Source organism: Melozone crissalis, unplaced genomic scaffold (assembly GCF_028551555.1).
Source record: "Melozone crissalis strain CALT ecotype California unplaced genomic scaffold, PUWL_Pcris_2 ptg000068l_1, whole genome shotgun sequence".
NCBI classification, from domain to species: domain Eukaryota; kingdom Metazoa; phylum Chordata; class Aves; order Passeriformes; family Passerellidae; genus Melozone; species Melozone crissalis.
In genome coordinates this window covers 1567796-1688377 of record NW_026535846.1, presented here as the reverse complement: position 1 = coordinate 1688377, position 120582 = coordinate 1567796, and the positions used below count along the sequence as shown (strand labels likewise).

At 54.1% G+C, this 120582-nt stretch overlaps 1 pseudogene; it reads right to left on the bottom strand.

Moving 5' to 3' along the window:
* Positions 1–17071: 17071 nt before the first annotated feature.
* LOC128945955 (Fc receptor-like protein 4) lies at positions 17072–91261 on the bottom strand (annotated as a pseudogene).
* Between the last annotated feature and the right edge of the window lie 29321 nt (positions 91262–120582).

Sequence of the window (120582 nt, the reverse complement as noted above, 5' to 3'; positions counted from 1 at the left end):
AGAGGAATAAAGTCAGGATTTATTAAAAGGCCTTCAAAAGATACACCCGGAGCAGTACAAGAGCCTGGCTGAGGGTACATCCAAGATGGATGATGGGTCACACATTTTCACATTTTTATAAGTTTTGGTCCAATTACATATTGGGGTTAATTGTCTATTCACGGCTTCAGGTTATGAAGTCCCATCCTCCCAGTCTGCTCTCCTCAATTCACTGTTTGCACTTTTTGGGCCTGAAGCTGCAACAGTGTCCTTGACTCTCCTAGGTTTCTAGGTTTCCTACTCCAGTTATCGAGAAATAGTTCAAAGAGCTTCTAAAAAATATGCACTCCTATTTTAAAGGGTGTATTTTATTACTTCTTTCTTTGGAGCAGAGACAATTGCAGCATTCTGGGATTGATATTGACCCACGGTCTCTCCTCAGCAGCTCTGGCCTGCTCACAGAAGCTGTGCCTGGAGCTCTGATCCAGTGTGGGCAACCTTGCTCCACATTGCCCAGCCCCATCCTATCTGTCCTCACTGCCCTGGGCCCTGCTGTGCTTGCAGAGCTGGCTGCAGCCAGCCTAAGAGGGGTTTTCACTTTGTGTATTTTTTGAAGCAACTTAAAACTCCTGAGTTTCCCCACTGCAAACAGACACACTCCTCAGGTGTGTGCCAAGACCAAGCTGCCACCAATAACCTTCCTCTCACCCAAGGCAGAACTGTGCAGGAAATGTTTTGGACCTTTGGACTCCACGGTTCCATGAGGCCTTGCTCTGTGGCAATGGACTTTTGGTTCCATGAGATTCTGTACTCAACAGTGGTATCCTTAGTTCCACGTGTCACCATGACCCTTTGGTTGCATGGGGCCCTGCTGTGTCACAATGGGCTCCATGATTCCATGATTAATGTAAAAACTTTGCATAAACACCGAGCAACACCATGGTCTCCTTGGATCCGGATTGTTGCAATGAACAATAGGTTCCATGAGATCCCAAACTGTCACAATGGATATTTGTCTCCATGTGGCCCCTCTGTGTCACAAACGGCCCTTGGTTCCATCAAGCCCCACAGTGTCACAGGGGTTTCCTTGGTTCCATGTGCCCCAAAATGTCACAGGGTTTTCCCTTTTCCTGCAGCAACCAGCAGCAAACCCCAGTGCCAGGGTCAAATGTCTGGCAAGAAGGAGCAAGGGGGCACATTTGGAGTGATGGATTTTGCCTTCCCAGGTCACAGTGATGTGGGATGGGGCCCTGCTGTCCTGGAGATGGCTGAACACCAGCCTGCCCATGGCAGGGGGTAAGAGACAACAGCCTCTGTCCATGGAATTGCAACAGCAGAGAGGTCAGGAGACGGCTGGGTTTAAAAGACTCTCACCAGCACAGGAAACATCAACCTAGGACATTTTCTTGAAAGCTGACATCTTGGAGCATTCTTTTACACAGACATGGACCACCAAATACCGAGTTAAACAGTTTTGGCTTTCTCTGGGCCCTGAGACCAGCTGGAATCTTTTCAGCAGTCTGTGCTGTTCCATCCTGTTATAAATGATCAAATCGATAGCCAAACTTATAAGAAAATTTAGCAAAGATTTATTAATTTGTCTGGGAGACTGAAGTTTGGTCGTCAAAACCACCTCAGCCAAGGGTCAGCATTGAGCCCGGGATCAGCACTGGGTGAACACGGATCTGACCTCCGAATGTCAGAGTCTCCCCCTGTTCATGAATGATGCTTCGCGCAGCAAGTTCTTATACAGTTTATTCTTCCCGAGGCAGAAATGACCGAATGTTCTTTGTGTCTCTTCACATGCAGAACTGTGGCTTTACATGTGCAGAGGTAGACAAAGACTCAGTCCAGGTGCCTCGATGTTGTCAGTCGACTCTGGGGAAATCAGCATTCACATGCATCAGGGTGACGCTGTCGATTATCTTGGTAGATGTAATCGTCAAGGTGATAATCACTCTTAGGTGAACCCGGCGACCCAGGGAAGCCAGTGATTATCGGCCTGGAAACTTCTATTCTTATGTTAAAACCCCAGTGTTTATCTCAACTAATGTCCAGGAACTAGATATGAGTGAGACACTGCTCATGGCCAGGATGGTCAAAAGACATAGTGTGGATTTTACAATATTTTATACATAACATGAATTATCTCTATCATATACTACAATCCCTCCCCATTTATATCACCAATTTAATTCATGCTCTCAAATTGCTAAATTTTTCATTTTCTACTTCTACCCGCCACCATTGAGGGTCTTTCACAGAGTGCTCCTTTACACTATTCTGTACTCCCCTTGTGGAACACCCTGTTATCCCATATTATTCACATTCGCTTTTGCTTGTTTCTCAAACTTTGCCAATACTTCAGCAGCATTGCTGGCATACTTCCTTTCTCCCAGTCACATGATTTTAGATGTGTTGCCTCCGGAAGCTCCCTCCGGATCCATGGGAATTATCGCTATCTGCATTCCCTGGACCACAGAGTGGATCAGTCTAAAAAAGCATGGAATTAGACCAGGCAGGAATAGGATTCCAGCTACTGAACAGTGCACAAAAAACATCACTTTGTTCCACCAGGCCCCATCAAACAATTTGTCCCACCATGAAGATTGTAAAATCGAGTTGCATTTTTGAACTGGGACATGGGCCACCTTTTGAATCTTGGCCGCCAAACCTCTTATGGTTTCCCCATAATCGTCAATATCAATACAACATTCCGATTCATTGAATTTTCCACATACTCCCCCTTCTTTGGCTAGCAAATAGTCTAAAGCTATTCGATTCTGGTACACAAATGCCCTGGATTTACTTAGTCAGCAGCATACCCAGTACCTGGGTGTGCTACTGACTAAGTAAATCCAGGGCCTCAGAGGTGTGATTAGAAACAATTTCCACCACTGCCTGCAGCTGAATCAACCAGTTCAATAGATAAATCGGAGTCCTATACCCATAGCTTCCATCCTGGGCCCACGTGGCAGGTCCATAATAATCAATTATTCTTGCCACAAGTCACTCTTCCTTCTCCCAGGCTTGCTTACCACTTATCAGTGGTATCATCATTTTCAGGTTTCTTCTCTCCCTTCTCAGGGTCTCGTATAATGGAGCCCCTAGCAGATTACTTTTTCTTTGAGGGAGAGTAAAGAATACCGGCCGAATCATGCCCAGAGTGCATGATCCTTTCCACCTTGGGGGTAACTCACTGTATGCCTTCTTTCCACAAATCCAATAATTTCCATCCAGGGCTTTCCATTTAATGTTTATTTTCCCTGGGTCTCCCCAGTACTTTCTCAGGCTTTCCAAGGATTGAAAAGGGTTGACTTCAGGATTTTTGACCCAGCACAGTCCTATCCTTTTGTTCCATTCACAATTTGTCTCATTCTTCTGGCTCCAGTACCCCGAAGGGGGTTCTGGCTGCTAGAGCGTGCTTTTGGTGTTTGAGTTCACCATCAGGGTAGACACACACGGGGTGCATCCCACCATTTCGATGTACTCCTTTCCTTCTCGACTGATGCAGATGGTTCCAATCACCCTCTGGTCCAAAATCCATCCCTCCGGTCTCTGTGCCAATTTTGAGACCCTCGGATTGTCCCATTTCAAAAGCTGTTCTGGAGCCAAACCTTCCCCTTTCCAAGGCCATTTTTCTGCTGACTTCAGCCCCCCACAAATCCAGCAATTTGACAATCCCAGTTCAATTGCAGTTTCTTGCATCAGGTCAATGAACAGGTTCCTGTCTGGGGAAAGTAGTTCCCCATCACCATATTGTTTCTCCAGCAATTCATACTGTTCTCCTAGGGTTTTTAATCTCTCCTGTTCAACTCACTTTCTCCTCATTTATGACTCCCTCCGCTTCAATTCCTGAGTTATTTCTCTCATTCTTCCCTCAGGATCCTCACCATCTTAATTTTTCGTGAAACAGACAACCCGATCATATTGCAGGTACACCCTATCATCATTCTCCTGTGCCAAATCCAATATGATTGATTCTCTGTTCAAGGTGAGTTTCCTATCAAATTTAACATTTCTTTCCATCCAATACATTTTCCCGTTCATCATGCATATCCCCAGCCTCGCATTGTCATAACACAATGCATTCACCTGGTGATACGCTACAAAAATCGATTCCGTTTTTCCCCCAACCCACATTGTTCGATTACATTGGTTGCAAATAGGGATTGACATAATTTCTGCATTCCTTCTCCGTATCTGATGTTTGTGCTTGTCTGACTGCCTGTTCCTTGACCCTGCCTCAGGATCGATACACCAAATTCCTCTGTCCAATTTACATAATTTGACCCTCATGCCGTTTCTCCAACAGTACCTGCCAGGCTCCTTGATGCACTCCTCTGGGCCTTGGTATGCTGAGGGTTTCCCATCCCCTTGCTCAACTTGGACCACCTGAGTGCAACTTCCACACTCATCTGCGGAGCTCTCGTTTCCGCCTCTCATTGTGACCTCAGTGTGCAGATTCTGCATCCCGCACACGACTAGGCTCAGGCCAATCAGGATTCCCACCAGGTGTACTCCTCTGCCCTTGCCTCCTCCCCCTGGGGTGCCACCAGCAGTGAGGAAGACCATCTTTGTGGCAGCAGGAGTATTTTTCGGGGAACACATTCTCTGACCTAGCCGCATACCTCCTTTTAAAGGCGCCTCACCGTGAAACCTTGACAGCATCTGAGCTGCACGGTACCTTGATTGATTTCCAGCACTCCACATCCAGAACCTCTGCCTTTGATCTTAGCTTTCCACGCACCCTGTTCTGAAAAATCTGAAACCACTCCTGTAAATCTAATTCAATGATTCCTAGGCTTGTGGCTAGGGTTAGGATTTGGTCAGTCAGCTCAAGCTCCTTCTTCAGACACTGATTGCACAACCCCTTCGGCCTCTGTCCCCTTCTACACTGTACTACAAACACCTCCTGACAATATTCACACTTGAAATGTACAAACGGATAGCATACACAGTCAGACAGTATGCAACCTATCCGCTCGCCATCGGTCATTTACAATGACGTTGGAGTTTGAGTTTCAAGTCGCCTGGGGAAGAAGTGACCCTCCACTCGGGCGGTTCCTCCTGGTGTTCGACTTTCTTCACCCTAGACGCGTGTGTCCAGCCTTTCTCTGCCGTCCACACCGCCGTGTCTGTTGTGAGGAGCACAAGAAAAGGACCTTCCCAGTGAGGAGAGAGGGGTACAGCTTTCCACACTTTCACAAGCACTCTGTCATCCGGTTGAATTTTGTGGATAGCAAATCCCAGAGGAGCACTCTGAGATACTATCCCTTGTTTTCTTAGTTCCTGTAAGTTTCTGTGTATCACAACCAAATATGGTTGAATCTGGCTGTCCTCAAGTCTGGGGTGTCCCACTGGCATCCCATGCTTATATGGAATTTCATATAGCGTCTCGAAAGGTGAGAGCCCCGTCTCTGAATGAGGCATTTTCCTGATAATAAGCAAGGCTAAAGGTAGGCATTTCAGCCAGGACATCCGAGTTTCTAAAATTAATTTAGACAACTGCGCTTTCAAGATCTGATTCATCCTTTCCACCTATCCTGAGCTCTGGGGATGCCACGGAGTGTGGTATTCCCACCGAATGGCTAGCGCCTCTGCCATCTGCTTAATAATTTTTGATGTAAAATGAGTTCCTTGGTCCTAATCAATGTAATTCACCACCTCATATCAGGGCACAATTTCCTCCAGCAATTTCCTGGACACTGTCTGAGCCATTGCCCATGGACTGGGGAAAGCTTCCACCCAATGGGTCAATTTGTCCACAATCACAAGCACAAATTTGAACCTCCTCACTTTGGGCAATTCAGTGAAATCGACTTGAATCCTTTCAAATCATCGATACGTGATGGGGCGACTCCCCAGGATGGCCTTAGTCTTGTTAATTTCTGGTAAATCAGGCATCCTTGTACCTCTTGTTTGGCCAATTCGTAAATTTCCCTGCACCTGCCAGGGTCTCTGCCCCTCAGTGTGTTCGCTGGTGCAGTTTCCTCAAAATCCTTCTGGTAAAACCTTTAGAGACTAGTTCTCTCCCATCTCGTAAATTCCACTTTCCTTCCTCCAGTTTTCCCCCAGTCTTCTCATAGCTTTCAATCTCATTTTGGGAGGGTTGAGGAGGGTTGTCTGGGACCTTGATCCCTTCCATCTCCAGGGTACTTACCGTCATCAGTGCTGCAGTCTTGGCTTCCTGGTCTGCCAAATTGTTTCCCGTGTTCGGAACTGCATCCCTGCCTGGTGTCCCTTCACTTGGAAAACTGAAATTTCCTCTGGCCCTCTTATTGCTTCCAAAATTTGCTGGATCAGTTCTCCATGTATCAGTCCTTTGCCCTGTGTGTTGATCAACCCCCTTTCTTCCTAGATTTTCCCAAAGGTGTGAATCACCCCAGAGGCATACCTAGAGTCTGTAAAAACTGTTCCCTTCTTCCCCTTCAGTCCTTTCAAGGCTCTCAGAACTGCATACAGTTCGCAAGCCTGTGCTGACCAACCCGCACTCAGAGAACCTGCTTCAATCACTTTTCCCGTTTTTCCATCCACGACTGCGTATCCTGATCTCCTTTACCCATCAACCACCCTGCTTGATCCATCCACAAACCATTTTTCTCCTTCATCTAGCTCTTCTTCTTCTAAATCCTATCTGATCTTTGTTTGTAATTCAACCACCTCCACGCCACCATGAACAAGCTCCTCTGAAGCTTCCCCAAACAAAAACTGCTCAGGGTTCTGCACAGTCATTGTCCGCAATTCCAAATCTTGTGAGTGAATCAAAATGGCCTCATATTTCAACAACCTTGCATCAGTGAGCCATTTATCTGCCTTCTGCTATAGTATGACCTGCACATTATGTGGTACAAATACTACCAATGATGCGTCGAAGGTTACCTTCTTAGCTTCCTCTACCAGCAATGCTGCAGTGACTATCGCCTGCAAGCAGGTGGACCAGCCTCTGCTGACTGGGTCCAAAAGCCTCGACAAGTAACCTACTGGTTTCCTGACCCTTGCCCAGTCCTGTGTCAGCACCCCATGTGCTGTGTGACTGCTCACGTCCACAAACAACTGAAAGGGTCCTCTGGTCTCTCAATTTCAACGTGGATTGGCTCTATGTCCAACCTCCCAGTTTCCCCATGGACATACCAAAACTTTGGATCTATTTTCTCCTCATCCTGGACGGTGAGTTTATACATCCTCACCCTGAGCTGGGAATTCTCCACTGCGAAGCTGATTTCTAGGGCAACCATCATGTCTCGCCCCAGCAAATTAAAATCCGCATCCCAGATAAATAATATGTTTCCTGTATGTTTTTTGTTCTCTGTTTCTCTTTCTACATCTTTTAGGATCGGGACCTCAAAGAGTTCCCCTTTTGTCCCAATTACCATCATGGAATTGTCGCTCAGGGAGCACCCCTGCGGCAGCTGCTGCACTGCTGTCTGTTCCGTCCCTGAGTCTACCATAAACCACATCTCCTGCCTGTAGGGTCCTACTTTTAATTTTATCAAGGGCTCCCTTGGTGTTCTGAACCCCAAACTGAAAGGCCCCTGACACCCCTAATCTTCCTGAAACATTGCCTGGTCCTTGGCTTTGTTGGGACAATTCCTTCGGATGTGTCCCTTTTGCTGGCAGTAATAGCACTCGAAATCTCTCCTCTGATCATTCGATCCTTTCCCTTGGGAAGAGTTCTGCTTCTTTGCCTGCGCCTTCTTCGCCGTTTCTCTGTCCTGCTCCTGTTTTTGTGCTTCCTTTACCGCAGCTACCAATATCTTAGCTTGAATCTTCTGTTTCTCTTTGTCTCATCTCATGTAGACTTTTTGGGCTTCCCGAAGCAGTTCCTGCAACCCCTTGTCCTGCCAACAATCTATCTTTTCTAGCTTTTTCAGAATGCCTTCCCAGGATTTTGCCACAAACTGAGTTTTTAGCAAAACCTCCCCGATGGGAGAATCGGGATCCATCCCTGAATACATTCTCAAACACTTGCGGAGCCTCTCCAACCATTCCATGGGAGATTCATATTTCCCCTGGCACTCCCTGAGTACCTTGCTCATGTTCTGTCCCTTGAGTACCGCTTCCCTGATACCCTGAATTATCATATTTCTCAAATTTATCATTTTCTGCCTCCCCTCCTCCATCTGGGCATTCCAGGACGGTTTCTGGTTTGGCCATCTCTCATTCCCGCTTTCCCCAGTGGTGTTTCTCTTTTCCCAATCTATGATCGCGGCTTGTCTGATCATGTCCCTCTCCTAATTGTTGAACAGCGATCTCAGGATCAGTTGGAGATCCTCGTAGGTGTAGGTGCTGGTCCCTAGAAATTCATCTAGCCTTTCCACCACCCCCAAAGGATCATCCAATAATTTTCCCATCTCTTTCTTGAACACTCTCACATCTCTGGTATCAATTGGCGCGTGTACGAAGCCAATCACTCCAGGAACCGTCAGCACCTCCGTAAAGGGAAGAAGGCGGGCTTCTCTTCCTCATCCCCACTGTCTCCCATGGTTGCCCTCCTCGTTCGCTGCCTCGTTTGATGGGCCAGGGGAGAGCTGGTTTTGGAGATGGTTACCTGTTTTTCTCCAGTTTTGGGAAGGGTTGGCAGCAGCGGTTGCTCACATGGGAGCGGAGGTGCCGCCGCTTGTTCACAAGGAGGGGAGCCGCTGCAGCCGGCCCAGGTGGGAGCGGCGGTGCCGAGACCTGACCCAGCGAGATTGCTGCCTCTAGAGGCAATGCGGGCATGGGCGGCGCCTAAGCCAGTCTGGGCTGGGGCAGAGGAACAAGGTAGAGAGGTGGAAGATTGTCAAAGGGTTCCCATTCCTTTCCCATCTTTGCTGCATGTCGGAGGGTTCATACTGGGTATAAACTCATACAAGCGTACCTCCACATCTCGGCATACTCAATTTCCTCAAAATCCTGCGGGCGGCAATCAAATACGTGATCATAAAAGGACTCGCAAGTCCATGCCTCAAAAGTGCTGAACACCACCCAAACCATGTATTTTCCAATCTCCTTCCCTCCCCATTTTTCCATACAAAAATGTATCATTTTCTCCTTGTGTTAGTGTTCAAAAACACATAATCATGGAGGGATTATATGTGGTGCTTTTTATTAAAGAGCTCTGGGAATTGGGGTATTACCCAAATCTGATTCCGACCATACATCCAAAATGATAATGTTTTTATACTCTATCGTTACATAACTTTCATGTTAATTATTAAACCTATATTGTTCTATTGTATACACAAATTTAGCCCCTCTCTGAATTTCCAACATAGTTTCTCATTATTCTCCTTATGGTTATATAATAATTACACTTAATTACTAAACAATCATCACATCTAACAATTATATAATTTTTCATACTGCTTACGCAGGTGCAGTTGATCTGGGAAAGCAAAAAGCCTAACATTTTAGATTCTATCTTTAACTTTTTCCAGGGTTCCACTATCATTCTCCCCCCTTTGAAAGCATTTTCACTTCACTATAGGTGTAAATGTTTTCACTTGATGCTGTCCTTTATTCCTCAGTTCGTACTTGGTTCTTCAAATCCAGGGTTGATGTAAACGTTGTCGTGGATGCTGTTACGAACTGGAGAACCAGAAGATGGTGGGCGTGGATCTCGTGTTAGTGCCTTTATTATCCTCTGGTTCCAGGACGTTTTCTTCTGTATCTCTCCCTTTCAGATGCTGTAAACGAACCAAATTGCTAAGAATACAATTAGTAAGATTATCACACTCTCAATGATAGATTTAATCCATGAACTCACATTCCACCCTAATCCTTTAAAGATTTTTCCTAACCAGCTTGTAGCCAAATCCTTTTGCTCTTCTTGTGCTTCATGATCTATTTGTTTCAACTGATTGATGTCATATTCTACATCTGCAGTTACATTTGGGATATGAACGCAGCAATGATCAACTTGTCCCTTTAAAAATCCACATACTCCATGCTCTTTCAGGAGTAACATATCTAGGGCCAATCGATTTTGTAAAGTCATTTTTGTGGTGGCTTGTAATTGTATATTTAATTCTTTAAATCCTTCCCTGGTGACTTTTGCCAGTCTATCTACCTGACCTGTAAGTTTATACAGCATCTCTCTACTCTGATAGTTTGCTATAGGACCAAACAATGACTCTAGGGCCCATCCAAATTTCACTCCACTAGAGGGTTCTTGCCAAGTGTCATCTGGATTTTCATTGTCTAGAACTTGTCGTCTTGCTCTTATCTGCAGAAGTTCATGTTTTCCATTAAATGGGGACTTCTTGCAAATTGGACATAAGGTTGAGAGGCCTAAAGTAATCTCCTTTACTTTCCCGTCTACAGGCAGATGTGTTGTCCAGGTACCACCACTTGCTGCCCATACAAATTGTCCTGGACCTTGGATTGTAACCCTGGTACACCCTATAATTACTCTATAATTCACTCTGCCTTGTTTATGTTTGATCCCTCTGCAAGCACAACCAATTTGTAGGGCTATTGCCAAGGGTGGTATCTGTTTTATCTCTTCATCATCCAAAGTGCAGTCGTAAGTTTTATTACATGCCCACCAACTTACTTTGTCTGCCCTCGTTCTGCTACTAGTGTCAGTGTTCGTTATTGCTGGATCTGTTTCATTCTCAGGGCCTTCCCACTTAATACACCAAGGGGTGTTTGCCATATATTGGAATCTTTGAATAATACTCACAGACCACGCACTGTCCCAAGGTTCTATCTGATCTTTCTTATCCTTGGCCTCACATTCCCATACCAGAGTGGTTTCTGTAACTTGCCTCGATTTGGGTACCAGTTTACATGTAATTGTTTTGTTCTTTTGTATTTCAGGTAGTTTTGATGTTATGATTCCCCAATTTACTGGGTCTCCTGCTGCCTTTGGTATTGGCAGACAGGCAGTTATTCAGCTGGTGTTTTGCATTTTGGCAAAATCTTTGACTGATCCAATCATTACATTCTCAGCCCGAACTGCATTAGAAACCTTTATCACCTGTGTTTCCGTTTGTACCTCTCTCTTCATTCTAGAATGAAGAGTGGTTAGTTGATCATTTTGCATTCCACATCCCAAAGATATTAATAACCATAACTTTAGCACAATTACTGATAGCATTCTGAAAGCAATTAAACACGTCTTATCTGCAGCCTTTGTTCATTCCAGAGTTTATATAGTCTGTGATCCAGGATGGACTTTGTTCACTTGGGTGTAGTGGATCCAGGGTTCCACGCCGGCTACTTTGACTGCTGTAAAGGTGGTCAGTAGTACCTGATGGGGTCCACTCCACTTTTCTTTCAGCGGTTCCTCATTCCAGTTCTTGATGTACACCTCGTCTCCTGGATGTATGTTATGAACTGGGTTCTCGAGAGTCAGTGGTCTACGCCACACGAGGATACTCCGGAGCCGAGCTAAAGTTTTCCCAAGAGTCAGAACATAATTATACACTTCCTGCTTTCCTGTGACATGTACATTAGGGTTAGGCTCAGGAGATTCATATGGTTTCCCATACAATATCTCATAAGGACTGACTGACATCCCACTCCTAGGCTTTATCCGAATCCTCAACAGTGCTATTGGCAAAGCCTGGGGCCACTGCAATTTGGCTTCTTGGCATATTTTACTGATTTGTCTTTTTAGTGTCTGATTCATCCTCTCTACCTGTCCACTTGATTGGGGTCTCCACGGTGTGTGGAGGTCTCAATTTATCCCCAGCAATCTACTTACCTCTCTTACTACTGTAGCTATGAAATGGGGTCCCCTATCTGATGATACCCCTAGGGGTACCCCAAACCTGGGAAAAATCTCCTGTAGTAACCACTTAACTGTTTCCTTTGCTTGGTTTGTGCGACAGAGAAGGGCTTCTAGCCACCCAGAGAATGTGTCAACCCCCACTAACAGGTATTTGTATCCTCGAGTTGTTGGTAGCTCTACAAAATCTACCTGCCAATAGTCTCCTGGCTCTATTCCTATGTGAATTCTTCCTAACTGTGCCTGTCGCCTGGCCACTGGGTTGTTTTTCAGGCAGATGTTACATTTTGGCATCACTGATTTTGCCATTGTTAACATCCGTACTGAAATTAAACTCTGCTTTAGCAATTTTACCAATGCCTCTGCTCCCCAGTGACATTTGTTATGTTTAATTTGTAGAACTTCTCTCATTATCAAGGGGGGTACCACTATTTGTCCTTGTGCAGTTACATACCATCCCTCTGAATTCCTTTGTGCATTTAGCAAACGTGTCAGTCTCTCATCTTCTACTGAATATTTTGGTTTTGGAGGCAATTTGAATTGGGATACATTAAGCTTCAAAGGTATCAATGCCATTGTAGTTGGTGCCTCTCGAGCAACCTGTCGGGCTGCCCAATCTGCCTTTCGATTTCCCTCACAGATTTTGGAGTTTCCTGATTGGTGTGCTTTGCAGTGTATGATTGCCACTTGTTCAGGTTTTTTTGCTGCCTTGTTCAATTGCAGGACTGCATCCTGATGTTTAATGTGCGTACCCTGAGAAGATAACAGTCCTCTTTCTTTCCACAGTGCTCCGTGTACATGCACCACTCCAAAACCATATTTTGCGTCAGTCCAGATATTTACCTTTTTCCCTTCACTTAATTCTAGTGCCTTGGTTAAAGCAACCAGTTCTGCCTTCTGGGCAGATGTATTTGGTGGTAATGCCTTTGCCTCCACTACAATACTCCACTGTATTGACTGTTGTTACCGCATATCCAGCATATCTGGTTCCGTTTTCCACGAAGCTGCTCCCATCTGTAAACAGCTCCCACTCCGGCTGCTCTAGTGGGACGTCTTTCAGGTCTTCTCTTGCTGAATAGGTGTACTCTATTACTTCTACACAGTCGTGTTCTAATGGGCCTTGTTCAGTTGTGGTACCTAGGAAGAAAGCTGGATTCAAAAGGTTAGTTGTTTTTAATGTGACATCATCCTGCTCAGTCAGGACTACCTGGAATTTCATCATCCTGCTGGGAGATAGCCAATGGCCCCCCTTTTGTTCTAACAGTGGTTACCATGTGTGGTACATAGACATCTATGTGCCTTCCCATAGTAAGTTTCCTGCCTTCTTGTATGAGGATCACAGTAGCTGCAACTGCCCGCAGACATGGGGGCCACCCGGCACTTATGTTGTCGAGTTGTTTGGAAAAGTAGCCCACCGGCCTTTTCCAGCTTCCCAGACGTTGGGTCAGGACTCCTAGTGCTAGGCGCAGCCTTTCATGTACAAACAGCTGAAAATCTTTAGACAAATCAGGTAACCCTAATGCTGGAGCAGTTGTCAGTGCTTCCTTTAATTTTAGGAAGGCTTCTTTCTGTGGTTTGCCCCAGGTGAATGGCTGTGTCTTCTGAGCTTCATACAGGGGTTTTGCAATCAGTCCATAGTCCATGATCCACAAGCGACACCATCCTGCCATCCCAAGGAAGACTCGCAGCTCGTGTAAATTCTGGGGCTCTGGAATAGCACAAATAGCTTGGATATGATTAGTACCTAGTTTTCGTCGCCCTTGTGAAATTTCACATCCCAGGTAAATCACAGTTGGTTGTGCGATTTGTGCCTTTCCTCTGGATACTTTATAGCCTCCCATTCCCAGTGAATTTAAAATCTCAATGGTTACCTTTATACAGGTTGCTCTTTCTTCTGTAACTATTAGTATATCATCAACATACTGCAACAAAAAGTATTGGTCTCTTGGTACTTGCCCATTTTCCGTCCAAATCTCCAGTTCCTTTGCCTGTTGGTTTCCGAATAGGGTCGGTGAGTGCTTGTAGCCTTGTGGGAGTCATGTCCAGGTGAGCTGGGTCTTTGTTTCGTTCCCTGGGTTTTCCCAATCAAAGGCAAACAGTTTCCTACTTTCTTTGTCAAGGGTGATGCAGAAAAAAGGCATCTTTTAAATCAATCATGGTAAACCATTTATATATCTCCTTTACGGATGTTAGCAATGTATAAGGATTTGTTACCACTGGATAAATGTCCTTTGTTCTTTTATTTATTGCTCTCAAATCCTGCACTAATCTATATTCATAATTTGGCTTCTTTACTGGAAATATTGGTGTATTAAATTCTGATTCACATTCTTCTAAAATTCGGTACTTCAAGAATTTCTCAATAATGTTTACTATTCCTTGCCGTGCTTCTGGTTTTATGGGATATTGTTTGACTTGTACAGACCTTGCCCCTTCTTTTAACTCTACATGCACTGGCTGTGCAAATTTAGATTTCCCTGGTATATCTGTCTCCCATACAGAGGGAATCACTGCATCTTCTACCTCCCTAGGGATAGAGGGGACAGGTTTTTCTTTGATCATTAATATCTGTCCCGTCTTTGATTCAGGTATTTTCATTATAAGCTCTCCATTTTCAAAGGTTATTACAGCATCAATTTTTTCTAGCAAATCTCTCCCTAAAAGCGGAATTGGACACTCAGGTAGATATAAAAATTCATGTGTTATAACCTTGTTTCCAAAACACAAATCTAGGGGTTGCAGGAAAGGCCGTTTTTCCTCTTTCCCTGTAGCGTCGACTATTGTTGTTTCCTTGTCCCCAATTTGTCCTTGCAAATCCTTCAATACAGAAATGTAGCTCCCGTATCTATTAGAAATCTGACCTCTTTATGCCCTAACTGTATATTTACAACAGGTTCCTTAACCGCTTCTACCAGTTCTACGTCTAATCAGCTGGTATACTCCCCCAGGACCATCTCCTTGGTAGCCTGCTGGAACTGATTGCCCTGGTCAAACTGGTTATTCAAACTCGGCAATTTCGCTTCCAATGCCCCTCCTGCTTACAATATGCACATTGATTCAGGCTTAACCCTTGGGTAACTGGTCTCCTACCCCGACCATTCCTGTTACGCCCCCTGAAATTTGGGTTCCCTCTCCCCTGTATTACTGCCAAAAGATTCTGCTGCTGCCTTATACTAGCTTCTTTTTCCCGATTTTTATATACCTTCCAGACGACCTTGAGTAACTTATCCAAATTCCTTAATTCTTCCCTTTCTAATTTTTGCAATTTTCTATGAATGTCATCCTGTGATTGACCCAAGAATATGAGAGCGAGCTGAACCTTTGCTTGCTCTGTATCCATTTGGAGGTCTGTATATTTCCTTGCTACCTCCTTAAGCCTCTCCAAAAACGCAGTGGGAGATTCCTTCTTTTCCTGTCGAACCTCATATAGTTTGGACCAATTTATAGTTTTGGGCACAGCATTCTGAACTCCTATTTGGATCCACTCTTGATATTTCCGTAAACTCCTCATATCGCACAATAAATTAGGGTCCCAATTTGGATCCTCAATTGGGAAATTCACATCTAAATTCCCTGTTACCAGCCCATTTCTAATATCTTCTCTTGCCCTCTCTTTGGCTGCCATAAGTACCATTTCTTTTTCAGTAGAATCCATCAGAGTATCTAATATTACTTATATGTCATCCCAGTGAGGATTTTGAGTTTTCATACCCATTTTTACTACGCGTGCCACTTTATCAGGATTTTCTCTATAAGTTCCGGCTGACTGTTTCCAAATGACTAAGTCTGCCGGGGAAAAAGGCACTTTTACAAATACTGGCCCTTCCACTCCGACACCTTGTCGCAAGGGGGCAATCACAGTCCGTTTTTGTTTCCTTATGCCATCTCTATGCACAACTGGAGCAAGCTTTGCCCGACCCGGGGTTCTATGGGCTATTGGGGTCACTGATTCATTACCATTGCTATCTTTTTCACTCGCATGCCTCTTTCTCCTTTCTATCACAGTTAGGTTTTGTTCATCTTCCGAGGAAGAGGGATCGGGTGATGATGGGAGAGGAGGATAAAGAGGGAAAGGTGTACTAGATGAGACGGGTTTAGGGGTAGATGGGTGAGGAACAGGTAGTGGGATAGGGACAGATGAAACAGGTGGGATAGGGTTAGGTTCTCTTGTTCCTATTGGAGCTACTTGTAAATCAATATCTGTATAATTTTCCCTACTCAAGCTTTCTCTTAATGCCTAGTGTTCTAAACAACGTTCCTCAAAACCCCACACTTTGCAGATGTTTTAACCATTAATAATCCACATTCATCCTGCCATTCTGGCTTTCCTCGTAAATAGAAAAACAGATCAACATATGGGACTTCATCTCATTTTCCTTCTTGTTTCCAAAACTACATTAACCGCGAAATAGTGTTATATTGCAGAGTACCATATTTTGGCCATTTTTCACTCTTCTGCAAGGCATATCCTGGCCACCATGAATTACAATAATCAATCAACTTATTTTACGTAATCCTTCCCCAAAGTTACCTTGTTTCCAATGTGCTAATAAGCACCCCAAAGGAGAAGTTTGCGGGATAGGGGTGTTACTGCCCAAAATCCCTTTAAGTTTCTCCATTTCAAAAATACCACAAATGCTGAACCCGCAACGCTTTTGCAATTGTCTTACGGAATGGCGCCTAGGCTTACACCAACAGGAATTCCTTTAGCCCAACCAAGCGTAGCTTTCGCTGCGTCTTATTGGCAGGCATCCAAACCAAAGTAAAAAGCACCTTATCTTTCTCCCGGGGATGTTTGTGAGCAGCGGAAGTGGTTGCGGCCAATAGGCTCCCCGAGAATCCCTCAGTGCCGGCTGGAGCGTGATCGAGTTGCGAACTCGCTCAGCAGCACTCAAAAGGGTCCCATCTGGGTTCCCCAAAATGTTAGCGTTCAAAAACACATAATCATGGGGGATTATAAGCGGTGCTTTTATTAAGAGCTCTGGGAATCGGGGTCTATTCAATCGAAATCTGACTCCGACCATACATCTGAAATGATCATGTTTTATACTCTATCGTTACATAACTTTCATGTTAATTATTAAACTTATATTGTTCTATTGTATACATAAATTTAGCCCCTCTCTGAATTTCCAACATAGTTTCTCACTATTCTTCTTATGGTTATATAATAATTACATTTACTTACTAAACAATCATCATATCTAACAATTATATAATTTATCATACTGCTTATGCAGGTGCAGTTGATCTGGGAAAGCACAAAGCCTAACATTTTAGATTCTATCTTTAACTTTTTCCAGGGTTCCACTATCACCTCAACACTTTCACTTTCCTTTTCCTGGACAAGCAGGAAGAGGCCATTTGTGCTGAGAGTCAGATGGGAAAGGAGGGGGTTCTGTCCTGGGGGGGCCCATCCAGGGGGATCTTGTCCAGGGAGGATCTTGTTCTGGGGGTGACCTGGAGGAAACCAGTCCAGGGGTGGCACATCCTGGGGACCCCTGTCAACGCAAGTGTGGGACCCAGCCATGGGCCAGCCCCACTGCACAGGGATGGCCATTGCCCAGCCCTGCTCTTACCAGCCCCAGGGGGCAGCCAGCACCTGAGGGTCCCCCCTGCCCCCTTGGCTTTGATTCTGGCAGCTTTAGAGCTGCTGCAGGAGTGAGAATGCTGTGGGTGGAAAAAGTTCTTGGGTTTTGTTCTTCTTGTGGTTTTCTCAGCCCTGCAAGAAGCACAAAAGCCAGAGTGACCCAAGCAATGAGTCTGTGAAGGCCTTTGATGGTTTTCAAAGCTAGGCTGGCTAGAAATCCTCCCTGCAGGGCAGCTGGGAGGGGACCAGACAGGAAATGCAGCAATTTATCAATTTGTCCCTCTCCCCAGGGTACTGAGAGAGCCCCAGGTCTACTGGAAAGAAAACAACAACAATCTGCTCCTTAACCTGACAGGGACCTGGCTCCTTCCCAAGCTGAATTGACAGAGCTGGACAAACAAAAAACATTTCTCCCAGTTTAATCAAAGAGCTGTATTTTGGGTCCAATAAGAAGGACAAGGGTCCTGTGCCCCCTGGCTCTGTGGAAGGAAATGGGGAGCCATTGTGGGTACTGGGAGCACTGGGAGCACTGGAACAGGGAGCTCTGGGCAGCCCCACATGGGACCCCCCACTCGTGGCCGCCCCACAGACACAGTGAGCACCCATGGGAGCTTGGGGGGACAGATGGTGGGTGCCCTGAGGTAGGGACCCCCAGTGCCCCCAGTGTCACAGTACGTCATCGTAGTCACAGGGGTCCCGCTGTCCCTCGTGGGGCCCGGACAGCTCTGCGTTGGTCACTTGTGGATCCCGAGGTGGGGCAGGGCTGGAGGAGACCCATGGGGCCCCTGAGAGTGACACTGCTTGTGGGACCTGGGTGGGGGTGACACCCGCGGGTGATGTGTCACTGTCACCCTCTTTACTCACCATCTGCCAATTCGGTGCCCACGATGTGGGGGGTTCAGCACTGCCCCTTCCTCCCAGGGGATCCTGTGGGGATGGGGGGGAGCTCTGCGTCATGTCTGGGGAGGGGCAAAGGGAGTCCCAGCCAGAGCCCCCCAGTCACTTGTCCTGGAGCTTCTTGGCAGCTGCAAGGAAAAAGGGAGGGGTGACCGTGGGGACACCGGGACCCCTGATCCTTCCTGGGACCTTGGCAGCTCCAACCACACACGGGATCCCCATATCCCCACTGCAGCCCCGAATTCCAATGGATCCCTGATTCCCCCAGGACACTCTGATCACCCTTGAACCTTCCAGAACTTCTGCACCACCACAGTGCCTCCAGTCCCCCTGGTGCACCCAACCCTCTGTGCCCCCAGAACTCCAAGCATGGCAGAGAGGGGGACCCCCAAATGCCCACAGGACCCACAAAGATCCTCCAACATCCCAGCACAGCCCTCTAGGAGCTCTCCAAACCCTCCAGGAACTTCCAATGTACCACAATGTTCCTCAAAGCCCATTTGGGAATGGCCCTAGAGCACAACTAAGACTCTCCAAATATCCCCCAAATCCCCCAGGAACCGCAGCTGAGGTCACTGCAGGCTCAATGTCCCCCAGCTCAGGTGCCCTTGGTGCTGTTGATATCTGCCTCCACTCTTGGGGGCTCCTCCTCACTCCAGGACCCCAATCCCCCCCTCCATTGTCACGCACCCCGGTGGTGCCACCAGTGACAGCCTCTGATGACAGCCAGGAGCAGGAGCAGGAACAGGAGGGTCCTGCTGACATTCACAGCCACTGCTGGGGACAGAGGGCACACACCAGGGTCACCCTGAACCCTGGTGTTCCTGAACACCCTGGTGACCCCATGTGACTCCCCCTGTGACCCAGGGTGAGCCAGGTGTCACCTCTAGTGCCAGCTCTTGGCTGAGAGCCTGGTGTCCTCCTGTCCCAGCTGGTTGGTGGCCGTGCACTGGCAGGTGCCCGAACTCCAGGAGGGGACCCTGGGCCACCTCCTGGCCATTGTGCAGCCAGGTGAAGGTGACAGGGGCTGAGCCCACCTGCAGTGTAGGGTCACAGGGTCACCTGCGTGCACTTGATGTGACAGGGGACTTAAAGTGATGGTGGCATTGGCCACAGGCACTGAGGGAACAGAGACAAGGCTGAGGGCACAGGGAGGGGCTGGCAGCCAGTTTGAGGGGATAGGGATGAGGGGGATGGGTGTGATGGGGGACTTTGGGTATTGCAGTCACACCACAGAGGAGTGAAGGGACTGAGGGCGGAGGCAAAGGGACACAATAAAGGTTTCAGGGGAACATGGAGGTACCAAGGAAGGGGACCTGGGGGGTCTCTGGGGACTCCCTGTGCCCATCCCCACACTCACTGTGCACCGTGATGCGGAGCTGGGTGCTGCTCTTCCGCACGGATCCCTCCCCTTGGAGTGCACCTGGCAGCTGTAATTCCCTGAGTGGGAGACCCCCACAGTGGGCACCAGCAGCTGCAGGGACGCCTGCGGGCCCCCCACCACCTGCCCATCCTGGTAGAATGCGTGCAGGAGGGGTGCTCAGTGCCGCAGGGGGCTGGGGGTGCTGAGGCAGCTGAGAGTCAGGAGGGACCCCACAGTGGGCTTGGGGGACCCTCCAGCACCGGTACCAAGGAGAGCTCAGGGCAGGAGAGGGGAGCTAAGGACTGTGACTCTGAGTCTGCTGGGAGGTGGTGTTGGGGGTGTCAGGAGATTGGAGTTCCAGCCATGGGGTGCTCACTGTGCACTGTCACTGTCACCGGCGCTGAGAGCACCCACGAGGACATGTTGGAGGTCACCCTGCCCCCACAGCGGTAGCGGCCACTGTGGTTCAGCTGCAGAGGGGAAAGGGACAGCACAGCCCCATTGAGGGACCCCTACACTTCCTTGTCCTCATAGCAGAATCGCACCTCAGTGACCGACATGTTCTCCCACTCCCTGTGCCCCCTCCCCACTGGTCTCTTTCTCACTGGGGTCAATCCCCACGGTGTCAGGTCCATGCCTGGGGCACTCACCCCACAGAAGCAGCGCCACCTTCCCAGCAATCCTGGTGTCCCCAGCCATGTGCACTGGCTGTCACTCGCTGCCAGGGTGGCTGTTGCCTGGGTGGTGGCTCTATGGCCAAAGGGGAAGGAAGCGAGGTCAGGTCTCTTCCTCATGTGTAGGTGGCAACTGGTGGTGGCAGGGTGACCACAAGCTGGGGACAGGCTGTGGGCGGGGAGGGGACAGGATAGGGACAAGACAGAGTGGCAGAAGGTGGGACACGGGCTTAGCAGGAGTGAGGGGCACAGGGTGTTTGGAGAGCCAGGGACGAGTTCCAGGGGAATGGGGAGCCCAAGGGATTGGGTCCCTGGGAATGGGGGCTCTGAGGAGGGGGTGTCACCAGGGATGGAGGTGCTGTGGGAATGGGGCTGCCCAGGGCTGGAGGAACTAAGGGATGGAAGTCCCAGAACAATGAGGGCTCCAGGGATTTGGGGTCAGGGGATGGTTGTCCTAGGGATGAGGGTACCAGGGGAATGGAGCATCCTGTGGGCATGAGGGGTCCTGGGACAATCAAGGTTCTGGGGGAAGAGGAATTTCTGGGGATGAAATGAATGGGAGAGGGTTCCTTGGGAATGAGGTCCTGGGCCATGGAGATCCTGGGGAATATGAGTACTGGGATGGGGTCCCCGGGACAAGGGGACTGAAAGAATGGGGGTCTCACGGTTGGGTTCCCAGGGGAATGAGGGTGCCAGAGATGGGCAGTGGCTTGGTGGGTTCATGGGTTGGAGCCCCTTCCCTGAGTGCCTCAGATTTTGGGGTGACCCACAGCCCAGCACAGCCCCTGAAGTGTGCCGACGGCCTGGGGGTGATGCCAGGGAGATTCTGAAGGGCTCTGAGTTTGTGTGCCCCCAGATCCCAGGGGCTTTTTCCACTCTTCATTTCCATCTCCTCCCTTTGATCCCTCAATTTCACAATGCCCCAGTTTGTTCCTTGATTATTCTGGGAAACAACTGAGTAGGGAATGGGTTGGGGGAACCCGAGAGTGGGGCAAGTAACAGTGAGGGGTCTGCAGGGAGGGCTGGGGAGGCTGTGGGGGATGGGGGTATCTGGCTGTGTGCCCCAACACTTTCACTTTTTCTGTCCTGCAGGAGAAGGAGGAGTGTCGGAGGAAGGAGACCCAGACACCAATTGGTTCATCCAAGTCCAATTTATTGATCAAATACGGCGGGTTAAATACAGTTCTTAATAAGCTTCATACATATTGCAAAAGTTGAGCTCAGGATTAGTTAGTTACATATCAGCAACTACACCTACTTCTACATTCTTGTGCTTATTCTTTTGTTACATTCTGCAGATATTCAGGACTAATCTCACCTCCCTTTCCTCATGTTGCAGCAAGGTCATACGGCATTCTTGCCTGTCAGCAGTCACTGAATCAGAGACTGCTGACCTCCCTTTCAAGCTTAACCAGCGGCATTATGTCAGGATGGCCTTTCTCACTTAACCAGTTATTAACCAACCTCTCCACAGAGGAGGCTGTTTGTGCTAAGTGTCAGACAGGGTGGGGGAGGGAGGGGAGTTTTCTGCGATGGGGGGCTCCTGTCCCAGGGGGGACACATGGTGGACAAGGGGCTCCTGTCCTGGGGGATGGCAGCTTCTGGGGCTCCAGACTTCTCCATTCTTGCTCATCCCCTGCAGGATCTGAGCCTGCAAGAACAGCTAGGGAATGGAGCGCCAGCCAGGAAGGGGCTCCCAAATTCCTGCTCCTTGAAGCCAGTGGCCATCCAAGGGTGGGGCCCAGCCATGGCCCAGCCCCACTGCACAGGAATGACCATGGCCCAACCCTGCTCTGGCCAGCCCCAGGGGGCAGCCAGCACCTGAGGATCTCTCCCACCCCCTTGGCTTTGATTCTGGCAGCTTTAGAGCTGCTGCAGAGGTGAGAATTCTGTGGGTGGAAAAAGGCCTGGCTGTGGTTTGCTCAGCCCTGCAAGAAGCACAAAACCGAAACAGGGCTCAAGCAGTGGCTCTGTGAGGGCCTTTGATGGCTTTCAGAGCAGGCGTGGCTGGAAACCACCCCTGCAAGGGCCAGCTGTGAGGGAACCAGTCTGGAAATGCAGCAATTGATCATTTAATCCCTGTCTCCAAGGGGCTAAGAGAGCCCCATAACTACTGCAAATGCCACAACAATCTGCTCAACAACCTGACTGGGTCCTCCTTCTTGAACAAAAGGAGCAGCCCTTTGGAAAGTCATAGAAAGAAAGTTCGGGTTCTGGCTCGGCTGCCAAACAAGAGGGAAATGTTGGAAATATTGAGCAGTGGCTCTGGCCTATGGCCATGATGGGGCTGTGGGGAGCGATCCTGTTTGGATTCCAGGTGTTCCCAAAGCTGCTCCTTCCCTGCCCTCCTCACCTGCACAAGGTATAGGGAATAGACAGGGCTCTGCCCCACACCAGCTGCACACCTTCCAGGGTACCCCTCTGTTATGGTTTGACACTGGCACAATGCCAGTGCCCCCATGAAAATACACCTCCCTCCCTGGCATCTGCTGTGAGGTGATACCCAGGAATAAGCAAAGCAGGCTCCTGCTTAAGGAAAAGAGAGAAAAAAACTCTATTAACTAAACTACAAAAACTAAACTACAAAAGAAAAAGGGAAAAAACACAAGGAAAATGAAAACTACACAGAAACACTTCCTTATCCTCCTCCCACCAAATTCCCAAGTATATTTACATTTCCCAAAATTATCCACATTCGATCTGGCACCACCCTTTAGAAAAAAATCAAATCTTCAGCTCATAAGGGATAGACGGAGTCCTTCCTTGTGCCACAGACTTCTTGTCACAATCAGCACCGCCCGGAGTCTTGCTATCTCGTGACATCTCCTTTCCATGCCAAGGTGGTCTCACCACCAGGCATGGGATGGAGCAGGGGCCTGCCTTCAGGGCCTTTTAAGGATGCCTCGTCTCGTTCCAAGCAGAGCACAGTCTCATCTCTGGGACCTTTGTCCCCCCCATTTCTTCTATACCCCCTGGGGCCGAGGGGTCTCAAAACCAAACTCTCTTGACTCCGAGCCTCCGCTTCCCCCTGCAATGCAGCCTCTGCATCACCAGGAAACAGTCCATGGATATACAACAAAAAAGAGTCCAGCAAAAATTGCCACTCCATCTTCCTCCATTCCTACAACATCTCTCTTTCTCTTTGCCAGACCCCCTTACTAGCCAGTTTCTTCCTTCATCTTCCACTCTTATCCCTTTTCTAGGAAAGGTAATGTTCTATGAGGCTTTCACTATCCACAAGAGTTAAAAGTTCTCTCAGGCGGCCGGACTGCCCGCTGCCCCCTCCCCTTCTCCTCCAACCGTGCTGCCGGCACATGATATCAAGTTTCAAGGTATACAGTTCTAGCACGGGCTGCATTCTCTCCATCTCCAAAAGGGGGGAGGGGAGGGATAAACAGGTCGCTCAATGGTCCACCACCCTTCCTCCGAATCCGGCCTACTGTAGATGGGCCACGTGGCTTTCCCCTCCCCCAGCCCAGCCAGCAACTGGGCCAGGGGAGGGAGACGCAGCACCTTCACGCCGGAAATCCCAAGAGGGCTCTGAAGGACAAGATCCCTGCTTTAACTCCTTGGGTTTGTAGTCTCAAGAGGCGGATCCAAATGCCCCACTGGTCAAATCAGGTGCTCATCTTAAAATCCGACCACCCATTGGTAGCCACAGCAAAACAACATATCCCAGATGTCCCATTTCTGGTCAAACCACGACACCCTCCACTTCCCAGACCTGTGGGGGACTTACCCTGGCAACGCTCGGTCCTGACACATCGCGACAGTGGCTTCGGACACGCTGCCACAGTTGGTTCGGACACCCCGTGACCGTCCCGGCACTCGCAGCGCGATGTCAGCTGGGCCCCTTCCCGGTGCTCCGGAACCACCATTGCGGTCCCTCCTTTCCGCAAACCCCACCGCAGGGTCTCTGCTCCCCCCTGTCCCAGGGTCTCCCCTCTGCTGTTTCACTCCCTCCACACTCGGGGCTCCCCAGCAGGGTCCCGGTCCCTCCATCCCGGCCCCTCCCACCCGCTGCTCCCCGGCCCCTCTGGCCTCGCCCCACGACAGCCCTGGGGCCGGCACCGGCAGAGGCTGTCGAGCCCCTGCAGGATGAGATGTTCCTGGGGCAGCGCCGGCTGAGCGGGGCCAGGCTCCCTCACACCGTCCTTGCCCACAGCACTCGGGCTCCAGCAGCCCCGGGCTACTCCTTCAGGATGTGCCGACCACTCCCGGAGCGCTGCTCCTTGTTGGGATCGAGCCAGAGAGCACCCGAATCATCCCCAAGGCCTGGGCCGGGACCTCCTGTGAGGCTGTGCCCGAGGCCTGAGAGGTTTGGGAGCCCGATGGGTGTCACTGCTCTGTCCCAAAATCTGGGTGGAGCAGGAATGGCAAGTGGTGCCCCACCATGGCCCAGCCCCATGGGCCTCCCCTGAGCACCCTGTGGAGTTCCCGGCGCTCCTGCTCCACCTGCATGGCCAGGTGCTGTTCCTGTGGGCCCCATGCTCCAGCCGCTCCTGCCTCAACACCAGGATCCCAAAATCCCCAGGAGAGGCAGCAGTGCTCTGTGTTTTGCACGGGGCTGCTTTAGGAATGCAGCGGAACTTCAGGAACTCCAGCACTAATTACAACACCTCCTTAAGGGTCTGCAGCTCCCAGAGCAGCACAGGGACATTGGCCCAAACAGCTCCAATTTAGCCCCATCTTGCCCTCCCAAGACACTGCTCTCAGCCCTGGCTGTACCTGTAGTCCAGTTGCAGGTGCAGAGCCCTCAGGGCTGTGCCTCTGCTCTCTTCTTCCTCCTCCCCTGGGGCTGCTATGTCAGAACCAGCAGTGGCCCAGGAACAGCAGGAACTCCAAATGTGCTCTGCAGCCACCTGAGGAGCCCTGGCAGAGTCAGCACCAAGCACCAGCTTTCCTCAGCATACCAGGGAACTTCAACATTCCCAGAGCTGCTGTGCCGAGGCTGAAGGAGGAAAAGGGAATAAAAGGCTGTAAAGCAACCAGAAGTGATGTTGTGGACCTGAGACCTGCCTGGGCACTGCCTTCCTTCCATCCGGGATCATAGAGAGCTGTTGCGGGTATTGTCAGGGCATTTGCCTGGCTGCGGTTATAACTGCCACAAAAACCAACAGCGCTGAGGAGAAGGGAAAGTTCTGGATTTGTCTTGTTTGTTCTATTCTGGTTTATAAATTTCCTAGTCAAGAGCTGCTATTCCTTTTCTTACAGTTCTGCCTGGAAGCCCCATCATCTTTGAAATCAAAAAATGGTTTTTGACCTTGGGCCAACTTTCCATTCCAGGAATGTTCCCACTTTCCTTGGCAGATATTTCTCATTTAAATGAGTGGCACACTCCTGGGTTCCAGCGTGGATGGGACAGACATGCCAAGAAGAGTCAGTGTCACAGACTTGGCGACCTCATGCTCTGCCTTTTAAGCCAGTTGGGCCACCAAGGGCCGTCTCCCCAGGTAGCACTTCTGGTCACCCAGCCACTCAGGACCTGGTGCGTCACACTGTCCCTGTGTGCAATGGCTGAAAGACTGATGGACAGACGGGGCCATGTCTCTCCAAAACCAAGGCCTGACCTACTCCTGCCACACACAGCTGTTACAAAATATCTCCAGACATCAGACTTCTCCTGTCTCTGACACCCCACACTGTGCCATGGCCTTACCCCGACTGCCCTGTGATAGGGGAAGGCTCTGGAATCCCCACAGGGACTTTGTGAGATCCTGGTGTGGGGAACACGGCAGAGGAGGGGTTTGGTACAGGGGACAAGAGAATCCAGAGCCTCCTGAAGGCTGCTTTGGCCATTAGAGCAAGGAAGGTCCAGCGTCCTGCCAGGTTCCTCTGGTGGAGGAAACGTGCAGGGGGAAAAATCGGGTTTGTTCCTTGTTATGTCTTTCCCAGGAAATTTGCCCGTGTGTAACGATTTGGACTCAGAACCTTGTTGCTGTTGCTGTTGGTTTTATTCTTTCTGGTTGCTCTTTCAGGAAATTGTTCTTCTCTCAGCCCTTTGGGATCTTTGTCCCTCCACGGGGAGGGAGAGGGGCAGTTTTTAGTGGCAGTACACACACTAGTGGGTGCCCATGGGTGGGGACCCCCAGTGCCCCCCAGTTTCCCCCAGTGTCACAGCACATTCCCGTAGATGTCACCAGGTTCCCGCAGTCGCCCCTGGGGTCCTCGCAGTTCCGTGTAGGTCACCTGGGGATCCTGGACGGTGGTGGCACGGGGGGACACTGCGAGAGACACAGGCTGTGGGATCTGGGTGGGGTGACACTTGTGGGTGACGGGTCCCTCTGTGTGTGTCCCCCCCATACTCACCCCCTGCCCTCTTGGTGACCACGACGTGGGCATACAGCACCTCCCCCTCCTCTGGGGGCGCCGGGGGATCCAGGGGAGCTCTGAGGGAATAAAGGGAATGTGGGGGAGGGAATGGGAGATCTTGGGGGTTGGGGTAAAAGGGAAGACTGTGGTTTGAGCCCCCCACTCACCTTTCCTGGTTCTTCCTGGCAGCTGCAATGGAAGCAGGGGAAGGGTGACTGTGAGGTCCCAGGGCCCTGACCACTCTCAGGATTCCTGAACTCCCATGGGGCCTCGTAGCATCCCTGAAGTCCCCAAGAAGCCATGAACCTCCCCAGTGCCCCCAACCAACTCAGCCTCAAAAACCCAAAGCCTGCCAAGGACAGAGACTCCCCAAACGCCCCCAGGGCCCCTGAAAGAACCACTAAAATCCCTGCAGGACCCTCCAGCACCTCCCCAAACTCTATAGGACTCCCAGAAAAGGTCACAATTCTAGGGCTGTGAGTGCTTCCTTTTCGCTCCCCAACTCTGGAGGCCTCTACATCTCCCTGGGCCTCCCATCCCCCCATTGTCACGCACCCACATGGTGCCACCAGTGCCAGGCCACAATGACACCCACGAGCAGAAGCAGGAACAAAAGGGCCCCTCCAACCCCTGCGGCCACTGCAAGAAATGGAGGGGGACACATCAGAGTCAGCCATCACTCCAGGGGTCCTGCACCCCACAGTGACCCTGTGTGATCCCCACCTGTGTCCTTCTGTGTCCCTTTATTTTGCCGTTTCAGCTCCAGGGCCAACTCTGGGCTGAATGCTTGAAACACGCGGTACCTGTCCTGTCCCAGCTGGTTGGTGGCCACGCACTGGTAGGTTCCCAAATGTCCCACATTGACAGCCCCGAGGTCCAGGAGGGGACCCTGTGCCACCTGCTTCCCGTGGTGCAGCCAGGTGAAGGTGACAGGGGCTGAGCCCACCTGCACCGAGCAGTGCAGGGTCACGGGGTCACCTGCATGCACCTGGTGTGACAGGGGACCAGGGGTGATGGTGGCATTGGCCACAGGCACTGTGGGGACACAGACAGGGCTGAGGGCACAGGGAAGGGCTGTCAGATGGTGTGGGGGGATAGGGACGGGGAGAAGGGTGTGATGGGGGATGTTGGGAATGGGGTCAAAACATGGAGGGGTGAGGGGACAAGGGGAGGGATGGAAGGACCCGGGAAAACTGTCTGGGAGATGTGGAGGTGCCTAACCAGGGGACCTGAGAGGGCCATGTGGACTCCCCATGCCCATCCCCGCACTCACTGCACACCATGATGCGGAGCTGGGTGCTGCTCTTCCTCATGGACCCCCCTTGGAATGCACCTCACAGTCATAATTTCCCAAATGGGAGACCCCCATGGTGGGCACCAGCAGCTGCAGGGACTCCTGCTCGCCCCCCCCCTCCCCCGCCAGTCCCGGTGAAACACGTGCAGGAGGGGGGCTCGAAGCCACAGAGGGCTGGGGGTGCTGAGGCAGCTGAGAGTCAAGGGGGACCCGTCATTTGGCTCAGGGGGACATTCAAGTACCGGTACCACGAAGAGCTCTGGGAAGGAGAGGGCAGGTGAAGACTGTAATTCTGAGTCCACTAGGAAGGGACTTTGGGGATATCAGGAGATTGGAGTTCCAGCCATGGGGTGCTCACTGTGCACTGTCACTGTCACTGCTGCTGACCGTGAGATAAAGGACCTCACCAAGCCCCCGCAGCTGTAGCGGCCACTATGGTTCAGCTGCAGGGGGGACAGGGACAGCTCCGTCCCATTGACAGGCCCCCTCAGATCCTTCTCGTCCTGGTAGAATCGCACCCTGGTGACCGTGTTGTTCCACCATCCCCGGCAACGCAGTGTCACCGTGTCCCCTTCCAGCAGTGCCTGTGCTGGCACCTGCAGCACCAGATTGTCTGTGTGACAGAGGGGTCCCCTCTCACTGAGGGGCTCAAGACAGGTCCATGGTGGGTGCCCATGGCACTGGGGACATCTGGCTGCACTGGGTGCACTGGGATGTCCAGGTGTCCTGTAGAAAGGCTCTCCCACACACGGGGTGTGAGGCCACCCACAAAGTGGATCCCACCCAGACCTGTCAGGGGCCACCCTGATCATTTAAGATAACCCCTCACCATCTAGCACTGTCACAGGGGGGCTGCGCCCAGTGCCGTGCCAGGTCTGTAACATGTATAGGTGCCACTCTCGGTGACAGCGACGTGGCGTGGTCCCTGCTGCCTCCAGCGCTGCCTGCCCTTGTACCAGGTGGCAGCACTGGCAGCCCCCAAGCCCTGGCAGGTCAGCGTCACCTGGTCCCACAACACTGCCGGCCTCCAGGGGGGCTCCACCAGGAGCTGGGTGGTCTGGGCACCTGTGGGTGACAGGGGACACCAGCCTGCCAGGGCCAGTATGGGGCTGGGGACAGTGGGGTGGGGCCATGGCATCCCCCGAGGACTCACCACCGAGGCCAAGGGTCTGGGCTGGAAGGGAGAAGGGACAGATCTGGGTGGGGGTGGCACCATGGGGACAGGAGCATGGGGGCACAGGGTGTGGAGGCTGTCCCTAAATTGTCCACATGGGGACAGCAATTCTTGTGGGAAAGTGTGTCTGGGTGGTCCCCAAAAGATTTGGAGAGGCAGGGGGACATGTCTGTGGCACAGCCACCTGTGCACCACATCCATGTGGCACAGACGCCTCAGGAACAGGGACACCAAGGCCAGCCTTGGCAAAGGAAGAAAATGAGGACACTGTGGATACCCCGGGCACTATGACACCAGGGACACAACCCATGCAGGCCCAGGTCATCTCCATCTGCTCATGATCCCATCCCCATGGCCACATCGTCATGCTTCTTGTCCACTTCTGTCCCTGCATCCCAGTTCCATTGTCCCTATCCCCAGAACTCCCAGATCCCAAAGGATCCAATCCCCACATCCCTGTAGCCACATCCTCATCCCTAAATTCCTGCCCCCTCTTCCTGTCCCCAAAGCCACCCTACATGTCCAGTCCCGCCCAGGTCTACAGTGGGTACCATGGACTGGAACTGCTGCCATTGGGGACCTCTGAGGACCCCCTGTGCCCCCTCCTCTCCCCATCCCCAGGGTGTCAGGCCCGTGCCCTGGGCACTCACCCCACAGGAGCAGCACCACTTTCCCGGCCATCCCGGTGTCCCCAGCCATGTGGACTGGCTGTCACTCACTGCTGTGGCTACCACTCCCCTGGCTGGCGGCTCTTCGGATGAAGGGGAAGGAAGCGAGGTCACGTCCGTCCCCACATGTAGGTGGCCCTTGATGGGGGCAGGGTGGCTACAAGCTGGGCACAGGAAGGGGATGAGGGTGGGTGGAACAAAGTGGGACATGTGGTTCACAGGAGTGGGGGGCTAGGATTGATTTTGGGTGCCAGGGCTCAGTGTCCAGGGGAATGGGGTTCCTAAGGAGGGGGAGTCATGGGTCTGGGGGTGCCCAGGGCTGAGGGGACTCAATCATGGGAGTCCCAGGGGAACATGGGCTCCAGGGATTTGGGGTCATGGGATAGGGATGCTAGGGGAATGGTGATTCCCATGGGAATGGGTTTCCTGAGAGAACCAAGGTCCTGGTGGAAGGGGGATTTCAGGGGATAGAATTAACAGGAGAGGGTTCCTTGGGAATGGGGTCCTGGGCCATGGAGATCCTGGAGAATGGCAGTACTGGGATGGGGGTCCCAGGGATGAGGGGACATAAGGAATGGGGATCCCATGCTTGGGTTCCCAGGTGAATGGAGGTGCCAGAGATGGGCAGTTGCTGAATAGGCACAGGGGTCTCACCTTCTTCCCTGGGTGCATCAGATTTTGGGATGACTCAGAGCCAGCCAAGCCCCCCTGGGAAGCTCATGTGCTGTGCAGGCTTCACATGGTGGTCCTGGGTAGCTCTGACTCTGTGTCCTCCTCTGCCCTTGACTTTAGTGTCTTTATTGCTTTTTTTCTTTATTTTGCTCACTTTTGTGCCAGGTCCCCTCACCCTCAGTTCTTAGCTCAGCAATCTCATGGAGCACCTGAGCAGGGACCAAGGTGGGGGGACTGAGGGAAGGGGGAAGGGGAAGCAGGAGTTGCAGGGAAGGGTGGGGAGGCTGTGGGGGATGGAGGTGTTGGCTTGTGCCTCCACAATGTTTACACTTACTTTTTCTTGGACAAGAAGGAAGAGGCCATTTGTGCTGAGAATCAGATGGGAAAGGGGGGCAGTCTCTGTTCCTGGGGTGGCACATCCAAGGGGTCCTGTCCTTGGGGGATCCTGTCCCAGGGAGTGACACATCCTGGCATGGGGGTTCCTGTCCCAGGGGGTGGCGGTTCCAGAAATGTCCCTGCACATTCCTGGCAGGGTGCCTGTCCCAGAGGTGGCACATCCTGGGGACCCCTGTCAAGGAAAGCGTGGGGCCCAGCCATGCCCAGCCCCACTGCACAGGGATGGCCATTGCCCAGCCCTGCTCTGGCCAGCCCCAGGTGGCAGCCAGCACCTGAGTGTTCCCCCCTGCCCCCTTGGCTTTGATTCTGGCAGCTTTAGAGCTGCTGCAGAGGTGAGAATTCTGTGGGTGGAGAAAGGCCTGCCTGTGGTTTGCTCAGGCCTGCAAGAAGCACAAACCACAAAGGCAGTCCAAGCAGTGGCTCTGTGAGGGCCTTTGATAGTTTTCAGAGCAGGGCTGGCTGAAAACCGCTCCTGCAGGGGCAGCTGTGTGGGAACAAGTCCGGAAATGCAGCAATTGATCCCTTTGTCCCTTTGCCCAAGGGTCGGAGAGAGCCCCAGCACTACTGCAAATCCCACAACAATTTGCTCAACAACCTGACCTGGACCCTCCTCCTCCCCCCTGCCTTGCCATGGATGGACAGTGGCCGGATGCCCCGTACCCACCACAGCCACTCTCTCACTGCCCTCCACACCTGAATGGGGAGAGAAAATTGAGAAAAGGGTTCCTGGGTTGAGACAAGGACCAGGAGAGATCAATCATCAAATCCTGTCACGGGTAAAACTGCCTCAGAATTAGCGATATGAATTGAATTTATTGCCGACAAAATCAGAGCAAGATAAGGAGAAGTCAAATAAACCCTTCCATACACCTTCCCCCTGTTACGAACAATTTTGTAGTCATTGGCTTTCACTATTATATTGGTTTTTCCAAATTATTTTTATATAATACAGGTTGTAATCACTTTTTAACTGCTTTTGATACACTACAAATTGTCAGCCTTTTTACCCTAATCCCTGTGTAGAATATATATTTTAGTGTGATAAATACATTATAGTTTAAGCTCTCCCAAAATATCAAGATAGAGACAATGTGCTGCGTATTACAGCATTACCTGTTGCAGAAGTAGCTAATGCCTTTATTTGTGTAACTAAGTGACAACGGTGAGAATAACTGAGATAATTTGTGAAATAGATATTGTTGATTTAATGTACTGGTGGAGTATCTCATCTGTATGAGAAGAATACATTGAAAAGTAGCAAGTGAAAAAACATCAAAAGGAAGAATGCAAAGAGGAATTTACCACTGACCCTTCTTTTCTCAAGAACTGTCAAACCACAGAACAGGGGGGCTTTGTGAGGACAAAAATAGATAAATTTACTTTGCAGTATAGCATGTACTTTATGAAAATGAATCAAGGGTCAAACCAAGAAAAGAATTCCCAGAACATGTAAACTGGAAAGAATGTTTGTATATGTTTAACCCTCTTGAGTATGTATTTAAACATTACAGTGAAAAACTATGTAAGGAGAATTGCTGTAGTTAAAAGTGTGCCTCTGGCAGTTGCCAAGCACCCAGCACACTGTTTACTGTACCTTTTATTCCTTAATAAACATTTACAAAATTTAAAGAGTGAGCCTTGTTTCTCACACAGTTTGACCAAAAAACTGAATTTTGGGTACCATAGGAAAAACGTCGTGTGCTCTCCCATCACTGGGAGGGGGAATGAGGAGCCCTGTGGGGTGCTGTGAAGTGGAAGAAGAGACCCCTGAGGGGAATCAATGCCCCCCACTGCCACCCAGTGTCACAGCATATCATCATAGTCAAAAGGATCCCACTGTCCCTCATATGGTTCCAACAGCTCCGCGTTGGTCACTTGTGGATCCCAAGGTGGGGCAGGGCTGGGGGACATCCATGGGGGCCCTGAGAGTGACATCGGTTGCGGGGACCTGCTTGAGGGTGACATTCGTGTGTGACGTGTCCCACTGTCTCCCCCTGTACTCACCCTCTGCCCACTCGGTGCCCCTGATGTGGATGTTGAGCACAGCCTCCTGCTCCGGGGGGTTCTTGAGGGGATGGGGGGGTCTGGATGGTGTGTGGGGAGGGGGAAAGTGGAGTCCCAGCCCGAGCTCCCCACTCACCTGTCCTGGAGCTTCCTGGCAGCTGCAAGGAAAGGGGAGGGGGTGACCAAGTGGACACCGGGACCCCTGAACCTTCCTGGGACCTCGGCAGCTCCAACCACACACAGGACACCCAAATCCCCACTGCAGCCCTGAATCCCAGTGGATCCCTGACTCCCCCGGACACTCTGAGCACACCTGAAGCCCCCAGAACTTCTGCATCACTGAAGTGCACCCAGTCCCCCTGATGGCCCGAACTCTCTGGGTCCCCAGAACCCCAAGCAGGGAGGGGTATCCCCAAACTCCTCCAAGACCCCAAAAAGATCCCCAAACATCCCTGCACATCCATGCAGGAGCTCCCCAGATCCTCCAGGAACTCCCAGTGTCACCCCAATGTTCCTCAAAGCCCACCCAGGGAAGTCCTTGGGGCCCAACCAAGACTCTCAAAATTCCCCCCAAATCCCCCAGGACGCCCAGCTGAGATCACTGCAGGCTCAGTGTCCCCCAGCTCAGGGGCCCTGGGTGCTGCGGATCTCTGCCCCCAATCAGGGGGCTTCCCCTCTCTCCAGGATCCTCTTATCACATCCACTGTCACCTACCCCAGCAGTGCCACCAGTGACTGCCCTGATGACAGCCAGGAGCAGAGGGGACACATCGGGGTCACCCTGAACTGTAGGTGTCCTAAAACCCCAGAAACCCTGTGAGACCCCACCTGTGAGCCAGGGTGAGCCAGGTGTCACCTCCAGGGCCAGCTCAGGGCTGAGTGCCTGGAACACCCGATGCCCATCTTGTCCCAGCTGGTTGGTGGCCACACACTGGTAGGTGCCAGAATGTCCCACATCGATGTTGCCAAGCTCCAGAAGGGGACACTGGGCCACCTCCTGCCCATCTGGCCAGGTGAAGGTGACAGGGGCTGAGTCCACCTGCACCAAGCAGCGCAGGGTCACATTGTCACCCACATGCACCTGGTGTGACAGGAGACCAGGAGTGATGGTGGCATTGGCCACGGGCACTGTGGGGACAGACACAGGGCAGAGGGCACAGGCTAGGGCTGGCAGCCAGTGAGGGGTTAGGGATTGGCAGGAAAGGTTGTGATGGGGCATGTTGGGGAAGGGGTCACACCATGGAGGGATGAGGGGACACAGGGAGGAGGTGGAGGGACAGAAGAAAGGTGTCTGGGGAACATGGACGGACCAAGGCAGGGGACCGGAGGAGCATGTGGGAGTTCCCTGTGCCCATCCCCGCACTCACTGTGCACCGTGACACGGAGCAGGTCGCTGCTCTTCTGCACGGCCCCCCCTCAGAGCGCACCTGGCAGCTGTAATTCCCTGAGTGGGAGACCCCCATAGCAGGCACCAGCAGCTGCAGGGACCCCTGCGGTCGCCCCACCACCTGCCCGTCCCAGCAGAACACATGCAGGAGGGGGGGTCTGGGCCGCAGGGGGCTGGGGGTGCTGAGGCAGCTGAGAGTCAGGGTGGACCCCTGGGTGGGCTCAGGGGGACCCTCCAGCACCGGCACCGAGAAGAGCTCTGGGAAGGAGGGAGGAGGGGGGTTTCTGAACCTGAATCCCTGGGGAGGGGCTGTGGGGCTGTCGGGGTGGCAGCCATTGGGGTGCTCACCGTGCACTGTCACTGTCACCTGCGATGACCACCAAAACTCCCCTGATATCCCGAATTTCACCCAGCCCTCGCAGCCATACTGGCCGCTGTCCCCCCGCAGCGGGGACAGAGACAGATCCTTCCCGTCTCAGAGCCCCTCCAGTTTCTTACCCTCATAGTAAAAAGAACACAGAGTTGATCATGCTGTCCTGCCAGCCCTGGCAGTGCAGTGTCACCGTGTCCCCCTCCAGTAGTGCCTGTGCCGGCACCTGCAGCACCAGTCAGTCTGGGGGAGAGCACGGGAACACCCCCATTGGGTCACAACCCATGCACCAGGCTCTCCGATTCCAAAACCAGTTCCACCCAAACTAGGATGCTCTGGGATTTCCCCAGAGCAGGGGATGGGCTCTGGTCACACAGGAGGTCACCCATGGAGCGGAGCCCACCCAGAGCCCTCGGGGTCCCTGCGGGTGCCAGGTTGGGGACACCAAAACCCCCCTCCCTGTTTGAGACTCTCACAGAGGGGCTGTGCTACTTCCAGGACTGTCACATGTGTAGGTGGCACTCTCGGTGACAGTGAAGTGATCAGGTCTCTTCTGCCACCAGCGCTGCCCGTCCTTGTGCCAGGTGGTGACACCTGCGGTCCTCGAGCCCTAGCAAGTAAGTGTCACTCGGTCCCACAGCACTGCCGGCCTCCAGGGGGGCTCCACCAGGAGCTGGGTGGTCTGGGCACCTGTGGGTGACAGGGGACACCAGCCTGCCAGGGCCAGCATAGGGCTGGGTACAGTGGGGTGGGGCCATGGCATCCCCCGAGGACTCATTAGCGAGGCCAAGGGTCTGGGCTGGAAGGGAGAAGGAACAGAGCTGGGTGGGGGTGGCACTGTGGGGACAGCAGCACGGGGCACTGGGTGTGGGGACTGTCCCTAACTCTCCCCATCGGGTCAGCAGTTCTTTTAAGAAACTGCATGGGAGTGGTGCCCAAACGAGTTGGCAAGGCAGGGGGCCATGTCTGTTTCACTGCCGCCAGTGCACCACGGGCACATTCCTGTGGCACAGACACCTTGGGAAGAGGGACACCGAGGCCACCCTGGGCTGAGGGAGAACATGGGGACACTGTGAACATCTTGGGCACAAGGACACCACGGACACAGCCCATGATGGCCCAGGTCACCCCCACGAGCTCATGATCCCATCCCCATGATCCCCATGGCCACACCCTCACAGTTCTTGTCATCTGTCCCTGCATCCCAGTTCCCTCTTCCCTATCCCCAGAGCTACCTCAGCCCAAAGGTGCCAGTCCCCACATTCCTGTCCCCATACTTCCATCCCCTGTTCCTGTGCTCTGTTCCATTCCCCAAAGCCATCCTACATCAGTCACATTCCCACCAAAGTCCACTGTAGGTAACATGGAGTGGCACTGCTGGCCTTGGGGACCTCAGGGGACCCCACAGCCACCCTGTGCCCCCTCCCCTCCCTATACCCGGGGTGTCAGGCCCATGCCCGGGGCACTCACCCCACAGGAGCAGAGCCATCTTCCCGGCCATCCTGGTGTTCCCAGCCATGTGGACTGCCTGTCACTCGGTGCTGGGTGTGGCTGTCCCCTGGGTGGTAGCTCTTTGGCCAAAGAGGAAGGAAGCGAGGTCAGGTCTCATCCTCATGCATAGGTGGCACCTGGTGGGGCAGGGTGGCCACAAGCTGGGGACAGTCTGTGGGCAGGGTGGGGACAGGATGGGGACAAGTCTGGGTGGGACAAGGTGCCATATGGGATTCCCAGGAGTGGGAGTCTCAGGGTGCTTTGGGGTGCCGTGGATGGGTGTCCAGGGTAATGGGGGGTCCCAGGGACTGGAATGGGGGTGCTGCGGAGGGGGAGTCATGGAGAATGGGGGTTCCCAGTGTGGAGGGGACTCCAGGATGGGAGTGCCAGAGGAACTTGGGCTCCAGGATTTGGGGTCATGGGATGGGGATGCTGGGGGAAAGGGGGATCCTGTGGGAATGGGGGTCCTGGGAGAATCATAGTTCTAGAGGAAGAGAGATTTCAGGGGATGGAATGAACAGGAGAGTGTTCCTCAGTAATGAGGGGTGCTGGGCCATGGAGTTCCTGGGAAATATCAGTACTGGGATACGGATTCCAGAGAGGGGAGGATATAAGAAACGGGGTACCATGATTTGATTTCTGGGGGAATGGGGGTGCCAGGGATGGGCAGTGGCTGTATGGGCCCATATGTCTCAGCTCCTTCCCTGGGTGCCTCAGATTTTGGGGTGACATAAGGTGCCAGCGGACTGGGGGTCACCCAAAACAGATTCCGAGGGCTCTGGGTCTGCGGAGCTGCGGCAGAGGTGAGATTTCTATGGGGGAAAAAGGCCTGCCTGTGGTTTTCTCAGGCCTGCAAGTGGCTCTGGAAGGGCCTTTGATGGTTTTCAGAGCAGGGCTGGATGGAAACACCCCCTGCAGTGGCCACTGAGAGGGAACCAGCCAGGAAATGTAGCAATTGTTAATTTGTTCCTCTTTGTAAGGGACAGAACCACAAAACTACTGCAAATCCCACAACATTCTGCTCAACATCCTGACCTGGACCCTCCTTCTTGAATAAAGCCTGCAGCCTTCTGGAACCTCATGGAAAGAATGTTTCAGTTCCGGATATGTCCGCCTGATAAAAGGGAAAGCTGTGGAAATACTGTGCAGGGGCTCTGCCTGCACCCATGGTGGGTCTGTGGGGATTGACCCTGTCTGGATTCCAGGTGTCCCCAAAGCTGCTCCATCCCTGCCCTACTCACCTGAGTTATAGGCTGAGGGTTTGCAGGAATTGTGGTGTAAAGCCATCAGAGGTGCTGCTGTGGACCCCAGACCTGCCTGGGGTCAGGCACTGCCTTCCTTCCATTTGAGATCATGGAGAGCAGTTGTGGGTGTTGTGCAGGGTGTGTGCCTGGCCCCGGGACACTGCTACGCTGCCACTGGGCACTGGGATCCAACCTGCTGCCTTGACGGCTTCTGCCTGCTGCTGGTGGCGGTGCTGGGACCGATTGGTGCCCCTGAGTTTGCAAAAGGAGCGATTTCCCCTCCTCCCTCCCGTCCGAGGCAGCCGTGGCCCCTGAGGGGTTGGAGCTGGACCGGGGCGGCCCCTGCTGGTCGGGAGTGCTTCCTTCAGCGCCCCCTGCTGGCCACGGTTGTAACTGCCACAAAAACCAAGAGCACTGAGCAGGAGGGAAAGTTCTGGGTTTGTGCTGTTTGTTATTTTCTGGTTCATAAATTTCCATGTAAAGAGCCCCATAGGAATTTCCCAATTGAAGCCCCATTATTTTTCAAATTAAAGAGAGTTTTTGACAAGTGTCTTCTTTCTATTCCAGGAACGTTCCCACTTTCCTTGGAACGTATTTCTCATTTAAATGAGTTGCCAAATCCTGGGTCCAGTGTGGATGGGACCAACCCCTCAAGAGGAGACACGGTCAGGGACTTGGCAACCTCATGCTCTGCCTTTTAAGCTAGTGGGGCCACCAAGGGCCCACTCCCCAGCTGGCACTTCTGGTCACGCGGCCACGCAGGACCAGGCTTTGGCAGAGTGTCACACTGTCACCAGTGTGCCATGGTAAACAGACTGATGGACAGACGGAGCCCTGTCTCATCAAAAGCAAAGCCTGATCCATCCCTGCCACACATAGGTGTTCCAAAATGTCTCCAGACATCAAACTTTTCCTCTCTCTGACACCCCACTCTGTGTCATGGCCTGATCCCGACTGTCCTGGAAAAGGGGGATGCTCCAGAACCCCCACAGGGCCTTTGTGACACCATCGTGTGGGGAACAGGGCAGAGGAGGTGTTTGGGATGAGACAAGAGAATCCAGAGCCTCCTGAAGGCCGCTTTGGCCACCAGCGCAAGGAAGGCCCAGGGCCCTGCCACGTTACTCTGGGGTATGAAACGTGCTGGGGAGAATGTTCAGGAATTGTTAATTTTTGGGGGCTCTCCCAAGAAATTGTTCTTTTAGTGACCATTTGGACCCTGAACCTTGTTTTTGTTGTTGTTGATTTTATTCTCTCTGGTTGCTGTTTCAGGAAATTGTTCTTCTCTCAGCCCTTTGGGATCTTTGTGCCTTCACAAGGCGGTCAAGGGGCAAATTTTTGGTTGCAGTACACACACGAGCGGGTGCCCATGGGTGGGGACCCCCAGTGCCCCCCAGTTCCCCCCAGCGTCACAGCACATTCCCGTAGATGTCACCAGGTTCTCGCAGTCGCCCCTGGGGTCCCCGCAGCTCTGCGTAGGTCACCTGGGGATCCGGGAGGGTAGTGGCACGGGGGGACGCTGTGAGAGACATGGGCTGTGGGATCTGGGTGGGGTGACACTCATTGGTAATGTGTCCCCCTGCGTGTGTCCTCCATATACTCACCCCCTGCCCTCTTGGTGACCACGACGTGGGCATACAGCACCTCCCCCTCCTCTATGGGGGCTGGGGGATCCGGGGGGGCCCTGAGGGAATAAAGGGGATGTGTGGGAAGGAATGGGAGGTCCTGGGGGTTGGGGTAAAAGGGTAGAGTGTGGTTTTAGCCCCCCCTTTACCTTTCCTGGTTCTTCCTGGCAGCTGCAAAGGAAAGAGGGAAGGGGTGACTGTGAGGTCCCAGGGCCCTGACCACTCTCAGGATTCCTGAACCCCCACGAGACCCTAATTCCTCTCAGGACTTCCAAGCAACCCTGGATCTCCCAGAATTCATGAACATCCCCAGTGGCCCTGACCAACTCAGCATCAAGAACCCAAATCCAGGTAGGTACTGAGACCCCCCAAACGCCCCCAGGGCCCCTGAAAGAACCCAAACATCCCTGCAGGACCCTTCAGCACCTCCCCAAACCATTCTGACTCCAGGCTAAGGTCAATATTCTGTGGATGTGCGTGCTGCCCAATCGCTCCTCAACTCTGGCGGCCTCTACAGCTTGCTGTGACCCCGTGCCCCCCCATTGTCACCCACCCACACGGTGCCACTGGTGCCAGGCCACAATGACACCCACAAGCAGGAGCAGGAACAAAAGGGCCCCACTGACACCTGCGGCCACTGCTAGAAACAGAGAGGGACACATCAGGATCACCCATCAGCATGGAGGTCCTGCACTCCCTGGTGACCCTGTGTGACCCTCCCTGTGTCCCTTTGTGTCCCTGTGTCCCGCGGTGTCACCTCCAGGACACCGGGTGTGATGGTGGCATTGTCCGCGGGCACTGCAGGGACACAGACAGGGATGAGACCACAGGGAGGGGTTGGAGCCGGTGTGGGGAAATAGGGATGGGGAGGGATGGGTGTGGTGGGGGATGTTGGGGATGGGGTCACACCACAGATGGGTGAGGGGAAAAGGGGAGTAATAGAAGGACCAAGGAAATTTGTGTGGAGGAAATGGAGATGCCCTGCCAGGGGAAGGGAGGTGGCTGTGGGGTCTCCCGGTGCCCATCCCCGCACTCACTGCGCACGGTGATGCGGAGCCAGGTGCTGCTCTTCCGCACATCCTCCCCACCCCCACCCCCACCCCCTCTCTCCGTAAGCAACTGGTAGCTGTAATTCCCCAAGTGGGAGACCCCCATGGACACCAGCAGCTGCAGGGAGCCCTGCCGGCCCCCCACCACCTGCCCATCCCGGTAGAACACGTGCAGGAGGGGGGCTCAGGGCCGCAGGGGGCTGGGGGTGCTGAGGCAGCTGAGAGTCAGGGGCGACCCCACGATGTGTTCAGGGGGACCCTCCAGCACTGGCACTGAGAAGAGCTCTGGGAAGGAGAGTGGAGGGGGATTTGTGAGCTCGAGTCCCTGGGGAGGTGCTGTGGGGGTGTCGGGGTGGGGGCTGTATGGTGCTCACCCTGCACTGTCACTGTCACAGGTGCTGACTTCTTCCACCCCCAGGATTCCATCCGACCCCTGCATCTGTAGTGGCCACTGTGGCTCAGCTGCAGAGGGGACAGGGACATCTCTGTGGCTTTGGGGAACACCTCCAGCTCCGTCTTCTCACGGTAGAAGGACACCGAGATGACTGTGCTGTTCCAAGACCCTGGCAGCACAGTGTCACCGTGTCCCCCTCCAGCAGCACCCGTGCCAGCACCTGCAGCACCAGCCAGTCTTAGGGACAGAGGGGTCCTGTCACACCCAATGGCACCGGCCTCCCCTCACTGGTTCACATCCAGAGCACCAGAGATCCCCAAATCCAACTTGGGGATCCCTCCAAACCAGGATACTCTGGGATGTCCCCAGAGCAGGGGACAGGCTCTGATTATGGAGGAGGTGACCCATGGAGCGGAGCCCATTCAGAGCCCTCGGGGTCCCTGCGAGTGCCAGGTTGGGGATACCCAAACATTACCTCACCATCTAAGATGCTCACGGGGTGGCTGAGCCCAGTGCCAAGGTCTGTCACACATGTAGGTGCCTTTCTTGAAGACAGTGAAGTGATCAGGACGCTGCTACCACCAGGTCTGCATGTCCTTGTACCAGGTGGCGGCACCAGCAGTCCTCGAGCCCTGGCAGGTCAGTGTCACCCGGTCCCACAGCACTGCCAGCTTCCAGGGGGCCTCCACAAGGAGCTGGGTGGTCTGGGCACCTGTGGGTGACAGGGACACCAGCCTACCAGGGCTAGCATAGGGCTGGGTACAGTGGGGTGGGGCCATGGCATCCCCCGAGGACTCACCAGCGAGGCCGGGGGTCTGGGCTGGAAGGGAGAAGGGACAGGGCTCGGTGAGTGTGGCACCGTGGGAACAGAGGCAAAGGGATACAGAATGTGGGGACTGCCCCTAACTCTCCCCATCGGGTCAGCAGTTCTTGTGAGAAAGTGTGTGTCGGTGGTCCCCAAGAGATTTGGAGTGGCAGGGGGACATGTCTGTTTCACAGTCACCCATGCACCACATCCCTGTGGCACAGACACCTTGGAACAGGGACACTGAGGGCACCCTGGGCTGAGGCTGAACATGGGGACACTGTGGAGACAAGCCCTCTATGGACACAGCCCATACTAGCCCAGGTCACCCTCACCAGCTCATGATCTCATCCCCATGATCCCATCCCCATGATCCCATCCCCATGGCCACATCCTCACTGTTGTTGTCCACTTCTGTCCCTGCATCCCAGTTCCCTTTTGCCTATGCCCAGAGCCACCTGAACCTAAAGGTGCCAGTCCCCACATCCCTGTCCCCACATCCCTATCCCCACATTTCTAACCCCTCTTCCTGTCCCCAAACCCACCCTACATCCCCAGTCCCACCAAAGTCCACTGTAGGTATCATGGACTGGCACTGCTGGCCTTGGGGACCTCAGGGGACCCCACATCCTCCTTGTGCCCCCTCCCTATCCCTGGGGTGTCAGGCCTGTGCCTGGGGCACTCACCCCACAGGAGCAGCACCACCTTCCCAGCCATCTCGGTGTCCCCAGCCATGTGGACTGGCTGTCACTCACTGCTGTGGCCACTGCTCCCCTGGCTGGCGACTGTTTGGACAAAGAGGAAGGAAGTGAGGTCAGGTCTGTCCCCATGTGTTGGTGGCCCTTGGTGGGGACGAGGTGAGCACAGGATGGGCACAGGCTGGGGACAAGGCTGCATAGTCTGGGGACATGGTGGGTGATGGTGTTTGCAGAAGTGGGGGGCTCAGGGGATGTGGGGAACCAAGGATGGGTGTCCAGGAGAATGAGGGTCCAGGGGAATTGGGGTCTCCATGCCTGGAGGGATTAAGGGTTGGGTGTGCTGTGGGAACATGGTCCCCAGGGATTTGGGGTCATGGCATGTTGGTGCCAGGGTTGGGGGTGCAGGAGGAAAAAGGGGACCCTCGGGAATAGGGGTTCTGGGGGAAGAAGCAGCCCATGGGATGGGCTCAAGGCAATGGTGGTGCTGGGCAATGGCAGTCCTGGGATGGGGGTCCCAGGGAGGAGAGACCAAGGCAATGGGGGTCCCATGATTGGGTTCCCAGGGGAATGGGGGTGCCAGGGATTGGGCAGTTGATGGGTGGGCACAGGGGAAAACAGCTCCTTCCCTGGGTGCCACAGATTTTGAGGTGACCCAGAGCCCAGCAAAGCCCCCACCCTGAGGCACCCCAGGGCTGTCCTGGGAGTCTCTGTTCCCCTGCCCCACATACCCCTGGGTCAGGTCCCCCCAATTTCCTGGCTCAGCCATCCCAGACAACACTTGATGCCCAATTGGTTGAGACAAAATTACACATCCATAGAATAAAAGCAAACATCTTTCCCACACCATTATTTTCCCAATAAGGGACAAACTCATCAGAAATCAAATTGACAAGGTATAAAATTACCTGGTTTGTAGAATCCATTGCTTTCCCAACAAGTCACTCACAATAAAAACACAAACAAACCACAATGGAATGAGACTTTTTCGTTCCGTTTAGCAGCCCCTTGGTGCATTCCCCAGTAGCATTTGCTTGTGGATAACAGAGTGTGGAATCTCCCTGAGTGTCCAACAGCTCCATGGAATTGCTCCCTGCCTGCTGAGCAGCAACCCAGCCCAGAAGGAAGCCTTTTCTTCGGCTTTTAGGAACTCTCCTCATTTTGCTCATTCCCACCCTGAAACTTGATTGACTTCCCATGGAGGAAGGGGAGAAGCTCTGTCCATCCTTGAGACAGTGCATAGGAATCTGTGGAAATGCCTGTGTGTGCCTCAGGGTCTGATTCCCTGGTAAATCCACTCCAGCCTGCCCTGAATTCCCTTGCCTGGGCACTCCCTACTCCTGCTGTGACACCCATGTTCCCCAGCCTCTCGTGTGCAGCCCCTGCTCAATATTTCCACATTTTCCCTCTCTTCTGCTGTGCACATCCAGATCACAAACATTCTCTCTGTGAGGTTCCAAAGGGCTGCAGGATTTGTTCAAGAAGGAGGGTCCAGGTCAGGTTGTTGAGCAGATTTTTCTGGTATTTGCAGTAGTGCTGAGGCTCTCTCAGTCCCTTGCTGAGAGGGACAAAATGATCAATTGCTGCCTTTCTGGACTGGTTCCCACACAGCTGCCCTTGCATGGGGAGTTTCCAGCCAGCCCTGCCCTGAAAACCATGAAAGGCCCTCACAGAGCCACTGCTTGGGCTCCCTTTGTGGTTTGTGCTTCTTGCAGGCCTGAGCAAACCACAGGCAGGCCTTTTTCCCCCACAGAATTTTCACCTTTGCAGCAGCTCTAAAGTTCCCAGAATAAAAGCCAGGGGGGCAGGGGGGAACACTCAGGTGCTGGTTGCCCCCTGGGGCTGGCCAGAGCAGGGCTGGGCAATGGCCATTCCTGTGCAGTGGGGCTGGGCCATGGCTGGGCCCCACCCTTGCATTGACAGGGGTCCCCAGGATGTGCCACCCCTGGGACAGGCACCCTGCCAGGAATGTGCAGGGACATTTCTGGAACTGCCACCCCCTGGGACAGGACCCCCCATGCCACGATGTGTCACCCCCTGGACTGGTTTCCCCCAGCTGAACTCTGGAACAGAGACCTTAGAGGACAGGATTCCCCTGGATGTGCCCCCCCAGGAACAGAGACTGAACACTCCCTTTCCCATCTGACTCTCAGCACAAATGGCCTCTTCCCTCTCGTCCAGGATAAAGAAAGTGAAAGTGTTGAGAGAGCACAGCCCAACACCTCCATACCTCAAATCCTCCTCACCCTTCCCTGCGCCCCTGGCTCCCCATTTCCCCCCCTCCCCTGGGTGCCCCAACCCCTTCCTGTTCAGGTGCACCCTAGGATTGCTGAGCCAGTAACTGGGGGTGAGGGAATGTGGCAAAACGTAAGGAGAATAAGGAAAAAAGAGAAATAAAGAGAGGAAAAAGTCCACGGCAGGGGAGGACACAGATGCAGAGGTACCCAGGATGCCCATGCAATGCCTGTCCAGGAAATGAACACTACAGGGGTGATTTTGTGGAGCCCCGCCTTAAGCAAAATCTGAGGCACTCAGGGAAGGAGCTGTGACCCCCGTGCCCCCCCAGCAACTGCCCAACCCTGGCACCCCCATCCCCCTGGAACCCCAACCTTGGGACCCAATTTCCTTCAGCCCCCCGTTCCCTGGGACCCCCATCCCTAGACTGCAATTCCCATGATCTCCAACCCCAAGGAATCCTGTCCCAGTAATTCCACTTCCTGCGATACCCCTTCCCTTAGGGACATTGATTTCCCCAGGGCCCCCATTCTCACAGGGCTCCCCTTTCCACTAGCACCCCCGTGCCATGGCCCCCATCTCATGATCACAAATCCCTGGAGGCCACGTTGTTTTGGGACCCTCATCCCCTAGTCTGAGTACACCCAACCCTTGGGACCCCATTCCCCTGGGACCCCGACCCTGGGCATCCCATTCCCCTGGACACCCATCCCTGGCTCCCTCTACCACCTCAGACTCCAAATTCTGGCAACACCATGTCCCCACCATGTCCCACCAGCACCCCCATGTCCCACAAGGTCCCCAAAGCCTTCCCCCATCCTGTCCCCACCCTGCCCCCACCAAGGGCCACCTACACGTGGGGACAGGATGGGACCTTGCTTCCTTCCCCTTCATCCGAAGAGCCGCCAGCCAGGGGAACGGTGGCCACAGCAGCGAGTGACAGCCAGTGCACATGGCTGGGGACACCGGGATGGCCGGGAAGGTGGCACTGCTTCTGTGGGGTGAGTGCCCACCCCAGGGCACCGGGGATGGGCCCTGGTGAGGCACAGACTGGTGGGGAGGGGGCACAGGGGGGCTGCAGGGTCCTCTGAGGTCCCCAATGCCAGCAGAGCCAGAGCAGGGCATGGAGCCAAGTGTGACCAGAGTTTTGGGGTGGCTGTAGAGACAGAAAGAGGGGAACTGGGATGTGGGAACAGGAACAGGGGGATAGAGATGTGGGGACAAGGATGTGGCAGAAGGAGCCTTTGGGCTTGGGTAGCTGTGGGGACAGGGACAGGGGGACAGGGATGCAGGGACAGGGACAAGGACCATGTAGCATGGGGATGGACCAGGAGGGCAGGTACCATTGGAATGGGATCATGGGTACAGGGCCATGGGGATGTGGCCGTGGAGAACAGTTCTGTAGGGCTGGTGGAGGTGGCCAGTGCAAACATGGGATGTCCACAGTGTCCCCATGACCCTCACCCAGCCCTGTCCCTTGTCCCTTCCAACTCAGACCCTTGGCCTCGCTGGTGAGTCCTCAGGAGATGCCATGGCCCCACCCTGCTGTCTCCAGCCCCATGCTGGCCCTGGCGGGCTGGTGTCCCCTGTCACCCACAGGTGCCCAGACCACCCAGCTTCTCGTGGAGCCCCTGTGGATGCCGGCGGTACTGTGGGACCAGGTGACACTGACCTGCCAGGGCTCAGGCACCACTGGTGCCACCACCTGGTACAAGGATGGGCAGCGCTGGGGGCGACAGGGATGAGGCTACTTTACTGTCAGTGAGAGTGGCTCCTACGAGTGTGACAGACCAAACAGTGGGCTCAGCTCCCCCGTGAGAGTCTTAAATGGTGAGGGAGGTTTGGATGTGACCAACCTGGCACCCGTGGGAACCCTGAGAGCTCTGGGTGTGCTGCACTCCATGGGTCACCTGCTGTGTGACCAGCACCAGTCCCCTGCTCTAGGGACATCCCAGAGCATCCCAATGTGGGGAAAACTGTGCTGGAATTGGGGATCCCTGGTGCAATTGGTGTGATGCAATGGGGGGATCCCCATCAAAAGAGGTTACCCTGGTGTGACAGGACCCCTCAGTCCCGCAGCCCACTTGGTGCTGCAGGTGCTGGTGCAGGAGCTGCTGGAGGGGGACAGAGTGAAACTGCACTGCCGGTGCTGGGAGAACATGTCAGTCATCGGGGTGCAATTCTACCATTGGGACAAGGAGGTGAGAGGTCCCTCAATGGGACCGAGCCATCCCTGGCCCCTCTGCGGCTGCGCCACAGCGGCAGTTACATTTGCAAGGGCTGGGTGGACTCCGAGGTGTCATCATGGGTGCATTCGGCACCAGTGACAGTGACAGTGCACAGTGAGCACCCCCACGCCTGGAACTCCAAACTCCTGACAGCCCCAAAGCCACTTCTCAGCAGACTCAGAGCCACAATCCTCACCTCCCTTCTCCTTCCCTGAGCTTTTCATGGTGCCGGTGCTGGAGGGTCCCTCTGAGCCCACCGAGGAGGCCCCTCTGACTCTCAGCTGCCTCAGCACTCCCAGCCCCCTGCGGCCCCGAGCCCCCCTTCTGCACGTGTTCTACCAGGATGGGCAGGTGGTGGGGGGCCTGCAGGGGTCCCAGCAGCTGCTGGTGCCCACCGTGGGGGTCTCCCCATTGGGGAATTACAGCTGCCAGGTGCGCTCTGAGGTGGGGGCCATGTGGAAGAGCAGCGCCTGGCTCCGCGTCACGGTGTGCAGTGAGTGTGGGGATGGGCACAAGGGGCCACCACACCTTCCTCGGGTATCCTGCCTGTGTACATCCATGACCCCCAGATGCCTTTCTCGTGTCCCCCCACCTCTGTCCTGTGTCCCCGCACCCCTCCTTGGTGTGACTCCATCCCCGACATCATCCATCACACCCATTCCTTCCATCCCTATCCCTCCACAATGCCTGCCAGCCCATACCATTGCCCTCAGGCCTGTCTGAGTCCCCACAGTGCCCGTGGCCGATGCCACCATCACGCCTGGTCCCCTGTCACACCAAGTGCGTGCAGGTGACCCCATGACCCTGTGCTGCTCAGTGAAGGTGAGCTCAGCCCCTGTCACCTTCACCTGGCTGCACAACAGGCAGGAGGTGGCCCAGGGTCCCCTCTTGGAGTTCAAGGACATTGATGTGGGACATTCAGGCACCTACCAGTGCATGGCCAACAACAAGCTGGGACAGGACGGGCACCGTGTGTTCCGGGCACTCAGCCCTGAGCTGGCCCTGGAGGTGAAAACATGGGGACACAGGGACACAGGTGGGGTCACATGGGGTCACTGTGGGGTGCAGGTCCTCTGGGTTGATGAGGGACCCCGATGTGTCCCCCTCTGTTTCTTGCAGTCACGGCAGGGGTTGGTGGGGCACTTTTGTTCCTGCTCCTGGTCGTGGGTGTCATTGTGGCCTGGCACTGGTGGCACCGTGTGAGTGGGTGACAAATGGGGGAATGGGGGTCCCAGGGAGCAGTAGAGGGTCCCAGAGTTGGACAGTGATTGGGCAGCACCCACAGCCCCAGAATTGTGGCATTTTCTGGGGGTCCTTTAGGGTTTGGGGAGGTTCCGGATGATCTTGCAAGGATGTTGGAGGTTCTTTCAGGGGCCCTGGGGGGTTTTTGGTGGGTCTCTGTCTTGCTGGACTTTGGTTTCTTGAGGCTGAGCTGGGGAGGTTTGTTAATTCTGGGGGGCTTCAGGGATGCTTGAGAGTTCTGTTGTAAATTGAGGGTCAATTGAGGGGTCAGGAATCCTGGGAGGGTTCATGGCTCTGCAACCCCAAAGTCACATCTCCGCTACTTCCTCTGCAGCCACCAGAAAGAACCAGGAAAGGTGAGTGGGGTGCTCCAGACATCAGTCCCCTTTTACCCCACCCCACAGCTCTTCATTCCCTCCCCCACATTCCCTTTATTCCCGCAGGGCCCCCCCGGATCCCCCGGTGCCCCCAGAGGAGGGGCAGGTGCTGTACACCCACCTCGTGGGTACCCACCAAGAGGGCAGAGGGTGAGTACAGGGGGGGACACACACAGAGGGACACCACACCCATGAGTGTCACCCCACCCAGATCCCACAGCCCGTGTCCCTCGCAGTGTCCCCCCGTGCCACCACCCTCCAGGATCCCCAGGTGACCTACGCGGAGCTGTGGGGACCCCAGTGGTGACTGTAGGAACCCAGGGACATCTATGGGAATGTGCTGTGACACTGGCGGTCCCCACCCATGGGCACCCACTCGTGTGTGTGCTGCCACTAAAAACTGCCCCCCTCCTTCCCCATGGGGGCACAAAGATGCCAAAGGGCTGAGAGAAGAACAATTTCCTGCAACAGCAATGAGAGAAAATAAAACAAAAGTAACAGCAACAAGGTTCAGCATCCAAATGGTCACACAAGGAACAATTTCCAGCGAAAGCCACCCAAAAAGGAATAAACCCCAGACATTTCCCCCAAAACGTTTCCTCCACCAGAGGAACCCAGAAGGGTCCTGGAGCTGCATTACTCTGATGGCCAAATCAGCCTTCAAAAGGCTCTACATTTTCTTTTCCCCTCTCCCAAACCCCTCCTCTGCCATGTTCCCCACACAAAGATGTGGTAGACAGGGAAAGGCGTTGCAGAAGATCTCGCGATGTCACGGAAAGCCAGGACCCTCTGTTCCCCTTAGATAAGACCATCTGCTTCCCGTAGATAAGAAACTAACATAGGAAGGTAGCCTCCCTTAACCAAATTCCAGTAACTTTCCATCCCCTACCCAGTAACAGTCCACCTCTTACTAACCATAGATGGTAAAGACAGACCCACGCTGACGTAGAGACCCCTTAGACTATAAAAACCCAAGAGATGAGATAATAAACGCCTTTTGACCGTCCATCACATTGATGTCTGCGTGTGTCATTGGCCCGAGTGGCCCTGGAGAGTTTGGGCCGCCGTGCTGTTCCTCTGAACCAGGTCGCCTGCCTTGCTCCAGAAGGCAACATACTGGTGCCGAACCTGGGACTGCTGCAGTGCCCGGGGAACGGGAATTCTCCTGGTCAGAGGGCGGCGGCTGTAGCGGCGGGTCCGACTACAGCGGGAGGGACGCCTCCGGACCAGCGTGGACCATGGGATCCACAGCGAAGGTCGTAAGTCAGGCTCATGAGCAATGGGGAATTAAAGGTGAGCTCAGGAACTCTAATCTTGCTATTGCAAGGCTCCTAGAGCTGGGGACGATCGGACGTCCGGTAAATATATTATATTCGGAAGCACGGGAGAAGTGCACTGCCGCCTCAGCAGAGGACTCTAAATCCGCAGGCAGTGGTAAAAACCTCAGAACGCGGGGGAAAGTTAAAGAGGCCCCACGCGAGACGTTAGAAGAACAGGAGACGCGGAAAGCCGCGTGTACACATTTATTAGCTACACCAAAGCTGGGGGTGGGGGCCGCGACACAAACCGCCTCTGAGAGCGATCGGATTGACAGCGGGAACATGCGGGGGCTGGGCGCGTTCCACCCCTTCCCGAGCCCGAGCCCAGACCCCCCAGAGCCCCCAGGAGACCCCCCGGAACCCCCAGGGGACCCCCCGACCTTCCCACGGAGCCCGCCAGGTCCTAGCCCCCCCGCGGAACCATCCGAAAAAACCGCGGTTTCTCTATCCGTCCCTTCCACGCTGGTCACCGATCCGGCACAAGAGGCAGAGCAGCGCGCATGATGCCTCTGACAGGGACCCGCGGAGAAGGTGCGGAAAGCGGCCGGATGGTCGGACCCCGCTGGGATCGGTAATAACTCGCCCCCGCTATGTGCGTTGAAAAATGGCGCCGAACCACATGGTGAGGGCGGAAGGGAGGAGGTGGGGGGCGGAAATGCAGTCAGGCTGCTCAACAACGCATGCGCGGGCGAGCGGGGAGGGGGCACGGTCCCCGCAGTAGAGTGCAAGACCAATCAGAGCGCTCTATTCAAATTAGGTCCTTATAGGGCAAGGACCTCCCCCGGCAGGAGGCGGGGGGACCCCAGGGGGAGGGAGCGGCACCACCCCCAAAGGGAGGAGCGGGGTCGGAGCTGCACGAAACGGCACGGAGCGCTGGAAGTGTACCCGCAGTCAGCTTCCACCTCAGAGTCAAGTAACAGCTGCTCAGACAGCCCGGAAGAGCTGACCGAGCCCAGCTGGGACTCGGAAACCAAGAGAGCAGAATTAATGCGGTTTCGAGTGAAACCGAATAAAGCTTTAAACAATTTCAGGAAACAATCGCAACACAAACTCACCGATAGGGGAAAAATAAAAGCAGCCTGTGGGGACCGGGCACCGGCAGCCTCCATGCACGCTTTCCCGGGGGCGGTTGCCGGAGCGCGGGGGAACCAACAAAGAGCATATACCCAAGTTAATCCAAAAGAAGCCAAAGGGGTTTCAGAAATAGGGATCAACTCAGCTGTAGTACCCACTCCTGAGGACAACCTTTCTAGCAATAACGATCTGCTCACTTCTGATATTACGCAAATAAGCTGCATGCTTTTTGATGGGGCGGGGCGGATTGTATTTAAGCAGGAATGGCAAGACGACTGTGTTAGCCCAGGCTTCCGGGGAAGGACAGCAACTCAGTGAGCTGTCCCCAGCCGGCACAGCTTTCCCTGGCAGCACCCTCACTCCAAGCACGCCCGAGAGGGACCTGTCGGAGCTGCGGGAAGACGCCTCGCTAGGGACTGTAGATCCTGGCCCCGGGGAAACGGGAGAGGGAGGGGGCGCGCGGGCCACACTCAGCCTCCTCCCACTGCAAATGCGAAACGGCCCAGCTACAGCAACCCCCAGTGGGGCAGGGGATCCTCATACCCTATGCCCCCACAGGGAGCAGTCAATTTTGCAGAATTCTCCATCCCTGTTAGGAAAGGACGTCCTTTCCACGCTCAGATTTCGGATCACAAATTTACCATGAGGGCCACTGCCGTACAACCCCCGCTGCCAATCAAATTGACTTGGAAATCATCAGACCCTGTATGGGTTGAGCAGAGGCCCCTGACAGAGCCTCGAATGGCAGCCTTGCTGCAACTGGTCGATCGAGAACTGCAAAAGGGTCACATAGAACCCTCCACCAGCCCATGGAACACCCCGGTATTCGTAGTCCCCAAAAGGTCCGGACAAGGCTATCGTCTCGTCCACGACCTGAGAGAAGTGAACAAGACGATCAGACCCATGGGTCCAGTCCAGACACTGCTACCCACGAACTCAGCCATCCCCGCAGGGCAGCCATGCGCAGTACTGGATATCAAGGACTGCTTCTTTTCAATACCCCTGCACCCTGAGGACAGAGAACGATTCGCCTTTTCCGGGGAATTTCGGAACGGCGAGCGGCCCAACCTTCGCTTCCAATGGAGAGTGCTTCCACAAGGCCTGGTCGACCGCCTGACCATATGCCAAATCACCGTGGACAAAGCACTGACGCCAGTCCAACACTCCTACCCCACTGCAACCATCATCCAGTACAAGGACAACATCCAGGTCGCAGCACCATCGACAAGCCAGGTAGATCGCCTGGTGACCACAGTCACGGAAACCCTTTAAGCCAACAGCTTCGAGATCGCGAGCGCAAAGATCAAGAGAGGACCCTGCATGTCCTTCCTGGGAGTAGGCATCACAAGCTCCCACGTGACACCCCCCGAGATGAAGATCAACCGAGACATCAAGACGCTCCACGACGTGCAAAGCCTGGTGGGATCGCTGCAGTGGCTTCGCAACATCGTCCAGATTCCTCCCGAGGTCATGGACCCTCTGTACGACCTCCTGAAAGGAAAGAACCCCTGGGATCCCAAGGAGCTGACACCGCAAGCAACGAGCTCCCTCGACTTCATCGAAAACCAGATGGCCACTGGCACGCTTGCCAGGTGGAACCCAGCCATGCCACTGGACCTGTACGTCCACTTTACACCGAAGGGGGGAGTGGGAGCACTGGCCCAAGGACTTGCAGAAAAGGCCCGACTGATCCAATGGGTGGTCCTCGGAAGACCCGCTTGTGCATTTTCCCCAGGAATCGAGTGCATCGCCAGCCTCATCATGAAAGGCAGGAGACTCGCCTTGAAACACCTAGGGATGGAGCCCACAAGCATCCACCTTCCGTTTCGCAAGCAGCCGACCACGGAGTCAGCCGCAATATCAGAGTACCTGGCCCTTGCTCTCTCCGGCTTCAGAGGAGAAATCTCCTACTCCTCCAAGCCACCCTGGACTCAGCTGCTGACCATAGTCATCATGGACATGCCACCGAAGGTCAAGGACAGACCGCAGCCAAGACCAACGGTCTTCACAGACGCTTCCTCCACGACTTCAACTGCAGCAGCAGTGTGGCAGGCAGGAGAGCAATGGCACTGCGTCAAAGCGTGTGACCCCACACTGTCAGTGCAACAACTGGAGGCAGCAGCAGTGGTTTTGGCGTGTGGACTCTTCCAAGAAGAACACCTTAACATCGTAACGGACTCCATGTTCGTGGCGAGGCTCAGCCTAGCCATGGCAGGACCAGGTGTGTCAACATCAGCAGCAGCCCTAATGCTGGAAGAAGCACTCTCCTCGCGACAGGGCACCGTGTCAGTCATCCACATCAACAGCCATGACCCAGTCAAAGGTTACTTCCAGATTGGCAACGACAAAGCGGACGCCGCAGCAAAAGGCGTTTGGACCTTGCAAAGAGCTCGTCAACTGCACGAGTCGCTCCACATCGGAGTCAAAGCACTGGCGAAGAGATGCGGAATCTCGACGGCGGACGCAAAACATGTGGTAGCCACCTGCCCTCATTGCCAGAAGTCACCCCTTTAGGCCTACGGAGTCAACCCGAGAGGTCTCAAGCCTTCAGAGATCTGGCAGTCGGACTTCACCTGGAGTCAACTACTGAAGCCCCGAGCATGGCTTGCAGTGACAGTAGACACTTATAGCGGAACGATCATAGCTACACAGCACCCCAAAACTAACTCCAAAACCACAATTCAGCACTGGCTGACAGCCATGGCTTGGCTTGGTATCCCCAAGCAGATCAAAACGGACAACGGCTCCAATTTCACCTCCAAACAAGTACAGGAATTCGCCTCGAAATGGGGCATCACGTTAGTGCAAGGCATCCCATATAACAGTACCGGGCAGGCCATAGTAGAGCGAGCAAACCAGACCCTGAAAGCCAAGATAGAAGTGTTGGCAAAAGCAGAGGGCTTTGCCAATGCCATTCCCCCAGGAGATCAGGCACGTATGCTGGCAACCGCTTTTCTGGCACAGAATCAATTCCCTAGGGGAGATGAAACAAACAGTCCCGTCCAAAAACACTGGGCCACTCGAACGCTAGAAGAGGGCCCACAGGTGGTAATCAGAAATGAGCTAGGTGAGTGGGAACGGGGTTGGAGGCTGATGCTCACGGGGCGAGGGTACGCAGCAGTCAAAAAGGACGGCAAAATCAGGTGGTGTCCACTTAAGTCGATTAAACCGGACCTTCATAGCAAGCAGAATGAGACTGACGAGAATTGCGAGTATTTGTTTACAGGACCGGCTCGTGGGACATCCTCGTGATGCGCACATCCCGGTTCCAGACGAAAGTGACAGACCACCAAGCCGCCAAGCAGCACCCGAGAGACCCGCACGGGTGAGACCCAAGCACCGAGGGTGTTTCTGTGGGATTTTGTTGTTGGGGCTTGTTGCCAGGGGGCAAGCCAGCCCAGACCACTACCCCCATCGGCCCTTCAGGTGGGTCATGTGACACCTTAGTAGTGGCAAAGCACTCAGAGAAATCACCACACCGAACACCCCATCCTTCGTGCTCCGCATCACCGACCTGTTTCCAGGACAGCCAAAGGTACACCCCTATTCCCCACACGTCACACACTCATACCTATCCTACTGGTGCCCAGCTTCAAACCCTGGGAAAAGCTACTACAATCACCCAGGGTGGGAATATTGTGGGCACTGGGGCTGCGAAACCATTGTTACAGATGCCAGACCGTCGGGGCCTGGGTGGGATCCACAAGAGCCAGACAAATTCTTACAGTTCACCTGGGCACCCATCGGTTGCAGAATACCTTTCTTCTTTCACGGAAACTTCCATCGAAACCAGCATAAAATCCCTAGATTTCGGGCATGCACTGAGTACAACATGATGGTCTTGCAGCCAGATCACCCTAGCTGGGCCACAGGCAAAACGTGGACAGTAGTCCTTCAAGGGTCAAAAGAGAGGGCGAACGTGCAAATTATCAGACTCCAACCGTCAGCACCCCGAGCGGTCGGACCCAACAAAGCGATTAAAAGCGTGACGAAAGGGAGAAACGTAACCTACCCCAAAACCTTACCCACAGGGGTCAGCAAAGTCCCGACCGGTCAAGCAGAAACCTTTCACATGAGCCGCTTAACCGAGTCAGACTCAGACCCAATCCTTCGCATGTTAGAAGCTACCTTTGTATCCCTGAACGAATCCAACCCTAACCTAACCGAATCCTGCTGGCTTTGTTACGATGTCAAACCCCCCTTTTACGAAGGAGTCGCCTTAAACACTCCCTTCAGTTATTCCACAGCCGACGCCCCTCACCAGTGCAGATGGGACACCCCTCGCAAGGGAATCACCCTGAGTCAAGTCACAGGCCGAGGCAGATGCTTTGGCAATGCAACCCTAGCTAAGCGGGGAGGCAACATCTGCACCAAAATTGTCAAGCCTAACAGGAAAAACAATAAATGGGCAGTCCCATCCGCATCTGGGAGGTGGGTTTGCCAGCGATCCGGAGTGAGTCCTTGTGTGTTCCTTCCCAAATTCAATGACGCTAACGACTTCTGTGTCCAAGTTCTGATTGTTCCTAGGGTCCTGTACCACTCAGACGAAGAAATGTGCCATCATCTTGAGGGACCCAGCCGGATCCACAAAAGAGAAATATTGACAGGTTTCTTACAGTCACCTTCGGACCACGCCTGCTGAACAAGCTGGTCTCATTCGTTCAGACCCGCCTGGAACGGACCAACCGTCGGTTCTTAGGCCGACGACAATTGCTGTGAATTCAACCGGAGAATTCAACCAGAGAATTCAACCAGGGAACACTGTCAGTCACAAGATCCTCTGAACTTGTCTGGCAAAAGCTTACTCAGGACTCCCAAGACCCTTTTTCCTTGTCAAGTTACAACCTTATACCTCATTTCAGTACCTATGTATATGACTACCTCATTCATTTGTGAAAAAGGGGGGGGAGATGTGGTAGACAGGGAGAGGCGCTGCGGAAGATCTCGCGATGTCACGGAAAGCCAGGACCCTCTGTTCCCCTTAGATAAGACCATCTGCTTCCCGTAGATAAGAAACTAACATAGGAAGGTAGCCTCCCTTAACCAAATTCCAGTAACTTTCCATCCCCTACCCAGTAACAGTCCACCTCTTACTAACCATAGATGGCAAAGACAGACCCACGCTGACGTAGAGACCCCTTAGACTATAAAAACCCAAGAGATGAGATAATAAATGCCTTTTGACCGTCCATCACATTGATGTCTGCGTGTGTCATTGGCCCGAGTGGCCCTGGTGAGTGGGCCGCCGTGCTGTTCCTCTGAACCAGGTCGCCTGCCTTGCTCCAGAAGGCAACACAAAGATGTCAGAAATGCTCTGTGGGGATTCCAGAGCCCACCGCTTTTCCAAGGCTGACAGGATCAGGCCATGACACAGAGTGGGGTGTGAGAGAAAGGAAAAGTTTGATGTCTGGAAACATTTTGGAGCACCTGTGTATCGCTGGGGTGGGTCAGGCCTTGCTTTTGATGAGACAGTGCCCCATCTGTCCATCAGTCTGTCAGCCATGGAACACTGGGGACAGTGTGATGCTCTGCCAAAGCCAACTTCTGTGTGGCCATGTGACCAGAAGTGCCACCTGGGGAGAGGGCCCTTGGTGTCCAAACTGGCTTAAAAGGCAGAGCATGATGTGACAAAGTCCCTGACCCTGTCTCCTCTTGGGGTGTCTGTCGCATCCACGCTGGAACCTGGGAGTTGGCAACTCATTTAAATGCAAAATACCTGCCAAGGAAATTGGGAATTTTCCTGGAATGGAAAGAAGACCCATGCCTAAATTGTTTTTTAATGTCAAAAATGATGGGGCTTCCAGGCCAAAGGGTTGGAGAATGAATAACAGCTAATTACTGGGAAATTTATAAACCAGAACAGAACAAACAATACAAACCCAGAACTGTCCCTTCTGCTCAGCGCTGTTGGTTTTTGTGGCAGTTATAACCGCGGCCAGCAGGGGGCGCTGCAGGGAGCACTCCCGACCAGTAGGGGGCGCCCCGGTCCAGCTGCATCCCCTCAGGGGCCATGGCGGCCTCGGACGGGAGGGAGGAGGGGAAATCGCTCCTTTTGCAAACTCAGGGGCATCAATCGGTCCCGGCACCACCACCGGCAGCAGGCAGAAGCCGCCAAGGAGCAGGTTGGATCCCAGTGCCCACTGGCAGCGTAGCAGTGTCCTGAGGCGAGGCACACACCCTGCACAACACCTGTGACTGCTCTCCATTATCCCGAATGGAAGGAAGGCAGTGCCTGACCCCAGGCATTTCTCAGGTCCACAGCAGCATCTCTAGTGGCTGTACACCACAATTCCGGCAAACCCTCAGCCTATAACTCAGGTGAGTAGGGCAGGGATGGAGCAGCTTTGGGGACACCTGGAATCCAGACAGGGTCACTCCCCACAGCTCCATCATGTCCCGGGGCAGAGCCCCAACTCAGTATTCCCACAGTTTTCCCTCTTATCTGGCGGACACATCCCAAGCCCAAACATTCTTTCCATGAGGTTCCAGAAGGCTGCAGGCTTTATTCAAGAAGGTGGGTCCGGGTCAGGTTGTTTAGTGGATTGTTGTGGATTGTGCAGTAGTTTTGTGGTTCTCTCTGTCCCTTACAAAGAAGAAAAAATTATCAATTGCTGTATTTCTGGACTGGTTCCCTCACAGCTGCCCCTGCATGGGCAGTTTCCAGCAAGCCCTGCTCTGAAAACCATCAAAGGCCTTCCCAGAGACACTGCTTGGGCTCCCTTTGGCCTTTGTACTTCAAGCAGGGCTGAGCAAACCACAGGCCAGCCTTTTCCCCCACAGAATTCTCACCTCTGCAGCCGATTCACAGACCCAGAGCCCCTCAGAATTTGTCTGGGATTACCCCCAGGCCACAGGCACCTTGTGGGGGCTCTGCTGGGCTCTGGTCACCCCAAAATCTGAGGCACCCAGGGAAGGAGCTGAGACCTATGGATCCACCCAGCCATCGCCCATCCCTTGGACTTCCATTCCAATGGAAATCAAATCATGGGAGTCTCATTCCTTATGATCCACCTTGCCTGAGACCCCCATCCCAGTACTGACATTCCCCAGGATCTTTATTACCCAGCACCCCATTCCCAAGGAACCCTCTCCTGTCCATTCCATCCCTTGAAATCTCCCTTCCCCCAGTATTGAAGTGAAGGGAGACACGACCATCCGATTGATGCATCGAATTCCGATTTTATTGATCAATCAATCACCTTAAATAACAATACTAATGAACTTCATGAATATTCTGTAATCCAATTTCATGATAGGCTAACAGAGAAACTTCTAACCACTCCTCTTGTTTTAGAATACCTACAATTGTTTATTAAAAACAGAAACCAAAACAGAAACCAGAAACCAAAACAGAAACCAGTGTTCCCAAAACTTCTACATCTGTTCCCAGGATGGCAGGCCTTCCCAGAGACAGTGTTCTGCTTGTTATGGGAAGACAGCCCGAGAACTCCATTGTTTACAGAATGATGCCTGAGAGAGTCTAATTGTTTATACAAATCAGAAGGCTGAGACTGTTAGAAACTGCTTTTACTTTTCCCTCTTACTTTTCTCTCAATTGTATGTCCCATGGCCTTTTCTTTAAGTCATTCTCTGACATTTCCCCCGTTTTTTCTTCTTTGAGAGAAAAGTGGTTAGTTTGCCAGGTTTTCTCTTCCATCCTACCAACCATCTTTTGAATGCAACAAGGTAAGATAATGGTGAAGTTTTTCCTCACAGAAACTCTTGTGGAGGAGACATTACCTCCTGTTCACTATCAGGGGCAAAGAAAAGAGAAGGGAACTCATCCACTATGCTTGGCAACACTTCAAACCTCAGAGCAGCTTCGTGTGGGCCTCGTAACAAGCTCCAAAAGTACAGACCCCACTCTGCCAGGGCTCAGCTGCACCAAAGGCCTGAGGACAAACAGGACACTCAGTGTCAGAAATGTGATCCTGTGGAGAAGGATCAGAACCAGTGCTCAGAGGTGGAATAATGATAACTTGCTTAAATAACAAGATCCACCCTGCGCTTGGGCTGGTATTCCATTCCAGGCTCTATCTTCACAAATTAAAAATATCCCTGTGGGTAATTTCCTAGGTGTCATAATAGTAGAGCCTTTACACTGGTTATAAAGCTGTTTAGACACTATTTCCAGGTTTAGAGATGAATCCAGAGTAGCCCATGTCTGTTTATGCTGACTCATCCTTTGAAATTTAGAGTAATCAAAGCTGAACTGCAATTATCTAATGCTTGATTGGGATCTCTTCTTATAGGGCCTACAACAGAATGTTGTGTTAAAGGCACCAGTTTTCTACACCTTATTGAGGCTATATATGGTGTACTTTGAGCTTTAACCCCTTTTCAAAATACACTGTACCTCCCACCGATAATAAGCTAAGATTTTTGCTCATGAGATTTATAAAGGTCTGAAGCTGAAGCAGTGTTTACCCCTGTCTCATTCCGTAGTGCCTGCTCCCAATTATGTTCCCAGATATGCCTATAATTACAGGTGTGGCACCATAAATGAAAAAGTAACAACTGATCTACCCAAAAAATCTTATCACAACCCCCACAACACAATGCAACCCAAGCAGCACAATTTGGGCTGTGACACTCAAGACAGTTCTCTTTTGCCGGTCCTTTTATATGGAAAGATGATAATGAGTCAATAATGTCAATCAGTTCCTTGGTTGTCCGGCAACGGCGTGTTATGGCCTTATCAGGCATTGCACGACAGGTGGTAATTGGACTAAGAAAAGAAAGCTGTTAGCTGTTTTCATTCATGCGAACCTGGAGAGAAGGTGAAAAAGTCTGAAAATGATTCTTTCTGTCCTTGAATTTATCACATCCACCTTTTTTCATGAGCTTCCCAGAAATGTTCAAAGTCAGTTTTCAGTTTGTAATCCTTTAGTCATTTGGCTCAAATGGCATCAACTGGGAGATTCTCAGTCCTTTGTTAATTTGGAGTGGTGAAAAGATAGTATGCATTTAAGGCACTTAAAATATTTAACTTAGCAGACTTATTTGTAAATCATGTAAAATCACTTAAATCTAATTCAAACTTAACAGAATCTAACTTAACTTACTTAATAATACTTAAAAAAATTTGATTTTCTTTAAATCTCACACAACTCAAACCTATATATAATTTAAACTTAGCAGACCTCGAACCCAACCGAAAACAAGCTCAACAATTTTAACCTTAACATTTAATGGCACTTAATTGATAACTTAACTTAAACTACTTAATAACAAATAAAACTTACTATAGAAATAATATATGGCATTCACTATAACTCACCCACGGGCCCGATTCCAAAACACTCAACTAAAACAACTTTTCTCACGTTTTTTTGCTGCAGCATTTATACCAAAAAACACACTCACAACATCTCACTCATACAATCAATCCAACACATCTCAACATTTTTAAACTTTTCAAAACACAGCTTTAAAGTCTAATGTTCCACCGACTGAGCTGTCCGGGCTTCTGATGTTCAAAGTCTCTGGTAATACAGGTGTTTCCAAGACAGCATAACCAATGCCGAGCCAAATCGGCCGAAATTTGACTCCTGCATTCATTTACGCTGATCTGCTTTACAGTCTGTGCTGGGGAGAACAAAAGATCTCTCTAACTTAGGTGAAAAACATCCTGACAGCAACAGTCCTTGGTGTCGCTTGTTTAGTTTCACTGGTCTTTTAATTGCAATAGGAATCTTTTCTTTTGTTGACAAAAGTCATGATTATTACCGCTGTTAGATCTCAAACTGTAGCTCCTGCCGGCTACGGGGCAGAGGGAGAAACGTTCCCACTTGAAAAGGCGCTCCGGTCCCGCAAAATCAGAATCCGCTAAGGAGTGTGCAATAACTCACTTGCCGAATCGACTAGCCCTGAAAATGGATGGCGCTGGACGCTCATCAGAGCCCAGAAAAGGTGTTGGTCGATCATTTTTCTTACAACTAGCCTAACGGAACACAAATTCAGTGGCCATCATAATGATAACAATCCAACGAAAACTATCAATGCACAGCATGATTGCTCCTCCATCACCTGCTCTCTGATGTCCAGTTACTGTTCCCAAGCAGCAACTGGCCGCCCGTGGACATCTGGCCCCCAGTTCACACACCAGGGCGACTCGGCTCCGGTCGCTTCCCCCCGCGGCGCTCTTTGATCACTTCCGGCACGGCGCGGCTTGGTTTCTGCGGCGGCGGCGCGGCTGCTCCCCCGCAGTGGCTCTGCTCTCGGGGGCGGCGCGGCTCGGCTCCTGCGGCGGCTTTTGATCTTCCCGCCGCTGCCTCCGGTGCGCCCGTGCCAAGTTCAGAGTAGCACAGCACTGCAATTCTACCATAAATCACCGAATTCACACATTTCCGTTAACCTGTAAGCCATATGAAGAATCCTTTTATTGTAGTCATAAGCCCAAAGTCCTGTTGAATCCTTCTGCTAATTCATCTCTACTTTGCGCTGCGGGTCACTCCCTTCGCGGCGGTTCAGCTTCGCCTGCGGTGGCTCCCTGTGGTGTCGGGTTGAAGGCTCCCTGTTGCGGAGGGTTAGAGGCTCCCTGCTGCGGAGGGTTAGAGGCAGGAAAGAGTACCGATGATGCAGCGATGACTTCTGATGGTGCTTGGTATTCCCGGCGCAAGCGGCCCGTGCCTTCGCATCAGCAGCATTTTGTGCGCCCTCCTTTATTTGATGCTGCAAACGCAGCTGACACTTGAAGAGGCGCAAGAGCGGCTAACACCTGACTCTGAGAGGACCTTGCCTGTTTTTGAAAACCTATTCCTATCTGCTTGAGTACATCCGCCACAAAAGCCTGCTGCCCGGTAGGAATAAGAGCCATCCTCTCTAATGCTTCCTCTACAGTCCAATCTGCACCTAAAGCATTAAGTATGTTTCTAGTAGCAGAATTACAATTTTGAAGGACACACTGCCTGAGTAGGACCCTGCGCAAATATTCTGGCACGCCAGCTCTTTCAATTGCAGCAGCAGCTTTATCAACAAAAGCGCTAAATGCTTCCTCTCTGCCTTGCTTAATTCCTATAGACACTGGTATCTCTCCTGGCTCCTTCACCATGTCTATTGCGAGTCTGACTAACCGCATTGCCTCCCGGCACTTTTCTTGACCTATTAAAGCTTGTGCATCAGTACGAAGGAAATGTCCCAGACCCATAAGTTCATCAACAGTGACACCACGCAGAGGGTCACCCGGCTGTCTCTGAACTACCACACACTCACTTACAAGTATCCGCCAATGATCATTAAACAGCAATTGTTGATGGTGGGTAAAGATTAATTTAACTATGCCAAGACAATCATTAACGAGGAGGATACTGGTGTTAAAAATATAATCGAGCATTTGCTTAGCTGGTTCGCTTTTAAATCCAAACTGACTAACAGCAGCTTGCAATTGAGATAACAATTCCCAGTCAAGAGCACTAATTGGTGCTTGAATTCCTCCACCAGCCTGAGGGTTGAAGACAACCGGACAAACCAGCTCCAGAGCCGAACTTATTGGCTCTAGATCTCCCTTTTCAATTGCATCTTTGGCCAGGGCAGCCCACGCATCTCTTTCCCTTGCAATCGCCTCCGCCAAGTGGTTTTCCGACCCAGGGACCGGCTGATTGCTTGTCAGGAACAGAGTACGCGTTTTTGGCCCCAGCTGCTGAGACGCAGCAGGTACGGGAGAGTCAAAAGTGCTCTGTGTAGCCTGCGGCAAAGCAGACAACAAGGCACCCTGCGGAGCTTGGCTCGTTAGGGGGGGCTGCGAAGCGGGTACTAAAGCAGTGTAAAGTCTGCGTAGCCTGGTTTGTAGGCTGGCTCGTAGCCGGGCTTGTAGCCTGGCCCGTTAAGGGGGGCTGCGCGGCGGGCAGCGAGGCGGTCTGCGCCTGGCTCATAGTGTGACTCATAGGCTGGCTTTCCGAGGGAGGTGGTGAAGCAGGTAATAAAACTGTCCGCGTCACGGGGCCAAGAGGAGTTCCCGTGTTCTTATCAAATTCCCTATCTTGATCGTAGTGTTTGTTACGATCGTGAGCGGCAGTAGCCTGATAAGCAGCCCTTTTTTCAGCTTGAATTTGCAAAAGCTCGGTGTTAACGACCCGCCATAATTTACCCCACTTCTTAGCAGTTTTATCATCATCTAACGTAGCCTGCCACAATAAATCACCAAATTTACGCCACTCAGACAATTCGTGAACTGTGTGAGGGTTTATAAAGATCCCCCTTTCTAGGCCATAAGCTAAAAGACCTGGTAATTCTTTCTGTAAATCTATTCCCTTAATTTGCCGTTTTTGCAAAAGGGTAATAAAAAGTTCATATGCGGCTTGCCTTTCCATACCTATGTGCGCACGTTGCAGCTCTTCAAATCAAGGTCGCGGCCGCATGTATCGGACGAACCTATCTGTATAGTCGCTCGCAGCACGGCGCGGGCCGGCGGGTTGCCCTCCGCTTTGCTTCCGCACTTCTTTGCCGTTCCGGCTGCAGTTTCGATCTTACGGAACCCGAACCTGGCTTCACTTCACGTGGCGTTCGCTTCCCCGTGGTGTTCACTATCACGGTCAGAGGTCACCATATATTGAAGTGAAGGGAGACACGACCATCCGATTGATGCATCGAACTCCGATTTTATTGATCAATCAATCACCTTAAATAACAATACTAATGAACTTCATGAATATTCTGTAATCCAATTTCATGATAGGCTAACAGAGAAACTTCTAACCACTCCTCTTGTTTTAGAATACCTACAATTGTTTATTAAAAACAGAAACCAAAACAGAAACCAGAAACCAAAACAGAAACCAGTGTTCCCAAAACTTCTACATCTGTTCCCAGGATGGCAGGCCTTCCCAGAGACGGTGTTCTGCTTGTTACGGGAAGACAGCCCGAGAACTCCATTGTTTACAGAATGATGCCTGAGAGAGTCTAATTGTTTATACAAATCAGAAGGCTGAGACTGTTAGAAACTGCTTTTACTTTTCCCTCTTATTTTTCTCTCAATTGTATGTCCCATGGCCTTTTCTTTAAGTCATTCTCCGACACCCCAGCACCTTGATTCTCCCAGGACCCCCATTCCCACGGGAGCCCTCATTCCCCCAGCATACCCATCCCATGACTCCAGTCCATGGAGCCCACGTTCCCCTGGGACTCCCATCCCTGTGTCCCTCCTCCCCTGGGGACCCTAAATCCCATGGCCCCCCCATTGTCAGTGATTCCCCATTGCAAGGGACCCCATTCCTCTGGGACCCCCCCATTCCCCTGACCCCCTCCCCAGTTCCCCAAACCCTCTGAGCCCCCCACTCCTGGGAACCCCATGTACTACTGTGTGCAGCCCAGCCTTGTCCCCACACTGTTCCCACCCCTCCCACAGCCTGTCCCCAAGGTCACATCCCCGTAATCCTGTGCTTGTGGCCACCCTGCTCCCACCAAGGGCCACCAACACATGAGGACAGACATGACCTCGCTTCCTTGCCCTTAATCCAAAAGCCACCACCCAGGGGACAGCCACCCCTGGCAGCGAGTGACAGCCTGTCCACATGTCTGGGGACACCGGGATGGCCGGGAAGGTGGTGCTGCTCTTGTGGGGTGAGTGCCCCGGGAACGGGCCTGACATCCCAGGGATGGGGAGGGTGCACAGGGGGGCTGAGGGGTCCCCTGCAGGTCCCCAATGCCAGCAGAGGCAGTCCATGTTACCCACAGTGGACTTTGGTGGGACTGGGGATGTAGGGTGGGTTTGGGGACTGATACAGGGGGCAGGAATTGGGGATGGGGATGTGGGGACAGGAATGGGGCCTGGCACCTTTGGGCTCAGGTAGCTCTGTGGATAGGGACAAGGGAACTGGGATGAAGGGACAGAGGGGACAAGAACAGTGAGGATGTGGCCTTGGGGATGGGATCATGAGCTGGTGGGTGGATGACCTGGGCCAGCATGGGCTGTGTCCGTGGTGCCCTCGTGCCCAGAGTGTCCACAGTGTCCCCATGTTCTGTCTGCCTCAACCCAGGGTGGCCTCGGTGTCCCTGTTCCCAAGGTGTCTGTGCCACACAGATGTGGCGCACAGGTGGCTGTGACACAGACATGTCCCCCTGACTCTCCAAATCTTTTGGGGACCACCCACACACACTTTCCCACAAGACCTGCTGACTCCATGGGGACAGTTAGGGACAGTCTGCACACCCCATGTCCCTGTGCTGCTGTCCCTGCAGTGCCACCCCCACCAAGTCCTGTCCCTTCTCCCTTCCAGCCCAGACCCTTGGCCTCACTGGTGAGTCCTCAGGGGATGCCATGGCCCCACCCTGCTGTCCCCAGCCCCATGGTGGCCCTGGCACGCTGTTGTCCCCTGTCACCTGAAGGTGCCCAGTGCTGGCCCTGTCAGGCTGGTGTCCCCTGTCACCCACAGGTGCCCAGCCCACCCAGCTCTTCATGGTGCCCCCCTGGAGACCAGCGTTTCTGTGGGACCTGGTGACACTGACCTGCCAGGCCTTGGGGACCGCCGGTGCCACCATCTGGTGCAGGGATGGGCAGCGCTGGTGGCAGGAGGGACCTGAGAAGCTCACTGTCACCCAAAGTGGCACCTACACATGTGACAGACCCGGGACTGGGCTCAGCCCCCCTGTGACAGTCTCAGACAGTGAGCGGGGTTTGGGTGTCCCCAGCCTGGCACCCACAGAGACCCCAAGGGCTCTGGGTGGGCTCAGCTCCATGGGTCACCTCCTGTGAGACCAGAGCCCATCCCCTGCTCTGGGGACATCCCGGAGCTTCTCAGTATGGTGCACCCCTTTCTTGAAACTTGGGACCCATGATGGGCTGGGTGTGACCCAATGGGGATGTCCCGGTGATATGGGCACCCTCCAGATCTCTGTGATGTGTCAGGACCCCTCTGTCCCCAGACTGGGTTGTGTTGCAGGTGCCAGCATGGGTGCTGCTGGAGGGGGACACGGTGACACTGCGCTGCCAGGGCAGGTGGAACAGCTTGGTCAGCTTGGTGTCCTTCTACCACAAGGGGAAGAAAGTAGCGTGGCTCCGCAATGGGACAGAGCTGTCCCTGTCCCATCTGCAGCTGAGCCAAAGCAGCAACTACCACTGTAGGGGCTGGGTGAGGTCCTGGGGGTGGAAGGAGTCAGCACCGGTGACAGTGACAGTCCACGGTGAGCATCCCAGTGCACCCTGGAGTGGGGGGAGCCACGTGTTGGAATTGGGAATCCCTGTTGATTTGGGTGTGACCCCATGGGTGGATCCCCATGCAAACGGGACACCCAATTTGAAAGGATCCCTCTCTCCTGCAGCCCGGTTGGTGCTGCAGGTGTCGACTTGGGAGCTGCTGGAGGGGGACACAGTGACACTGCGCTGCCGGCACTGGCGGGACATGCTGGTCACTGGAATAAGATTCTACCATTGGGACAAGGAGGTGGAAAGGTCCCTCAGTGGGACCGAGCTGTCACTGTCCCCTCTGCAGCTGCACCACAGTGGCCACTACAGCTGCAGGGGCTTGGTGGTTTCTGAAGTGTCATCATGGGTACTCTCAGCGCCAGTGACTCTGACAGTGCACGGTGAGCATCCCTGCGGCTGGAACACCAATATCCTGACACCTCCAAAGCCACTTCCCAATGGACTCAGAGTCACAGCCCTCACCTCCCCTCTCCTTCCCAGAGCTCTTCTCGGTCCCGGTCCTGGAGGGACCCCCCAAGCCCACTGTGGGGTCCCCCCTGACTCTCAGCTGCCTCAGCACCCCCAGAACCCTGTGGCCCCGAGCCCCCCTTCTGCATTTGTTCTACCGGGATGGGCAGGTGGTGGGGGGCCCGCAGGGGTCCCTGCAGCTGCTGGTGCCCACCGTGGGGGTCTCCCACTCAGGGAATTACAGCTGCCAGGTGCGCTCCGAGGCGGGAACTGTGCAGAAGAGCAGCACCCGGCTCCACGTCACGGTGTGCCGTGAGTGTCAGGACGGGCACGGGGAGCCCCCACAGCCTCCTCAGGTCCCCTTCCTGGGCACCTCCAAGTGCCCCTGACATCTTGTGTTGCTTCACCTCTGCCCTGTGTCCCCTCACCCCTTCCTGAGGTGCCCTCATCCCCAACATCCCCCATCACATCAATCACCCCGTCCCTATTCCCTTCACACCACCTGACAGCCCTTCCCTGTGGCCTCCGCCCCATCTCTGTCCCCACAGTGCCCGTGGCCAATGCCACCATCACCCCCGGGCCCCTGGCACACCAAGTGCGTGCAGGTGAGCCCATGACCCTGCGCTGCTGGGTGCAGGTGGGCTCAGTCCCTGTCACCTTCACCTGGCTGCACAACGGGCACAAGGTGGCCCAGGGTCCCCTCCTGGAGCTCAGGGCCATCGACGTGGGACATTCAGGCACCTACCAGTGCGTGGCCACCAACCAGCTGGGACAGGACGGGCACCGTGTGTTCCGGGCACTCACCCCTGGGCTGGCCCTGGTGGTGACACCTGGCTCACCCTTGGTCACAGGTGGGGTCACATGGGGTCACCAGGGTGTTCAGGACTCCTGCAGTTCAGGATGACCCCAATATGTCCCACTCTGTCCCCAGCAGTGGCTGTGAATGTCGGCAGGACCCTCCTGTTCCTGCGCCTGCTCCTGGCTGTCATCGGGGGCTGTCACTGGTGGCACCGCCGGGGTGGGTGACAATGGGGGGGATGGGGGTCCTGGAGTGAGGGGAAGCCCCCAGAGTGGGGTCAGAGATCGGCAGCCCCCAGGGCCCCTGAGCTGGGGGAAACTGAGCCTGCAGTGACCTCGCCTGGGCGTCCTGAGGGATTTCTGGGGAATTTGGAGGGTCTTAGTTGGGCTCCGAGGCCTTCCCTGGGTGGGTTTTGAGGAACATTGTGGTGGGACAGGGAGCTCCTGGAGGGCTTGGTGAGGTCCTGGAGGGCAGTGCAGGGATGTTGGGGGATCTTTCTAGGGTCCTGGTGGAGTTTGGGGGTGCCTGTCCCTGCCAGGCTTGGGGTTCTGGGGACCCAGACACTTGGGGGCACCAGGGGCGTTGGGGATCCTGCGGTGGTGCAGAGGTTCCGGGGGGGGGGGGGGGTTCATGTGTGCTCAGAGTGTTCGGGGGGAATCGGGGATCCATTGGGAATCAGGGCTGCAGTGGGGATTTGGGGATCCCATGGGTGGTTGGAGCTGCTGAGGTGCCCGGAAGGTTCAGGGGTGCCGGTGTCCCCACGGTCACCCCCTCCCCTTTCCCTTGCAGCCGCCAGAAAGCTGCAGAACAGGTGAGTGGGGGGTTGGGCTGGGACTCCCCTTTGCCCCTCCCCAGACACCACCCAGACCCCCCCATCCTCCTCAAGACCCCCCCAGAGGAGGGGACAGTGCTCAACACCCACATCATGGGCACCAAGTGGGCAGGGGATGAGTACAGGGGGGGACAGGGACACATCACCTTCAGGTGTCACCCCCCAACCAGGTCCCCAGAACCAGTGTCACTCTCAGGGCCCCCATGGGTGTCCCCCAGCCTTGCGCTAGCTCAGGATCCACAAGTGAGAAACATGGAGCTGTCAGGACCCCATGAGGGACAGTGGGACCCCCGTGAATACGAGAGTGTGCTGTGACACTGGGTGCACTGGGGGGCATTGATTCCCCTCAGGGGTCGCTTTTTCCTCTTCACAGGACCCCGCGGGGCTCCTCCATCCCTCTCCCAGTGCCACGGAAGCACATGACATTTTTCCCCTCTTACTGTACCAAAAATGACACTTTTTGATTAAACTGTTTGAGAAACAAGGCTCACTCTTCATACGTATAAAATGTTTAATAAGTGATAAAAGGGACAGTAAACAGCATACTGGGTGCTTGGCAACTGCCAGAGGCACACGGTTAACTACAACAATTCTTCTTACATAGCTTTTCACTGTATTTGTTAAATAAATACTCAGGAGGGTTATACATATTGAATCATTCTTTCCAGTTCACATGTTCTGGAAATCCTTTCATTTGGTTTGACCCTTGATAAATTTTCTTAAAGTCCATGCAATATTGCAGATTACATTTATATATTTTATTCTCTCACAAGGTCCCCCTCTTCTATGGTTTGACAGTTCTTGATAGACAAAGAGTCAGTGGCAAATTCCTCTTTGCAGTCTTTCTTTTATTGTTTGTTTACTTGTTTCTTTTCAATGTGTTCTTCTTATACAGATGAGATACTCCACCATTACATTAAATCAACATTAGCTATTTCACAAAATTATCTGAGTTATTATCGCCATTGTCACTTAGTTACACAAATAAAGACTTTAGCTACTTCTGCAACAGTTAATGTTGTAATAAACAGCACATTGTCTCTATCTTGATATTTTGGGTGAGGCTAAACTATAATATATTTATCGCATTGAAATATATATTCTACACAGGGATTAGGGTAAAAAGGCTGACAAATTGTATTGTATCAAAATCAGTTAAAAAGTGATTACAAACTTTATTGTATCAAAAAATTTACAAACACAAATATAATAGTGAAAACCAATGACTACATAGCTATTCATACCAGGGGGAAGTTGTATTGAAGGGTTTGACTTCTCCTTATCCTGCTCTGATTTTGTCAGCAATAAATTCAATTCATATCTCTAATTCCGAGGCAGTTTTGCCCGTGACAGGATTTGATGATTGATCTCTCCTGGTCCTTGTCTCAACCCAGGAACCCTTTTCTCAATTTTCTCTTCCCATCCAGGTGCGGAGGGCAGTGAGAGAGCAGCTGTGGTGGTTGCGGGACATCCAGCCACTGTCCATCCATGGCAAGGCAGGGAGAAGGAGGAGGGTCCAGGTCAGGTTGTTGAGCAGATTGTTGTGGGATTTGCAGTAGCGCTGGGGCTCTCTCACACACTTCAGCAAAGGAACAGAGGGATCAGTTGCTGCATTTCCGGACTGGGTCCCCCACAGCAGCCCCTGCAGGGGTGGTTTCCAGCCAGCCCTCCTTTGAAAACCATCAAAGGCCCTCGCAGAGCCACTGCTTGGGCTCCCTTTGGGTTTTGTGCTTCTTGCAGGGCTGAATAAACCACAGCCAGGTCTTTTACCCCACAGAATTCTCACCTCTGCAGCAGCTCTAAAGCTGCCAGAATCAAAGCCAAGGGGGCAGGGGGAACATCCATCCCTGGCTCCCTACACAGCCTCAGACTTGAAATTCTGGCAACACCATGTCCACGCCACCTCCCACCTTCACGCCCATGTCCCACAAGGTCCCCACACTGGCTCCATCCTGTCCCTGCCCTGCCCCCACCAAGGGCCACCTACATGTGGGGACAGACCTGACCTCCCTTCCTCCCCCTTCATCCAAAGAGCCACCAGCCAGGGGAGCGGTGACCACAGCAGCGAGTGACAGCCACTGCACATGGCTGGGGACACCGGGATGGCTGGGAAGGTGTCGCTGCTCCTTTGGGGTGAGTGCCCAGGGAATGGGCCCTGGTGAGGCACAGACTGGTGGGAAGGGGGTAGAGGGGGGCTGCAGGGTCCCCTGAGGTCCCCAATGGCAGCAGAGCAAGTGCATAGGCATGGAGCCCAGTATGACCAGAGATTTGGGGTGGCTTTAGGGACAGAAACAGGGAAACTGGGATGTGGAGACAAGAACAGGGGGATTAGAGATGTGAGGACAAGGATGTGGCAGAAAGAGCCCTGGGGCTTGGGTAGCTGTGGGGACGGGGACAGGGGAACAGGGATGCAGGGACAGGGACAAGGGCCACTTTGCTTGGGGTTGGGCTGGGAGGAACGGTGCCATTGGAATGGGATCATGGGCACAGTGCCATGGGGATGTGGCCATGGGGCAGGTGCTTTAGGGCTGGTGGAGGTGGCCAGTGCAAACATAAGGTGTCCAGAGTGTCCCCATGAACCTCACCTGGCTCTGTCCCTTCTCCCTTCCAGCCCAGACCATCAGCCTCGGTGGTGAGTCCTCACAGGATGCCATGGTACCACCTCACTGTCCCCAGCCCCATGCTGGCCCTGGCAGGCTGGTGTCCTGGGAGGGATAGGGGTCTCAGGGAGCTGTAGAGGCCCCCAGAGTTGGGGAGCGATAGGGCAGCACCCACAGACCCACAACTGTGACCTTCTCTGGGCGTCCTGTAGGGTTTGGGGAGGTGCTGGAGTGTCCTGTAATGATGTTGGGGGTTCTTTCAGGGGCCTTGGGGTTCTTTGGGGGTTCTCTGTCCAGCTGGGCTTGGGTTCTTGATGCTGACTTTGTTAGGGGCACTGGAGAGGTCCACAGATTCTGGGGGGCTTCAGAAATGCTTGGGCATACCATGGGGGTTCAGGAATGCTGAGAGGGGTCAGGACGCTGGGACCACACAGTGACTCCTTCCCTCTTTCTTTTGCAGCTGCCAGGAAGTAAAAGGAAATGTGAATGAGAGGCTCAAACCACGCTCTCCCCTTCTGCCCCAACCCCCAAGCCCTTCCATCCCCTCCCCCACATCCCCTATATACCCTCAGGGCCCCCCCAGATCCCCCGCCCCCCCCAGAGGAGGGGGAGGTGCTGTACATCCACGTCCTGGTCACCAAGAGGGCAGGGGATGAGTAGAGTACGGGAGGGACACACGCAGAGGGACACGTCAACCACGAGTGTCACCCCATCCAGATCCCACAGCCTGTATCTTTTGCAGTGTCCCCCCTTGCCACCACACTCCAGGATCCCAGGTGACCTACGCGGAGATGCCGGGACCCCAGGGGCGACCACGGGAGTCCAGGGACATCAATGAGGTTGCGCCATGATACTGTGGGGAACTGGGGGCACTGGGGGTCCCCACCCATGGGCACCCACTCGTGGGTCTGCTGCCACTAAAAAGTGCCCCTCGCCCTCCCCATGGAGGCACAAAGATCCCAAAGGGCTGAGAAGAACAATTTCCTGAAACAGCAACCAGAGAAAAAAAACAACAGCAGCAAGGTTCAGAGTCCAAATTGTCAAAAAAGGAATAGTTTCCAGGGATATCCACCGAAAAGAAGCAAACCCCAGACATTTCCCTCAGCACGTTTCCTCCACCAGAGGAACCTGGCAGGGCTCTGGATCTACCTTGCTCTGATGGCCAAAGTGGCCTTCAGGAGGCTCTGGATTCTCTTGTCCCCTGTCTCAAATCCCTCCTCTGCCCTCCTCTACCCACACCAGGATGTCACAAAGACCCTGTGGGGATTCCAGAGCCTCCCCCTTTGCCCTGGCAGTCAGGATCAGGCCATGGCACAGGGTGGGGTATCAGAGATAGGAAAAGATTGATGTCTGGAGTCATTTTGGAACAGCTGCATGTGGCAGGGGTGGGTCAGGCCTTGCTTTTGGTGAGACAGGGCTCTATCTGTCCATCAGTCTGTCAGCCATTGTACACCGGGGACAGGGTGACGCTCTGCCAAAGCCAGCTCCTGAGTGGCCAGGTGGCCAGAAATGCCAGCTGGGGAGAGGGCTCTTGGTTGCCCAACTGACTTTTAAGAGCATGAGGTGGTCAAGTCCTTGACCCTGACTTTCTTGGTGTGTGTGTCCCGTTCATGCTGGAACCCAGGAACTGAAAACTCATTTAAATGAGGAATATCTGTCAAAGAAAGTGGAAATCTTCCAAGAATAGAAAGAAGACCCGTGCCGAAAACTCTCTTTAATTTCAAACATTACAGGGTTTCTAGGCAGAACTGTAGGAAAAGGAAGACCAGCTCTTTACTGAGAAATTTATAAACCAGAACAGAACAAACAACACAAACCCAGAACTTTCCGTCCTGCTCAGCACTGTTGGTTTTTGTGGCAGTTATAACCACGGTCAGTAGGGGGCGCTGCAGGGAGCACTCCCGACTAGCAGGGGGCGCCCCGGTCCAGCTCCATCCCCTCAGGGGCTATGGCTGCCTCAGACGGGAGGCAGGAAGGGAAATCGCTCCTTTTGCAAACTCACGGGCACCAATCGGTCCTGGCACCACCACCAGCAGCAGGCAGAAGCCGCCAAGGAGCAGGCTGGACCCCAGTGCCCACTGGCAGCGTAGCAGTGTCTCGGGGCCAGACACACGCCCTGCACAACATCTGTGACTGCTCTCCATGATCCCAAATGGAAGGAAGGCAGTGCCTGACCCCAGGCAGATCTCAGTACCACAGCAGCACCTCTGATGGCTTTATGCCACAATTCCTGTAAACCATCTGCCTATAACTCAGGTGAGTAGGGCAGGGATGGAACAGCTTTGGGGACATCTGGAATCTACACAGGGTCACTCCCCACAGCCCCACCATGGCCGCAGCCAGAGCCCCTGCTCAGTATTTCCACACTTTTCAATCTTGTCTGGTGGCCACGACCTGAACCCAAGCATTCTTTCCATGAGGTTGCAGAAGGCTGCAGGTTTAGTTCAAAGAAGACAGTCTGAGTCAAGTTGCTGAGCTCAGTGTGGTTGATTGCACAGTAGTTTTGTGGTTCTCTTGGTGCCTTACCAAGAAGAACAAATGAACAATTGCTGCATATTCGGGTTGATTCCCTCTCAGCTGCCACTGCATGGGCAGTTTCCAGCCAGCCCTACTCTGAAAACCATCAAAGACTCTCAAAAGAGCCACTCCTTGGGGTCTCTTTGGATTTTGTGCTCCTTGCAGGGCTGAGCAAACCACAGGCTGGGCTTTTTCTCTGATAGAATTCTCAACTCTGCAGCAGCTCCACAGGCCTAGAGCCCCTTAGAATCTGTCTGGAGTCATACCCAGTCTGCTAGCAACTTGTGGGGGTTGTGCTGAGCCCTGGATCACCCAAAATCTGAGGCACTCTGGGAAGGAGCTGGGATGTATGGGTTCATCCAGCCACTGCCTATCCCTGGGACCTCCATACCCCTGAAAATCAAATCAAGGGTATCCAATTTCTTAGGTCCCACCTTGCCTGGGACCTCTATCAAAATATTTACATTCCCCAGGATCTCCATGGCCCAGAGCCCTCCTCCTAAGGAACTCTCTCCTGTTCATTCCATCCCCTGAAATCCTCCTTTCCCCAGGACCTTGATTTTCCTAGGACCCTCATTACTATAGGACCCCTCATTCCCCCAGTATCCTCATCCCATGACCCCAAATCCCTGGAGCCCACATTCCCCTGGGACTCCCATTCCTGAGTCCCCACATGCTTGGGGAACCCCATTCCCATGGCAACCCCATCCCTGGTGACTCCCCCTCTTCAGGACCTCCATTCCCAGGGACCCCATCCCTGGGACTCTCCATTCCCCTGGACACCCAGCCCTGGCTCCCTAAAGCCCCTGAGCCCCTCATTCCTAGGAACCCCATGTCCCACTGTGTCCCACCCAGCCTTGTCCCCATCCTGTCCCCACCCTGCCCACAGCCTGTCCCCAGCTTGTAGCCACCCTGCCCCCACCAGGTGCCACCTATGCATGAGGATCTGACCTGACCTTGCTTCCTTCCGCTTTGGCCAAAGAGCCACCACCCAGGGGACAGCCGCCCCAGGTAAGGAGTGACAGCCAGTCCACATGGCTGGGGACACTGGCGCTGCTCCTGTGGGGTGAGTGCCCGGGGCACGGACCTGACACCCCGGGGATGGGGTACAGGGGGGCTGCAGGTCCCCAATGCCAGCAATGCCAGTCCATGTTACCCACAGTGGACACTGGTAGGACTGGGGATGCAGGGTGGCTTTGGGGACAGGAAGAGGGGGCAGGAATTTGGGGATGGGGACAGGAATGTGGGGGCTGGCACCTTTGGGCTCAGGTAGCTCTAGGGATGGGGACAAGGGAACTGGGATGAAGAGATAGAAGGGGACAAGAACAGTGAGGATGTGGCCATGGGGATGGGATCATGGGGATGGGATCATGAGCTGATGGGGGCGACCTGGGCCAGCATGGGCTGTGTCTGTGGTGTCCTTGTGCCCAGGGTGTCCACAGTGTCCCCATGTTCTGCTTCAGCCCAGGGTGGCCTCGGTGTCCCTGTTCCCAAGGTGTCTGTGCCACAGGGATGTGGTGCAAGGGTGGCTGTGACACAGACATGTCTCCCTGACTCTCCAAATCTTTTGGGGACCACCCACACACACTTTCCCACAAGAACTGCTGACTCCATGGGGACAGTTAGGGACAGTCCCCACACCCTATGCCCCATGTGTCTCTGTCCCTGCAGTGCCACCCCCACCCAGCCCTGTCCCTTCTCCTTTCCAGCCTAGACCCTCAGCCTCGCTAATGAGTCCTCAGGGGATGCCATGGCTCCACCCTGCTGTCCCCAGCCCCACACTGGCCCTGGCAGGCTGGTGTCCCCTGTCACCCACTGGTGCCCAGAACACCCAGCTCCTGGTGGAGCCCCCCTGGAGACTGGCGGTGCTGTGGGACCAGGTGACACTGAGACAGAGTAGAGATACATTCTGAATTAGGTGAAGTGTCTAGGAGAGGTGAAAAGTCTGTGAGGCCAAAGCTGAAGGAAAAACTCGCATGCTGGAGACAGTGAGGAGATAGAGAAAAAAACCCAGAAACTACCACATGGTCGATTTGCCCCCGACCTAGGAATTCCTTTGATAAAGAAGAACTGGGGAAAAATGTCACGCGGAATGAATATGTATGAACCTATTGTGAAACTGTATGCATATGCATTTGGAAGGGGGATAAAAGGAGACCTGAAATCCTCAGGGGTACTCATGCCTTTTGGGGAGGCTTGCATCTGACAATGCACGCGCATCTTAATAAAGGCACACCGGGCTTTACAACTTTTATAAAGTTGTGAGGTTTCTTCTTTTCTCCACAAAACAGAGCAACAAGGCTGATGAGGGGCTTGGAGCACAAGCCGTATGAGGAACAACTGAGGGAGCTGGGGTTGTTCAGCCTGGAGAAAAGGAGACTCAGAGGTGATCTTATCACCCTCTTCAACTTCCTGAACGGTGGCTGTGATGAGCTGGGGGTCGGTCTTTTTCTCCAGGCAACAACAGACAGAACAAGAGGACACAGTCTCAAGCTGCACCAAGGGAGATATAGGCTAGAATTCAGGAGGAAGTTTTTCACAGAAAGAGTGGTCAAATACTGGAATCATCTACCCAGGGAGGTGGTGGAGTCACCATCCCTCAATGTGTTTAAAAAAGGACTGGATGTGGCACTTGGTGCCATGGTCTAGTTGAGGTGTTAGAACATGGGTTGGACTCGATGATCTTAAAGGTCTCTTCCAACCTAGGAATTCTGTGATTCTGTAATTTCTTGCATCCTTCATGCACGCCTTCCATCCCCAGGGATCTCCATCTCCAGGATGCTCCTTGCCCAGTTCCTCACAGTGAACTCCCCTGACGGACCCCAAGTCAGGGAATTTTCCCAAATCCTGGTGGAAAATGATTCAATCCCTGTCAGAACAGGAACCCCAGAATGTTTTCCATGTCATGGGGCCCTTGCTCATCCATGTTGGAGTGATGGGAATTCTGCTTCATCCTCACGCTTTGCCAGCAGCTCTGGTCTTCCCAATGGAAGATTCCCAAATTCCTAGATGTCCCATCCTTTGCCAGCAGCTCTGTTTTTCCCAATAGAAGAATTTTAGATCTCGGCCCAGCTGGTGGATGAGATGTTTTCCACACTGCCTTCATTATATCCAGGTGTCAGGGTCCGTCCTAGTGGACAGATGACCTGATGGTTCGTAGGAATGATGTCAGAGTGCAAAAAACCAACACGTTACGAGGGGGTTTGCAGTGATAATCAAAATAAATGCAGTTTTATTGAAATAACCACAGCAAAAATGCGATAGAGAGATTAAGGGAGAGAAAAAGATAGAGAGAAAGAGAGGGAGAGGGAGAGAGAGAGGGGATATAGCTACCAACGCAGAGACGAAGTCCTTTGGTGCAGTCCAGTCGAGGATCCGCCTGCTACGCTGGGGAGATCTCAAAGGCTGTAGCTAACTCAGAGGTTTTTATTGTTGAAAATTGTGAGGGGGGGAAACAGATACAATAGGGAACAGATGTAACAGGTAGTCCATGTTCTCAACAGTAAATGAGAGCCATTGTTTGGTTGCTCCAGTGGTCACAATCTGCAGGCAAACAGCTTGCCTCCTCCACACACCTCCCCCAGGCTGGGGGGCTTCAGTCCCAGTCCTTGGAAGGAGCAGAGAGGCCTTTTAGGAGTTTCATGTCTCAGTCCTTGATGGAGAGGCTTCTTACATCTCAGTCTGTCTGTCACAGTGGTTGTAAAACAGGTGAGGGTCTTCTGTGGGAGACCACCTGAAACTCAGGAGAAGTCCAGCCAGACCGAGAGGTGGGACAGCTTCCAAAGCTGCTATTGTTGCAAACAGAGCATGGTGCCCCTTCTTAGCATACAGCAAACGCACTTGTGAAAACAATAGCTTAACACTGAGCTTTCAGGTCTCAAGGCCCATGGCGTATGACTTTTCTCCTTCAGAGCCAGATATAGATGGGGGGGGGAGGGGTCTTCTCTTCAGTGGACAATCATGAGGCAGATGAGGGAAAATTCTGACAAACTCTCACACCAGGGAATATTGCACTGGGCTAAAGAGTTTCTTCCCAACTCCCTGGAAAAGGGGTGGTAGAGGAATCCCATGAGAAAGACAATCTCCAGCTTCCCCCCACTGAATCCAAAGCTTTTCCCATGGTAACCTTCCCATGGAATAAAGGAAAAAGAGGCTCTTCCATCCTGTAGTGGGAAATGCCAGAACCTCCTGCTCTGGGTGGAACCCCTTCCACATTCCCAAAAAAGGGATTTATCAGAGGAAGTTGCTTCTGGAATGCTGCTGGGAATGGCTCTCCTCAATTTCCCATCCAGCTCTAAAGCTGCCAGAATCAAAGCCAAGGGGGCAGGGGGGACCCTCAGGTTCTGGCTGCCACCTGGGGCTGGGCAGAGCAGGGCTGGGCAATGGCCATCCCTGTGCAGTGGGGCTGGGCCATGGCTGGGCCCCACCCTTGGATGGCCACCCCAACATCAGCCACTTCACAATGCACATCACTGTCCCAATAACATCACAATATTTAATCAACAATATAATCAATAATGCAATATCAATTTGTATAATATCACGTGAAAGTCAACTTACATTAACTTGTTTCTCACAACACATACTAGTAAAGAACTGTTATTCCTGCTCCCACATCTTTGCCGAAAAGCCCCATAATTTCAAAGTTACAATAGTTCAGAGAGAAGGTGGTTGTATTTTCCATTTCAAGGGAGGTTCCCACTTTGTTCAGCTTCCTTGACAGAGCTGAATATAGAAACACCATTTCTGTCAGTTTAACCAAAAAACTGCATTTTTTTCCCAGGAGCAGGGAACCAGGTCCTGTGCCACCTTGGATCTGGGACGGGCACCAGTAAGCCACCTTAGTGGGAGCACTGGGAGGGGGACTGCAGAGCCACTAAGCACATGGGGGTTAGGAGGAACAAATCTGATTTGGATTTATGTTTCAACATGTGCTACATGTGAGGTGAAAAATGACTCTGTGGATTGTACATGTGCTGGGAACCCTGTCCCTGGCAAGGCTTCACACAACAGAGAATCGGAAGAGACAGCTTCAGTGATCGGGCTGTGAGTGACCCCCACTGGCTGGTGGGAGAGATGCCCGGGAAAAATGTGTGGGAAAAATGGGAAATGGGGCTGTGGGAGGAGCCTTTGCAAAGAAAAGCAGCAAACTGTGACACAACAGGAGTGTTTGCTTTGGGTTTCTTGGAGGGATCAGGGGCTCACTCAGAGGGTCAGCTTGGCCCTCCTCCCCTGTGGGATTGACATTCTCTGAACCTGGGAGAAGCAGTGAGACAGGCAAAGAATGATCCAAACAATTCTTATCTCATTACTGCTCCTGTGTTGTTCACAAGTGGAATGCATTGTGGAAGATTGTTTACCTGAAGGGAATTGGTAATTGGATTCTGTTGTGAGTGTTTTGATTCAGTGACCAATTGAATTCAGGTGTGTGTGTCTGGACTGTCAGCTGACAGTAATGAGATTGTGTGCAGTGGAGTGCAGTTGAGTGCTTGGCAGATTCAGTTTAGATGTATTGTAATATAGTATAGAATAATATAGTATAATAAAGTACTTAATAAGCCTTCTGATAAGATGGGGTAAGATGCATAATTCCTCCTGGACATTGGGTAAAAATATCATCGACACTCCACTCCCTTGCCTTTTCCTATGGTGGTCCTTCTTCCCTGCCTGCATCCATTCTTCCCTGCTTCACTGCTTCCCTGAGGCAGCTCATGCTTGTGTGTCCTGGATGTTCCTTCATTGCTCCCCAATGGAGCGGATGCTGCCTGCACCCACCCGCCGCCTCTACTGCGTTTGCCATGCTGCCCACAGCACCGAGCCTGCTGCACCTGGCCCCCGCAGCTCCAGCCCTCGCAGCCAGCCCAGAGCCTCCAGTGCTGCAGCACCAGCCCGCAGCCAGCCTGCAGCAGCCAGCCTGCAGCCATTGCTTGTCCATGCCAGAGACACGCAGGTGCCATCACTTGGAAATCACGCCCAGCCACTCACAAAAGCCACGTGGGCTCGCCCTGGCTTGCAGCACACACACTCCATCTGCCGAGCTGATGCCCGGGCTTCTTGTGATAACGCTGTCCCTGTCTTCTGTTTCTCTCTCTATCCTTTTCCCTTTCTACTCCCTTCCCTCCTCCTTCAGTACAAACGCTTATCCTCCTTTATCAATAAACAGTTCTCAGATATAATATTTCCAAGTTTTTGCTTCATTTTCATCTGAGAAACCTTTCAGCAAGAATCCTCCCCAGTTCCCCCTTTTACAGCGGGATGGGACAGGGGTAGTGGGAGGGGGAATGGGGAAGCCCTGGGTGTACTGCAAGCACTGTGGGGAGAGAATGGGCCAGTCCCTGAGGGTACTTGGGCACTTGGACGGGGCTGGGGAGCCCCTGCAGGTACCAGCAAAGGGATGGGGGAGCCCTTGGGGCTACTGGGAGAGGAAATGGGAGCACAGGGTGCCCTGTGTAGCCTTCCCCTGAGCCATGACAACCTCCCTTGGAAGGATGGGTAACCACAGGAGGCATGGAGGGAGCACCCCCAGAGTCACCCAGTGCCTCCCGCTTCCCAGAGCATCACAACTTTTGGTGTAGATTGCCATAGATGTCGCTGGATTCCCATGGTTGCCTTTGCAGCTCCATGTACGTCAGCTGAGGATCCTTCACTGGGGGTGCCAGGGGGTCTGGGGGGGGCCTGTGGGAACAAGGGGGTGTGTGGAAGGGAATGGGAGGTGCTGGGTGTTTGGGTAAAAGGTGTATCATGGCTGGAGCCTGCAATCACCTTTCCTGGTGCTTCCTGGCATCTGCAAAGAAAACTGGAGGGGTGACTTTGGAGACCTAGGGGCCCCCATCCACCCTTGGCAATGCTGAACCACCACCAGACAAACAATTCTCCCAAGCCCCCCCAGTATACCTGTAGCCCCCCCAGTATCCCTGACCCACCCCACTTGCACCAACACCCTGAGCCCCGAGAACTCTGAGCCTGGCAGGGAGGGGTATCCCTGATAGACCCCCCAAAATCCCTGCAGGACCCTCCAACAGCTCCCCAGGCCTCTGAGCCATGGTCACTGGGGGCTGAGCCCCTCCCTGGTCAGGGGCTGTGGGTGCTGCCCTATGGCCCCCTTTCTCTGGGGGCCTTCCAATGTCTCTCCATGACCCCCGTCCCCCCATTGTCACCCACCCACACGGTGCCAGCGGTGCCAGGCCAAAATTACACCCACAAGCAGAAGCAGGAACAAAAGGGCTCCACCGACCCCTGTGGTCACTGCAAGAAACAGAACGGGACAAAATGAGGTTACCCATCACCCCAGGGGTCCTACACTCCCTGGCGACCAGGTGTGATCCCACCTGTGACCCAGTGTGAGCCAGGTGCCAACGCCAGGGCCAGCTCAGGGCTGAGTGCCCGGAACACGCGGTGCACATCCTGTACCAGCTGGTTGGTGGCCACGCACTGGTAGGTGCCTGAATGTCCTACATCAGTGTCCCTAATCTCCAGGACAGGACCCTGGGCCACCTCGTTCCCGTTGTGCAGCCAGGTGAAAGTGACAGGGGCTGAGCCCACCTGCACCGAGCAGTGCATGGTCACGTTGTCACCTGCACGCACCTGGTGTGACAGGGGACTGGGGATGATGGTGGCATTGGCCACAGGCACTGTGGGGAAAGAGACAAGGTTGGCACCTGGCGAGGTGGGATGGGGGTGCAGTGGGTGGAGTCACCCCCGGCCCGAGCGTCCCGCTCACCCAGGACGGTGACATTCAGGGGGTCACTCTCAGCCACGCTGTCCCCATCACTGACCCGGCACCGGTACTGGCCGCTGTCATTGCCCGCAACGTGGTTCAGCTCCAGGTGGGGGCCGGTGCCCAGCATTGCCGCTGTGCCCTCCCGGTGCCAGGAGAAGGACAGGGGACCTGTCCCCGCAGCCACCATGCAGCTCAGCACCAGGGGATCCCCGAGTGCTACCTGCTCCGCGGGGGGCTGCACCAACAGTGACACCCCTGAGAGTGGGACACCTGTGGGGATACAGGAGGGGTGGGAGACATGGGAGGGGAAACAGGGGGATTGGAGGGGAGCTGAGAGGATCCCAGTGAGCAGAAGGAGACCCTGGAAGGCATTTGGGACCTGGGGACAATGGCGAGACCCCGTGGGAAGGGGGAGAGACCCAGGCAGTGATGGAGAACCAGACAAGAGGCTGAGGAGACTCAGAGAATGATTTGGGGTTTAGAGAGGGGAAGGAGGAGCCAGGGAGGGAAGGGAGAGCAGAGGGTGGAGCAGGGACCTTGGAAGGGGTGGGGAATCCAGGGAGGAATCAGAAGGGCAAAGAGAGGGAGGAGGGATCTGCAGGGGGAACTGGGCAGGCCTGGGGGAAACCAAGAGGGACTTTGGAAATTTTGGGTGAGCCAGGGAGGAGAAAAGGGAGGGATGAAGGATTCAGGCAGTGGTGGGGAAACCCTTGGAGGATGATGGGCTTCCCTGTCCCCATCCCTGCACTCACTGTGCACTGTCACTGAGACCAGCTCCGACTCCTTCCACAGTGACACCACCTGGCCCTTGCAGCTGTAGCAGCCACTGTGGTGGAGCTGCAGAAGAGACAGGGACAGCTCAGTCCCATCATGGGGCCAGTCCAGTTTCTTCCCGTCATGGTAGAAAGACACATCCGTGAGCTCTTTGTTCTGCCAGCCCCGGCAGCGCAGTGTCACCATATCCCCCTCCAGCAGCGCCCGTGCTGGCACCTGCAGCACCACCAGATCTGGGGGACAGAGGGGTCCTGTCACACCAGGGGTGTCAGGAGAGTGATGATGGCACCGGAAGGCACCAGGGGCCACCCATTTTAGAGAGAAGTCTCCTTGCACAGGGATTCTCTGTGATGTCATCAGAGCAGGGGATAGGCTCTGGTCACACAGGAGGTGACCCATGGAGCGGAGCCCACCCAGAGCCCTTGGGGTCCCTGTGGGTGTCAGGCTGGGGACACCCAAACACCCCTCACCATCTGAGACTCTCACAAGGGGGCTGAGCCCAGTGTCCCTTCTGAAACAGGCGTAGGTGCCACTCTCGGTGACATTGAAGTGTTTGAGTCTCTTCTGCCACCAGCTCCACCCGTCCCTGACCCAGATAGTGTCACTGGTGGTCTCTGAGCCCTTGCACGTCAGTGTCACCTGGTCCCACAGCACCGCCAGCCTCCAGGGTGGCTCCTTGAGGATCTGGGTGGTCTGGGCACCTACGGATGACAGGGGACACCAGCCTGCCAGGGCCAGTGTGGGGCTGGGAACAGCAGGGTGGGGCCATGGCATCCCCTGAGGACTCACCAGTGAGGCCAAGGGTCTGGGCTGGAAGGGAGAAGGGATAGGGCTTAGTGGGGGTGGCACTGCAGGGACAGAGGCACGGCGGCATGGGGTATGGTGGCTGTCCCCAAAGTGCTTTTGTGTGACATGGACCCCTTGTGGATAGAGACACTGCAGCCAACTCTTGCTCAGGCACAACACCAATCACACTGTGGACACCCCTGAACTGGGGATACCACAGGCACCCCATGCTGGCACAGGTCACCCCCACCAGCCCCATGATGCCTCCCAAAATCCTTGCCCCAACATTTTTGTCCACATATTCCTGTCCCCCTTCTCCTGTCCCCAAAGCCACCCTATGGCTTCGGTCATCTCATGCACTGACTCTGCTGGCCTTGGGGATCTCAGGGGACCCCTCAGCCCCCCTGTGCACCCTCCCCTCTCCATCCCCATCCCCAGGGTGTCAGGCCCGTGCCCGGGGCACTCACCCCACAGGAGCAGCGCCACCTTCCCGGCCATCCTGGTGTCCCCAGCCATGTGGACTGGCTGTCACTCACTGCTGGGGGTGGCTGTCCCCTCACTGGTGGCTTTTTGGATAAAGGTGAAGGAAAACGAGGTCAGGTCTTGTCCTCACGTGTTGGTTGCCCCTGGTGGGGGCAGGGTGGCCACAAGCACAGGGTCATGGGGATGTGGCTGTGGGGACAGGCTGTGCAAAGGGTGGGAACAGGATGGGGACAAGGCTGGGTGGGACACAGTGGGACCAGAGGTTCCCATGAGTGGGGAACTCAGGGGGTTTGGGGACCCGGGGATGGGTGTCTGAACAAATGGGGGTCCCAGGGATGGGGTCCCTGAAAATGGGGATCCTATGTAGGGGGAGTCACCAGGGATGGGGGGGGCATGGGAATGGGGGTGCCCAGGGCTGGGGGGACTCAGAGATGGGAATCCCAGGGGAGCATGAGCTCCAGGATTTGGGGTCAGAGGATGGGGATGCTGGGGGAATGGGGGTCCCTTTGGGAATGGAGGTCCTGAGAGAATCAAGGTCCTGAGTGAAGGGAGATTTCAGGAGATGGAGTGAATAGGAGAGGGTTCCTTGGGATTGGGATGCTGGGCCATGGAGATCCAGGGGAATGGCATTATTTGATTTCAAGGGGAATGGGGTGCCAGGGATGGGCGGTGGCTTGGTGAGCCTCTGGGTCAAAGCTTCTTCCCTGGGTGCCTCAGATTTTTGGGTGATCCAGGGTCCAGCAAAGTCTCCTCAGGGTATTTACGGTTTAGGAGCATAGGAGCATCACCACAGGTAGATTCCAAGAAGGTCTGGGTCTGTGTCCCCATAGACACCAGAGACCTTTTGCCTCTTTATTTCCATTTCCATCATTTTACCCCTCAATTTCACAAGCCCCCAGTTCGTGCCTTGATGAACCCGTGGATGCCTTGAGCAGGGAACCGGCTGGGAGAAGCCCAGGGTGGGGGAAGCAGGGATGAGGGGTCTGCAGGGAGGGCTGGGGAGGCTGTGGGGGATGGGGGTGTCTGACAGTGCCCCCCCAACATTTTCACTTTCTCTCTCCTGCAGCAGAAGGCAGAGGCCGTTTGTGCTGAGTGTCACATGGGGGGGGAGGGGTCTGTCCTGGGGGGGCACATCCAGGGGGCTCCTGTCCTGGAGGGATCCTGTCCCGGGGGGACACATGCTGGACAAGGGGCTCCTGTCCTGGGGGATGGCAGCTCTGGAGGGGTCCAGACTTCTCCATTCTTGCTTATCCCCTGCAGGATCTGAGCCGGCAAGAGCAGCTGGGAAATGGAGCCCCTGGGCAGGAAGGAGCTGCCAAACTCCTGCTCCTTGAAACCAGTGGCCATCCAAGGGTGGGGCCCAGCCATGGCCCAGCCCCACTGCACAGGGATGGCCATTGCCCAGCCCTGCTCTGGCCAGCCAGCACCTGAGGGTCCCCCCTGCCCCCTTGGCTTTGATTCTGGCAGCTTTAGAGCTGCTGCAGAGGTGAGAATTCTGTGGGTGGAAAAAGGCCTGCCTGTGGTTTGCTCAGCCTTGCAAGAAGCTCAAACCTCAAAGGGAGCCCAAGCAGTGGCTCTGCATATGCCTTTGATGGTTTTCAGAGCAGGGCTGACTGGAAACTCCCCTGCAGAGGCAGTTGAGAGGGAATCAGTCGAGAAATGCAGCAATTTATCACTTTGTCCCTCTCACCATGTATTTTAAATACATATTATATTACTGGAATTTTACAAATTTTAAAATGGAATTTATATATGTAATGTTAAAGTAACTTTGTTACAAAGATATAGTTTTTATTTCTGTTGTTCATTAAGCTTTGTGAAATAGCTGAAATAAGTATGCTTGTCTTAAAATGCCTGCTTGGATGGGATACATCTGATGGAGACAGGATGAGGACACCTGCTACAGATACGCCAGCTATCAGCACTCACTGCCTGAAGACAGTGTGGACCCAGGTCCAGAAATGAAGATGATGATAAGAAAGGACTAAAAGCACAACCAAGGAATAATTCTCTAAAAAGGCATATCCAAGGATGAGCCATGTTAAACAATTCATGGAATATAAATTAGTTTGGGGAAAAAGTTTTCTATGCATTAGGGTATATGAATATGCAACAGGCTTAACTAAGGGAAAAGGTATCTAAGAGGTAAACCGGAAAAGAACAGTGTGCTCTTGGCTGAGTGCCAGGATGCACCCACCCATAACAACCTTTGCTCTATGGTCCTTGTCTCCTATTGTCCTTTATTAAACTTTTAAAATTTTCACAGGAAAGAGAATGTGTTTCTCACATGCTTCAAAGATGAGAATTCTGTGGGGGAAAAAGGCCTGTCTGTGGTATGTCCAGCCCTGCAAGAAGCACAGAATCCAAAGGGAGCCCAAGCAGTGGCTCTGAGGCGGCCTTTGATGGTTTTCAGAGCAGGGCTGGCTGGAAACTTCCCGTAAAAAAGCAGCTGTGGGGGAACAAGTCCAGAAATGCAGCAATTGATCATTTTGTCCTTCTAGGGAAGGGACTGAGAGAGACCAAAAAATCCTGCAAAGACAACAACAATCTTCTCAACAATCTGACCAGGACCCTCCTCCTCCTTCCTGTCTCAAACCTGCAGCCCTTTAGAACATCCTGGAAAGTATTTTTGGGTTCTGGCTCAGTTGTGAGACAAGAGAGAAAAGGATGGAAATGTAGAGCAGGGGCTCTACTCCGCAGCTGTGGTGGGGCTGTGGGGAGTGATCCTGTCTCGATTCCAGATGTCCCCAAAACTGCTCCTTCACTGCTCTCCTCACCTGCACAGGGCACTGGAAATAGATAAAACTCTTCCCTGCCCCTGCCCCGCTTCACTTCCCAGACCTGTGGGGGCCTTACCCTGGCAACGCTCGGTCCCGACACATCGCAACAGTGGCTTCAGACACACTGCCACAGTCAGTTCGGACACCCCGTGACAGTCCTGGCACTTGCAGCATGATGGCAGCTGGGCCTTTCCCGGTGCTCCGGGACCACCATTGCGGTCCCTCCTTTCCGCAAACCCCACCGCAGGGTCTCTACTCCCCCCTGTCCCAGGGTCTCCCCTCCGCCGTTTCGCTCCCTCCACGCTCGGGGCTCCCCAGTGGGGTCCCGATCCCTCCATCCCGGCCCCTCCCACCCGCTGCCCCCCTGCCCCTCCGGCCGCACCCCCCGACAGCCCTGGGGCTGGCACCGGCAGAGGCTGCTGAGCTCCTGCAGGATGAGACGTTCCTGGGGCAGCGCCGGCTGAGCGGGGCCCAGCTCCCTCATGCCGTCCTTGCCACACAGCACTCGGGCTCCAGCAGCCCCGGGCTGCTCCTTCGGGATGTGCCGACCGCTCCTGGAGTGCTGCCCTTTGTTGGGAACGAGCCCAGGAGCACCTGAATCACTCCGGGACCTCCTGTGAGGCTGTGCCTGAGCCCTGAGGGGTTTGGGAGCCAATGGAGGTCACTGCTCTGTCCCAAAATCTGGGGGGAGCAGGAATGGCAAGTGGTGCCCCAACATGGGCCCCCGTGGACCTCACCTGAGCACCCTGCAGAATTCCCGGGACTCCGGCTCCACCTGCATGGCCAGGTGCTGTTCCTGTGGGCCACCTTATCCAGCCGCTCCCACCTCAGCCACTGCTCCAGCTCGGCCTTCCTGGCCCACCAGTGGGAAGCAGTGGCAACATGGCACAGGCACTGAATCATCCCCAGCAGCAGCAAAAACCTTCCCGGCAGCCTAAAAGCTTCTTGTGGGCAGAGCTGGCAGCATCTGACCCCCAAATTGTATCCAGTGCTGCCTTGTGTAGCCCAAAATCCCCAGGAGAGGCAGCAGAGCCGTGTGTTTGTGAACAGGGATGCTTTAGGAGCATGGCTGAACTTTGGGACCCCAGCCTTAATTACAATGCCTCCTTAAGGGTCTGCAGCACCCAGAGCAGAACAGGGGCATTGGCCCAATCAGCTCCAATTTTGCCCCATTTTGCCATCCCAAGGCACTGCTCCCATCCCGGGCTGTCCCTGTGCTCCAGATACTGCTGCAGAGCCCTTGGGGCAGTGGCTCTGCTCTCTTCTTCCTCCTCCTCATCCCCTGTGGCTTCTGTGTTGGGACCAGGAGTGGCCAGGAAGAGCAGGAACTCCAAACATGCTCTGCAGTCCCCTGAGCTCCTCAACATCCCAGAGGAATTCAGCATTCCCAGAGCTGCTGTACCCAGGCTGAAAGAGGAAAAGGGAGTGAAAGGCTGAGGACTTGCAGGAATCCTGGCATAAAGCCACCAGAGCTGCTGCTGTGGACCTGAGACCTGCCTGGGGTCAGGTGCCCCCTTCCTTCCATTCAGGATCACGGAGAGCAGTCACGGGTGTTGTGCAGGGCATGTGCCAGGCCCCGGGACACTGCTACGCTGCCAGTGGGCACTGGGATCCAACCTGCTGCCTTGGTGGCTTCTGCCCGCTGCCGGTGGTGGTGCCGGGACCGATTGGTGCCCCTGAGTTTGCAAAAGGAGCGATTTCCCCTCCTCCCTCCCGTCCGAGGCCGTCATGGCCCCTGAGGGGATGGAGCTGGACCGGGGCGTCCCCTGCTGGCCGCAGTTGCAACTGCACCAAAGATGAACAAAGCACTGAGAAAGAAATGTTCTGGTTTTGTATTGTTTGTTCTGTTCTTTTTTATTAATTTCCTCATAAAGAATGTTTATTTCTTTTCCTACACTTTTGCATGGATGTCCCATCATTTTTGAAATAAAAATGCTTTTAGAGACTGGTCTTCTTATTCCAGCAAGGTTTCCACTTTCCTTGGCAGATATTTTTCCCATATACCAAGATGCTTAACAACTCCTGGGTTTCAGCGTGGATAGGACAGACGCTCCCAGAGGACACATGCTCAGGATCTTGGCCACCTCATGCTCTGCCTTTTAAGCCAGTTGGGTCACCAAAGGCCCTCTCCCCAGCTGGCATTTCTGGTCACCCAGCCACTCAGGAGCTGGCTTTGGCAGAGCGTCATACTGTCCCCAGTGTACAATGGCTGACAGACTGATGGACAGACGGGGTCCTGTCTCTCCAAAAGCAAGGTCTGACCCACCCCTGCCACACGCAACTGTTTCAAAACATCTCCAGATATCAAACTGTTCTTGTTGCTGACACCCCACCCTGTGCCATGTCCTGATCCCGACTGCCCTGGCAAAGGGGAAGCTCTGGAACCCCCACAGGGCCTTTGTGTCATCCTCGTGTGGGGAACACTGAAGAGGAGGGATTTGGGACAGGGGACACCAAAATCCAGAGACTCTTGAAGGCCACTTTGGCCATCAGAACAAGGAAGGTCCAGGGCCCTGTCCTCGACAAACAAACCCTGGAAACTCTCCCCAGCAGGTTTCCTACACCTTCCCAGGATTCCTCCTTCCTACCCTTGGGACTCTGAACCGTGTCACTGTTGCTTTTGGTTTTATTCTCTCTGGTTGCTGTTTCAGGAAATTGTTCTTCTCTCAGCCCTTTGGGATCTTTGTGCCTCCACAGGGAGGGAGAGTGGCAGTTTTTAGTGGCAGCACACACACGAGTGGGTGCCTATGGTTGGGGACCCCCAGTGCCCCCCAGTTCCCCCCAGTGTCACAGCACATTCCCGTAGATTTCACCGGGTTCCCATGGTCGCCCGTGGGATCCCCACAGCTCCACGTAGGTCTCCTGGGGATCCTGGGGGACAGTGACATCGGGGGACCCTGCAAAAGACACCAGTTGTAGGGACCAAGGTGGGGGTTAACACAAGTGGGTAACGTGTCACTGTCCCCCCCCCCCATCACTGTACTCACACCGTGCCTGTTTGCTGCTCACACTGTGGGTGTATGGAACCTTCCCCCCCTTGGGGGGTGCCGTTGGATCTGGGGGAGCCCTGTGGGGATAAAGACAATATGTGGAAGGGGCTAGAGAATTGTGGGTTGGGGTAATAGGGGAATCATGGCTGGAGAGCCCCACTCACCTTTCTTGTTGCTTCCTGGCAGCTGCAAAAAAAAGAGGAGAGGGGTGACTGTGGGGTCCCAGGGCCCTGACCCCTCTCAGGAACCCTGTAACCTCTGAGACCCACATTTTCTCTCAGGATCTCCAAGCATGCCTGAAGCCCCGCAGAATTCATGAACCTGTCCAGTTCCCCAGGCCAAGTTAGCCTCAAGAACCCAAAGCCCAGCAGGAACAGAGACCCTCCAAAAGCCCCCAGGGCCCCTGAAAGAAACCCCAGCATCCCTGCAGGACACTCCAGCACCTCCCCAAACCCTACAGGACACCTGGGTAAGGTCACAATTCTGGGGCTGTGGGTGCTGCCCTATTGCTCCCCAACTCTGGGGGCCTCTACAGCTCCCTGGGACCCCCGTCCCCTCATTGTCACCCACCCACACAGTGCCACCGGTGCCAGGCCAAAATGACAGCCACAAGTAGGAACAAGAACAAAAGGGCCCCACCGACCCCTGCGGCCACTGCAAGAAACAGAGGGGACACATCAGGGTCACCCATCACCCCAGGGGTCCTGCACTCCCTGGTGACCTCATGTGACCCCACCTGTGATCCTGTGTCCCCACGGTGTCACCTCCAGGACCAGCTTGGGGCTGGGTGCCCGGAATACGCGGTGACCATCCTGTCCCAGCTGGTTGGTGGCCACGCACTGGTAGGTGCCCGAATGTCCCACATCGATGTCCCTGAGCTCCAGGAGGGGACCTTGCGCTACCTCCTGCCCGTTGTGCAGCCAGGTGAAGGTGACAGGTGCTGAGCCCACCTGCACCGAGCAGCGCAGGGTCACAGGGTCACCTGCACACACCTGGTGTGACAGGGGACTGGGGGTGATGGTGGCATTGGCCATGGGCACTGTGGGGACACAGACAGGGCTGAGGACACAGGGAGGGGCTGGCAGCTGGTGTAGGAGGATAGGGACGGGAGGGGATGGGTGTGATCGGGGATAGTGGGGACAGGGTTAGGCCATGGATGTGTGGAGACAAGGGGAGTGGTGGAAGGACCCAAGAAAGGTCTCTGGGGGACATGGAGGTGCCCAGGCAGGGGACCCTAGGAGGATGTGGGGGCTCCCCGTGCCCATGCCTGCGCTCTTTGCGAACCATGACGCAGAGCCAGGCGCTGCTCTTCTGCATGGCCCCACCATTGGAGCACACCTGGCAGCTGTAATTCCCTGAGTGGGAGACCCCCACGGCCGGCACCAGCAGCTGTGGGGACACCTTCGGGCCCCCCACCACCTGCCCGTCCCGGTAGAACACGTGCAGGAGGGGGGCTCAGGGCCGCAGGGGGCTGGGGGTGCTGAGGCAGCTGAGAGTCAGGGGGAGGTGAAGGATGGCTCAGGGGGACCCTCCAGCACCAGCACTGGGAGGAGCTCAGGGCAGGAGATTGGAGGCAGTGGGGACAGTGACCCCAAGTCCTTGGGGAGAGGCTGTGGGGATATTGGGGTGGAAGCTGTGGGGTTCTTACCATGCACTGTCACTGTCACCGGTGCAGACACCACCCACTCCCTGTCTTTCAGCCAGCCCCTGCAGTGGTAGCGCCCACTGTGGTGCAGCTTCAGAGGGAACAGGGTCAGCTCTGTCCCATTTCGGAGCTCCACCAGCTGCTTCTCCTCACAGTAGAAGGAGACCCAGGTGACCGTGTTGTTCTGCTGGTCCCGGCAGCGCAGTGTCACCGTGTCCCCCTCCAGCAGTGGCCGTGCCGGCACCTGCAGCACCAGCCAGTCTGGGGAACAAGTGGGTCCTGTAGCATCAGGAGGGCTTGGAGGGTCGTGAAGGCAACAACCAATAGGGACCCCCCTAGTGGGTCACAGCCAGAACACTAGGGGTCCCAAATTCCAATACAGGGGCCCCTCCACACTGGCATGCTTTGGGATGTCCCCATATGCAGGGGATGGGCTCTGGTCACACAGGAGGTGACCCATGGAGCGCAGCCCACCCAGAGCCCTTGGGGTCCCCGCAGGTGCCAGACTGGGGACACCCAAATCCCTCTTACCATCAGAGACTCTCATGGGGAGGCTGAGCCCACTGCCGGGTCTGTTACACTCGTAGGTGACATTCTCAGTGACAGTGAGACGGTCAAGTCCCTGCTGCCCCCAGCACCGCCCGTCCTTGTACCATGTGGTGGCACTGGAGGTCCCCGAGCCCTGGCAGGTCAGTGTCACTCGGTCCCACAGCACCGCCAGCATCCAGGGGGGCTCCACGACAATCCAGGTGGTCTGGGTGCCTGCAGGTGACAGGGAACACCAGCCTGCCAGGGCCAGCGTGGGGCTGGGCACAGCAGGGTTGGGCCATGGCATCCCCTGAGGACTCACCAGCAAAGCCGAGGGTCTGGGCTGGAAGGGAGAAGGGACAGGGCTCAGTGGGGGTGGCTCTGTAGGTACAGCAGCACCAGAGCTCGGGTTTTGGCATCATCCCCAGATTTCTCCTGTGGTGACACTAGAGTGGCACGGACCTCTCAGGAAATGGGGCTCCAAGGCAACCTCAGGCTGAGGCAGGACACAGGGACACCATGGACACCGTGGGAATGGTGATGCCAGGACCAGCCTGTGCCAGCAGAGGTCACCCCCACCAGTCCCATGGTCTCTGTACCCAGGGCCCATCTGCATGGCGCTTTTCCCCTAATTCCTGTCCTGGGCCCCCAGGCACCCTGTTCATGTCCCCACAACTTCACCAGTCCCACAATGCCTCCCTAAATTCCATCCCCGTTTTTTTCCCCATGTTCCTTAACCCCTTAACCCCCTCTCCTTTCCCTAAAGCCTCCCCACGACCCTGGTCACCTCATGCATTGACTCTCCTGGCACTGGGGACTTCAGGGGACCCTTCAGGCTCGCTGTGCCCCCTCCCCACCAGTCTCTGCCTCACCAGTGCCCATCCCAGGGGTGTCAGGCCCCTGCCAAGGGCACTCACCCCACAGGAGCAGCGCCACTTTCCCGGCCATCCCGGTGTCCCCAGCCATGTGCACTGGCTGTCACTTGCTGCTGTGGCCACCACTCCCCTGGCTGGCAGCTCTTCAGATGAAGGGGAAGGAAGCGAGGTCACGTCTGTCCCCACGTGTAGGTGGCCCTTGGTGGGGGCAGGGTGGGGACAGGATGGGGGCAGGGTGGGGAACTTGTGAGACATAGGGGTGCTGGTGGGACATGGTGGGGACATGGTGTTGCCAGAATTTGGAGGCTGAGGCTGTGTAGGGAGCCAGGGATGGATGTCCAGCGGAATGGGGTGCCCAGGGATGGGGTCCCATGGGAATGGGGTCCCAAGGGTTAGGTAGACTCAGACGAGGGGATGAGGGTCTATGAACAACATTGCCTCCAGGGATTTCTGATCATGGGATGGTGGCCAAGGATGTGGGTGCCAGGGTTAAAGGCGGCCCTGTGAGAATGGGGGCCTTGTGAGAATGGGGGTCCTGAGGGAATCAATGTCCCCAAGGGAAGGGGTGTCCCCGGATCTGGAATTACCAGCATGGGATTCCATGGAAATTGGGGCTCCAAGTGTTGGGTGGACTCAGACTCAGGAATGAGGGTCCAAGAACAACTTGGCCTCTAGTGATCAAGGGGTGGTGGCCATGGGATGAGGGTGTTAGGGGAAAGGAGGGCTCTGTGAGAATGTTGGTTCTGAGGGAATCAATGTCCCAAAGGGAAGGGAGGTCCCAAGGACTGGAATTAACCAGGATGGCGTTCCTTGGGGGTTGGAGATCCTGGGGAATTTCAGTCGAGGAATGGGGGCTCTAGGGAAGGGGCGACTGAAAGAAATAGGGTCCCATGGTTGAGTTCCCAGGGGAATGGGGGAGCCAGGGATGGGCAGTGGCTGGAGGGGCACAGGGGTCACAACTCCTTCCCTGGGTGCCTCAGGTTTTGGGGTGACCTGGGGCCCAGCATTGTTGCTTCTGGGCAAGCATCACATGGGGGTTCTGGATAGATCTAACTGTCTCCCTCCCCTGCTCTTGACTTTTCCCTCTCTTTATTTCTCTATTTCCCTTCTTTTCCTCACTTTTGTGCCAGGTCCCCTCAGCCCCAGTTCCTGGCTCAGTAATCCTGGGGAGCACCTGATTAGGGAACAGGTTGGGGGGAAACAGGGGAGGGGAAAAATGGGGTGTGAGGGGTGCAGAGAAGGATGGGGAGGCTTTGGGGGATGTCAGCTTGTCCTCCCTCAACGCTTTAAATTTCCTTTTCATGGACAAGCAGGAAGAGGCCCTTTGTGCTGAGAGTCAGATGGGAAAGGAGGGGGTTCTGTCCTGGAGGGGCACATCCAGGGGTATCTTGTCCAGGGAGGATCTAGTTCTGGGGTGACCTGGAGGAAACCAGTCCAGGGGGCGACACATCCTGGGGACCCCTGTCAATGCAAGGTTGGGGCCCAGCCATGGGCCAGCCCCACTGCACAGGGATGGCCATTGCCCAGCCCTGCTCTTACCAGCCCCAGGTGGCAGCCAGCACCTGAGGGTCCCCCCTGCCCCTTTGGCTTTGATTCTGGCAGCTTTAGAGCTGCTGCAGAGGTGAGAATGCTGTGGGTGGAAAAAGTTCTTGGGTTTTGTTCTTCTTGTGGTTTTCTCAGCCCTGCAAGAAGCACAAAAGCCAGAGTGACACTAGCCGTGAGCCTGTGAAGGCCTTTGATGGTTTTCAGAGCAGGGCTGGCTGGAAACCCACCTTGCAGGGGCAGCTGTGAGGGAACCAGACAGGAAATGCAGCAATTTATCAATTTGTCCCTGTCCCCAGGGTACTGAGAGAGCCCCAGGTCTACTGGAAAGAAAACAACAACAATCTGCTCCTTAACCTGACAGGGACCTGGCTCCTTCCCAAGCTGAATTGACAGAGCTGGACAAACAAAAGCCATTTCTCCCAGTTTAATCAAAAAGCTGTATTTTGGGTCCAATAAGAAGGACAAGGGTCCTGTGCCTCCTGGCTCTGGGAAAGGGAATGGGGAGCCTTTGAGGGTACTGGGAGCACTGAGAGCACTGGAACGGGGAGCTCTGGGCAGCCCCACATGGGACCCCCCACTCGTGGCCACCCTACAGACACGGTGAGCACCCATGGGAGCTTGGGGGGACAGATGGTGGGTGCCCTGAGGTAGGGACCCCCAGTGCCTCCAATGTCACAGTACATCATCGTAGTCACAGGGGTCCCGCTGTCCCTCGTTGGGTCCTGACAGTTCTTCATTGGTCACCTTCGGATCCCGAGGTGGGGCAGGGCTGAGGGACACCCATGGGGGCACTGTGAGAGACACTGGTTGTGGGGACCTGGGTGGGGGTGACACCTGTGGGTGATGTGTCACTGTCACCCTCTGTACTTACCATCTGCCCATTCGGTGCCCACGATGTGGGGGGTTCAGCACTGCCCCTTCCTCCCAGGGGATCCTGTGGGGATGGGGGGGAGCTCTGCGTCATGTCTGGGGAGGGGCAAAGGGAGTCCCAGCCAGAGCCCCCCAGTCACTTGTCCTGGAGCTTCCTGGCAGCTGCAAGGAAAATGGGAGGGGGTGACCAATTCTGGGGACCTCAGGACCCCAGAACTTTCCTTGGACCTCAGCAGCTCCAACCACCCACAGGATCCCCAAATCCCCACTGCAGCCCCAAATTCCAATGGACCTCTGCTTCCCCCAGGACACTCTGATCACCCCTGAACCTCCCAGAACTTCTGCAACACTGCAGTGCCCTCAGTCCCCCTGGTGCCTCCAGCCCTCTGAGCCCCCAGAACCCCAAGCATGGCAGAGAGGTGATGCCATGTCCACAGGAGCCAAAAAGATCCTCCAATATCCCAGCACAGCCCTCTAGGAGCTCTCCAAACCCTCCAGGAGCTCCCAGTGCCACCACAATGTTCCTCAAAGCCCACCCAGAAAAGGCCCTGGAGCCCAACCAAGACTCTCCAAATTCCCCCCCAAATCCCCCAGGACCCCCAGCCAAGGACACTGTGGACTCAGTGTCCCCCAGCTCAGGGGTCCTGGGTGCTGCCAATCTCTGCCCCCACTCTGGGGGCTCCCCCTCACTCCAGGACCCCAATCCCACCCCATTGTCACCGACCATGGTGGTGCCAGCAGTGACAGCCCCCAATGACAGCCAGGAGCCGGAGCAGGAACAGTAGGGTCCTGCTGAAATTCACAGCCACTGCTGGGGACAGAGGGGACACAGCGGGGTCACTCTGAACCCCGAGGTTCTGAACACCCCAGTGACCCCATGTGATCCCACCTGTGACCCAGGTGTCACCTCTAGGGCCAGCTCTGGGCTGGTTTCACCTCCAGGGCAAGCTCTGGGCTGAGTGCCTGGTGTCCATCCTGTCCCAGCTAGTTGGTGGCCACGCACTGGTAGGTGCCTGAATGTCCCACATCGATGTCCCTGAGCTCCTGTCCATTGTGCAGCCAGCTGAAGGTGACAGGGCCTGAGCCCACTTGCACTGAGCAGCACAGGGTCACGTTGTTACCTGCGTGCACTTGATGTGACAGGGGACTGGGGGTGATGGTGGCATTGGCTGCAGGCACTGTGGGGACAGAGACAGGGCTGAGGCCACAGCCGGTGTGGCGGGATAGGGACCAGGGGGATGTATGTGATGGGGGACTTTGTGGATAGGGTCACAACACAGAGGGGTGAGGGGACTGAGGGCAGAGGGGTCCCTGCCCATGGGTAGGGAACCCCAGTGCCCCCAGTTCCCCCCAGTGTCACAGTACATTCCCATAGATATCACTGGGTTCCTGTGGTCGCCCCTGGGGTCTCTGCAGCTCAGAGTAGGTCACCTGGGGATCCTGGACGGTGGTGGCATGGGGGGACTCTGTAAGAGACACGGGCTGTGGGATCTGGGTGGGGTGACACTCATCAGTGACGTGTCCCTCTGCGTGTGTCCCCCCCGTACTCACCCCCTGCCCTCTTGGTGACCACGAGGTGGGTGTACAGCAGTTCCCCCTCCTCTGGGGGGACCGGGGGATCCGATGGGGCCCTGCTGGAATAAAGGGGATGTGGGAGAGGGGATGGGAGGGCTTGGGGGTTGCGGTCAAAGGGGAGAGTGTGGTTTGAGCCCCTCACTCACTTTTCCTGCTGCTTCCTGGTGGCTGCAAAGGAAAGAGGGGTGTGGTGACTGCAGGGTCCCATGGTCCAGAACCCTCTCAGGATTCCTGAACCCCCACGGGACCCTCAATTTCTCTCAGGACCCCTAAGTATCCCCCACGGGACCCTCAATTTCTCTCAGGACCCCTAAGTATCCCAGAATCCATGAACCTCCCCAGTACACCTTACCAACTCAGCCTCAAGAACTTAAAGCCCAGCAGGACAGAAACCATCCCCAAAAATCCCCAGGGCCCGTGAAAGAACCCCCAACATCTCTGCAGGACTTTCCAGCTACTCCCCAAACCCTACAGGACCCCCAAACAAGGTCACACTTCTGGGGCTGTGGGTGCTGCCCTATTGCTCCCCAACTCTGGGGGCCTCTAAAGCTCCCTGGGATCTCCCATCCCCCCTATTGTCACCCACCCACACGGTGCCACCGGTGACAGGCCACAATGACACCCAGGAGCAGGAGCAGGAACTAAAGGGCTCCACCGATCCCTGCGGCCACTGCAAGAAACAGAGGGGGACACATCAGGATCGCCCACCACCCCAGGAGTCCTGCTCTCCCTTGCGAACCTGAGGGACCCCACCTGTTTCCCTGTGTGTCCCTTTATCTTGTGGTGTCACCTCCAGGACACCGGGGGTGATGGTGACATTGTCCACAGGCACTGCGGGGACAGAGACAGGGCTGTGGTCACAGGGAGGGGCTGGCAGCTGGTGTGGGGGTGTGGGGATGGGCAGGGATGGGTGTGGTGGGGAATGCTGAGGATGGTGTCACGCCACGAAAGGGTGGGACATGTAGAGTGATGGAAGGACCCAAGAAATGTGTCTGGGGGACATGGAGGTCCCCAGGCAAGGGATCCCGGGAGGCTCCCTGTGCCCATCCCGGCACTCACTGTGCACCGTGACACGGAGCCAGGTGCTGCTCTTCTGTGCAGCCCCCCAGTATAAGCGCACCTGGCAGCTGTAATTGGCCCAGTGGGAGACCCCCACAGCTGGCACCAGCAGCTGTGGGACCCCTGCAGGCCCCCCACCACCTGCCCTTCCCGGTAGAACATGGGCAGGAGGGGGGCTCGGGGCCACAGGGGGCTGGGGGTGCTGAGGCAGCTGAGAGTCAGGAGGGACTCCATGGTGGGGTCAGGGGTCCCTCCAGCAGTGGCACCAGGTAGAGCGCAGGGCAGGAGAGAGGAGGTGAGGACTGTGACTCTGAGTCTGCTGGGAAGGGTCATTGGGGATGTCAGGAGACTGGAGTTCCAGCAATGGGGCTGCTCACCATGCACTTTCACTGTCACTGCTGCTGACCGTGACTGCCAGGACCCCACCAAGCCCCCGCAGCTGTAGTGGCCACTGTGGTGCAGCTGCAGGGGAAACAGGGACAGCTCGGTCCCATTGATGAACCTCCTCACTTCCTTCTCGTCCTGGTAAAATCGCACCCTGGTGACCGTGTGGTTCCAATGGCCGCACTGACAGTGCAGTGTTATCGTGTCCCCCTCCAGCAGCACCCCTGCTGGCACCTGCAGCACCAGCAAATCTGAGAGACAGGAGGGTCCCCTCTCACGCCGGGCCTCAAGACAGGTCTGAGGAGGTCCCTGTGACCCTGAGAACATCTGGGTGCACTGGGATGTCCCTGTGTGCAGGGCACAGGCTCTTGCCACACAAGTGTTGTGATGCCACCTAAGGAGTGGAGTTCACTCTGACTTGTCAGGGGTCATCCTGATCATTTAACATCCCCACTCACCATCTGAGACCATTACGGGGGGGCTGAGCCTAGTGCCGAGTCTGTGACACATGTAGGTGCCTCTCTCGGTGACAGTGAAGTTATCAGGTCCCTCTGGCCACCAGAGCTGCCCATCCTTATACCAGGTGGTGGCACCAGCAGTCCCCGAGCCCTGACAAGTCAGTGTCACCTAGTCCCACAGCACCGCTGGCCTCCAGGGGAGCTCGACCAGGATCTGCGTGGTCTGGACACCTGCAGGTGAAAGGGGACACCAGCCTGCCAGGGCCAGTGTGGGGCTGGGGAGAGCAGGGTGGGGCCATGGCATCCCCCGAGGACTCACCAGCGAGGCCGAGGGTCTGGGCTGGAAGGGAGAAGGGAGAAGGGTGGGTGCAGGTGTGGTAGATAGGGAAAGGCGCTGCGGAAGATCTCCCGATGTCACGGAAAGGCAGGACCCTCTGTTCCTCTTAGATAAGACCATCTGCTTCCCGTAGATAAGAAACTAACATAGGAATGTAGCCCCCCTCAACCGAATACCAGTAACTTTCCATCCCCTACCCAGTAACTGTCCACCCCTTACTAACCATAGATGGTAAAGACAGACCCACGCTGACGTAGAGACCCCTTAGACTATAAAAACCCAAGAGATGAGATAATAAAGGCCTTTTGACCGTCCATCATATTGATGTCTGCGTGTGTCATTGGCCCGAGCGGCCCTGGAGAGTTTGGGCCGCTGTGCTGTTCCTCTGAACCAGGTCCCCTGCCTTGCTCCAGAAGGCAACATACTGGTGCCGATACCCGGGAAAGCTGCAGCGCCCGGGGAATGGGAATTCTCCTGGACAGAGGGCGGCAGCTGTAGCGGCGGGTCTGACTACAGCGGGAGGGACGCCTCCGGACCAGCGTGGACCATGGGATCCACAGCGAAGGTCGTAAGTCAGGCTCATGAGCAATGGGGAGTTAAAGGTGAGCTCAGGAACTCTAATCTTGCTATTGCAAGGCTCCTAGAGCTGGGGACGATCGGACGTCCGGTAAATATATTATATTCGGAAGCGCGGGAGAAGTGCACTGCCACCTCAGCAGAGGACTCTAAGTCCGCAGGCAGTGGTAAAAACCTCAGAACGTGGGGAAAAGTAGAAGAGACCCTACGCGAGACGTTAGAAGAACAGGAGACGCGGAAAGCCGCGTGTACAGGTTTATTAGCTACACCAAAGCTGGGGGTGGGGGCCGCGACACAAACTGCCTCTGAGAGCGATCGGATTGACAGCGGGAACATGCGGGGGCCGGGTGCGTTCCACCCCTTCCTGAGCCCAAGCCCAGACCCCCCGGAGCCCCCAGGAGACCCCCCGGAACCCCCAGGGGACCCCCCGACCTTCCCACGGAGCCCGCCAGGTCCTAGCCCCCCCGCGGAACCATCCGAAAAAACCGCGGTTTCTCTATCCGTCCCTTCCCCGCCGGTAGCCGATCCGGCACAAGAATCAGAGCAGCGCGCGCAATGCCTCTGGCAGGGACCCACGGAGAAGGCACGGAAAGTGGCCAGAATGTCGGACCCCGCCGGGATCGGTAAAAACTCGCCCCCGCCATGTGCGTTTAAAAATAGCGCCGAACCACATGGGGAGGGCAGAAGGGAGGAGGAGAAGGGCGGAAACGCAGTCAGCCTGCTCAACAACGCATGCGCGGGCGAGCAGGGAGGGGGGGCGGTCCCCGTGGTAGAGTGCAAAACCAACCAGAGTGCTCTATTCAAATTAGGTCCTTATAGGGCAAGGACCTCCCCCGGCGGGAGGCGGGGGGACCCCAGGGGGAGGGAGCGGCACCACCCCCAAAGGGAGGAGCGGGGTCGGAGCCGCACAAAATGGCACGGAGCACCGGAAGTGTACCCGCAGTCAGCTTCCGCCTCAGAGTCAAGTAACAGCTGCTCAGACAGCTCGGAAGAGTCGACCGAGCCCGACTGGGACTCGGAAACCGAGAGAGCAGAATTAATGCGGTTTCGAGCGAAACCGAATAAAGCTTTAAACAATTTCGGGAAACAATCGCAACACAAACTCCCCGATAGGGGAAAAATAAAAGCAGCCTGTGGGGACCGGGCACCGGCAGCCTCCATGCACGCTTTCCCGGGGGGGGTTGCCGGAGCGCGGGGGAACCAACAAAGAGCATATACCCAAGTTAACCCAAAAGAAGCCAAAGGGGTTTCAGAAATAGGGATCAACTCAGCTGTAGTACCCACTCCTGAGGACAACCTTTCTAGCAATAACGATCTGCTCACTTCTGATATTACGCAAATAAGCCGCACACTTTTTGATGGGGCGGGGTGGATTGCATTTAAGCAGGAATGGCAGGACGACCGCGTAAGCCCAGGCTTCCGGGGAAGGACAGCAACTCAGTGAGCTGTCCCCAGCCGGCACAGCTTTCCCTGGCAGCACCCTCACTCCAAGCACGCCCGAGAGGGACCTGTCGGAGCTGCGGGAAGACGCCTCACTAGGGACTGTAGATCCTGGCCCCGGGGAAACGGGAGAGGGAGGGGGCACGCGGGCCACACTCAGCCTCCTCCCACTGCAAATGCGAAACGGCCCAGCTACAGCAACCCCCAGTGGGGCAGGGGACCCTCATACCCTATGCCCCCACAGGGAGCAGTCAACTTTGCAAAATTCTCCACCCCTGTTAGGAAGGGACGTCCTTTCCATGCTCGGATTTCGGATCACAAATTTATCATGAGGGCCACTGCCGTACAACCCCCGCTGCCAATCAAATTGACTTGGAAATCATCAGACCCTGTATGGGTTGAGCAGAGGCCCCTGACAGAGCCTCGAATGGCAGCCTTGCTGCAACTGGTCGATCGAGAACTGCAAAAGGGTCACATAGAACCCTCCACCAGCCCATGGAACACCCCGGTATTCGTGGTCCCCAAAAGGTCCGGACAAGGCTATCGTCTCGTCCACGACCTGAGAGAAGTGAACAAGACGATCAGACCCATGGGTCCAGTCCAGACACTGCTACCCACGAACTCAGCCATCCCCGCAGGGCAGCCATGCGCAGTACTGGATATCAAGGACTGCTTCTCTTCAATACCCCTGCACCCTGAGGACAGAGAACGATTCGCCTTTTCCGTGGCATTTTGGAACGGCGAGTGGCCCAACCTTCGCTTCCAATGGAGAGTACTTCTGCAAGGCCTGGTCGACAGCCCGACCATATGCCAAATCACCGTGGACAAAGCACTGACGCCAGTCCGACACTCCTACCCCACCGCAACCATCATCCAGTACAAGGGCGACATCTGGGTCGCAGCACCATAAACAAGTCAAGTAGATCACCCGGTGACCACAGTCACGGAGACCCTTCAAGCCAACGGCTTCGAGATCGCGAGCGCAAAGATCAAGAGAGGACCCTGCGTGACCTTCCTGGGAGTAGGCATCACAAGCTCCTACGTGACACCCCCCGTGACGAAGGTCCGTCGTGACATCAAGATGCTCCACGACGTGCAACGCCTGGTGGGATCGCTGCAGTGGCTTCGCAACATCGTCCAGATTCCTCCCGAGGTCATGGACCCTCTGTACGACCTCCTGAAAGGAAAGAACCCCTGGGATCCCAAGGAGCTGACACCGCAAGCAACGAGCTCCCTCGACTTCATCGAAAACCAGATGTCCACTGGCACGCTTGCCAGGTGGAACCCAGCCATGCCACTGGACCTGTACATCCACTTTACGCCGAAGGGGGGAGTGGGAGCACTGGCCCAAGGACTTGCAGAAAAGGCCCGACCGATCCAATGGGTGGTCCTCGGAAGACCCGCTCGTGCCTTTTCCCCAGGAATCGAATGCATCGCCAACCTCATCATGAAAGGCAGGAGACTCGCCTTGAAACACCTAGGGACGGAGCCGACAAGCATCCACCTTCCGTTTCGCAAGCAGCCGACCACAGAGTCAGCCATGATATCGGAGCACCTGGCCCTTGCTCTCTCCGGCTTCGGAGGAGAAATCTCCTACTCCTCCAGACCACCCTGGACTCAGCTGCTGACCATAGTCGACAAGGACATGCCACCGAAGGTCAAGGACAGACCGCAGCCAAGACCAACGGTCTTCACAGACGCTTCCTCCACGACTTCAACTGCAGCAGCAGTGTGGCAGGCAGGAGAGCAATGGCACTGCGTCAAAGCGTGTGACCCCACACTGTCAGTGCAACAGCTGGAGGCAGCAGCAGTGGTCTTGGCGTGTGGACTCTTCCAAGACGAACACCTCAACATCGTAACGGACTCTATATTCATGGCAAGGCTCAGCCTAGCCATGGCAGGACAAGGAATGTCAACATCAGCCGCAGCCCTAATGCTGGAAGAAGCACTCTCCTCGCGACAGGGCACCGTGTCAGTCATCCACATCAACAGCCATGACCCAGTCAAAGGTTACTTCCAGATTGGCAACGACAAAGCGGACGCCGCAGCAAAAGGCGTTTGGACCTTGCAAAGAGCTCGTCAACTGCACGAGTCGCTCCACTTTGGAGTCAAAGCACTGGCGAAGAGATGCGGAATCTCGACGGCGGACGCAAAACATGTGGTAGCCACCTGTCCTCATTGCCAGAAGTCACCCCTTTGGACCTGCGGAGTCAACCCGAGAGGTCTCAAGCCCTCAGAAATCTGGCAGTCGGACTTCACCTTAAGTCAACTGCTGAAGCCCCGAGCATGGCTTGCGGTGACAGTGGACACTTATAGCGGAACGATCATAGCTACACAGCACCCCAAAACTAACTCCAAAACCACAATTCAGCACTGGCTGAAAGCCATGGCTTGGCTTGGTATCCCCAAGCAGATCAAAACGGACAACGGCTCCAATTTCAAATCCAAACAAGTACAGGAATTCGCCTCGAAATGGGGCATCACGTTAGTGCAAGGCATCCCATATAACAGTACCGGGCAGGCCATAGTTGAGAGAGCAAACCAGACCCTGAAAACCAAGATAGAAGTGTTGGCAAAAGCAGAGGGCTTTGCCAATGCCATTCCCCCAGGAGATCAGGCACGTATGCTGGCAACCGCTTTGCTGGCACAGAATCAATTCCCTAGGGGAGATGAAACAAACAGTCCCGTCCAAAAACACTGGGCCACTCGAACGCTAGAAGAGGGCCCACAGGTGGTAATCAGAAATGAGCTAGGCGAGTGGGAACGGGGTTGGAGGCTGATGCTCACGGGGCGAGGGTACGCAGCAGTCAAAAAGGACGGCAAAATCAGGTGGTGTCCACTTAAGTCGATTAAACCGGACCTTCATAGCGAGCAGAATGAGACTGACGAGAATTGCGAGTATTTGTTTACAGGACCTGCTCGTGAGACGTCCTTGTGACGCGCACTTCCCGGTTCCAGACGAAAGAGACAGACCAACAAGCCGCCAAGCAGCACCCGAGAGACCCGCACGGGTGAGACCCAAGCACCGAGGGTGTTTCTGTGGGATTTTGTTGTTGGGGCTTGTTGCCAGGGGGCAAGCCAGCCCAGACCACTACCCCCATCAGCCCTTCAGGTGCGTCATGCGACACCTTAGTAGTGGCAAAGCGCTCAGAGAAATCACCACACCGAACACCCCATCCTTCGTGCTCCGCATCACCGACCCGTTTCCAGGACGGCCAAAGGTACACCCCTATTCCCCACACGTCACACACTCATACCTATCCTACTGGTGCCCAGCTTCAAACCCTGGGAAAAGCTACTGCAATCACCCAGGGTGGGGATATTGTGGGCACTGGGGCTGCGAAACCATTGTTACAGATGCCAGACCATCGGGGCCTGGGTGGGATCCACAAGAGCCAGACAAATTCTTACAGTTCACCTGGGAACCCATCGGTTGCAGAATACCCTTCTTCTTTCACGGAAACTTCCATCGAAACCAACATAAAATCCCTAGATTTCGGGCATGCACTGATTACAACGGGACGGTCTCGCAGCCAGATCACCCTAGCTGGGCCACAGGCAAAACTGGACAGCGGTCCCTCAAGGGTCAAAAGAGAGGGTGAACATGCAAATTATCAGGCTCCAACCGTCGGCACCCCGAGCGGTCGGACCCAACAAAGCGATTAAAAGCGTGACGAAAGGGAGAAACGTAACCTACCCAAAAACCTTACTCACAGGGGTCAGCAATGTCCTGACTGGTGAAGCGGAAACCTTTCAGATGAGCCGCTTAACCGAGTCAGACTCAGACCCAATCCTTCATATGTTAGAAGCTACCTTTGTATCCCAGAACGAATCCAACCCTAACCTAACCAAATCCTGCTGGCTTTGTTACAATGTCAAACCCCCCTTTTTCGAAGGAGTCGCTTTAAACACTCCCTTCAGTTACTCCACAGCCGACGCCCCTCACCAGTGCAGATGGGATACGCCCCGCAAAGGAATCACCCCGAGTCAAGTCACAGGCCGAGGCAGATGCTTTGGCAATGCAACCCTAGCTAAGCGGGGAGGTAACATCTGCACCAAAATTGTCAAGCCTAACAGGAAAAACAATAAATGGGCAGTCCCATCCACATCTGAGAGGTGGGTTTGCCAGCGATCCGGAGTGAGTCCTTGTGAGTTTCTTCCCAAATTCAATGACTCTAACGACTTCTGTGTCCAATTCTGATTGTTCCTAGGGTCCTGTACCACTCAGACGAAGAAATGTACCATCTTCTTGAGGGATCCAGCCGGATCCACAAAAGAGAAATATTGACAGGTTTCTTACAGTCACCTTCGGACCATGCCTGCTGAACAAGCTGGTCTCGTTCGTTCAGACCCGCCTGGAACGGACCAACATCCAGTACCTAGGCCGACGACAATTGCTGTGAATTCAACCAGGGAATTCAACCAGGGAACACTGCCAGTCACAAGAATTTCCGAGTTTGTCTGGCAAAAGCTTACTCAGGTCTCCCAAGACCCCTTTCCCTTGTCGAACTACAACCTTATACCTCACTTCAGTACCTATGTATATGACTACCTCATTCATTTGTGAAAAAGGGGAGGGAGATGTGGTAGACAGGGAAAGGCGCTGCGGAAGATCTCGCAATGTCACGGAAAGCCAGGACCCTCTGTTCCCCTTAGATAAGACCATCTGCTTCCCGTAGATAAGAAACTAACATAGGAATGTAGCCCCCCTCAACCGAATACCGGTAACTTTCCATCCCCTACCCAGTAACTGTCCACCCCTTACTAACCATAGATGGTAAAGACAGACCCACGCTGACGTAGAGACCCCTTAGACTATAAAAACCCAAGAGATGAGATAATAAAGGCCTTTTGACCGTCCATCATATTGATGTCTGCGTGTGTCATTGGCCCGAGCGGCCCTGGAGAGTTTGGGCTGCTGTGCTGTTCCTCTGAACCAGGTCGCCTGCCTTGCTCCAGAAGGCAACAGTGCAGGTGGCCCTGCAGGAGTAGCAGCACCTGGAGTATAGGGTGTGGGGGATGTCCCCAAACTGTGCCCACGGGGACAGCCGTTCTTGTTAGAAAATGTGTCTGGGTGGCCAAAAAAGAATTGGATGGTCAGGGGACATGTCTGTGTCACAGCCACCCATGCACCACATCCCTGTGGCACAGACACTTTGGGAACAGGGACACCGAGGCCACTTGGGGCTGAGGCAGAACATGGGGACACTGTGAACACCCTGGGTGCAAGAACACAATGGACACAGCCCATGCTGGCCCAGGTCACCCTCACCAGCTCATGATCCCATCCCCATGATCCCATCCCCATGGCAACATCCTCACCATTCTTGTCCCCTTCTTTTCCTGCATCCCAGTTCCCTTGTCTCCATCCCCAGAGCCCCCTGAGCCCAAAGGTACCAGTCCGTACATTCCTGTACCCACATCCCCATCCCTGAATTCCTGCCTGCCTCTCCCTGTCCCCAAAGCTACCCTATATGCCCACTCACACCAAGGTCCGCTGTGGGTAATATGGACTGGCTCTGCTGGCACTGGGGACCTCAGGGGACCGCGCAGCCCCCCTGTGACCCCTCCTCTCCCCATCCCTGGGGTGTCAGGCTCGTGCCCGGGGCACTCACCCCACAGGAGCAGCGCCACCTTCCCGGCCATCCCGGTGTCCCCAGCCATGTGCACTGGCTGTCACTCGCTGCTGTGGCCACCGCTCCCCTGGCTGGTGGCACTTCAGATGAAGGGGAAGGAAGCGAGGTCACATTTTGTCCTCATGCGTAGGTGGCCCTAGAGTGGGGGCCGGGTGGCCACAAGCTGGGCACAGGCTGGGGACAAGCCTGGGGAGGACATAGTGGGACATGGAGTTCCCAGGAGTGGGGGGCCTCAGTTTGTTTGGGGACCTGGGTAAGGGTGTCCAGGGAAATGGGGATCCTAGGGATGGGGTCCATGGGAATGGGGATGTACAGGGCTGGGGGGATACAGGGATGGGAGTCGCAGGGGAGCATGGGCTCCAGGGATTTGGGGTCATGGGATGGGGATTCTGGGGGAATGGGGGTTCCTGTGGGAAGAGGGATTCCTGAGACTATCAAGGTTCTTGGGAAAGGAGGATTTCAGGGGATGGAATGAACAGGAGATGGTTCCTTTGCAATGGGGGCCCTGGGCCATGGAGATCTTGGCGAATGTCAGTACTGGGATGGGGATCACAGGGAGGAATATAAGGAATGGAGGTCCCATGATTTGATTTCCAGGGGAATGGAGGTCCCAGGGATGGGCAGTGGCTCGTCAGGCCCCGGGGTCTCAGCTCCCCTCCTGGGTGCCTCAGATTTTGGGGTGACCCCGGGCCCAACACTGCCCCCCTGGGTTGCTCATTTTCTAGGCATGGGGGTCCTTGGTAGCTCTGCCTCTGTGGCCTCCTTTGCCCTTCATATCTTTATTTCTCTATTTTCCCTTATTTTCCTCCTTTTAGTGTCATGTTCCCTCACCCCTAGTTCACGACTAAGCGATCCTGGAGAGCACCTGAGCAGGAGAAGTGTTGGGGGGAGTGAGGGGAGTGGGGGGTGCAGGGAAGGGTGGGGAGGCTGTGGGGGATGGAGGTATTGGGCTGCGCCCCCTCAACACTTTCACTTTCTTTGCCCTGGACAAGAAGGAAGAGTCCGTTTGTGCTGAGAGTCAGATGGGAAAGGGGCGGTTCAGTCGTGGGGGGCACTTCCAGGGGGTTCCTGTCCTGGGGGCATCCGGTCCCAGGGGGTGACACATCTTGGCATGGGTGGTCCTGTCCCGGGGAGTGGTGGTTCCAGAAATGTCCCTGCACATTCCTGGCCGGGTGCCTGTCCCAGGGGTGGCACATCCTGGGGACCCCTGTCAATGCAAGGGTGGGGCCCAGCCCCACTGCACAGGGATGGCCATTGCCCAGCCCTGCTCTTACCAGCCCCAGGTGGCAGCCAGCACCTGAGGGTCCCCCCTGCCCCTTTGGCTTTGATTCTGGCAGCTTTAGAGCTGCTGCAGAGGTGAGAATTCTGTGGATGGAAAAGGGCCTGCCTGTGGTTTGCTCAGGCCTGCAAGAAGCACAAACCCCAAAGGGAGCTCAAGCAGTGGCTCTGTGAGGGCTTTTCATGGTTTTCAGAGCAGGGCTGGCTGGAAACACCTGCTGCAAAGGCAGCTGTGAGGGAACCTGTCTGGAAATGCAGCATGTGATCATTTTGTCCCTTGGCCCAAGGGTCTGAGAAAACCACAAAATTACTCCAAATCCCACACCAATCTGCTCAACATCCTGACCTGGACCCTCCTTCTTGAACAAAACCTGTCAGCTCTTAGGAACCTCATGGAAAGAATGTTTGGGTCCTGGATGTGCACACCAGAAGAGAGGGAAAAGTGTGGAAATACTAAGTGGGGGCTGCACACGAGGGGCTGGGGAACAGGGGTGTCACAGCAGGAGCAGGGTGTGCCCAGGCAAGGGAATTCAGGGCAGGCTGGAGTGGATTTACCAGGGAATCAGACCCTGAGGCACACACGGGCATTTCCACAGATTCCTGTGCACTGTCCCAAGGATGGACAGAGCTTCTCCTCTTCCTCCATGGGAAGTCAGTCAAGTTTCAGGGTGAGATTGAGCAAAATGGAGAGAGTTCTAAATGTGGCCCAAGAAAAGGCTTCCTTAGGGGCTGGGTTGCTGCCCAGCAGGCAGGGAACAATCCCATGGAGCTGTTGGACACTCAGGGAGATTCCACACTCTCTATTATCCACAAGAAAATGCTGCTGTGGGGTGCACCAATGGGCTCCTAAAGGTAACAGAAACGTCCAGTTTGTTCAGGATTTGTTTGTTTTTATTGAGAGTGACTTAATGAGACAACAACTGCTAAAAAGATTCTATAAACTGGACCAGTGACCTCTTCTTTCTGCTGCAGGAAAGAGAAAATGAAAGTGTTTGAGGTCCCAGCCAGAGAGACCCATTTTCCCCCCCAGCCCCCAACCATAGCCTGCATCGCCCATCCCCTCATTCTCCTCTTTCTGGGATCCACCCCGCTGTTACCTGCTCAGGTGCTCCATGGGATGGCTGAGCCAGGAAATTAGAGGGGATAGACAAAAGCCCACGGGTGTCTGGGACAGAGACACAGAGCCTCCCAGGACAACCCTGGGGTGCCTTCCTGGCCAAAAGTACTGGGGGGCTGCGCTGGGCCCTGAGCCACCCCAAAATGTGAGGCACCCCATGAAGGAGTTGTGACCCCTGTGCCCATCCAGCTACTGCCTATCCCTGGAACCCCCATTCCCCTGGGAACCCAACCATGGAACCCCCATTACCTTGGTTTCTGTCCTCCCTGGTGACCCCCCATCCCAAGACCACCATTGCCCAGCATCACCATTGCTTTGATCCCATCCCATGGGCTGCTTCTTCCCCCAGAACCCCTATTCCCAAGGGTCCCCTTTTTTCCCCTGCACCCCCAACCCTGGCACCCACATGCCATGACCCCAAATCTCTGGGGACCATGTTCCCACAGCACACGCAACCCTTAATCCCTCCAGGCATGGAGACCCCAATTCCCCTGGACCCTCATTCTCCTGGACAGCCATCCCTGATTCCCCACATGCTCTGAGTCCCCCACTCCTAGCAACACCATCACCCACCATGTCTCCAGAATATCCCAGAATGCCCCCAGCCTGCCCCCAGCTTGTGGCCACCCTGCCCCCACCAAGGGCCACCTACACGTGGGGACAGATGTGACCTCCCTTTCTTCCCCTTCATCCAAACAGCCGCCAGCCAGGGGAGCGGTGGCCACAGCAGCGAGTGACAGCCAGTGCACATGGCTGGGGACACCGGGATGGCCGGGAAGGTGGCGCTGCTCCTGTGGGGTGAGTGCCCTGGGCACGAGCCTGACACCCCAGGGATGGGGAGAGGAGGGGTCACAGGGGGGCTGCAGGGTCCTCTGAGGTCCCCAATGCCAGCAGAGCCAGTCCATGTTACCCACAGTGGACCTTGGTGTGAGTGGGCATATAGGGTAGCTTTGGGGACAGGGAGAGGCGGGCAGGAATTCAGGAATGGGGATGTGGGGACAGGAATGTAGGGACTGGCACCTTTGGGCTCAGGAAGCTCTGGGGATGGAGACAAGGAAACTGGTATGCATGGACATAAATGAGAAAAGAGCAGTGAGGATGCAGCCACGGGGATGGGTGCACGGGTGGCAGTGACATAGACGTGTCCCCCTGCCTCTCCAAATCCTTTGGGCACCACTCCCATACACATTTTCAAAAGAATAGCTGGCCCCACGGGAACAATTAGGGACAGTCCCCACACCCAGTGCCCCTGTGCTGCTGTGCCCACGGTGTCACCCTCACCCAGCCTTGTCCCTTCTCCCTTCCAGCCCAGACCCTCGATCTCACTGGTGAGTCCTCAGGGGATGCCATGGCCCCACCCCACTGTGCCTGGCCCTGCACTGGCCCTGGCAGGCTGGTGTCCCCTGTCACCTGCAGGTGTCCAGACCACGCAGATCCTGGTCGAGCCCCCCTGGAGGCCGTCGTTGCTGTGGGACCGAGTGACACTGACCTGCCAGGGCTCAGGGAACACCGGTGCCACCACCTGGTACAAGGAGGAGCGGCACTTGTGGCAGGAGGGACAAGACCACTTCACTGTCACTGAAAGTGGCACCTACACATGTGAGAGATCCAGTGCCGGGCTCAGCCCCCCCATGACAGTCTCAGACAGTGAGGGGGGTTTGGGCCCCAGGCTGGCACCCACAGGGATCCCAAAGGCTCTGGGTGGGCTCAGCTCCATGGGTTACCTCCTGTGTGACCAGAGCCTGTCCTCTGCTCTGAAGACATCCAAGAGCTTCCCAGAGTGAGGAGAGTTGTCTCTCACAATGGCTGGCTCCTGGTTCCTCCCAGTGCAAACATGACCATCCTGATGCCCCTGGTGTGACAGGTCCCCACTGTCCCCCAGACTGGCAGGTGCTGCAGGTGCCACCACGGGTGCTGCTGGAGGGGCGCCAACACTGCGCTGCCAGAGGTGGCAGAACAAACGGCTCATGGACGTTTACTTCTACTATTAAGAGAAGCAACTGAAGGGGCGCCATGACAGGACCGAGCTGTCCCTGTCCCCCCTGCAGCTGCACCACAGCAGCCGCTGAACGTGCAAAGGCTATGGGGTGTCACACTGGAGTGCGTCATAGCCGGTGACAGTGACAGTGCAGAGTGAGTGCAGGGATGGGGACAGGGAAGCCCGACATGTTCCAAGGGTTTCCCCTCTCTGCCTGAAACCTTCATCCCTCCCTTTACTCCTCCCTGGCTCACCCAAAATTTCCCAAGTCCCTCTTGGTTTCCCCCAGGACTGCCCAGTTCCCCCCGAAGGTCCCTCATCCCTCTGTCTGTCCTCCCCATCCCTCCCTGGATTCTCCACCCCTTCCAAGGTCCCTGCTCCACCTCTCGCCTCCCTTGTTCCCTGGGTCCATCTATCCATGTTTAAACCCCAAATCTTTCCCTGAGTCTCCTCAGTCTCTCGTCTGGTTTCCCATCCTATCCTGGGTCATACAGGATATACCTCACATACAGGCTTGCCAAGTGAAAATCACCCCTTATATGCCATGTGTCAATACCATCTCCTCCCATTTTTGGTTCGTCATATCTCTATCTCCGTCCTCACTACCACCCTTATCACACATGCGCCACCACTTGGTTTGGTGGTCGCAATAGTCTTTGGGGGTCGTTTTGGCTGAAGACCTCTCCTCTTCCTCTTTGTTTTTTAATTCACCTTTGGGTTACGCATGCGCACCAAGCCAGTACTGTTATGAACAAAAATTCAGTTGATTTCTTTCTGTGAGAAAAAAAGTTACCACTACTGCTGGGCTGCTGCCTGTATTATGGTAATTACGGGTCGTTGTTGTTAATAGTTGTTTTTGTATCAGTAAAAGCCCTGTCTGGGGCGAGGTAATGGCCCTTCTCCGATACAGTAACGGGTGGGGACCTTCCCGAACAGTGAGGAGAAGAGACCTGGGGGGGGGGGGGGTATGCAAAGTGACTCCAGGACCAGCATTCTGTGTGGGTCCCCCGCTCTGAATGCACTGAGAAAACCCCAAAAACGACGAGCCAAATAAGAGTTGAGAGACTAGAGTGATGTCTAGACGTGAGGAGCCGAGTGCTGAGCCTGCAGAGATGCAGAACACCTTCGGAGCCCCTCTTGCCCTGAGCATAGGAGTCATCCCCAGAGATGAGGGCCTGCTAAGACAGCCAGCAAAATGAACATCAGACGGGAACACCACGCCCTAAAGGCTCTCACAAGGACCAGATCCCCCAGCTCTGCCCCTAGTGGACAGAGCTGTGCTTATCCTCCTCCTCTGAGTCACCCTAGGAGAGGCGACGAGAGACTGCAGCCCCGCCGAGCTGCCCAATCCTGAGCTGATCACTTTTAATAAAGGCATTAAAAAGGAGAAGAAGTCTCCTGGCCTTGTTTATTTCAGCTGGGGCGCTCTTCCGGGATAGCCACGCTGACAGAGGACTCAGGACTGGCCATCTTGGACCCTCAGGACAGCTGGCTACCAGGACCAGAGGAATCGGCTCAGGACCAGCGACGCAGAGGAGCACCGGAGCACCGGACTGGTGAGAAATCCGGTGGCGGGAGTGGGAGAGGTTTGCATGTGAGTGAGTGAGACGAGGGCTGGCAGCCGGACCCTCGACCTGAGAGTGGACCCCTCAGTACCGCATTTCCGGACTCCTGTGAAGGGGCCGGCTGGGAACAGGGGGTGGTTCTTGGAATTAGTCTGAGTGAGTCGTCTCCCAAGGGGAAATAAAGGCCCCCCCACCCTCAGGGCGTGCAGAGGGTATAGTTGTGTATGAGTGGCACGCACCCAAAGTAAGTCCTGACAGAGGGAAGTCAGGCAGATTTGTAAGTCCCGAGAAGGATTCGGGTAGCATTTGTCAGTCCCGAGAAGGATTCGGGTAGCATTTGTAAGTCTCGAGAAGGATTCGGGTAGCTCACAAGCCCTGCAGGCAAAGTAAGTCCTGACAAAGGAGTCAGGAACAAACCCCAGTGAAGGAGGCTGTGGTTTGCTTTTAAGTCCTGATATGGTGAAGCCTAAAAATTGGCGAGTTAGGCAAACTAAAAATCAGGCAGTTGTTTTTCCTGACTGAGGGAGTCAGGCACGACCCGGATTCTTAGGCCGAGGCTTCGTGTGTTCAAGTCCCGATAGATGTAAGACCTGACGTTGGGAAAGTTGGGCAATCAAGAGATCGGGCAGTTGTTTCAGTATAAAGTCCTGAGCATCAGGCAAAAAGTTGAAGTTCAGTGGAGGAGGCTGAAGCTCCTCAAACAACGTTTTTTTGAAATTCTCGGTCAGTAGAGGCACCTTTGGGACTTTTTTACTATTGAGACCTGAAAAATGGGAGGGTGTAATAGTAAAAAGACCGGCAAGAGACTGAGGTATATACATCCCAATAGTCCCTTAGGAGAACTGTTAGTAAATTGGGATTCTATAGAGGCCATGGATGGATTAGATAAAGTGAAAATGATCCATTATTGTATGGAAGTTTGGCCAGAATTAGAGGTGCAAGGAGGATGGCCTTGGTGTGGGACAAAGGATAAGTGGATGTGCCAACAATTAAATAATTATTTGACAGCTCGAGGAGATACTGATCCTGAGCAATTATTGTATGTAGCTTGCTGGGTAAAGAGCGCTATTGAAGATGAAGGGGTGCGAATTTGTAAGGTACAGAAGAAGAAGGAGGGAAATGAAGGAGGGGATGATGGAACTAGTAAAAGACGGGACCCCCTGGATTATTTGCCTCCTTCTGCCCCTCCACTTTCTAATCCTCTTCTTCAAGCACCTCAAATGGCAGGTTCTGTTCTTCCCCCAGCTGCCATCTCATTACCACCTGCTCAAATTCCTCCTTCTACCTCTTCAGCTTCCCCTATGATAAACCCAGTATCTCCTCCAGTAACCACTCCCTCACAACCCCCTTCAGCCCCTCCAGTTCCTCCTGCACCACTACAAGTGCCTACTCCACCTGCTGCATTCTCCACCCCTTCTCCAGCTCCGCTTAATATCCACTCAGGCTCTTCTCCCCCTCCTATTGCTGTCCCTTTACCTCCTCCTAGTTGGGACACAAATGCCTCCTCGCCCGATAAAGAGCTATCAGCAAATACACCTGCTGATGTGTTGGATTTCTGGGCTGTTTAGATGGTCTGGGAAAAAGCCCAAAGATGGCCTTGGGCCCCCGGGTTCGAAAGGACGAGAGGAAGCTTCAGATTTGTTCTTGGTCTTGGTGTTTATTAATTGCTTATCTAAAAGATTTTCTCTTGGCCTGACAGAGTTCTGCTCAGCAGTCAGCCATGGGCACACACTGAAAGCCCCTGGGGCGGTCGTCTATCTTTATACCCGGAGCTACGTATACAATATTTATCATTTTTCTCCAATACCCTCTACCCTTATAAACCAGTGTTTCCCTAGTAAGGTCCAATCCTGGAGTGCCAACTCCATCACAGAAGATGGAGGCTTAGAGGAAGAAGAAGAAGGAGAAGGGCACGCCCCAATTCCCCCATCTTGCCTCTCTAGACCCCCCTGTACAGGGATCTTAAACCCTGTATCTCACACTCCAATTAACTTGTCCCTTCACCATTCACCCCAGTGAAATCCTCCCGTCCTCATACTGATGTCATCTCCCATGTGGGATCAAAGTCCAGCCACCAGACATTTCTGGCAGCATTCCGGGACTCCCGAGCCCCCCAGGGGGGGTCTGGTTCACCCTGCACCCCAGTTCTGAGAGACTGAGATCCCACATCTCCCCCTTCTGTTTGCACCAAAAGACCTTTTTCGCTTTTATGTGAAAACCCCCCAAAGTCCTTAGTTTCTTTTCATTTCTCTTCCGGGTCGTTTTTCGCAGCCTGAGTCTCGACTTCTGTCTGAGTACTCGTCTCTTTGTTTCTTGGATCAGCGTTCTCGTGCTCTCGTGTTCGGAATGGCTTCACGTGCCGCGCTGACACCCACTTCAGACCTCGATCTGTGGAGATACAAGCGAAACCCTTTCCCCAAGTGATTAGTCTGAAAGGACCCTCTATTTGACCTGTTTCTGGGTTTCTGACCAAAACCAAAGGATCTCCCTTTAGCTTTGCCTGTGTGTTGTTTAGAAAATGTCTCACGATCGGTGGATCAGATGGATAATCCCTTTGTTGTGTTAACATTGTCTTCTTCGAGGTGCTTTTCTTTTTATATATTGTTGGAAAAAATTGCTGCATTGTTGCAGTCTCGCCACGAGATGGCGCTGTGGCTCCGCCGAGCCGACCCGGCATGTCGTGCACTTCTGCCCTCCTGCCACTAGGTGGCGCTGTCACCGGCCTTCCTGGCTCGGATGACGGTGCAATCTCGACTGCCCCACTTCCTCTTCCGGCTCGGCGTCTCCCATGAAGGGAAGGGACTGGGACTCCGAGGCTCTGGACCAAAGGCACCAGATCTGGAGACGGTGTGGAGCCCCGGGACGTAGAATCCCTAACACGGCCCCTCCTCACTCGCGACGTCACAGGGGACCGGACTCGGGCGCGCCCGCGTCTTACTTTCTGCGCCTGCGTGCTCTCCGAGCTACTTCCGGTGTCCCCCAAGGTGACGTCATCGTCTCCCCCCTGTTTCACCTCCGAGGTTCCAGCCCCTCGGTCTGTCCCAGAATCCGACCCCTCCTCCTCTGACGTTGTGTTCGCCTCTCCCGCCGGCACCCCGGCTGTACCCGCGATTCGAGCTGACCGTCGCACCGGGTCTGACGTCACAACCGCGCGCCTCCTGCGTCTCGGCGCGGCGGCTCTCTGAGCCTGCACATTTTCCCTCAGCCCGCCTTCCGCGTTCGCCGCTTTCGCGCCCGCGTGTGAGTCTACACCCCGGTTTTTGCGAGTTTCGCCCTTCGCGCGCGTCTCCTCATCTTCACCCGCGCTGCTCGCGTTTGCCGCCGCCGCCGCGTCGCCGCCTTCGCCGCGAACAGGCCCCCCCCCCGATCCCTTATCTTCCTGCTCCCCCCCTTCTGCTCCTGACTCCTCCACACTCTCTGGAGTTTCAGGACGCCCTTGGGGTTTGTTGCATTTTTTGATCGGGGGTTTTAATATTTTTTCCTGCTCTCTTTTTTCGAGAGCCCTTTCCCCCTGGCCTTTCAAAGCCAGAGTAATTTTTTTCCCGGAGCTCTGCCGCTCCGCCCCCTTCTCTGAGGGTACCGCAGCTTCTCGCTGCTTTTCCAGTCTTTTAGACTGCACTGAAATACCTTGTAACATGATTCTTGCCGGCGAGAGTAGCTTTAACGCTGTCTCATCTTTTTTTGTTGCTAAAATATATAAATGCCTATTAATTTCTTGCCAAAACCCCACTTCGAACAGCAGATATGTCTCTGCAAGTGGATAATTGAGCCTTGCCCATAGTAACAGCTGTTTTAATTCTTTCTTTGGGATCCCTTCTGTATATAATTCTGCTACACTTTGTAAGGTGGATAAGATTTCCCGTTGTTCTTGGGAGAGTGTGGCCCCCATGATTTTATTTTGGCCTTCTTACCGAATCTGTCGTCAGAGTGGTCTGGAGGCCCTTGTTCTCCGTCCAGCAGATCACGAGGGATGGATCAGAGGCGCCTTTCTGGTCCCAGTCCAGGCCGCTCTGCTACGAGCTGTCTTCAGCAGAAGCTGAGAGATGGGATTTCTCAGTGACTGCTGATTTTTGCAGCTTCTCCCGGCCGGTTTTTTCTTTTTCTTCTTTCTTTCTTCAGGCTTCTCTCCTCTGGAGTTATCAGTGCTGTTCTCTTGGCTCTTCAGCTCTTCAGGGCTTTTCCCCCCCCGAAAGGTTTGGTGGGAGATAGCCCGCACAGCGGACGCCAGTTGTTGGATTTCTGGGCTGTTTAGATGGTCTGGGAAAAAGCCCAAAGATGGCCTTGGGCCCCCGGGTTCGAAAGGACGAGAGGAAGCTTCAGATTTGTTCTTGGTCTTGGTGTTTATTAATTGCTTATCTAAAAGATTTTCTCTTGGCCTGACAGAGTTCTGCTCAGCAGTCAGCCATGGGCACACACTGAAAGCCCCTGGGGCGGTCGTCTATCTTTATACCCGGAGTTACGTATACAATATTTATCATTTTTCTCCAATACCCTCTACCCTTATAAACCAGTGTTTCCCTAGTAAGGTCCAATCCTGGAGTGCCAACTCCATCACAGAAGATGGAGGCTTAGAGGAAGAAGAAGAAGGAGAAGGGCACGCCCCAATTCCCCCATCTTGCCTCTCTAGACCCCCCTGTACAGGGATCTTAAACCCTGTATCTCACACTCCAATTAACTTGTCCCTTCACCATTCACCCCAGTGAAATCCTCCCGTCCTCATACTGATGTCATCTCCCATGTGGGATCAAAGTCCAGCCACCAGACATTTCTGGCAGCATTCCAGGACTCCCGAGCCCCCCAGGGGGGGTCTGGTTCACCCTGCACCCCAGTTCTGAGAGACTGAGATCCCACACTGATGGGCAGAACGTTCAGGGTAACCCAGATACCCCTCAAAGTAGTTTGGCATCTGAAGATGGGCCGTACTGTAGTACCAGATCCAAGACCTCCAAGGCAGAGAGACTCTTTCCCCTCAGAGAGGTTCCTATGGGAGGAGTAGCAGGAGGTGTTGGCTTTGTGAATGCTCCCCTAACTGCTTCTGAGGTGAGAGGATTCAAGAAAGAGTTGGGGCATTTAGTTGAGGACCCAGTGGGCATTGCCAACCAAGTGGATCAATTTCTAGGTCCAAATATCTACACTTGGGGGGAGATGAATTCTACCCTGAGTATATTATTTTCCCCAGAAGAGGTCCAGATGATTAGGGCGGCTGGCATAAGAATTTGGGAGAAAGATAACCATCCAGGACCCCAGGTGCCATCAGGTGAACTGAAATTGCCACTAATGGATCCCAGCTGGAACCCTAACGAGGAGGAGGGGAGGAAGGCCATGATGTAATATAGGTCTTTGATAATACAGGGGATCAAAGAGTCAGTTCCCAAAGGAACTAACACCCAATTGGCATTTGAGGATACACAGGAGAAAGATGAAGCTCCTGCTGCCTGGCTTAATTGCCTAAGGCGGAACTTTCAGTTGTACTCTAGAGTAGACCCAGTCACCCTAGAAGGTCAAATGCTACTAAAAGTCCAATTTGTTACCAAATCTTGGCCTGATATATGGAGAAAACTGGAAAAAATGGAAGATTGGCAAGAGAAGGACATTAATGAGTTATTAAGAGAGGCATTGAAGGTGTATTTAAGGAGGGAGGAAGAAAAAGCAAAGGCCAAGGCTAAGATCATGGTTGCTGTAGCTAGAGAAAGTGCAGGGTGGGTGAGTCCACCACCAAGAAGAGGCAAGGATAGGCCAGTACTGTCAGGTGCAAGAGGGATGGAGACACCTCAAGGCTCTTTGAGAGGATGACAGTGCTATTACTGTGGAGAGCTAGGACACGTCAGGAGGTTTTGTAGAAAGCTCAGTCTCGATGAGGCAATAGCCAGGGAAAAAGATAATTTAGGGAAGATCCTTAGAGGTGACAATTAGAGGGTCAAGGGCTTTACAAAATAGGAGACCCGATGCAACATCTAGAAGGCCTTTGGTAAACTTTAAGGTGAGACCCCTAAATGAAGAATTAGAATTTTTGGTTGATACAGGAGCAGATAAATCCTGTCTCAATGAAGTACTAAAAAGTATAGTATAGTGAAAAAACATCTGAAGTTAGACAAAAACAGCTAGGTAGAAAGGATATCCAAAAGCACCAAAACTGGCCAGTAAAACTACACTAGTAATAAGTGATGTGAAAGTAAAAGGTACCTTTTTGTTGTCTTGTTGTGTGTGTGAGAGTGAGTCACAAAGTCAGCCTCAACTTCCCACGCAGGTGGGAAGGGGGCTGTGGCCAAAGTGTGTGTGTGACCTGCAAACCAGGCTTGTGTCCCCCGGGCAGGTGGGGGCTGTGGCTGAAGAGTGTGTGTGACCTGCAAACGAGACTAGTGCTCCCCAGATGTGTGAGGGAGCCGTAGCTGTAAGAGGATGAGTGACATGCAGACAGCCTCACAGGTGAATGTGCACCAGAGGCAACCAGAGTCAGGGCCCTTCCAAGAGGCCCAGAGATACTGAGACCTGTGGGCCAACCCCAAGGTGAGGGGGGGGCTACAGGGACCCGTGATTATCTAGCAATAATGATCCAGTTTGTGTCTTGAGGGGGGTAAAGGAGTGGGTGATAGTGAATGAGAAATAAGAGTGTGAATATAGACGAAGTGTAAGGGGTTGAAAGAAAAGTAGTATTTAAGCTGTAAGTGAAAGTAAGAAACAGAAGCAAGAGATAAATAAGATCTTGAAAATAGAACAGAAAACCAGTAAATTAAATACACAGAGATATAAAAGAATAAAAATACTTTGTAAGTTAAGTTAGCTGAGAAATACAACTCCTTGCAAAATACAGAGTATATAGAAGTTGATGAGAGAAACATGCAAGCTATGGAAAAAGAGAAATTAATCAATAACCTTAAACAGAGAAACTGAGTTTTGATAAAATCATAACATTGCAGACCACTAATGCCTGTGTTTGAAAGCCCACTTCAGGTACTCTTCATTACTAATTCGACTGTGCAGACCAAAAGATAAAGGTTGGACTCACATCACTCTCACCCCCTGGCATTGGACCAGGATTCAACATCAGGTTTTTTTTCCCTCTGGCATTCTGGCATTGGACCAGACTGCACCCCATTCTCCTTCTGGCATTGGACCAGACTCCCAGTTTTTCCCTCTGGCATTGGGCCAGAGTCCACACCACTCTCACCTCCGGGCACTGGATAAGGATTCATCCACATCACAAGTTAATCCACCTGTGTATACTGTGATTTAAAGTTGACTCTCAGAAGGAAGAGTCAAAAAGACTGAACTGTGTGGGAAAAAAATTGGTATCAAGAGTTCTAACATTGCTTAAAATGTTTCAAGACTGTTCTGTGTAAACAATGTTAGTAAAAAGTTTAAGACTGTAAATAAGTAATTCTGGTTAAGTTCCCCAATTTAATTCTAAAGACTCCAGGTTAATCCTCTACAGAACACTCCCCTGGGGGGGAAACCAAAATTGGTAGAGAACAGACCAAGAGAGGTTTAACCAGAGAAGCGGGTAGAAGGGACTCTAAAGAGCTTAGAAGCTTCTTCTCAGTAAAATTCCCCAAGAGGCAAGGCCGGGTGGGCAGGCTGTACAAGATGACCCATACTGGACTCTTGGGAAGGGTACTACTGATGGCTCTGATTGCTGGTAGTGCTCTGAGAAGCCCAGCTGAGCCGTGCAGTGAATACTACCAACCCCACTCCCTCCTATGAAGAGGAAGTGAGCTCCTTGTTGAGAGTCCAGATCAGTTCTAACCCAGATTGTGTTAACCTCTCCCAATTGGTCCTTTATCAGAAAAATAAGAGAATGTATTGGATAGCACACAATATTGCCACTTTCAGGCAGCCACTCCTAAGAGAGTGCCCTATAGGGGAAGCCTGGTTGTGCTTTGAATGTGATGCAGCTGAAACAAGCTCAGCAGATCTAGTAAAAAGCAAAGAAATGGTGAAAATGGTAAGAAAAATTGTTTGTAACAAGTATTTATATGAGTGTACTGAAAAAGAGATAAACCCCTTTTGGAACGCATTTCAGGGGACCTCTGAAACGCCTAGGTTTGATCTCTGATACCACAACACACACCAAATGGTCAGGAGACTGGTCTGGCAGCTGCATTGCTAGAGTGATAAAACCAATTTTCTTCTTATTACCCAAAGAAACTGGATCAAGTTTGGGAGTTCCTATATATAATTGTTTGAGAGAAATTAAACAGAACCGGGAAAGTGAAATAGAAATTGAGAAAATCCAAAATTGTAAAAGCCAAGTTCGGATCCCAATATCTATGTTAAGCAAAGTCATCTGGCTCCAGGCAGTATTAAAAATAAAGAATTAAATTATTAAGAACATTTCAAACTAAAAAAAAAATTAGCATGTGTAAATAATGAAGAACAAACTCCTACACTTGATCCCAGTGGGTGGGAGAACATGGAGATTTTCAAAAAGGATGTATGGGAAAGAGTAGTTTTTCTCACTGTGCGTATACTTAAAAGATTACTCTTTTTACTATGCTTATTTATCTGTTTTAGTAAAATAGTATTTGCCGTGCAGACCAACCTGAAGAAACCAAAGAAAGTAACAAGGTTAAGTAACCATGATTACCAAAGTGCACAAGAAATTTATAGTAGATTCAAAACAAAAAATTGTGAGTTGATGCGAGCTTAAAATTTAAGCTCGATCAAAGAAAAAGAGGGGGGACTGTTATGAACAAAAATTCAGTTGATTTTTTTCTGTGAGAAAAAAAGTTACCACTACTGCTGGGCTGCTGCCTGTATTATGGTAATTACGGGTCGTTGTCGTTAATGGTTGTTTTTGTATTAGCAAAAGCCCTGGCTAGGGCGAGGTAATGGCCCTTCTCCACAGTATTGGGTGGGGACCTTCCCGAACAGTGAGGAGAAGAGACGTGGTGGGGGGGGTTATGCAAAGTGACTCCAGGACCAGCATTCTGTGTGGGTCCCCCGCTCCGAATGCACTGAGAAAACCCCAAAAACGACGAGCCAAATAAGAGTTGAGAGACTAGAGTGATGTCTAGACGTGAGGAGCCGAGTGCTGAGCCTGCAGAGATGCAGAACACCTTCGGAGCCCCTCTTGCCCTGAGCATAGGAGTCATCCCCAGAGATGAGGGCCTGCTAAGACAGCCAGCAAAATGAACATCAGACGGGAACACCACGCCCTAAAGGCTCCCACGAGGACTGGATCCCCCAGCTCTGCCCTAGTGGACAGAGCTGTGCTTATCCTCCTCCTCTGAGTCACCCTAGGAGAGGCGACGAGAGACTGCAGCCCCGCCAAGCTGCCCAATCCTGAGCTGATCACTTTTAATAAAGGCATTAAAAAGGAGAAGAAGTCTCCTGGCCCTGTTTATTTCAAGTATAATATAAGCCAAGACTAACGTATCACTGCATGTACATATCAAGGCAATAAATCTCTTATAATTAGCATTTTCTGGGACCCAACTTGGTTCTCACTCATTTTTACCAACTGTATCTTCAGCTTCTTTCCTGTGGTCCTTGGGAACCTCTGCTGGGAAGGGGGAGGGGAGGTGGAGCCCCTCCTGTCCCTCTCTTCTTTGGCATTACAACTTTTAACTATTTTAT